Here is a 144,179-nt window from a genome sequence, read left to right on the forward strand (position 1 = left end):
CTTTTTTTCGCATGTGTCGACACATTTCTATTTGAAGCGTCGTGCCAGCCATTGTGGCCGAGCGGTCCTAGGCGCTTCAGTCGGGAACCACGCGGCTGCTACGGACGCAGGTTCGAATTCTGCCTCGGGCATGGATGTGTGTGATTTCCTTAGGTTAGTTAGGTTCAAGTAGTTCTAAGTCTAGGGGACTGATGACCTCAGATTTTAAGTCTCATAGTGCTTAGAGCCATTTGAACGATTTTTTGAAGCGTCTTCGAGCCAAAGGATGACGCCAAAGGGCAACACGCTTTTGCACCATTGCAGATGAAGGTTGTATGCACCTTTGAGCCAAATTTCAAATTTAAGATCACAGTGGACAGGAATTACAGGGTTTCGAAAAAGTGATCCTTTAATTCTGTAGCATAGTATATTTATTGGTATGTTCAAATGGTTCAGCCCGCATCTCGTGGTCGTGCGGTAGCGTTCTCGCTTCCCACGCCCGGGTTCCCGGGTTCGATTCCCGGCGGGGCCAGGGATTTTCTCTGCCTCGTGATGGCTGGGTGTTGTGTGCTGTCCTTAGGTTAGTTAGGTATAAGTAGTTCTAAGTTCTAGGGGACTGATGACCGTAGCAGTTAAGTCCCATAGTGCTCAGAGCCATTTGAACCATTTTTCAAATGGTTCAAATGGCTCTGAGCACTATGGGACGTAACATATTAGGTCATCAGTCCCCTAGAACCTAGAACTATTTAAACCTAAGGACATCACACACGTCCATGCCCGAGGCAGGATTCGAACCTGCGACCGTAGCGGCCGCGCTGTTCCGGACTGAAGCGCCTAGAACCGCTCGGCCACACCGGCCGGCTATTGCTATGTTCCTGATTTAAAGAGTCGCATATTGCCATAGAGGAAGCGAACGAGTAAACAGACAGACTTCTTACTCCAGGTCCAACAGAGCAGCGGACAGAAACCCGAGTGCTGACCACCAGGCAGAATTTGTGGCAAGGCGCATGCACCTGAGTCTTTAGAATTGCGAAATGCGTCCTTTCCAGCGCGCTGTGTAACTTTCTAAACAACTCGGTTTTGGAGCAATGCAGCGCGTCGGGCCGCTGCAAAATAAACTGCTTTACGAGCCACCATCTCTGTTAAAAGAACACGCAGATGGGGTGTTTTTAGCCGAATGGCCTTCCAAGAAAAAACTGGAGGGAGTCCTGCTGGGCCAGAGAGAGCGAGCTGGCGGTTTTCACGTGGGAAAGCTATGTGGCAGTTGCTGTTAATGTTGTTCTTCTTTTGTGGGGGAGAAACCTGGACGCAAAACAACGTGGACAATAAAATTCTTTCTCCCCGGGCATGGAAAACCACCTCATTGGATAGCTTAAAAAGGTGTCTACTAGGAGGGATGGTGAAGTTCCGTTTCTTAAAATTTCATTGGGTAATGATTCGAGGGGCTTTCCCTTTGCTGAAGGAAAGTATACGCAGACTTTTGCAGGAAACTTGGCAGCAGGGAACGATCACTGGGCCGGAGCTAGAGGAGGGACGCTGATGGAGGCACTTGGATCAGAGACACGGACCTGCACTCGACATTCAGCTCGTCACTTATGATTCATGCGCTTCAGCGGCCAGAAAGGCTCAGTGGAAGCAATTCTTACTGCCCTGGGTCTTCTTCATCTGGTGAGAGTAGCTTGCAGAGTGGGCTATCACGGGAGAAGAGTGATTAGGATTTAATTTTGTTTATTTTAAATATCGACAGATAACACAGCTTGAAATTAAGTCTTACAGTAGGAGTCTCATCCATGACTGACTGCACGTGATATTTGCACGTGAAATCAGTGTGCCTTATTTCCTGATAAGGTCAGAGCAATTACCACACACTCAACAGCGATTATGCGTTTGAGGAGAGGACTTGTTGAGATGATCATCGCTCTTATCTTATCCATTCCCTGCAGGCCTGTTTAATAGATTTAAGATGCAGTTCAATTATCCCGATGTTCACTTCTTGTATTTCCGTCTCTTGTTTTATACACAGTGGCTCACATGAAACCGACCCGAACCGGAATGCGAATGCGCGTGAGTAGCATTACTGGCCTGTCAGTTTCCTTGCCACCTTCCAACAGCAGTAGCGTGTGAGTAGTTCATACGGAAAGTAGTCACTCCATTGAAGAACGTGTGTACATTGTTGAAGAATATATGCTGTCTGAATCCATTAAAGTTTTTCGTGACACTTTTCATGAAAAGTTTCCTGAAAGTAATATTCCTGCAAAATCAACGACTCAGCATCTAGTGAGAAAGTGGCGTTCGACAGGCAGTGTTGTTAATTCAAAGAGAAATAAGGCACCGACTGTACGTACACCTGAAGTTGTGGCAAACGTGACAGCACACACTGAAAGAAGTCCCTACAAGTCAACACGACGATTATCACAGCAATGTGGAATATCTCGTAGGTCATGTCAACCCATCCTTCATGGCTTAAAAATGAAACCTTACCGTGTGAGTGTTGTTCAGCAAATAAAAGAAGAGGACAAGTGTTAGCGTACACATTACTGCAATTGGTTGCAGGAAAATGTCGCTGAGGGACATCTTGATCCGTTTCTCTTTTATTCGACGGATGAAGCTTGGTTTCATCTGTCGGGTTACGTTAATTCACAAAACACAAGACACTGGGCTATAGAGAATCCCCATGGCATATTGCAAAAGCCGTTTCACAATTTAAAAATTGGTGTATGGTGTGCTGTATCTGGTAACAGAATTATCGGGCCATTGTTCTTCAACGAAACTGTCAACACACATGTTTACTTGCAACTCTAGAATGAATTTTAGGCTCAGTTAACTCCAAACTAAAAATGTTGTGCATATTTCCAGCAAGATGGCACAACTTCTCATATGTTGGATTTGTCCTTAGCTCATACACATACTGTTTTTACAGAACAGAAGACCATTAGTAAGGGCTTGTGGCTACCCCGCTCTCCCGACTTGTCGCCATGTGACTTTTACCTCTGGGGATTTCTAAAGGCTAGAATCTACCGCAACACCCCAGAATACTTGACACATTTAAAAACGACATATGTGAAGAAATTTCGAACATTCCTCAAAGCGTACTGAAAAGTGTTTTCCCTAACATGCTTCGACGTGCACAACTTTGCTTGGATGTTGGCGGAGAGCATTTTGAACAGACTTTTAATTCCTTTCTATAAAAAAAATGCTTATCAAACTAATAAAGGTAAATCTGTTACTTAAACTGTTAATTACATAGTTAATAATGAAATTGTACAATAAAAATGTAAGAAAGCGATGATGTACGTAGATTTTCTTCATTCATATTCCTTTCAGTGCAGGGGCCGGGCTTATGTGCGCCACTGGCCGACCGAAGTGGCGGTTCTAGGCGCTTCTGTTAGGAACCGCGCGACCGCTACGGCGCAGGTCCGAATCCTGCCTCGTGCATGGATGTGTGTGATGTCCTTAGGTTAGTTAAGTTTAAGTAGTTCTAAGTTCTAGGGGACTGATGACCTAAGATGTTAAGTCCCATAGTGCTCAGAGCCGTTTTTATGTGCGCCACTCTGTGTTTGTAAATCATATTAATGTGTGCTTCCTGTTGGTGTGTGTGCTCACAAAAATCAAATCCAGCTGGTGTTGATGTAAACCATTTTATCAATACAGTAGACAGATACCTTTGCCCAGTCATTAATCCTCGTTACTTTTGTAAGAACTGACAAGCAGAATTTATTTACGACGGCCTTTTCCTTTCTTAGTATGCGATTTGTTTGTTATGTATCTGAATTTGTAGAGAGCAATCTGACTCAAGGTCGGTCTAGCCGGAACAGATTACAGAAACGATCGAAAGAGCTGAAGTTAGAGTCAGCACCTTGCAAGTTGACCGTCCGCAGCTCGTGGTCGTGCGGTGGCGTCTCGCTTCCCGCGCCCGGTTTCTCGGGTTCGATTCCCGGCGGGGTCAGGGATTTTCTCTGCCTCGTGATGACTGGGTGTTGTGTGATGTCCTTAGGTTAGTTAGGTTTAAGTAGTTCTAAGTTCTAGGGGACTGATGACCGTAGATGTTAAGTCCCATAGTGCTCAGAGCCATTTGAACCATTTGCAAGTTGACCAATTGTGTAACACGCTTATACGAGTAAGTAAGGTCTCCTATTTATTTATAAGTACAGAACTCTGTTTGTGTGACAGTTGGTCACACTGTTATGAAGAGTGCTTCACGCGCTGTGTGTCAATATGCGCACGCCGCGCTGAGGCGCTCAGTCTTGCCTTGGCAGCCGTTGAGAATGGAGCTCTCTTTGGATGTTACCGCCAGGTGCGAAGTGTGCGCAGTTATTTCGTTTTTGAACGCAAAGGCCACTGCGTCGATTGAAATCCATCGCCAATTGACGGAAGTGTATGGTGAGTCGTACATGGATGTCAAAAATGTTCGTGAGTGGTGTAGAGTTTGCAGCTGGTCGGACCGAAATTCACGACCAACAGAGGAACGGGAGACCGTTAGTTTCTGACGAGACAGTGTTGAAGGTTGAGCAAAGAATGCATGCAGGTCAGCGGATCACCCTGGATGATCTCTGCACGTTGGTTCCTGAGGTTTCCCGAAGCACCTCTCACAGAATTTTAACGGAAACATTAAACTACCGGATGGTGTGCGCAAGATGGGTGCCACGCATGCTGACTGAGGACTACATGCTGCAACGAGTTGATGCTTCCCGCGCATTTCTTCACCGCCTTGCAGTCGAGCAGGATAACTTCCTGATTCAACTGTCACGGGTGGCGAAACCTGGGCATACCACTTCGCACCTGAGACCAAGCAACAGTCACGCCAGAGGCGGCATCCTTCTTCGCCAAAGCCGCGGAAATTCAATCACAGTGTGTCGGTAAAGTCGTGACAACCGTTTTTTGGGATCGGAAGGGGGTATTGTTGGTCGACTTTATGTCCACTGGGACCACGATTAACGCTGACAGGTACTGTGAGACTGAAAAAACTCAACCGCGCAATTCAGAATCGGAGAAGAGGAATGTTGAGCAACGGCGTACACATTCTCCGTGACAACGCTCGCCCACACATCGCTCAGCAAACCGTTGCACTCCTGCAACAGTTTCAGTGGAACATAATCACACACCCAACCTATAGTCCTGATTTGGCGCCCAGTGACTATCACCTGTTCCCTAGGTTAAAAGAAGATTTGGCCAGAAAGTGATTCAGCTCCGGCGACGAGGTGAAAGAAGAGGTTCATAACGCTCTGAACAGCATGGCGGCGAGCTGGTATGACATGGGCATACAAAAACTGCCACAGCGTCTACAAAAATTCATGAACAGAAATGGTGATTATGTCGAAAAATAGCTAAATGTTCAAGCTATAAACTGATGTAAACCATTGTAGAAATATACAGGTCTATGTACTTATAAAAAAATAGGAGACCTTACTTTTGGGATTACCCTCGTAGATAACCAGCGAAACTGTCAGAAGTCCTACATCGTGTTTTTGTCAGACTGATAACGCCCTCAAGGAAAAGATATACTCTATTCGTGTTGACACCTTGCAAACTGATCAACTGTCTAACAAGCTGATAGATAACCAGCCATCCTGTTAGAAGTCCTACATCTTGTTTTTTAAGACTGGTAATACCTTCAAGGAAAACATGTACTGTAATGAAACACGATATCTGAAGCTGTCACACAGCTGTTCTCGCAGCCTTACCGAATACAGGTGAGAAGACGACTAATTAAATTTAATGCATGTAAAGACAGTTGATTTAAATGTATACACATTATTTGCATGTTATTACAACTGCTTAATGAATGAATGTCCTTTTTCTTTATTTCATGCAGCAGTACGTCGACAGTACAGTCTTCGCTGCTACGGCCAGACACGCTGAATCATCCACCGCTACACCTGAAGCAACGGCCAGAGATAGCCGGAAGATCCTACTGGTGCCTGTTGCGAAATTCTGGTTCCATTGGGCATCAATCGACGCTGCTCTCATTAAAAGAAAAAAACTGGTCATATGGGAGTAGGATTCGCCCACGGAGAGTTCTGTACAAACTTAATTATGTGTGTAGACAACTCATCCATTCCGGGAATCGAGGATCTCTACGATTTTTGTCTGCTATCGACGCTGATACCAGCAAGATATCGATCCCAGAGGTTTCAACACTTTCGAGAATGTTTTAATTTGAAGCACAAAGTTGCATAACAAATGATGAAACAAATTTTTTCTGTGAACTGACTTTTTTTTCCTTTGCTTGTACTGTGAAATCTTTCTTTTCGCCAAATTTTATCCTGCGTCAAGGGGAAGTAGCCTATAGGTTTTGATGAGTGAGTTTGCGAGTATATAAAAAAAATGTTACATAAATGGCCGTATATTTTGATTGAATTGGCTTTGAAGCTAACGTCTATTATATCACCCACAGACCATAGACCTTAGTGTGTGACATAAATTTCAACTTGAAGCGTCCACTCGTGGCTTGGAAAAAGGGGTCTTAACAGATGGGCGGCAGAGAACATTCTGATAACAAATGACAACATTTTCTTTTCGTGTGATATAATTACAAATTAACAGTTTTCGAATTCTTTCCGTTTTTTGCAGTGTTAAACTTGCATCTTGCCAAATTTCATAGTTCTAGGTAAACGGGGAGTATTCTGTAGGTTTTGATTAGTTAGTTTGCGTGTATAAAAATATGTGACATAAATGGCCCTGTCTTTACATTGCACCGATTTAGAAGAAAACGTTTATTATATCGCCAAGGAACAGTAGACATTAGTATGTGACACAAATTTCAACTTCATACGTCCACCCGTTACCGATAAAACGGAATGTTAACAGACGGAGGCACAGACAGACCGACTGATAACAAACTACAATTGTTTTAATGTTATGAAATTACAAATTAATAATTTTCGGATTTGTTCCTTTAGTTGTAGTGTGAAACCTTGCTTCTTGCCAAATTTCATGATCCAAGGCCAACGGGAAGTACCTGTAGATTTTGATAAGTGGGTTTGCGAGAGTCAAAATATGTGATGTACATGGCCATATCTTTTGATTGCATTTACTTAGAAGCTTCGCTGTTTTACATCGCCAAGGGACCGTAGACCTTAACATGTGGCATAAACTCGAACTCTTCTCGTAAAAATGGTTTTGAACAGTAGGACAGACACAAGGACTACAAAGTGATTCGACAAGGATTTCGCTTTTACTGACTCAGTTAATAGCAATTGCCTGCTATTAACGAGATTTGTGTTGACATATATCGGTGATATAAGAAGGCAATAAACTTGTACAAAGTCGAAAGTTGATTTTACGCCTACTTACTTATGAAACGAAGTAGTAGTACACAGAAAGATTAAATTACAGTTTATATGCTGTGCCGTGTATACATTCCAGTAATATAAGAATTTTTTCTGTCGCACAAACATTTTGAGATTAAGATCACAGTCTGAGGTAATTACATTTTGGTATCAATTTCTCATGGAGGTATGATAATGGGGTATGGCGCTACAGACTTACTTTACGTTGCGTTTGAAGTCGGCGCCGCCATGTTAACTGCCTCAAAACGCTAGCACATCACAGTTCATGATTGCCTCTTGTTTTAAGCTTCTGTACACGCAACAGTTGATCTAAATAGAAAATGTTACAGTGCTTTCGTGAATAACACAGCATCAGAAGGAATTTTCTTACTTATTCTGGTCTTAAATGCATATTTGATCTAGTAACACGACGCATTTCGCTCCGTTAATGTTACTTCCTTTTTTATGCGTTTGAATAACCAGGAAGAGAAAGTATGCAATGCGAAAAACTGCTTCCGTAACGCAGCGTTTCCTTTAATACGGACTAACGAAACTACTGTTTGGTTATATTCTCTTCCCGAAAATGCTGAGAACAAACAGAGTGAAGCCAACCGGAGTGGCCGAGCGGTTCTAGGCGCTACAGTCTGGAACCGCTACGGTCGCACGTTTGAATCCTGCCTCGGGCATGGATGTGTGTGATGTCCTTAGGTTAGTTAGGTTTAAGTAGTTCTAACTTCTAGGAGACTGATGACCTCAGAAGTTACGTCCCATAGTGCTCAGAGCCATTTGAACCATTTTGATACAGGGTGAAAACTATTTAACTATGTGAAAAAAAGTAAATTAGTTACAAACTATGGCGTGCACACGCTTTTTTCAACATCTAAACATCACTTCAGATATTCGGATTTAGTTTATGGCATGCTCGACATGCTTGCCATCATTGGCGATGGTATGGCGCAGACAAGTAGTGAAATTCTGCGTTACCCGCTGAAGAGTCGGAACATCGAAGCCGTCGACGACCTCCTGAATGGCTATTTTCAGCTCAGCAATGATTTTGTGGTTATTGCTGTACACCTGGTTTTTAATAGAGCCGCACAAAAAGGAGTCGCATATGTTCAGAACCGTAGCACACGGCGGCCAATCGAGGCACATGGCAGTGAGTGGCCTCTAGATACTCCAGAGCCAGAATGCGGTGAATGCGGTCCCCAGTGTGCTCCTCCAGGACATCAGACACTCTCCTGCTTCGATGTAGTCGAGCTTCGTCTTACATGAACTACATATTGTCGAAATCCGGGTCACTTTGGATAATGGGCGTGAAATCATCTTCCAAAATCTTCACGTTCCGTTCGGTAGTCACCGTGCCACCAAGGAATATCGCACCGATTATTCTGTGACTGGACATCGTACACCAGACACTCGCTCGTTGAGGGAGAAGATACTTCTCGATCGCGAAATGTGGATTCTCAGTCTCTCAAATAGGTCAATTTTGCTTATTGACGAGCTCATCCAAATGAAAGTGGGTTTCGTAGCTTGTAAGTAGGCTGTTTAGGTTTTCTTATTGGTAACGCCACGTAGCGCTCTGTATGAAAATCACTGGCTGAGCTGTGTGCAGTCTGTGGCTAGTTTGCATTGTTGTCTGCCATTGTAGTGTTGGGCAGCTGGATGTGAACAGCGCGTAGCGTTACGCAGTTGGAGGTGAGCCGCCAGCAGTGGTGGATGTGGGGAGAGAAATGGGGGAGTTTTGAAATTTGTAAGACTGGATGTCATGAACTGCTATATATATTATGACTTTTGAACACTAGTTACGTAAATACATTGTTTGTTCTCTATCAAAATCTTTCATTTGCTAACTATGCCTATCAGTAGTTAGTGCCTTAAGTAGTTTGAATCTGGCAGCAGTGGCGCTCGCTGTATTGCATTAGTTCGAGTAACCAAGATTTTTGTGAGGTAAGCGATTTGTGAAACGTATAGGTTAATGTCAGTCAGGGCCATTTTTTTGTAGGGATTTTTGAAAGTCAGATTGCGTTGCGCTAAAAATATTGTGTGTCAGTTTAAGCACAGTCTTGTATAAATTGTTCAAAGGGGACGTTTCATATGTCGACCCTTAGCCGAGGATACCTCACTGGAATCTTAGTGTAGATTAGTGTAATTAGTGTAGATTTTGATTATTGCTAGCGCGTAATTGTAGAGAGAATCTCCTTTGTAGTTGCAGTCTTTCATTGTTGTACAGTAAAACAGGTGTGGCACGCATGTAAATTTGCACCAAGTATTTCGCAGCTGCGCTTGCAATTAACTAGATAATATTTTCAGTGCTATGTTAATGTGTTCTCTTATTTTTGCTCTTCAGATTGTGTTTTTCTGTGTTGTCGTGTGAAATATTGTGACAATAATGGCGTGTGAAAAACGTAATACTAGGCTCCAAAGTAAACTGAGAAATGACAGTGAAGACGAAAGCAGTGTGTTAGCACCACCATGTAATGAATTAACTAATATTCAAAGTAGTAATTTGGTAACTGTGCATAGGGAAATGGAGCGGGCGTCAAATAATGGTGTAGACAGTGAAACAGGTAGTGAACAGAGAAGCATCATCGATCGATCGGTCGGCAACAGCTCGCCTCAGGAATCGGGAATGACAGAACACAATATTGCAAATACTGTAGACTCAGGTTTTGGGTCCTCACCGTTTTCTCAAATGAGTCAAGACACATTTTCCGCTTGTCAAAATGTGAATGTTGCCGGTGCAAATTCACTGCCGAAAAGCACTGAGGAACATGTTTCAGACACCAGTGCATTGTTATTACAATTAATGCAACAAATGGGACAAAAGCTTCAAAAGTTAGACACAATGGAACAAAATCAGAGACAAACACAGCAAAAGCTTCAAAAGTTAGACACAATGGAACAAAATCTTCAAAAGTTAGACACAATGGAACAATACCAGAGACAAACACAGCAACAGTTAGACACAATGGAACAAAATCTTCGGAAGTTAGACACCACACTTGAACAAACACGTGAAGATTTAACTACTAAGTTACATAACAGTGAATCGAAATGTCAAAAAGTCTGTAATGATGTAAAAACACAAATTTGTGAGCATTTCCTACCTATTTTTTCGCATCATGAAAATGCATTACAGAATCACGAAGCAGCCATAAAAGAACTGCAAATTATGGTTCATGAAAATCATGAGACCTTGTAAGCTAAAATTGACTCAGTTGCATCTACCGATTCGGTTACGCAACTTGTAAAAACTCAGGAAAACTTAAAGGACACCGTAGAAAGACACATGGAGGAAATTAGTTCATTATCAGAGAAAGTAGTTGAACTTTCGGATCAGCTAAATAATTTATCTACGAAGGTAGATGATAATCTGAATGACACAAAACCGGTAGTCTTTAATGACACAGAAGAGTGCGAACAAATTAGGAAATTCAAACAAAATCAGAATCAAATTAATACGCAACACCAAAGAGAAATTCGGGAAGTACAAGATCAGCTGACACAAGTAATACAAAAATTACATATTTCAGAGGACACTTGCGCTCCAACACGGGAAGAGGGACTTAGAAATACGGAACAACCACAAAATAATAACACAGGACACTTCGGAAATTATGAAAGAAATTGGCAAGGCACACAGAATTTTGAGATGGAACCGCCGAAACGACGTAACAATGGCCGACATGTGACTCGCCGACATGATGATTTTGACTATAAGCTGTTCATTACTACACGTAAATTCAAAACATTTAAGAATTCTGGCAACGACATTCATCCACAAGCATGGCTCCATCAATTCTCTCACTGTTTTCCTCCCAACTGGTCATTAGAGAACAGATTAGAATTTATGTGTTGCTACTTAGAGAATGAACCAGCTGTAAGAATGCGATCAGTCATTCACGATTGTCACAGTGAAGGAGAATTTTACCATGCCTTCCTCTCAGCATATTGGTCTCAAGCTACACAAGACCGAGTAAAACATAGCATCATAATGATGAAACATTTCGAACAATCTGAATTTTCCAGTCTTGTGAAATATTTTGAAGACCTGTTGCACAAGAATCAGTACCTGTCAAACCCATACAGCCCCTCTGAACTCATCTGCATTTGCTTAATCAAATTACCTGAACATTTACGACATATTATTTTGGCAGGACGTTGCAAAGACGACATTGAAGCTTTTCAGGGACTCTTACAACAATTAGAAATTGACACAGACAATCACGGAATGCGAAAACAGGAACACAGCAATTACCGGTCACATCCGTCGCAATTCCGCGATGAAAGAAATAATAACTGGACACGACAAGGCTATTCTTACAACGCAAATCATGAACAAAACAGACACCACCGGTATGACAACCGTTGGCACAGTAGTAAGAATTACAGAGAAAGATCGCACTTCCGTAGTAATGAATATGACAGAGATCACCATAGAAACAGACAATTTGGGAACCAAAATAATTATTATCAAGGGAGACAGAATGACTTCAGACGCAACAGTTCAGCGCGCAGTTACGATTCCGGGAGAAATTCTCCACCACATGACCGACTAGAAAGAAACTATGGAATCTACCGACATGACGACAGACAATATAATCATAACGACAGACCTGAATTTCAACAGAACTGGCGAGGTTCACACAGGGCAGGGCTCTCTCGACAAGGTGAATTTGTAGATGTTAGGTGTCCTAATCCAAATAACGACGCGCGCCAACAAAGAGACAGACAATGACTCGCACCGCAGGCAGCCACGTGCCGGCTGGCTCAGAGAAAAATAACATAGACGCTAACCTTGAGAAAAATTTTAGCATTCCTCACCGACGTATACCGCATGATAATTCCGTTCAAGTTGAACCTCTGTGTACTAGGAAGAGTAAAGGATTGCACCACATTTCGCATGTAAAACAGTTTATTGAAAGTTAATTACTTTATAACTTAGTCTTTGCCATAAAATTTTTCACTTTACATTACTAGTATGCTTTGTCAGACTTAGAATCTGTTAACATGCAACAATGTTTGAAGTTAAATATCCAGTCAAGAACCAAGAGAACTTATTTAAACAGAAATTACGAATGGATTGTTATTGTGAACAGACGACACAGTGTTATTGTGTGCGTACATTCTTGCTTGTTGGTTGCATGATTATGTAATGACTATAAGGCTTACATACTTAGAACATACACTGGTACTGCTAATGAACATTTAATGCAACATTTTGGTTTACTTGAAAATACATTCTGGATTTAAAGTACTTTCTGTGAGATACCAGACGACACAGTGGTTAGTTTATGTGACAACTACACGGTCTTATCACGACGCTACTAATGAGTGACAATTTACAATGTTGCTTTTGCGGTGTTTCTGTTTTATTTTTTGTACAGTTTTTCTGAATTATTCTGGAAAGTAAAACATGTTTCAGTGATAACTTTTGTGGTATAGCTACAATGAGACAGCCTTTTCTGTAGCACAACAATACGTTACAGCACAGTACTTTCTTCATCACGGCAATAAGAGTAATAACTAAGATATCTATACGCAAAGCATTTCACTTTTGTTTATCATGAGGTAAGTACATTGACTTCTGCAGAACATAGCTCTTGGAGGACGATAACTACGACACTTCCACAGAGATTATCTTACAACATGACGCACAGTTTAGCGCTACAGAATACGTATTTTAGTGATTAATTTTATACTTAAAACATTTATTTTTAAACATTTTTGAATTACAAAGAAAGTTTTCCGTGATACATTTCATTCCATTGCTGTAATCTGTAACACCTGAGGGTATAATTACATTAATCCTCAGGGGGGTACACGCTTACTTTGTGTATCATGTGTTTGGAAAGCACAAGGAGCCCTAGCTAATATGGTATTTGCTTACACAACTTTACACATCGGTACCATATTTCTCTAACACATAATTACACAGCTATCTGATCATTTAACTGAGAGAGACAAACTTTTTTACTACGGCAGTGACAGATGTGTATGTAATTACACCGTTGGATAACTTCACACTTACGAAATTGTATTTTGTCTGTACTTTGTGAACTGTTCATATTTTTTCGGACCCATTGTGATATTATGAGAGCTTTGAATGATATATTTGGTATGGGATCACGATTTTTAAAGTACGTTTGAGGTAGATGCCGCTATTGGAATGAGCAAAGAATTTTTTTAGGTTTTGATATTATTGCAGAAAGCTACAACGTTTTTGAGATTTGACTAAGGTGTTATGATGTTATATTTATGACGATGATGTGTATTATGCTGTTGAGGTATGTTTATGATGAATAAGATGATGCCACTGTATATGAGGAATTTGATTGTGCTACGTATTTATTATGATGAAATATTGAAGAAGTGTTGACAAATACATATATGAATAATGCGTAGTGGTTAGGGACTCTGATTTGTGGAAAAGGATGTTGGAAACCAAGAATCGTACTTTAAGAGTTATGAAATATGTGTAAATGCGTGAATGTACCACAATGCCGACGAAATTTTTTTGGACACTGTTATATTTACAGGATTTTGTTTCTGCAGATTTGTAACGCAAATTCTAGACCTGTGAAATTTTTTATATGAGACTGTCACTGTATTGCAAACTGGTGTCGTAAATATTTCGGTAAGAAAGCCAAGTGACCTTGACGTAATGCATCTTGAGGGGCCAGTTGTGTCAGACGCCTGGAGAAAACGCCATTAGTGCGTGCCTTTTCAGAGGCACAGGTTAAAAAAAAAAAGGGGGCCATTATCCTTGCTATTGACATTCCTTTGTAGAAAGCATCCTAAATACGACACGCTCAAACTTGAAAACATATGATAACACTGTGGAGCTCTTAATTTATGATATTTACTGAAATACCTAATGAAATGACGAGAAATATTTTTATGTCTATACACCTGATTATGACTACTGTCTTTCTAGTTGAGAGATTTTTTTTACTACCTTATGAAATGCCATATGGCTAATGAATGATGTTTCATGCCTTCCTTTGTACATATTTGCTCATTTTCTTTAATATCTAGTTTCTAGCTGCACTGCAGCATTGGTTATTATAAAATTTAATGGATGTATTAATATCACTATTTTCTGTCTACAGACCCAGTAAAGAATACGTTTCTCATATACTTTCTTAGAAAAGAGGGCACAAATAGACATTTCCCTTCACAGGAATTGCATAAATAATTTTTTTAAAGACTTGGTAACTTTCTTGCAGAGTAAGTTTTTGTGATGCATCACTCTAGTGTTAAGATGTGACATAGGTATTAGACATGGCCATTTTTAGTGTAATATTTTTTCTGCTTGAGCTTTGTCATGTTTAGGTTTAAGTTATTTCATTTGCTGCTGCTGTTTGCCAGGCATAGTGATACTGAATTTGACTTAGTATTACTCTGTTAAGCCAGTTTTACTACGAATTTATTTTTCTTGTTTGCTGCGCATTGCCTTATATTAGTTGTAATATTGCATTTGCTTTGCTAATTTATGCTGCTTGCTTTGCCATTTGTATTTTTTATCATTGCTGTTTGTGTTAAGTGTTTTGTGCTGCTGCATTGCCTCGTTTCTTAGTTTAACATCTGAGCTCAGTAGATTTAAGTTAGTTTAAGAGGGGGAAGACTATATAAGAAACTAACTATAATGAATTGGAAGAAATGCATTGAGAAGCTGTAAGAAAATGGTTTGGGAAAAAAAAAGTACTGTACAGTGGAGAAAAACTATTTTTGAAAGAGGATGTGAACAAAATACAGAAAGCATGTTTGGATAGGACTTTTTGGAAATAATGAAGAATAAAGGGGGATCTCCAAGAAGTAAAGAAAGTTTTGTCTGCAAAATACTGCAGTAAAACAAACCCTGTCCTTTCCTTGTGTATACCCACTATGTGTTTGTGTACTCTTGTGTATTTGTCTTTTTCCTGTCTTTATGTGTTTAGCTGATGTAGTTATGCTGTAGAATTTTTCTAATACTATGTTATTTACTTTGTAAAGATGTTTAGATATTATTTGTTCTGTTTTGTTTTAATGCTCATGTGTGAAGTTGATGTTTCGAAAGTTACACTGATCTTTTATGTATGTACTTATGTCATAATTCCTGTAACACTGATGTATATGTTATTTCGATTCTTTTGTAAAGCCTGTACTACAAATGTTATCTGTATTGTTATGTTCTTTAATGATGTATTTTGTACCTTTGTAATTGTATTCTTATGTTCTAAAATTGTAATTGACACCAGTTCATCATATTATTAACTTGTAAGTTCCATTTCACTGCACACGTTTCTGATGGTCATAGTATATGGACAATATGTGAGAAGTAGGGACTGTTAGTGTTTGCAAGTGTGTTAATAATTCAGCAAGGGACTGGATAACAGCATTGCTGGTTCTAAGGACGATTCCAAAAACTTTGTGAGTGCACAAGTGGTGGTTATGGACTTGCTATATTATCCACAAGACTCTTCAATGGTGATTGTGCACCTGCACAGTCACAACAGATGGCTGCTGGCCATCTCCACAAGGACTGCAGTGGGTCTGCATCTTTGATGACCCAACAATACCATTATTTCTACAAGGACTACAGTGGGTCTACACCTTTGTTGACTCACCACTACCATTATTTCTACAAGAACTGCAGTGGGTCTGCACCTCTGGTGGCCCACCAATACCACAATCTCTACCAGGACTACAGTGGGTCGGTCTACTCTGTGATGACCTACCTCCCAATATTCTTCAAAATTTCGACTAACTCTGCTGTGGGTTTGCTCTGTTGTGGACCAATACCTGTCTGCATGTCAAGAGTCAGCACTGTCTTTCCATTGGAAGGACAACACTACTTCTTCAAGATTGCATGGAAATCCACTACTTCCGTGTGCATTTTCTTTTACTGCTCAGACTTTGAGAAAAAAAACCACTGCAATTTTACTGTGATGGATGATCAGGACTGTCTTTATGGACAGTGAGAAAATTTTAGCTTTTGACCAACACTGTATCAATAAGTGTGCATTTGATTTCTCTATTATTGTAATTATGAAAAAATTTTTCAAATCAGTATTGGCCACTGCCCAAAACAATTTGTAAAATTTTTTGTGGGGAGCATGGGGGCTATGTAAGTAGGCTGTTTAGGTTTTCTTATTGGTAACGCCACGTAGCGCTCTGTATGAAAATCACTGGCTGTGCTGCGTGCAGTCTGTGGCTAGTTTGCATTGTTGTCTGCCATTGTAGTGTTGGGCAGCTGGATGTGAACAGCGCGTAGCGTTACGCAGTTGGAGGTGAGCCGCCAGCAGTGGTGGATGTGGGGAGAGAAATGGGGGAGTTTTGAAATTTGTAAGACTGGATGTCATGAACTGCTATATATATTATGACTTTTGAACACTAGTAAGGTAAATACATTGTTTGTTCTCTATCAAAATCTTTCATTTGCTAACTATGCCCATCAGTAGTTAGTGCCTTCAGTAGTTTGAATCTTTTATTTAGCTGGCAGTATTGGCGCTTGCTGTATTGCAGTAGTTCGAGTAACCAAGATTTTTGTGAGGTAAGCGATTTGTGAAACGTATAGGTTAATGTTAGTCAGGGCCATTTTTTTGTAGGGATTTTTGAAAGTCAGATTGCGTTGCGCTAAAAATATTGTGTGTCAGTTTAAGCACAGTCTTGTATAAATTGTTCAAAGGGGACGTTTCAAGCTAAACCAAACAAAAATGCTTAATGTAACTCCCATCCTACCCGCGGCCAACCGCGGAGTTTGAGCGTCCTAACGCAAACCGTTCAGAATCTACCACGATTTTATTTCATATAGTTCAATAATTGTCACCCTGTATTTTCCTACGTTTAGTCGGTTTGCAATCTTTCTTTCTCACAGCGCACACCCAGAAAGCTTTTCGAATTGGAGTGACAGGAAATCTGAAGTCAAATAACAGAAATAAAACCACTACAGTAAACAGTTCAACAAAAATTCGTGTATATAAAAGAAAATATCGCCCAAATGAAATGTGATCCCTTTATACTTTAGATTATAATCAGAATGATTAGTACACCTGTAAATGACGCAAGCTGACCTTTTTTTTATCAAAACTCTTCCACCAGATCCATAAGCAGCTGACATGAGGGATGTCGGTTTCAAGCATACGAAGTCATGACGACTCCTATTATTATTCCTCCATGAATATCACCAATATACAGCATCTTTGACTTTTTATTGTCTGAACTCCAATTTCTAGAGAACAAGTAAATCGATTTTTTTTTCAATCAAGTCTCATTCTAATGTAAGAGACCTGGAAGTTTAACAAAGAAATCGGTCGTTATCATACTTCAAAATTTTGATGTGGCTTGCGCTCTGGTGGCATAAACTCCGAGCATAGTCAAGTTGATTAACTAATAGTTAATCAATCTATAAACGCATTTCTCCTCACCAGGAGCGGAACGCCGCAGTATTTTAAGATCAGTTAAGTTACATTTCGCCAGACACGGTGAGAAATGCGTAAGATTTAGCACCGAGGAGTGATAGATACTGTTAAAAGTGGACCACCACTCACGCAACCGTTGCGCCATGCCTGTGAGTGTTCCAGCCCACGAGGAATCCCCTGGCCGCTGAATTAGCAACAGCTGGCAACAGCCGCCCTGTAATCAGCTCGCTGCGTCACCTGTGGCGTTTAAAGGAGCACTGTTCCAACTCGAATACCAACTGCTGTTCTCTGTGACAGCACATAAATGCCCACATAAACGACCAAGCTCGTAGCCACGGATTTGTCAAACAAGCCCGTACACGTACCAATAAAGTTTGTCAATTTAACCTCACTTTTGAAACAGACACTCTAGTCCGGTTAAAATTACTTGACAGCTGACGTCTGTCACTTGGCGCTACAGCGTTGCCACATCCCCTGCCGGCTACCGCTTAGTTATGGACGACACACAAACGCTTCGAGTCACATCACAAATGTTGTTAATGTGTAAAGCGGAGCAATGTTGGAAGCGGCCGTCGCGACGTACGACTGAAACGTGAGATGCTCTGTTCACAGCTGATTTTATCTGACCAAATGACTGAACTGCGGCATACCGCGTGTTTTGTAGCCCTGAATGTAATGTTGTGCAATGTATCGGAGAAAACGGCGATCATCAATCTGCGGCAGAACTAAAATCACGATCGCCTTGTTGACGGCGGTTAAGGCTAACTCTACGAGCAAACGGAAGACAAAAAAAATTCAGTTTCGCCGTTAAAGCAAACTATAATTTCTCGCTGTCACTGGTTACCTGAAACTATCCTCACACGGGCTACGCGAGTTGCCGCATTACCAATCGATGGGCAGTCCTGTTTGCCACTTGATAGCATATTATAGACGCCATAACCAGATTCCAAACTGAAAACGACTGGCAGGAAAAAAAAACTAATAGCAAATAAGAAAGTCTGTAGAATGATGAAAATGACGTGGTAATTGTAAGAAATAAAAAAAATTACATGTAAGCTAATTGAGTTGCAAAAATAATATCCAAAGTCTCTTGATTAGATTTAGAAATATAAGAAATTTCGTTACATTCAACGAAATTCGAACCTACGACGTTCCACAGGTCAGGTTTATCTACTAACGATTCCACTACGCCATTACATCACAGAAGATATAGGTAGTTGTATCTATGACTCTGGTGACCAAGTCGCAACGATTAATTGCAGCCTTCAGACATCAGGGTTCCGCAATGTCATGGGAAGCGTGTCTAATGTTGTAATAATTGTATATGTGACGCTGAGTCGCGTATAGTGTGGATGGATGCAGCAGTGTTTCGTTAGTGTGGAAACGAGTGTATTTCGTTCGTTAGCATCGTAGTGTGTGCGTGTGTTGTTTTTGGTGAGGTTATCATGTGTGATGAAATACGAAATAAAAGGACCAGATCCATGATTCAGGATCCTAACACGTCAAGAAAAGAAAGTGGGACAAGGAATTGGAAGTGAACTGGCCAATTATTGTGCCAGTTTGACAACGGCGAACGGTTCGAGCGTGACGCTGAGTGCTCTGATTGGAGGAAACCAGCTTCAACGCGTGAAGGATCAAATATCAGGTAATTTTAATCGGACTACAGTGGGATTAGCTACAAATGCAGACAAAGCATTTCTAACACTGACTCTGGCAATGTTTTTAAGGAAGAAGAAAAAGCAAATAGGCAGTGTGTTTAAAGAAGAAGAAAACAAGACGCTGGTCCAGGAAATGGTTTAAAATGAGAGAGAAATATTCTCAAGAAACCCTGTTACAGAAAATTTTACATTCTGAACATGATGATTGCATCAACTTGTTCCGAATGGACAGTGAGACTTTTAGCAACTTCTTTATATCGTCCATGGGAAAACCAAAGAATTTCGAGCCTTTTCATTTATTGCATTCCCGCTTCTACGTTGTGCGTAGAATAGGCCCATTGATTTTCTTCTTATCCTCTTCCAGCTTAAGATATGGCTGGGAATGAAGCGACACCTCTACCATTTTGTTAAAAGCCAATGCTGTCTGGTTTTTATACTTGATCGTAGTTCTCATGTTTGTGGAAACTCACGATACATAAATTGCAATAAAACCGTTTTTCTCTGAAAAATATGCAGCGAAACATCAACACAAAGAACGTCCGCCACCTTGTAAAATTTTCTCTCAACCAAAATTTCTCACCGGGGAGTTAAACAGCACCGTACACGATGAAATAATGGCAAACATTGTAAGGTTCGACCAATTGATAGATCATTTACGGGGCCCTTAAGATCATGCGTAACGGCGAGGTGCCACAGTGAAGGACATAGCAGCGACCCTACACATAGTGCTACCGTTCCTAACTGTGCATGAAAGATCGGTGTTCATAAATACTACAGCCTGAGAAGAATAACGTCTCCTTCTTTGAGTGTAAATAGTTGAAAGTGACTGTATAAAACAGCAATATGTGGAAGATAAAAGCGTCCCCGTCATCTGAGCAACACTCCGTGATCTGATTGTTTCCCGGTCACCCAATCTTCCGACCACATGACGGGCGTGGTTATCTGTCGTAGTTGTTTCTCGTTGCTTCAAAGCTCCGTGAGTATCTTTTCCTTGTTCTCTGAGTCATTCAACTAGAGTGTGCTGAATTCTGTGAATGAAGGGGTGTGTACAGTTAAAGCTTACATTCATACTGATTCATGGCGGTCCACTGGTGATGTCTCCGATTCTGAGACTGACCCTAAGCCTTCAGTTCGAACTTCGGAAGTGCTTGCAAACGTTTTGCAGAAAATTTCACGAGCCCAAAGATATCTGTGAACTGATTTTTGCAACACACAGGCGTTGAACAAACGTATCACGGAAGCGTGAGATGTTCTGTTGACAGCTGATTTTTTCTGACCAAATGTCTGAACTGCGGCAGACGACGCGTTTTGTAGCCCTGAATGTAAACTCATGTCCTAACCTAACCACAACCTCATGATGGCAATGCATCTGAGAAAACGGCGATCAACAATATGCGGCAGAACTAAAATCAGGGTCGCCTTATTCACGCCGGTTAAGGTTCCTTCCCGCTGGGGAAATCAATACTGTCCGTTCATGTTCCTTTAACCGAGATTACAACTTACTGAAAATTTGAAGTTAAACTGAAATAACGCACCAAACTTCATTTTTTATCGTGAAGAGCTATCTGATGCACCGTCTCAGGATATTCGGTGAACAAGTAACTATTAGTTTCGCTGTTCACCTACTCAGGACGGTGAAACAAAGCTGAATCACTCATAAATTACATAGTCAAAGTCGCCTACCACGATCTTTCAAGTAACCACTATCAATACTTGGCCTCGTTTTCTTTCTCAGCTGGAAGTAATGCCTGAAGGCGTCGAACGCAGTAAGGTTTCAGAAGGAACGCAAGTGTTTACTAAATGTTTTGAATGTAATTTTTCCTCTATTCATCGCATTATGTTACAACAGCCCTAATTTCATTTCACATTACTTGTAACTGCATTCAAATGAAAATGACTATGTCTATAATGTGCATTCACGAATCCATGTTACTCCTACGTCAAAGTTTATACCATAGCAGCTGACTGTACGAGTCGCGCACACCCATGAATTGTCGGCACTGTCAGACAAACATTAAACCATTCCCCCTCCCACAACCTCTAGCCCCGCACCCCTTTGTCCTTGAGACAAGCGGCCGACTTTACTAGTTCATGGTCGAATACATCGACGTCAGTTAAAATTAAGCACGTCTTAGAATACTGCTGTCTCTGCAAGTATTTTATTTGTTAGTGAATAGGAAAACTATACTCCTAATGTTAGTTTTTTTATTCAGCCGTTAGTTACTAGATGCATACAGTTGTAAAACACGGCTGAGAAACACAGGCAGCAGTTTGACGACCATTGTTCTACAGTCCACACTCACTCTAGTACAATGCTGGTTATTCCCTGATGCCTTAATACATGTCCCGTCATCCTGTCTCTCCTTTTGTCAGTGTCTTCCATTGGTCCTTTTTTCGCCGATTATGTGGAGGGTATCCTTATTCCTTATCTTATCAGTCCAAGAGATTTTCAACATTCAATATTCTTCTGCAGCGCCACATCTCAGACGCTCCGATCCTCTTCTGTTCCGGTTTTCCCACTCTCCATGGTTCATTACCAGACAATACCGTGCTCCAAACTAACATTCTCAGAAATTTCTTCCTCAAATTAAGGCCAATGTTTAATATCAGCAGACTTCTCTTGGCCAGGAATGCCGTCTTTGCATGAGCTAATCTGCTTTTTATGTCCTTCTCGCTTTGTCCCTCATGGGTAATTTTGCTTCAAAGGTACGAGAATTTCTCAACTTTGTCTACTTCTTGACACCAAGTTTTGGAGTTAAGTTTATCGCTATTCTCATTTCTGCTACTTCTCATAATATTTTTGTCTTTTTCCGGTTTAATCCTAATCCGTACTCTGTACTCATTAGACTGTTCGCTTCGGCAGATCCTGTAGACTAACTCTTTTTCAGTTTCACTGAGGATAGCAATGTCTTCGGCAAATTTTATCGTTGATATCCTTTCACCTTGAATTTTAGTCCCAATCTTCAACCTTCCTTTTATTTACGTCACTGCTTCATCGATAAATAAATGTCGTGTGACTAGGGCCTCCCGTCGGGTAGACCGTTCGCCGGGTGCAAGTCTTTCGATTTGACGCCACTTCGGGAATTTGTGCGTCCATGAGGATGAAATGATGATTAGGACAACAGAACACCCAGTCCCTGAGCGGAGAAAATCTCCGACCCGCCCCCGAATCGAAGCCGGGCCCATAGGATTGACATTCTATCGCGGTGACCACTCTGCTACCGGGGCGGACTGCTTCTTCGATGTAGAGATTGAACAGTAGGTGAGCGTTTTACACCCTTTTTAACCCGAGAATTTCGTTCTTCACCTTCCAGTCTTATGGTTCCCACATGATTCTTGTACTTATTGCACATCACCCCTCTTTACCAGCAGCTAACTCTTTTTTTCTCTCTCTCTCTCAAGGAATACTCCCCATCCCACCCCCATCAGATTTTCTGGTAAAATGACACAATGGATAGCCCATCAAAAACTCAACATAGATGAAGTGAAAACATGAAGAAGATGTACTGAATTTTGAAAACAGAAACAAAATAGAAACAATGAACGCGTCAAGGTTAAGATTTGCAACATCGAGCAAACTGCAAGAATCGTGCCGTCGTGGATGTGTGGTCACAGTGTTGGACAGCCAAGCGGTAGATCCATCTCTCCCACACCTATTTTCTTTCGCAAAACTATGAACTTTCCCTCCGATCACTGCCGTGTCTGCTCTCCTTCTGGAGTCTTGGCAATTGTCATACTATACACTGGTTACAAAATATGAGTCATTTGCTAATAATACACTAACATCACAAGTAAATGTGATGAATAGTGAAAGCAGGCGAGATCCCGCATATACATCTCATAGAAGTCAAATCAACAGATAAACTGGTGTGAACTATGATACAAAAAAGAAACTTTAGAGTCAAAACTTCGAAACAGGAACGCAAGAATCATAGCATGTGGTACTTGTGTAGAAAAAAAAAGGAGGTACGTACGTCGGAGATTCCTTTCGTACACCTCGCGGTTGCAAACGGACGTATCACCACGACACAGACACAAATTTCAATACCGCGAACAGGCACGTCCCGACAGTTCATAATTTTGTGAAAACAAAAATTCGCGGCACCCGCGAGACTTGAACATGAATCTCCCTCTTCGGTGTCCAACACCTTGACCACACAGCCAGGATGCCGCGGCTATTCAGTTCCTCTACATGTTACACATCTTGAGTTTGAACACTTCACTGTTTCTATTTTGCTTCTTTTTGCACAGTTCAGTACACCTTCTTCATGTTTTCTGCTTGATTTGTGTTCAATTTTTGATGGGATATCGACTGGGCAATCTTACCTCTAAATCTGAGACAGATGCGATGGGGAGTTTCCCTTCTCAGACCGAGCGAAGTGGCGCAGTGGTTAGCACACTGGACTCGTATTCGGGAGGACGACGGTTCTAACGCACTTCGGGCCATTCTGTTTCAGTTTTTCCGTGATTTTCCTAAATCGGTTCAGGCAAATGCCGGGATGGTTCCTTTGAAAGGATACAGCCCACTTCCCCAACCCGATGGGACCGATGATCTCGCTGTTTGGTCCCCTCCCCCAAATCAACAAACCCTTGTCAGAATCTGGAACATTTTACACTATTTCATAGTGTCGAACGCTTTTTCTAGATCGAAAAATTCTACGAGTGTACCTTCAGTCTCGACTCTGTTATCAAGCACTAGCTCAGAACTGCCTCTCTGGTGGAGCATAAAACTCTTAGTCATATTTCGATTTCCTTACGAGTACAATCATAACGATCCTCCAGAGCAAAGATTTAATTTTAAATGAACTAGCTTGTGTACTGTGAACTTTATATAACTGGCCGCCGTTACGAAAAACTCCATAATCAAATTTATTACCTCTTCGCAGAGAACGAGACGGCAATGTTCGACGAACCGACAAGCTGCACTTGCAACGGATGAATCTGCTGAGTTCTTTGGTTATTTTGCAATACTTCTCATCACCTTCAAGTTTCTGCCATGGATAACATTCCTATGAGTGGTTTTCACACCTGCATGTATGCTCTACAGGGTAGTTAGTACCATCATTGGCGATTTTTTGTTCTTGTCCATTCACCTATTGACACTGAATGAAAGAAAAAGAGCTGTCTATACATGTTGTAACTAAATTCCCTTTACAGATTTTGCACTCTTGTATATGGAGACCAAGACGATTAAGCTTAGCACAGAAGCTCATGTCTGGAAACGTACAGTCTTCCCGTTACACGAAGATATCACAACACACGCTGCTCTCTGATTCCCGCTGCTTGTCGTCGTGGTCCACTTACAAGTATGGCTCGATGTGACGACCACCGATGTCAACACAGACACAGTATATCTGTACAACGTTGAGGTACACTTGATCACCAATCCCTGGTCCTCAAGCAACAGCCACAGCCATCACCCGCGCCAGCAGGTCTTCGTCGGATGCCGCAGGTGTCTCGTAAATAGAGATTTCGTGTTACCTCACAGGTAGTTGTCTTACTGGTTCAAGCCAGAAGAACGTGCAGCTTGTATTCTGTATTGTAGTGAATGACTACAGCTGGACACTAGGACAGTACAAGCAAAGATCACAAGCACGACAGCAGTACAAACTCAAATCAAAAATTCAAGGGAATGGAATGTAAATAAACCTGTTGTTTGTGTGAGGCATCAGGTGATCAGTGAATGACGTAAGTTTTACCCTAGTCAGTGGCACCAAAAATGCTGGTGATTTTAACATGTGTTATGGTATTTCCGGGCATGAGTTCCTATGCTGAACTTAGGCGTCTTGGTTCCCGCTATAAGTCCTCAACGTCTGTAAAGGGAATTTAGATGCATCCAGTAAGCCTCTGTACGAACCCTAATCTCTCTTATCTTGTTTTGATAATTTCTTCTAGAGACATGCAATGCCGTCAGCTGAATGGTCACACAAACTTTCTCGAATACTATATACTTAAATGAGTATGATATTGATGATCTGCAGCCGTCTAGAACGAAATTAGAATTATATTAATACCTTTAGCTGCTGACGGGCGATGATATATATCAACTGGGACAGGTGAAAATGTGTTCCCCGACCGAGACTCTCCTGCTTACATGGAAGGTGCTCTATCCATCTTTTTTTTCTCGATATGGTTCATTGCGTTTTGGTCTGGGTGGCCGTTACAACACATCCATTCAAGTTGATCTTCGATTCTTTGACTCAGTTTTTTTATTACAGAGAGCGCGCAGCCCTCTGACCGAACACGTTGAGCTACCGTGCCGGCGATCCATCTGAGCCACCGAGGGCACAGAGGATAGCGCGACTGCAGGGACTATCTCGCGCACGCCTCCCGCGAGACCCACATTCTCACCTTGTATGTCCACACACTACATTCGTAGTGTCCCACCCCAGCACATTCATTACTCGTGGAATACATTCTTACCAAGTCCCGTAACAGATCGGGAAATATGTGTGCATCAGCACAGAAGAAGAAGGTCATAGCCGGTATTGCCAGAACTACACAGGGTGGTCTATTGATCGTGACCGGGCCAAATATCTCACGAAATAGCGTCAAACGAAAAAATTACAAAGAACGAAACTTGTAGCTTGAAGGGGGAAACCAGATGGCGCTATGGTTGGCCCGCTAGATGGCGCTGCCAGAGGTCAAACGGATATCAACTGCGTTTTTTTAAATAGGAACCCCTATTTTTTTATTACATATTCGTGTAGTACGTGAAGAAATATGAATGTTTTAGTTGGATCACTTTTTTCGCTTTGTGATAGATGGCGATGTGATAGTCACAAACATATGGACCACAATTTTAGATAAATAGTTGGTAACAGGTAGGTTTTTTAAATTAAAATACAGAACGTAGGTACGTTTGAAAATTTTATTTCGGTTGTTCCAATGTGATACATGTACCATTGTGAACTTATCATTTCTGAGAACGCATGCTGTTACAGCGTGTTTACCTGTAAATACCACATTAATGCAATAAATGCTCGAAATCATGTCCGTCAACCTCAATGCATTTGGCAATACGTGAAACGACATTCCTCTCAACAGCGAGTGGTTCGCCTTCCGTAATGTTCGCACATGCATTGACAATGCGCTGACGCATGTTGTCCGGTGTTGTCGGTGGATCACGATAGCAAATATCCTTCAACTTTCCTCACAGAAAGAAATCCGGGGACGTCAGATCCGGTGAACGTGCGGGCCATAGTATGCTTCGACGACCAATCCACCTGTCATGAAATATGCTATTCAATACCGCTTCAACCGCACGCTAGCTATGTGCCGGACATCCATCATGTTGGAAGTACATCGCTATTCTGTCATGCAATGAAACATCTTGTAGTAACATTGGTAGAACATTACGTGGGAAATCAGCATACATTACACCATATAGATTGCCATCGATAAAATGGGGGTCAATTATCCTTCCTTCCATAATGCCGCACCATACATTAACCCGCCAAGGTAGCTGATGTTCCACTTGTCGCAGCCATCGCGGGTTTTCCGTTTCCTAATAGTGCATATTATGCCGGTTTACGTTACCGCTGTTGGTGAATGACGCTTAGTCGCTAAATAGAACGCGTGCAAAAAATCCGTCTTCGTCCTGTAATTTCTCTTGTGTCTAGTGGGTGGTGGTTAGTGTTTAACGTCCCGTCGACAACGAGGTCATTAGAGACGGAGCGCAAGCTCGGGTTACGGAAGGATGGGGAAGGAAATCGGCTGTGCCCTTTCAAAGGAACCATCCCGGCATTTGCCTGAAACGATTTAGGGAAATCACGGAAAACCTAAATCAGGATGGTCGGAGACGGGATTGAACCGTCGTCCTCCCGAAGGCGAGTCCAGTGTGCTAACCACTGCGCCACCTCGCTCGGTCTTGTGTCTAGTGGCAGAACTGTACTCGACGTTGAAAGTCGTCGCCATGCAATTCCTGGTGCATAGAAATATGGTACGGGTGCAATCGATGTTGATGTAGCATTCTCAACACCGTCGTTTCTGAGATTCCCGATTCTCGAGCAATTTGTCTGCTAGTGATATGCGGATTAGCCGCGACAGCAGCTGAAACACCTACTTGGGCATCATCACTTGTTGCAGGTCGTGGTTGACGTTTCACATGTGATTGAACATCTCCTGTTTCCTTAAATAACGTAACTATCCGGCGAACGGTCCTGACACCCGTCCAGGATACCGAGCAGCATACATAGCACACGCCCATTGGTCATTTTGATCACAATAGCCATAAATCAACACGATATCGACCTTTTTCGCAGTTGGTGAACGGTCCATTTTATCACGAAGCAAATACCGTCCGCACTGGCGGAATGTTGCGTGATACCACGTACTTACAGCGCCATCTATCACAAAGCGAGAAAAGTGGTCCAAGTAAAACATTCATATTTCTTTACGTACTAAACGAATATGTAATAAAAATGGGGGTTCCTATTTAAAAAACGCAGTTGATATCCGTTTGACCTATGGCAGCGCCATCTAGCGGGTCAACCATAGCGCCATTTGGTTTTCCCCTTCAAGCTAGACGAGTTTCGTTCTTTGTAGTGTTTTTGTTCGATACTTATTTCGTGAGGTATTTGGCCCGGTCACTATCAATGGACTACCCTGTATGCTTATATGGATATATCGTCTGTCCTGTCGGATGGATTCATGTGGTTGTCTTCATACCCGTACACATCCATTCGCTCGGTACAATTTGAAACGACAGTCGTCCGACTAGACGACATATATCCAGTCATCAACAGTCCAGTGACGGTGTTGACAGGCGAGGCGTGAAGCTTTGTGTCGTGCAGTCATTAAGGTATACGAGTGGGCCTTTGGCTCCGAAAGCTCATATCGATGATGTTCCGTTGAATGATTCGCACGCTGACTTTTGTTGATGGCCCATCGCTGAAATCTGCAGCAGTTTGGGGAAGGGTTGCACTTCTGTCACTTTGAACGATTCTCTTCAGTCGCCGTTGGTCCCTTTCTTGCAGAATCTTTTTCTGGCCACAGCGATGTCGGACATTTGATGTTTTATCGGATTCCTTACATTCACGGTACATTCGTGAAATGGTCGTACGTGAAAATCCCTATATCATCGCTACCTCGGTGATGCTGTGTCCCATCACTCGTGCGCCGATTACAACACCACGTTCAAACTCACTTAACTCTTGATAAGTTGCCATTGTAGTAGCAGTAACCGATCTAACAACTGCGTCAGACACTGATTGTCTTATATAGGCGTTCCCGACCGTAGCGTCGTATTCTGCCTATTTACATATCTCTGTATTTGAATACGCATGCCTACGCCAGTTTCTTTGACGCTTCAGTGTATTTATCCAAATGGAGTTCACGAAGTCATCGTAGACTTTCTTCCAGAGATTCCCATTTAAGTTGTCCGAGCAATACTCATTTTTGCAAGTGTTATAGCGGCTTGTTACAATCTTAGCAGCTCGTATCTGAATTCGGTGCCCAAATGTGCAGGAATAATACTCGTGCCCCGGAATTGTTCGCACTAACGTCTTCACTTTTGCTGATGAGCTACACATTTCCAGATTTTCTCCAGCAAATCAAAGTTTTTCCACCAAGCACTTCTTGGTATTACCTTTAATACTTACTCAATATGACATGGTACACATGTTCGCCATTAATCTTGAAGACGGATACTAATGGGCTTCATTCTGTTTGTAACTGGTATTGTCCTACATTTACCAAATTTTAAAGAGAGCTACCTTCTGTTACTCGAAGTGGAAACTTTTTCCAACACGTTCTACATTTTCTTACGATAATTTGAAGTAGACAACAGCAACTTCAAAGTTTTGATAACACGCTGACCTTCTCTTATAAAGTTCTATATGGTTTGGCAATAGTGAGAGTAAAAATACAGCACGCCAAGCACAAGTTTGAGTGTAGCGCCCGAAACATACTCAAAGATGATGACTGTTTATAACACATTGGTTGACGGAGATAATCAGCTAAAGTTATGGACCAGGCCGAGGCCTTTCCAGATGTCTATAATTGTGAGACACGTGGCCTGTGAAGTTAATTTCTTCAGTATCATTCCTGTTAGACAATTTACGTAGGCATTTTGGGCAACCTTTAATAACAAATCAAGACTCCTTTCAGTATTTCACACGAATGACATTTTTTTTGTAGAAGAATAGAGCAAAAACAATATAAGTACTGAATTTGTAATACTTCAACAGGTAGATTTACAAATTAAAAGCAGGTGTTAGATCTTATTTGAATTAATGTATAGTTTGTTTGCTTTACTTTACAGGTGTGAATAATGAAAAGACAGTCCAAGGACATGAAAGTCTCAGTCGGACAACCCTTACACATAGCTGCACAACCTTGAGAAGAGAGGCTGTCAGTAACCACAGGGCAAATATGGAGGAGGGCGTCAACGAATTTCGGAACCGAAAGTGCACAGCCTCTCCAGCAGAGATTGGCAACTATGTATCCATTTGAATTCGGTGTAGCTGGGTGAACGAATACGCGCAACAATTTGATGCACTTTTTTTTTCACATAGCCTGCCAGGGAAGCAACCTTGCATATCAGTTTCATACACGACGCCCAATGTGTTAACTGAGTTGTTGGCTACATAACTGCGTGATTCGTCCAAAATAAATTTTCACTCTGCAGCCGAGAGTGCACTGATTTTAAGCTTCCCGAGAAATAAGAACCTTGTACCAGACGGGCACTCGAACCCGGGACCTTTGTCTTTTGCCAATGATTGCTCTCTCGACTGAGCCAGCCAAGCACGACTCGCGGCCGGCACTCACAGCTTTACTTCCCGGCGCCATATCATTATTGGAACAATCTTCCTAACTACTTGCTTACTTCTACATTCAATAAATCAATTCTCACCTAGACATCACTTTGGTTCTGAAGCATCAGTACATCTACGTCTATACTCTGCAAGTCAGCTTGTGGTGTGTGGCGGAGGGTACTTTGTGTACCACTGTTGCTTATCCCCTTTCCTGTTCCAGTTGCGAATAGTTCGCGGGAGGAATGAATGACGGTAAGCCTGTGTGTGGCCTCGTGTCTCTCTAATCTTATCTTCATGGTCTTTTCGTGAGATACACGTAGGAGGAAGCAACATACTTGTTAACTCTTCTAGGAACATACGCTCTTGGATCTTTAACAGTAGACCACAACATGATGCAGAATGCCTCTCTTGCAGCGTCTGCCAGTGGAGGTGACTGACCATCTCCGTGACGCTTCCGCGCTTACTAAATGATACTATAACGGAAGGCGCTGTTCTTCTCTGGATCTCCTCTATCGGTCCCATCAGGTACTGATCCCCTAATGACCAGCAATATTCAAGTAGTGGTCGAACGAAGGTTTTGTAAGCTACCACCTTCGTTGACGGACTACATTTCCCAACGATTCTTCCAGCGAATCTCAGTCTGGCATCTGTCTTTCCTGCGATTAGTTTTATGTGGTCGTTCCACTTTTCGCAATGAGCATACACGAAGGACGACTGTCTGTAAACCTCCGTATTAACTCGAATTTCTCTTGTTTTCCTGCCTAGGTTGGAACTTGGAAATTTGTGGCAAGGTTCTATGGGACCAAACTGCTGAGGCCATCGGTCCCTAGGCTTACACACTAACGAAACTAACTTACACTAAGGAGAACACACACACCCATGCCCGAGGGAGGACTCGAACCTCCGACGGGGGGAGCCGCGCGAACCGTGACAAGGTGCCTTAGAATGCGCGGCTACGCCGCACGGCCTGCCGTGGCTATTTCGCGAGATGCATGTGAGAAAAAGTAACATGTTGTCTGATTTTTCTGGGATCGCACTTTCCCTGAATTTAAGCAGTAAACCTCCGTGACCGAGCGATTCTAGGCGCATCAGTCCGGAACCGAGCGACTGCTACGGTCGTAGGTTCGAATCCTGCCTCGGGCATGGATGTGTGTGCTGTCCTTAGGTTAGTTAGGTTTAAATAGTTCTAAATTCTAAGGGACTGATGACCTCAGATGTTAAGTCCCATACTGCTCGGAGCCATTTGAGCCAATGTCACCGCTTCCTCCCCACCCCTTTTCCTCCATCTCATTAGCAAGTCACTCTCCATTGCATTTCTTTGCAGTTTCACTGCTTCCTCTTCACACCTTTTCCTCGATCTCATCACCCAATCACTTTAAATCCCATTATTTTGCAACCACTGTTCACTCTTCTGCGTCCCTCCCCCCATTCCCAACAATACTCACCATTTACACTGCCAACTTCATCACTACTCCTTCATTTCGATTACACATTAAACAAATACGTAATAGCGTAAGTATACGACACAATTCACACATGAAGATTCGCAGAAGAAGGAATTAGATAAAAGGCAAACGAAAACTAACGGTTAAGTTGGCAACACTGCAGATACTCACACAAAATACACAGTGATATGTTCAGCCGGGATGAAGAAAGCAAACAATACAGTAGTGCTGCTACGCTATGTTGCGTTTCACGTCAAGGAATGTATAGTTCCATACAGCAATCAGAAAAACAGCAGTGCCGAACAAGAGAGTACCTAAAAAACGTCCAGGCAGCCGGCGTTTCCTGTCGTGAGCGAAAATCGGACATAAAATATGGAAAGTAAAATCAAGCAACTGTTTTTCAATCTAGAAAGAAAGCAAAATTGTAAATGTCATTCATTACAGACCTCTGGTGATGGTTTATTGCGTTAAAACGACTCGCGTTTGAAGACAACAATACGCATCTTCTTGTAGTTGCATAGAATGGTTTAAATTAGCTTCTACATCTGCGTCTGCATCTACATGGATACTCTGCAAATCACATTTAAGTGCCTGGCAGAGGTTCATCGAACCACCTTAACAATTCTCTATTTTTCCAATCTCGTATAGCGCGCGGAAAGAATGAACACCTAAATATTTCCGTACGAGCTCTGATTTCCCTTATTTTATCTTGGTGATCGTTCCTCCCTATGTAGGCTGTTGTTAACAAAATATTTTCGCATTCGGAGGAGAAAGTTGGTGATTGGAATTTCGTGAGAAGATTCCCTCGTAACGAAAAACGCCTTTTTTTTTTTAATGATTTCCAACCCAAATCCTGTATCATTTCTGTGAGACTCTCTCCCACATTTCGCGATAGTACAAAACGTTTTGCCTTTCTTTGAACTTTTTCGATGTACTCCGTCAGTCCTATCTGGTAAGGATCCCACACGGCGCAGCAGTATTCTAAAAGAGGACGGACAAGCGTAGTGTAGGCAGTCTCCTTAGTAGGTCTGTTACATTTTCTAAGTGTCCTGCCAATAAAACAGTCTTTGGTTAGCCTTTCCCACAACATTTTCTGTGTGTTCCTTCCAATTTAAGTTGTTCGTAATTGTAATACCTAGGTATTTAGTTGAATTTACGGCTTTTAGATTGGACTGATTTATCGTGTAACCGAAGTTTAACGAGTTCCTTTTAGCACTCATTTGGATGACCTCACACTTTTCGTTATTTAGGGTCAACTGCCACTTTTCGCGCCATTCCGATATTTCTTCTAAATCGTTTTGCAGTTTGTTTTGATCTTCTGATGACTTTATTAGTCGATAAAAGACACCGTCATCTGCAAATAACCGAAGACGGCTGCTCAGATTGTCTCCCAAATCGTTTCTATAGATGAGGAACAGCAAAGGGGGTATAACACTACCTTGGGGAAAGTCAGAAATAACTTCTGTTTACTCGATGACTTTCCGTCAAATACTAGGAACTGTTCAATAACTATAAAGCAACTACGGACAACTCGGCTACACAAAAGAAAAATTTGATCGACTATGAGTTCGCGCACAGTTAATAGTTCGCTCATACATATATGGGTTTGTCAGAAACGGTTTTCTGTAGTAAAAGTAAGATACTCGGAGTGTGTAAAAAATAGTAGAGTGGATCCAAATAATTCTGAGAGAGAGCTGAGTGTTTTTACTGGAGTTGGAGTAAGTCTGTCGTACGACATACGCCCTCCAGCGTCCCAGAAACGTGTAGCAGCGCGCTACAGGAAGAGTATCACCAAAGTAAATGGCTTTTTAATGTACTCCGCAGGTCGCCAAGTCACACTCTGGCATGACGTAAAAGCGTGCGAGGATTACAGCACGTCAGCTCCAAGGTCATGTTCACGCAGATAGCAGGAGCCACCAAGCCGTAGTCCCGCACCGCTTGTCGAATTTTGCGCAGAACTTTCACTCTTACGCGCTTTTTCGACGCTATGTCAGAAACTCGGCACACTCTACGTTGATGTTCGAATGCACGGTCCGTGAGCCAACGGCTTTGTTTGCCAAACGCCCATTATTAGATACAGGCCACGACAGAGTACAGCGAAAAAAAACGAAAGAAAGAAAGAACAGGATGCTGAAATCACAGCGACCTAGCGCACTTCGTATATGTTTGTATACACTGAAGCGACAAAAGTCATGGGATAGAAATAGCCGGCCGGGGTGGCCGAGCGGTTCTAGGCGCTACAGTCTGGAGCCGCGTGACCGCTACAGTCGCAGGTTCGAATCCTGCCACGGGCATGGATGTGTGTGATGTCCTTAGGTTAGTTAGGTTTAAGTAGTTCTAAGTTCTAGGGGACTGATAACTTCAGCAGTTAAGTCCCCGTTTGAACCATTTGGATAGCGATATGCACATGTACAGATGGTGGTAGCGCCATGTACACAAGGTATAAAAGGGCAATGCACTGGCGAAGCTGCCGTTTGTACTCAGTTGATTCATGTGATAACGTTCCCGACGTGATTGTGGCCATACGACGGGAATTAACAGACTTTGAGCGCGGAATGAAAGTACACTACTGGCCATTAAAATCGCTATACCAAGAAGAAATGCAGGTGATAAACGGGTATTCATTGGACTAATATATTATACTACAACTGACATGTGATTAGATTTTCACGCAATTTGGGTGCATAGATCCTGAGAAATCAGTACCCAGAACAACCGCCTCTGGCCGTAATAACGGCCTTGATACGCCTGGGCACTGAGTCAAACAGAGCTTGGATGCCGTGTACAGGTACAGCTGCTCATGCAGCTTCAACACGATACCACAGTTCACCAAGAGTAGTGACTGGCGTATTGTGATGAGCCAGTTGCTCGGCCAACATTGACAAGACGTTTTCAGCTGGTGAGAGATCTGAAGAATGTGCTCGCCAGGGCAGCAGTCGAACATTTTCTGTATCCAGAAAGGCCCGTACAGGACCTGCAACATGCGGTCGTGCATTATCCTCCTGAAATGTAGGGTTTCCCAGGGATCGAATGGAGGGTAGAGCCACGAGTCGTAACACATCTGAAATGCAACGGACACTGTTCAAAGTGCCGCCAGTGAGAACAAGAGGTGACCGAGACCCAGGTTCGTCGTTGAGTACACCATCGCAGGCGCTCCTGACTGCGATGCAGCGTCAAGGGTAACCGCAGCCATGGTCTCCGAGCTGATAGTCCGTGCCGCTGCAAACGTCGTTGAACTGTTCGTACAGATGGTTGTTGTCTTGCAAAAGTCCACATCTGTTGACTCAGGGATCGAGACGTGGCTGCAGGATCCGTTACAGCCATGCGGATAAGATGCCTGTCATCTCGACTGCTAGTGATACAAGGCCATTGGGATCCAGCACGGCGTTCGGTGTTACCCTCCTGAACCCACCGATTCCATATTCTGCTAACAGTCATTGGACCTCGACGAAGGCGAGCAGCAATGTCGCGATACGATAAACCGCAATCGCGATAGGCTACAATCCGACCTTTATCAAAGTCTGAAACGTGATGGTACGCATTTCTCCTCTTTACACGAGGCATCACCACAACGTTTTACCAGGCAACGCCGGTCAACTGCTGTTTGTGTATGAGAAATCGGTTGGAAACTTTCCTTATGTCAGCACGTTGTAGGTGTCGCCACCGGCTCCAACTTTGTGTGAATGCTCTGAAAAGCTAATCATTTGCATATCGCAGCATCTTCGTCCTGTCGGTTAAATTTCGCGTCTGCAGCACGTCATCTTCGTGCTGTAGCAATTTTAATGGCCAGTAGTGTAGGTACTAGACGCACGGAGCATTCCATTTCAGAAATCGTAAGGGAATTCGATATTCCGATATCCACAGCGTCAAGAGCGTGCTGAGAATACCAAATTTCTGGCATTACCTCTCATCACGGACAACACAGTTCTCCTTTAATGACCGCGGCATCTGCGTAGAGTTGTCAGTACTAACAGACACGCAACACTCCGTGAAATAACCGCAGAGATCAACGTATAACGTAACCGTTAGGACAGAGCAGCTAAATAAGGCGTTAATGGCTTACGGCAGTAGTCAACCGATGCGAGTAACTTTGCTAACAGGACGACATAGCCCGCAGCTCCTGGGCTCGTTGGACCCTAGATGACTGGAAAACCGTGGCCTCGTCAGATACCTCCTGATTTCGGTTGGTAAGAGCTGACTATAGGGTTCGAGTGCCGCGCAGACCCCATGATGCCATGGACCTATGTTGTCAACAAGATACAGTGCCAGCTGGTGGTGGCTCCATATCGGTGTTTGCTGTGTTTACATGGAATTGACTGGACCCTCTGGTCCACCTGACTGGAAATGGTTATGTTCGACTACTTGGAGACCATTTGCAGCCATTCGTGGACTTCATGTTCCCAGGCAACGATGGAATTTTTATGGATGACAAGGCGCCATTTCATCAGGCCACAATTGTTCGAAACCGGTTTGAGGAATATTCTGGACAGTTCGAGCGAATGATGTGACCACGCAGATCGCCGAACATGAATCCCAATGAACACTTATGAGGCACAATCTAGAGATCAGTTCATGCACAACCAGAGGCAACACTTTCCCAATTATGGACGGCTGTACACGCAACATGGCTCAATATTTCCGTATGGAACTTCCAACGACTAGGTGATTCATGCTGCTCAACCCCGGGCCAAACGCGGTCCTAAACGTTATTAGGAGGTATCCGACTACTTTTGTCACCTTGGTGTACTCTAACACGCTAATAGCACACAGTCTCACTTACTCGCAGTTCTACAGTTTTACTGACAAAATTAAGAACTGTACTTTACAACAGCCCAGCCAGAACACAGTCAGTAGCGACAGTGGGACACTGCACATGTAGAGCAACTCATCGATTTTACTCTGCACACACATAAATAAATACACTCACCTATACACTAGGCTTTCAGTTTTTGTCTGTGACATGTTGTTCCAGATAACGGAAAGGTAAAGTCTGCAACACAAGCCCGTGACAGAGCTACAGGCCTATAAAATAGCTGCAGGTAGACCACTGCCTTTCATCGCCACGGCACTAGGAGCGGGAGGATGGCGGGCCAGTCGCCCTGGCTGCCTTTTTTTTACTCCAGGAACATCCCCAGCACTCATTAGCTAGCAGGCTGAACGAGACTGGGGGCTGAAGGGACTAGAACGGTAATAAACCACCGTACCTGTTCGGCATTGATTCTGGGACTTCCACGATTGGAGTCTGGTGCTCTGCCTGCTAGAGCCCCAGAGCCATTGACACTGTTCCAGAATTAAAAATAAGTCCTATGTCCCAGTCGTTTTTGGAGGTTTTCCTTGGTTTTAAGGCAAATGCCAGAACACGAAATCCCCTCCCAAATATTCCCAACAGGAACAGCCACTACCTCAGTAACACCTCGCTTGGTATTTGGCTGAAAAGTCCCAGACTCTGCAGTGGGTCAACATTTGAATAGCCCGCTCTACCAACAGAATTTTTTAAAAAATCACACACACACACAGCCCAGTCACTGTCAACTTATCATGCATACACGCTTTTTTTATTTTTGTCTGGGACAATGGAAAATATTCATCCAGAAACAAATTAAAAATAGCTCTTCTCTCCCGGGTCCATCCATGGTTTTCGAGATGTTTCCCTTGGCTGTAGGCCGGCCCCTGTGGCCGAGCAGTTCTAGGCGCTTCAGTCCGCGCTGCTACTACGGTCGCAGGCTCGAATCCTGCCTCGGGCATGGCTGTGTGTGATGTCCTTAGGTTAGTTAGGTTTAAGTAGTTCTAAGTCTAGGGGCCTGATGACCTCAGATGTTAAGACCCATAGTGCTTAGGGCCACTTGAACCATTTTGAACCTTGGTTGTAGGCCAGATTAGGAAGTGGTGATCCCGTGTCTACCATTCCCAACTAGGAACCCAACTACCACTTTCGGTATTTGAAAAAAATGGCTCTGAGCACTATGCGACTTAACTTCTGAGGTCATCAGTCGCCTAGAACTCAGAACTAATGAAACCTAACTAACCTAAGGACATCACACACATCCATGTCCGAGGCAGGATTCGAACCTGCGACTGTCGCTCGGCTCCAGACTGTAGCGCCTAGAACCGCACGGCCACTCCGGCCAGCTTCGGTATTTCGATGCAAAGACACTGACGTAATAATGGATCAGAATTTCCCTTAGTTGGTAGCTAATTAAAAGTGTGTAGCTGCCCAATCGTTGTGCGCTATCTATGGCATCACCTGTGATTGACAGCACGCACTGCACATGTTGTACAAGTCACATAAACAAATACACTTACACGTGAACTAATCCTGCATACATTTTGTCTGGAACAAATTGTCCCAGAATTAAGTTGAAGACCTCGGGTGGATAAGGGAGAAAAACAATTATTGCATGTAAAATATGGTAAGCTGTGTGCTTCATTCATATTAATTGACAGTTCCACAATCAACCGAGATATGGCAGCTCTGTCTCCAATATCACATTCTCGCCAACTACAGCTTTGTCAGGGTGTGTGCATGTAAGCAGATAAATGCCAAAAAATGGCTGTCAGTAGTAGTAATGCACGTGGTGTTCGTGCAGGAAAAATGCTTATCAGGGACTATTTGTACGAATCTGGGGATGCTACGGATTACTGCAACTTAGATAAGGATTCTAAATACGATACTGAATCCAAATGCTCTTCAAATTTGTTACTCATCAGACAAATGTAAACATTTATATGTAATCATGTACACAATGTCATTTTTCCTTTCCATAGTTTAAGTGATTTTGCATGGTAGGGTGATGGTAGAAATGTTAATGAGCAACCTTAACATTCTACATATGGTGTAGTAAAGTGCTTACTGAAATTAATTTTATGTTGTGCTAAATTATAGATTAATTTTTGGGGTTTCTGTGCTTTATTGTTGAAAAAAATTGTAAATGCAAATGTTATTATCAAAAACTAAAATAATTCGATGTTTTTAATTCTTATTTTTGAGGGGTTTCGAAGTAGTGACTCATTAACTTGCCCAGCAAGTAAACAGCGATAAGTCAAGGCTAACCCATGTCAAGCGCACTCAGTTGCAAGTAAACACTGTTAAGTACCCACTAATTAATTTTTAAGAACAATATTTTGGGTAGCATAAATCCTTTTAAAACATGTACACGCAGTGTGAAAATTATTTAAGTTTTTCTCTAATGTCCTATTTTCTTAAGAGGATTTTGTAAACTGGCAGAAGGAGTTTTTTTGTGGATGATGATTCATTAATCCAACAAGCTCTAGGAGGTTACATAGGCCACTGAAAACACCTTTTCTAATGTGTTTCCCTATTAGGCCTCATTTTACGAGGACGTCAAATCTTACTTACAGTAGACGAAAAGCAACACAAACAATTTTTAGCAGAACACAATTACTTCAAAAATCCTCGATTGATTTGTAAACAAAGATTGCGACGGTGGGTCATGTTTCGTCTAGCACGGTGAAAGACTGCAGGAGTAACCTTGATTTCTCCTGCTGCTGCTGCTGCTGTTACTATCCGGGCACCAGATCCTCTTGTGATTCAACAGGAGTTTTGTAAACAAGATAGCGCATTCCTCCCAACACAAAGAAGCCCAGAGTGGTCAAATCAGAGACTCGAGTGGGCCGCGGTACAGGTCCACATCTGCCAATCTACTTTTCTGGAAACTGCTGGCGGCAATAATCGACGCACAGTAAGAATTGTTTTGCACTTGCGCCGCGTCGTGTTGGAATCGCATTCTCTGTCTTGTAGTGAGTGGCACAACATCCAGCGATTCTGGCAATGCTCTAGCGAGGAAAGTGTAAAATGCCTGCCATTAGATTACCTAGAGATATGGCCCAGTTAAACGGTCACCAACAACATCTGTCCACACATTCACGTAGAACTGCACGTGATGAGCGTGAGTAAACTCACTCCAAACACGTGAACTGTGGATGTTGAAGATCCCATCGCCATGTAGTAAGCACAAACCGTATCAGTTTCTCACTCCAGATGTATCGCTCCATTAGTAAACAACTAGTGTGCTTGGTCATGACGTAATAGTAAATATTAATGTGTAAAAGCTATTATGGCTGAAGAGTGACGAACGCTCTCCATCAGTACAACAAGAACCACTACAACAAACCATTCATTATACCTCAAGAGTGAGCGGTTCCTGTACTGGATTAAATAATGCTCTTTGGGAACTATGCAGTCAGAGAAAAGTATTTGTCCTGGTATCCCGTGCAACCTCCCAGAGACTGTCGGTTTAAATACGTTTAATCCTGTATATGTGGAAACAATGAACTGTCCTAATAATTACATTGCATGTTCTCGAAATATCTCATTTATTGTATTTTATTGAAATTTTAGTGCGCAAGTACTCAAAACAACCAACTTTTGACTTACCTTTGTTGACAGTCGAGATCTATTGCAATTAGGTGCCACTTCATCCCCCCCCCCCCCCCCCACTATCACCACACGGTGTGAGAAGGGTTCAAATAGCGAAACTGGAAACTCCCTGTCAAAATTTCCCAACTGGGATCCTGCATACGACTTGGTTGAAAACAGCTGGTTTTACAGTTGGTCGTTTTTTGTTTTTTTTTGTTTTTTGAACAGCCTATTCTACACTTTGGGGTAGAGAACGAAAAGAGGTTTTCAAAAAATCGCTCAGGAATAGGGAATGAAAGATAACAAATGAAGTCTAACATACCGGGTGATCAAAAAGTCAGTATAAATTTGAAAACTGAATAAATCACGGAATAATGTAGATAGAGAGGTACAAACTGATACACATGCTTGGAATGACATGAGGTTTTATTAGAACCAAAAAAAAATACAAACGTTCAAAAAATGTCCGACAGATGGCGCTTCATCTGATCAGAACAGCAATAATTAGCATAACAAAGTAAGACAAAGCAAAGATGATGTTCTTTACAGAAAATGCTCAATATGTCCACCATCATTCCTCAACAATAGCTGTAGTCGAGGAATAATGTTGGAACAGCACTGTAAAGCATGTCCGGAGTTATTGTGAGGCATTGGCGTCGGATGTTGTCTTTCAGCATCCCTAGAGATGTCGGCCGATCACGATACACTTGCGACTTCAGGTAACCCAAAAGCCAATAATCGCACGGACTGAGGTCTGGGGACCTGGGAGGCCAAGCATGACGAAAGTGGCGGCTGAGCACACGATCATCACCAAACGACGCGCGCAAGAGATCTTTCACGCGTCTAGCAACACTTTTTTTGTTGTTCTAATAAAACCCCATGTCATTCCAAGCATGTGTGTCAATTTTTACCTCTCTATCTACATTGTTCCGTGGTTTATTAAGTTTTCAAATTTTTACTGACTTTTTGATCGCCCGGTATATTATGTCCTTGTTTAGAGGTAATGTATTGGAAGACAAATGTTACTGGTTACATGACTACATAAAAGTAAACAAAGATGCGAACTATAAAGGTCAGGAGTCCGCAGCTCGTGGTCGTGCGGTAGCGTTCTCGCTTCCCACGCCCGGGTTCCCGGGTTCGATTCCCGGCGGGGTCAGGGATTTTCTCTGCCTCGTGATGGCTGGGTGTTGTGTGATGTCCTTAGGTTAGTTGGGTTTAAGTAGTTCTAGGGGACTGATGACCATAGATGTTAAGTCCCATAGTGCTCAGAGACATTTTTGATAAAGGTCAGGAAAAATTTGAAAGAAATATGATAAGCATTTGTATAAAAAAAATTGGTGATTCTTAACTCGAAATGACTTGAAACAGAAAAGAAATTTTGAACAATGTTTGCGTTCTTTCCTTGGGGCATTCTCCAGACTAAGCGTTGTGCTGTCGCTATTTCTTTCCCTTGAACAGCGAGAAAAATTTTCTTAGTTGCCTCCGCTATGGATTTTTTCCCGCAGCTCTTGTCTGGGTCTCGTTGTTAACGCTAGTTAGTAAATCGCTTCATGAGGCACAGTAATTCCTCAAAGCAGGGTGAGGGTGTGTACTCTTAAAACCAGCTTCGTATTGCGGCATAGCAAATGTTTAACTTCTTAACTCTAACGGTAGATATTATCTCTCTGCTTTTGTGACTCATCTCTCTCCCTAGTTCGTACCACAGTTGAGCTACACGGTATGAATTGCGTGTTTACGTCCGTGCATAAACGAAAACTGTTTCATGCTTCATGATTACCTCATGGAGGATTTCTTGTCTTTACAAATTATACACGCTCCAAATCAAATTTTAATATTCGTACGGTAAACATTTAGGCAGTCTTCGATTGCGCATCGGCCAGCGTGTGCTTGATGGAGCGACGTAGAGGCATTAATGCTCGAGGGTCTTGGGCCTGACTTTATTTTCTGCCGGCTGTATCTGGGCACGGGGAGACGGGCGCCAGTGACTTTGCAGCGGAACTGTTGGCAGCCCTGCGCGCGTAGCCAGCTGAAGAACTTGGTGTAAGGAGCCGGCCGGGCCAGTTAGTGTCCAACGCTCGTACGAGAAGGAACGGAGAGGATTCGCGGGAGTCCACAGCGTCTCGCCACAGCCCAGCACCACGAGAGAAAGGTGAGTGTGTGTGTGAGCTGCGAATCGAGAGACGAGCTGTTCAATTACTGCCAGTGTGATGAGTGAGTGTTGACGGCTGTGTCAGCGAGAACTGCAAAGTGTTGCTTGTAAACAAACCGGTGGGTGCCGGTAGCCGTGCCTGCTGATGTGTCACTTAAGAGCAGTTGCGTCCAATTCACCGGTGTCTGCTAAGTGGTGTTTTCAAACTTCAAAAAGGTGTGTTGGCATCTTTTGTAATCGGCTACAGCTGGTTTTAGGTAGGTGCACGACTTGAGAGTGGAGAACCGGGAAAGCAGTACCTTATGTCCCCTCAAGATTCTACTTAACATTAGTTGAGTTCGAAGTAAGCTCGTCGTAGGTGACTCTTTTTGCAGTATATATAGTCGAGCCTTCAGAGCTTAAAGTACAGACTCTCAGTGCCAGGTAACTGTGTGCCATGAATTTTCGTTTGCGATCACAGTTTGTGCTCCTTTTAGTGATTTCCATAAATCTTCCCAGGCAAAGGCCGCAAACGTTCCTGTGAAAAGGGCACGGCCAATTTCCTTCCACATCCCTGTGCTCAGTCTTCGACAGCTCTACCGACAGGACATTAATCTCAAATCTTTCTTGCTCATTGTTACGAGACGAAATAGTGTTGAATTAGGGTTAAATTTTCAAAGTATGTTTCTGCTCCCAGAACTACTTCACATTTCATTAAACTCCCTATTTTTAGTCCAGTGTTTATGAACATACGCTATGAATTGGTTTACTGAAGACAAATACTTGTAGTTCCAACAGATAACGTAATGACTGCTGCAGGGCAGCGAAGAGACAATAACAGACAATGACATAACTTTAACGCTAGACAGACAGAAATAAATTGTATTCGACTCTTGCAAACTCGTCTTATAGGTAGGAGACAAAAAAGACGTATACCGAAAACATTATACGACACAGTACTTTCATGTGTAGATAAAGTCTGAGTATTTTCTTAGAAGCGCATTTACGGAACTGACGCGGTCATTCTTCAGAAGTTGAGCTATGAATCAAAATTTAACAGTGAACCATTTACTGTAACCGTAAATAGCCTAATTCGTGCTTTTAAGATAAACTAACAATTTTACTTAAAATTAGCATAAGATTTAGTAACGAGTTCCTCACACGGTTTAGGGATTGACTAAATCGTGGACATTCCCGCGGTAAGATCATTTCAGTCCATTAGATCGATTTTAACTTATATATTTATTCACATGTTCTATGGGTCCTAATTGTGACATGTTTTAAGGTTATTATATGGAACGTACAGCAATATAATAGCCATTTTCTTGAGTGTCTTAATCTAAGAGTTTTTGGTAGTACTGAAAGATAGGACCCAACTTTCATACCGTCCGGCCCTATTCTCAGGTTTAGATATAATTGTTTTGTGGAGATTTATAAACTTTGCGTTGTTTGATAGAAACGTTATCGTAAGTTAGAAAGGTTGTCCCGTCCCAAATTTTAGTGGTGCGTTTTACGCAGAGTGAGTGGTTTGCGCGACACGGAAGTCAGTCGAGCGTGACCTCTACGAAACTGCAAGGTGATGTGAGGACGGCTACGTGCACTCCAGGGCCAGCTTCGAGGTCTCGAATGAATGAACGCCGGCTGTGTATAGTTGAGAGTAACTGTGAAGATTGTAAGCAACTGACCGGCATTAGCTTAAAACTATTTAACAAGTCCCCACTTGTCGTACAATCTAGAGCACTTTGAAACGACATAAGAAAGAAACTAAATGTAACTAAACATGCAACTCTGTTGTCTTATTTTGCCGATCTTTAACATTTTTGCATCTATCCAATAAAGAAAAATAGTTTCCGGTGATCGCTTATAAATTATAGTCACGCTATCAGCACGCTGTAGTTTCTTCAGTCATGAAGCTCGCCTTTTAATGTCAATTTAAAAACGCGCGTGTTTATATTTACAGCTAATGGCGAACGCGCTATTCATGTAGTGAAATTTATTTTGTAGTAGAGCGCAGCTGGGTGTTCCGCATCAACGGGATATCTGTTATTGAGGTTAGTGCGAAGATTGCTTATGTTTCTACCAATGTTGATCATGACCTGCAATATGTTTTGTCAACGGAAAATATATATGTTGCTCTTTCAGATCAAATTCGCATTTAGAGCATGTTTAGTTCCCAGAGAGTAAATTTTAATAAGTTTTGTCGATTTACCGGCAGGAAAATAAAGTTCAGTACTAACGTTAATGTACAGTAAGTAGGTTTAAGTCACGCCATGAAATGTCGAAGTGGACTGTTGTAAGGATCACTTCACTAATTATATGCAAATAATATGTTTATTAAAATGGTTATCAATACTGAGTCAGAAATACTTTGAAGTGCGGGACTGACAGAAAAGTAAATAATAGTTTGAAATAATTCTTGGGCGTGGTTTCATTCTAAAACTCCCACGGACTCCCCCTTACTATTTGCCCTTATTTACGAACTATTGTCTTCCGAAATAATTTATGTAGACTCAAAAGTTGAAATCATGTTGATAGACATGGCACTCTAAATTATTACTCGTCCTATACATCCTTAGAGAGCGTGGTGCATGAAAATCAATCTGAGGTTCGGCATTTTTATTACATTGGTTTGGCTCGGTATCTTAGTGCGTAAGCGAGCCTGTAAATCCTAAGCTCCATGGTTCGACCCCCGTCAAGACACCACTTTCACCTCTTGCAATGACTACTGTGTGTGAATACTGTAGAGTGCCATCGTGGTTCTTGGCCCACCTTAAACTACAGAAGGCATCCCCGTCCGCTTCCTCGCCCCCCCTTGACTGGGTAACTTTGGTCGGAGGAACGCAATGAACATGCCGAGCGAAGCACCGTGGTACTCAAACCTTCTGGTTTATAATTTATCTATACATGTGATTCATTAATTTCTTCGATTACATCGATTCAGAATGAAATGTTACAATCCCCAAAGTAATAAAAATCAATAATAGTATTGTAGCTCATGGCACACTCAATTATTAATCTGTTACATATTTTGACTGCAGCGCCCTGCGTTTTAATGAAATACTCACAAGCTTTGGCGAGGCCGAACATGAGCTGTTCACGTGCTCTGTGGCAATTGTGATAGGTCAGTTTCATCACCTAGCCTAGACGTGCTCGTGGGAAGTAAACAGAGATTTCGACACGGGCGCCTGCCTCGTTGCTGCTACTTTGGCGCACGGACAGGCAAGCAGACAGCTGCTGGCGCGCTACATTGGTCACAAAAGTGCGCAAGATGGTTGGCAGCTCCAAAAAAGATTCCGGAGATGTATTTTGGGACAACGCTCTAAAACTCTGCAACTGTTGACGGGATTGGCTTATGCAACAGAATTTACGATCGTGAGTAAATTTTTAAGAAAGTGTTTTGCAGACCCTTGAAGATAAACGTCAACCATTCCGCAAACAAAATGTTACTTACAAAGTTGTAAAGCCGTCTTAAGACATTGAAGAATCCAAGAATATACTACAGCCATCTATGAGCAGCTCTCGTAGGGACCGTTAGGAACACCATGGTTTGCCAAGTATACATGAAAAAGGAACATTCAGTAATTAGTGAGATGAACTGATGTAGAAGAGAAACAGTATGCTGGATGAGTTTACCGCTTTTATGGCTGTTGGCATTACTGGAATGAGCCCAGAAAAGGTGACGGGTAAGCTGTTCTGATTAAAACTTCAATATTGCGTTTAACGATGGCGTGTCCGCTTTAAGTTTCCACGTTAACTGAACGCGCTCATTGAGCCTTCATTTTCTTTTTGAATATAACAATCAGGCTAAAACCTTTCAGATGGCTCTCAGCACCATGGGACTTAACATCTGAGTCATCAGTCCCCTAGAACTTAGAACTATTTAAACCTAACTAACCTAAGGACATCACACACATCCATGCCCGAGGCAGGATTCGAACCTGCGACTGTAGCGGTCGGGCGGTACTAGACTGAAGCGCCTAGAACCGCTCGGCCACACCGCCCGGCTAAAACCTTCCCTGGGATGATGTTACAGTAGGGTGAAAATTTTATGAACCGCAGAAATTTTGGAAGTGGTTAGAACAATTCAAAAACAGTCGAACCTCAGCGACTGATGCCTTTTGTAATGACCGAAGTGTCGTCTTGTGCGATTACCTGGAAGATAATCGTGCAATAAACAGTGCCTATTACTACTCAGACATGCTGGTGAATGAAGTAAAGCCAGCAATGAGAGAAAAACGTCGCGAAGCTCGAAGAAAATGCTTGATATTGCTACTAGCTCACACCGTCCAGCTGGCCAAAGAAATCTTTCAAACAATAGGTTGGGAGGTACTGCTTAATCTTCCTTACAGTTCAGATTTGGCTGCCTCGGATTTTTACTTGTTTGGTCCACTCATTGAATCAAGTGAAAAAAAAGAAAGGCAACGCCGAGGTCAAAGAATCTGTGGGAAAGTGACTCTAAAGACAGTCATCCTTGCATCAGGTATAAAAAGACTAGTTCACCGTCGGGGCGAATTTATTAATACTGAGAAGTAATAAGTAATTCTGTAAATGGTTGTTCTTTTACATAAAGTTCCGTATAATTGTTGAATGTCCCTCGTAGTTAACAGAGCACTTAGTTACTGCGCTGCGGAGCGTGCAACGCGAAAGAAAATTGTAACGTTATATTCACTGACTTGACTGTACACCCTCGGTGAAACATTGCAATTACTGTACAAGAATTATTCGATATTTCACAACTTATGGTTTTTATTTAATACGCCGTAGACTTCGGGTTTACAAGCCCACTTTCTACAGTGATGCATAAACTTTTCCTAAGACGTCTGATTTATAAAGTTCCTCAGCGGGACATAAAGAAGGTAAAAATGCTGCTTAAGATTTTAGCCCTTTTTCGCTTATTAACGTTTTCGTAAATTGTTTTTTTTTACATTGTAGAATACACCTATATACCACTTCTCCAGGATCCATCGTGCTCTGCATTAAAAGCGCAAGAGTTGCATTCGAAAGGAGTTACCGTGCATCATTGTCTTGTAAACTCAGTTTTCTTTCCAGAGGTTCCTTAACTTGCAGGTTACAGATGTGGAAATGGTATGCGCGGTTAGTGTCATTAATCACTGTTAACCGAAAAAAGTTAGTGACCGGTTCTGTGATTAGTTCGATATGGACGGGATGATAAACTCTGAGTTTAAATCTTTCTTTTCTGTAAAAGCATCGTTGAACTATTAATATTCTCGTGGTACAGACCAAACGTCTTATCAGCCGAGGTGCTGCCGACCTTGGAGCAGCTTTTTCGGCCGCAGCTAAGAAAAAAGAGGAGCGAATGGGAGAGGTCTCCCTTGGGGGAGGATAAAGGCGTCGTTGCGACTCAGGAGATGTCAAAAGGAGGTATGCTTTTGTTGGCTGTAGGGGAGGGGCGAAATATATTTAGGATCGGTGGCGGCCAAGGTGTGGTGGGCGGAGGTCCGTGCTCGGCTGAGCACCGGTTTCTGAGCAGCGGCACGCATGGAGTGGTGGAGTGTGTGTGTGTGTGTGTGTGTGTGTGTGTGTGTGTGTGTAGGGGGGCTGTTCCACAGTGGCAACCAAAGGGGAGGACGACTCACCCCAGCAAGCTGCCTGCCAGGCTTTGGGACCCATACACAGCCTGCTTTAAAGCACTGAAAACTCCACCGTTAATGATAGTGTTAATTTCTCGTTGAATAGAAATTGCACGTCATTACACTATGTACATCTGCGTAGCATTGCAGGAGGCCAATCATCTCAAGGGACAGGAAGAACGTACAGGACGAACTGGGAATTGGATGCCAAAACCTTTATGCTTAATGATTACCACCGTGTCACATAACTCGTGAGCCACTCAAGAAATGTTTGCTTTATCCATTATTTCAGAAACGAACTAAGATTTTCAGCTCGCACTGTACTGCAAAGGTAGATGCGTCATATTTTTGAACTGTCTACATCGAAGTGCCTATAAACTGAACTTGGGTTCAGTTGGGTGAGTGTAGAAATCGTCTGTCCCCGTTGAAAGAACCAACCTAGCATTCGCTTCAGTTGGTGTAGAGAAACGTGAAACTAGAAAGCGAAACGGAAAGAAAGATTGAGGTCCAACGACGAAGTTGGTAACAAATTGAAATGTTTCTCAACCACATAAAATTTATAGTACGGTAATCACGCAATGCGTTAGTGTGGACTCATATTTGAAAGCTTAATACAAAATAACCTTTCTAAAAGTTAATTATCAACGTAGAAAACAATGAACCTACCGACTAATGCGCAGTGGTCGAAAGACGAACATCATTTGGTTGAGGGAAGTGCTAATATTCCACACCAGTTAAATTTTAAACCTGATTAGTGACAGAAATCTTGAATGGGACAAAACGTGGTAAGAAAATGAGTTGTGCTATTGCCATAATAGGTGTAGGAAACCACAGAAGACTAAAAACTGGATAGTTCATGGGGATTTGATTGCCGCACATCCCGAATAACATTAACGCACTAAACCACTACCCAGCGAGTCCTCGGGGAAGTCTCCACGGGTTAGTTCATACGCTCACAGCGTAGCTTGCACTCTGACGTGCAAGGCAGCAGTAGATTGGAATCGAGGAGCAAATGTGAGATGAGTCAGTTTCGCCACACATGCTGCCACAGATACTCTCCTGATCTAGACTTCTCTGTGCCAGATCTGTTATGCCTCTCTGAGAAAGAGTGTAGTCTATTGTGAAATAGCTTGCAGCAACTGGTATTCTTATTTCTAAGAAACAAATCTCAGTGAAACTACTCGGAAATTAAAACTTTGAACCAGAATGTGATTCGAACTCGGCCTTGATTTTCGCGAGCAGATTACTTAGCAACTGAGCTACCCAGGCTCGGCTCGCCCTCTCATTCGTTTTGGATTAATAGCTTGTTAATGAATTTTGTTCGTTGCCATAATGTGCTAAATCTGGACACCATCAGGATATTATTTAAACTGAGAAGGCAGGTGTTTCTTTGGAAATAAGGTCATCCTGAACTTCATGCAAACGGCAAATCACCAAGCGTCGGAAAGGTTTACCTGGTAGCCAATTTCGTATCCTTGCCAAAGATATGTTGGACAAACCACACTCAACTGAAGGGCAGTGTCCTGATCCCCAGGCACGATCCATCAAGGAGACCATGGAATCAGTTAAAAGCGGTTATCTGCCTGTCTCGCGCGCTCAGAGCATGTCTGCCTGGAGCCGCGGCGATATCAGCTACCTCGCACGCAGGTTATTTACGAGACAGATTTAGGGGAGCACCGTTGCTTTCCGTAGAAAGCTGGGATTATCGCATTCCCTGGGAAGGTCGGTTCGCCAAGGGCGTTTTCCGCGGACAGCTGGTCTGCCCACGCGTTCGGGAGACCAGTCGTAGTGTAGCTAACCGGCGACTAGCGGTGGCTTCTGCAAGATGACGTAACGATTCGCAGAGTTACGCTACCGGTGCTTCGAGGGTCTTACGTAAGCACAGCGGCGGATTACTTTTGCCGCCTCCCCGCTTCCGCCAAAATTTCCTCCTAATTTCTACTGTGGCATAACTCTACCAGCAACTACAGATTATAAAACTGTGCGTACTGGATATCTTACAACATTAAGTGTAGTAGTCTTGGCAGATTCTAAAAAAGGCGAACAGGGCGTTAAAATATTTTGGCCGCCTAAAAGAAACACAAAAAAAACAATATAAGCGTGCTAGATAAATCGGACTGGCCAGTAACGCCTAAAATTAAGATGGGAAATACTTCACTAACGCAAGTAAACCAATTTTGCTAATTGGGACGTGTAAGGGGTAACACAAGTCTTTTTAATAGTTAAAGAATTACTATGACTAAAGAAGCCTTAAAAATATAAGCAATTTATTGACGTCTTACCACCTTAATACAGAAAGAAGAAAGAAGCTTACCAATAAATTTATTTGGAGCATTTTAAGCTAGGGTTGTGAAGTGTCGACTCAGGAAAAACGAGAGAAGGAAACAAAATAAAGAAAGAGATCTGTGGATGTGGAGAATAGCCACAAAACATCCTAGACTAGAAGAAAATATAATGAACAAATACTAAGAGATAAGAACTTCATAAGACATCTTCTAAGGAAAAAATCCTGGGAAAAATTAGAGGCAGTTCCAGTTACCAACTGAACGAACTGCAGCTGCTACAACCAGTTGATATAGTTGGTAAGCACTGACTACATGAAGAAGGCGTTTGCTTTAGTGTCAAATTACGATAGATTGTTTCTGTTGTGGATTGGGGTGTTCATAGAACGACAACCAATAAGAATCATCGTCTTCTATTCGGCCGATTTTAACATTAATGCTTCTAGCGCGAGATTGGGATTGTAAGATACTTGCACATTCACCACAGAAACTGATTTCAAGAAAGCCATTAAATTTCGGACATTCAACCTTGAAAATTCCAGCTCGTACACTTGCATTACTGCATGCCTAAAATTTATTAAATTATTCATTACACCGTGAAAATCCGAAAATGCACACATTTATGAAATCTTATAAGTGGTTGTTCATGTTACTCCCACTGCCATATAGAGCTATATGGCGTATTGGGCTTTCTAGAGTATGACACTTCAAATCTCCATCCAGCGGTTCACATTTGTCTTTGGCGATACCCTAATTCACTTAAGGTGAATACTGGGATGGTTCCTTTGGAAAGGAACAACTACCGCCCCGTGCTGCCGTAATCTGTTTCTGTGAATAATCGTAGAAAGCAAAGTGGGAACAGTAAGTGGTCCTCCACTACTGGCTTCTGGACCTTTCTAATTAACTGTGCGATGGTTCACATCACGTGGAGGTTCAACAGGAGCCTGTACGAATTCGCTAGCCATCGACAATTTGGCTCGTTGCAGTATAACATTAGGTACACTCTTCTGTTAGGATTAGGTGCCGTGAGCCACTACACGTCTTCAAAAAAGATGCATTCACAGCCAAGGGCTTTGTGTGAGTGAGTGAGTGAGTGAGTGAGTGAGTGAGTGAGAAACCAGCGTTGCAGAATGCCCAAACACAATCGTTAATATGTTGATATACTGTATTGCGAATTAAAGTTACTGTTATCGTGTTATCATTTGAACTATGCTCTCGTGGCAGTCTTCCAGCCAAGGCCTCTGCCCTCTGTAATGTGCGGACGAGAGTGTGATCTGGCGATACCAGGAAATCCAGGACACTATGGACAGCTTCCTTGAAAATCAATTGTTATCAAGCTACGTGCTATAGGAATGCACACCTAGCGGTCGCATCAAATCTGGTTGGTAACTCTAACTGACGAGCTATTTTCGTAAAGTTATTTGGCAAGTGATGATATCAGCATCTCTGTAACTACTGAAGCAATTTCTACCAAACTTGGCACCTGTGTCACTATCTGGAAAGAATTAAACAGTAAGACATCCATAAAACACCTGCTGCGTAGTATGGGAGTGACAAACAAGCATAACTTAGGAACACCTAGACAGGTTTCAGCGAAGTTAGCTACGTACATAGCTCAAGATTTGTATAAAAATTCTGTGAGAATAATACTCCTTAGGGTGGGGCCGAGAACGTTTGACGTAAGAAGTTCGAAAAGGACCTGTAAGTATTTCTTTCCTGTATTTGTTTGAATTGTATTATTTGAAAAGTCTGAAGCGCCATCTGTATCTTGTTAGTGTTGCTCAATGCGTCAACCAGGTCGCAAGAATAACCACTGCGAGCAAATATTTTGTCCTTGTTTCGGGGTCAAAAATCGTGCCACAGAGCTGAATACCACTGATACGTTTAGCAAGGTGTAAATCAGCGAAGAATCGGTTGCCAGTAACAGATCCTTTATTCAGGAGGAGTCACTTACTGTTGCCATAATGCCTCAAAAGAATCTGAAGTCTAATATATGTGACATACATATATGTCGCTGGAGCTGCAGGCGAGAAGCTTGTTGTGAACGGACACAACTTTTTATCTGGCCGTAACTGTTGTTTGATTGCTCGGTGGGATGGCACGGTCACACTCCTTTGCCATAGAAGTATTGGATAATTTAAAACTGTCATTGACTAGCAGATCATCACTTGAAGCAATTGTTCTCTGCAGGTACAATGTTAAACATTCAGAAAAATAAAAGTACATCAGAAACTTTAACAGATTACTGTAGTGTTGATCCCTTCAGATGTCACGAACTGGGGCTAAGCTCTTGCATGTTAGACACTATATTGACCTCCAGTGCGAGGGCGCTGCTGTGCTGAGAGGGGGCACCTGGCTTTCAGGGGCGTCTCAGATACATCGTTGCGGATTGCAACGAGACCTTGCAGACATCTGTGGTGTCGATATTTGTTGCTGACTTTGGTGTGGCACAGCGATATCTAGACGATACCACAAAGCTAGTTGGTTCAAATGGCTCTGAGCACTATGGGACTCAACATCTCAGGTCATCAGTCCCTTAGAACTTAGAACTACTTAAACCTAACTAACCTAACGACACCACATACATCCATGCCCGAGGCAGGATTCGAACCGGCGACCGTAGCGGTCACGCGGTTCCAGACTGAGGCGCCTAGAACCGCTCAGCCACACTGGCCGGCCACAAAGCTAGTTCAGAAAAGCTTCTCATCACCTACAGAATTCTCCTTTTTCGTCGCGTTGTGTGGTGGCGATCCTTCAGAGGGGATATCGAACGTTTTATCTTCTTAGAAATCAGTAAGTGCGGCCGGGTAACAAAGTCGAGTTGGATGGCGCCAAACTTTCTTTTCTGATTTACGACCTGCGGCGAACGTGCGGCAAAGTGGAGCAGACAGCTCTCGAGCAGTTTTACGACATGGTCGTGGTCTCGCCGGTGGCTGCCGCGTCGGGAGAAATAGGGGGCGGGGGCGGACATTCAATTAGGAACCAGGGAGTGGCCCTGGAACAATGGGGCGCGCCTGGCTGCGGTACCGTTTATAACCTCTCTCTCTCTCTCTCTCTCTCTCTCTCTCTCTCTCTCTCTCTCTCTCTCTCTTTTGTGTGTGTGTCGTCGACAGGAAAGGAACGCAGTTTTCAGCCACGGTGCTCAGTCCCCTCCCGCGAAACAAATGTAAGATGCAAAAACTGCGTTTAACATCTGCTAACAGTCTAATAGGGGTGATCGTTTACACTGACGTGACACGTCGTGAGATCATGAGATAGCTGCTAATATCGTGTCGGACCTCCTTTTACCTGGCGCAGGCAGCAAATCGACGTGACAGCGACTCAAGTCCTTGGAAGTCCCCTTCAGAAATATTAAGCCATTCTGCCTCTCCAGCCGTCGATGATTGCGAAAGTATTCTATGTACGAACTAACCTGTCGATTATGTCCCATTAATGCTCGAAGGAATGCACGTTCGTCGATCTGAGTGACTAAATCATTCGCTCGAAAAAAATGGTTCAAATGGCTCTGAGCACTCTGGGACTTAACATCTGAGATCATCTGTCCACTAGACTTAGAACTACTTAAACCTAACTAACCTAAGGACATCAAAGACATCGATGCCCGAGGCAGGATTCTAACCTGCGACCGTAGCAGCACCGCAGTTCCAGACTGAAACGCCTAGAACCGCTCGGTCACAGGGGCCGGATCCACTCCAAATGACCAGAATGTTCAAACTAGTTGCGAACAGTTGGGGCATTGTCGTCCATAAAAATTCCATCGTTGTTTGAGAGCATGAAGTCCATGAATGGCTGCAAATGGCGTCAAAGTAGCCGAACACGACCATTTCCAGTCAGTGATCGGTTCCGGTGGACCAGAAGAACCAGTGCATTCCATGTACACGCAGCTCACACCATTATGGAGCCGCCACCACCAGATTGCGCAATGCCTTGTCATCCTTGGTCTGTAGGTTCATGAGGTCTCTGGCACACTTGAACGCTACGATCAGCTGTTACCAACTAACTCCTGACCAGGCCGCGATTTTCCAGTTGTCTAGCGGTCAGTCTATCTGACCAGGCGATGTGTTGTTAGCATAGGCACTAGCGTCGGTTATCTGCTGCCATAGCCCATTAGCGCCAAATTTCGCCACGCTGTCCTAACGGATACGTTCGTCGTGCGTCCCACATCTCTTTTGTTAATTCACGCACTGTTGCTTGTCTGTTAACACTAACAACCCTACGTCACGCCGCTATTCTCGGACGTCAAGGCCGGTTGCCATTGTTTTGTCCGTGGTGCGGTAATGGTAGAAATTTGGTTTTCTTGACACTCTTCACAATGTGAATCTCGGAATACTGATTTACCTAACGATTTCCGAAATAGAATGTCCCATGCGTCTAGGACCTACTGCTATTCCGCTTTCAAAGTCTGTTAATTCCCATTGTGCGGCGAGAATCACGTCGGACAACTTCTAACAAGCTGTGAGGACGCCCTCGTGCTTCGGTAGCTCAGATGGTAGAGCACTTGTCCGCGAAAGGCAAAGGTCCCGAGTTCGAGTCTCGGTGCGCCACACAGTTTTAATCTGCCAGAAAGTTTCAACTTCTAACATGAAGCACCTGATTACAAATGGCAGTCCCGCCAGTTCACTGCCCTTTTATACCTTGTGTAAGAGATACTACCCCCATCCGTATATATGTATGTTGCTGTCCAATTGCTGTGGTCACCTAAAGTGTAAAAGTATCAACGTTAGATAATTTGTACACGTCTGTACATGAAATGCTTAAGTGTAATTGATAAATTGTCTTAGGTCAACTATGCCACAAGCACGAATCTCTAGTTTTGGAATTTCGTCAATCGAAAATAATCGAGCTAAAGTTACCGATTTCCATGACACACTTTAAAAATTTGCAGCAGCAAAGGAAATCCTAAGCTATTAGTAATCTAACACTAAAAAGATATTTACTATTTGTAGTGCTTTATTAATAAGGATTTGAAGTTTTATTTATAAAAATTGGCTTGTTTCCATTCACGAATAAATATTAAAATATTTAACATTATACTTACCAACTTTTATCATCCCCCAAAGTATGTTCTTTGTGGGATTGGGAGGCTGAGCTAGGGGTGTGGCAAATTAAAGCTCCGCAGCGTGTGTCAATCTACCCAGCGACACCTCTGCCACATACGCAGTTCCTGGACGTGCGCAGAGTCCCTGATGCCTCTCTCTCTCTCTCTCTCTCTCTCTCTCTCTCTCTCTCTCTCTGACCGAGCGCCGGCCGTCTATTCCCGTTCCCGTCCCGGCACGCATCACGCCACCTGGGCGGGTTCGCTGGCACCGGTGTCTGCTCTCTCTCCGGCCGCACACGGCGTGTGCACGCACTGACTGCGTGGTCGGCTCGATCCGCCAATTCCCGCAATAGGTCCGCCAGGGCTGAAGCGGTCAGCGCCCAAGGACGCTCGCCGACGACACACACTCGAGCCGCCTCCCAACAGCTCACATCGCATCGACACGCCGCGCCCAGTAGTCGGAAAGTGCAGCAAGGGTACAAGACTCGGCAACAAAAGTGCAGCAACATCCCTTGTACTGCAGTAGATGTAATGTCGTCTGAAGAGTCTGTTACTTTCTTGAATGAAAGACTGTGGACGTATCTAACTCGTCTGTACTCCGCAAGCCACTGCTGGAAAGTTTGTAGGCAGACGAATGGGGAGGACGATTTCAAATTGGTATAAAATTTCCAGAATGAGATTTTCACTCTGCAGCGGAGTGTGTGCTGATATGAAACTTCCTGGCAGATTAAAACTGTGTGTCGACCGAGACTCGAACTCGGGACCTTCGCCTTTCGCGGGCAAGCTGTGAATACCGGGCGTGAGTCGTACTTCGGTAGCTCAGATGGTAGAGCACCTGCCCGCGAAAGGCAAAGGTCCTGAGTTCGAGTCTCGGTGGGGCACACAGTTTTAATCTTCCAGGAAGTTTCATGGTGTATAATTTATTCATAAATTGCAATTGGTAACTTACATTAGGTGACAAGTCGTCGTCGTCGTATAACTATATGCACAATTTACAGTTGGCGGTAGTATCGAGTACACAATGTATAAAAGGGCAGTTCACTGGCGGAGCTGCCATTTATTCTCAGGTGATTCGTGTCAAAAGGTCTATGACGTTATTATAACCACACAACGGGAATTAAGACTTTCAGTGCGGAATGGTAGTTAGAGCTAGAAGCATGGGACATTTAACTTCGGATGTTGTCAGGTTGGCCGAGCGGTTCTAGGCGCTTTACTCCGGAACCGCGCGACTGCTACGGTCGTAGGTTCGAATCCTGCCTAGGTCATGGATGTGTGTGATGTCCTTTGGTTAGTTAGTTTTAAGTAGTTCTAAGTTGTATGGGCGTGTATGGGCGTGGTCGGCTCGATCCGCCAATTCCCGACTATTCTTCAAACCAATCGAGAACAGATGCGTCCAGTAACATAGTGCATTGTCATCCATAAAAATACCGTCGCTGTTTGGGGACGAAGTTCAGGAATGGTTGCGAAGTGTCTCCAAGTAACCGAACGTAACCAATTCCAGACACCCATCGGTTCACTTGTGCCAGAGGACGCAATGCATTCCATGTAAACACGGCCCACTTCATTATGGAGCCACCACCAGCTTGCACAGTTCCTCGTTGTCAAATTGGGTCCATGGCTTCGTTGGATCTGCGCCACACTCTAAACCTATCACCAGCTTTCACCAACTGAAATCTGGACGCATCTGACCAGGCGACAGTTTTTCAAGCGTCTAGGATCCAACAGATATGGTCTCGAGCCCAGGAGAGGCGCTACAGGAGATGTGCTTTTAGCAAAGGCACTCGGGTCGTCAAATTGCTGCTGTAGCCCACTAACACCAAATTTCGCTGCACTGACCTAATGGGCACGTTCGTTGTACATCCCACATTGATTTCTGCCGTTATTTCACGCAGCGTTGCTTGTCTGTCAGCACTAACAATTCTATGCGAACGCCACTGCTCTCGGTCGTTAAGTGAAGGCCGTAGACCACAGCATTGTCCATGGTGAGAGGTAAGGGCTGAAATATGGTATTCTCGGAACACTTGACACTGTGGCTCTCTTAATATTGGATTCCCTAAAGAAGAAAAGAAAAAAAATATGGCTCTGAGCGCTACGAGACTTAACATCAGTTGGTGAAAGCTGGTGATAGGTTTAGAGTGTGGCGCAGACCCAACGAAGCCATGGACCCAATTTGACAACGAGGAACTGTGCAAGCTGGTGGTGGCTCCATAATGAAGTGGTCTGTGTTTACATGGAATGCATTGCGTCCTCTGGCACAAGTGAACCGATGGGTGTCTGGAATTGGTTACGATCGGCTACTTGGAGACACTTCGCAACCATTCCTGGACTTCGTCCCCAAACAGCGACGGTATTATTATGGATGACAATGCACTATGTTACTGGACGCATCTGTTCTCGATTGGTTTGAAGAATAGTCGGGAGGATTTCAGCGACCGATTTGGCTGCCAACATCGCCAGACTTGAACCTCATCGAACATTTGAGATACAGTCGGCAGGTCAGTTTGTGCACAAAATCATGCAGCGACAACACTTTCGCAAGTACGAACGGTTATAGAGGCAGCCTGGCCCAGTCCATGCTACGTCGAGTTGCTGCACTGCGCCGGGCAAAAAAATGTCCCTCACGATATTAGGAGATATTTCATGACTCTTTTTTGTCATCTCACTGTACGCTGGTGGCGGTAGAATCCTTAGGAATTCTGTCGCAAATGCCAGTTTTCTTATTAATGTCAGCAGAATTTCAAGAAAGTCTTTCAGGATATCTCATTTGAGTTCACTAAGCATTTCGGTTGTAATCGCGTGTTGATCGAACAACACTTCTCTGAATTGCTTCAACGTTCTGTTCATTGGCTCGCTTATAAATGAATTACACTTCTAGAATTTTCACAGTAAACAAAGACGAGCATTCGCCTTCCCTGCCACCGACCTTCAGTGCTCGTTCTTCCTATGTCTCTTTGCACTTGGGGAGACCACTACCAACAACAACAACAACAACAATAATAATAATAATAATAATAATAATAGTTCAGGCTATTTCACCCCCTCCCACCCCACCCCCCGCCTCCCGTGGTACCTGGGCCACGAGGAATGGAACGTATCTGGTGAGGTTCTTGTAACCATAGTAAACCATTCGTTGGTGTTGACATTGTTCTAAGCAAACAGATCGAAACAAAGTCTAGCTAAAATATTGCCGGACGGCAGATGACGACATCCAGATTTACATTTTTGGTGGTTTTCCTTAAATTCTTTCTGTGCAAATACAGGTTTTCTTCCACCTCTTTCTTCAATCCCAGCTTCCGACTTTCTTACTTCCACGTAACTGGCGTCGTTGCTGCTTCGGCAAGGAAGAAAGGAGAATAAGAAACGCTAGCCGTCAAATGGCACGAAACGATTTTCCACGCGAGCAGGAGGAATAGTTCCACACTTCTTTCACGTGGAATGGTGATGCACTAGTAAGTGCTATTATTGTGCTGAGGACGAGTTGGGAGGGGTGTAATTTTCATGGCGAATCTAAACTGTGAGGCTACGAAAGAGGTTCTGTTCACATGCATTCAACGGAGCTGTGCATCGCGCTGGCTAATCAGAGAGAAACGAATCTAATGTTACTCAGAGAAGACACCATCCCAGCAATCAGTTGACAGTTACACGCACTACGGACAGTGGCGATTTGAATATCACTTCTGACAGTGGTTCAGTGCCTAAATAACAGCGCCAGCTATGTAATTTTGAAGAACTCGTGAGCTAGTGTAAGATTCAGACATCCCTTTCCGCTTCGTGGGTGAATAGTTCATTGGCGTACGTTGTTAACAATATTCCGGCGTGACGCGATCGTCGATCGTCGGCCTCGGAGCACCAATCTTGGTGCACACGGAGAGAGCCAGTCGTGCCTGCTGTTCTTGCTTTCACCGACGTCTGCCGGCACGGGTCGGCCGCAGACACGAGAAAGCACCTGGCGTCGCACGATAACATATCGTCGAGTCTTGCTTTTTGCGCCCTGAAATACTGCCAGTGATAAGTGTGAAGCCGTCGCACGTGAGGCTCGTCTCTTGCCAGGAAATTGTTTCTTATTTGCCGCTTTACCAAGTGGATAAAATCATTCTGCTGCGTTGGTTGATTTTTCACAAACCATCGTAATTATAAATGTCAGTGTTGACGTGCTATGTGGTTCTACACGGTGCTGTCGTGTCTAGTCTTTTGAAGCGTGAGTCAAGATTGTCATTGGAAAAATATTTTCAAAAATTGATTGGTTTGAGGGTACAATTTCCACAGTCGCTCTACCAGCCTCTGCCCTACCCTTACTGGAAAGGATGTGCGGCGTCGTAACCTGACGTTGTGGAACGCGATGTCTCAAATAATTAGTCGACTGAAACTTCCAGATAGATTAAAACTGTGTACCGGACTGAGACTCGAACTCGGGACATCTGCCTCTCGCAGCAAGGAGACGAGGTACTGGCAGAACTGAAGCTGTGAGTACGGGCTGTGAGTCGTGCTTGGGTAGCCCATTTGGTAGAGCACTTGCCCGCGAAAGACAAAGGTCCCGTGCTCGAGACTCGGTCCACCACACAGTTTTAATCTGTCAGGCAGTTTCATATCAGCTCACACTCCGATGCAAAGTGAAAATCTCATTCTGGAAATTAGTCGACTGTTGGCGCACGCACTTAAGTTACGCTCTATATGAGAGAATCTTACAGTACAAAATTCGCTATAGCGGAGGTATAAGCGGCAGTAAATTGAGAATGAGACATGTGGAAAATGAAGTAATCTGTTTTATTATTTAAAGTAATCTCCGTAACTGTTAATACTTACTCCTCTGTGAGACAAGACGGTCCAGTATCTTCCTGGAAAACTGTTTGCGGTTTCTTATGTAACATACGCGAGAAATAATTACAAAAATGTTTTCTGTATTTGGCACTCAATCCCATAAATTTGACCCTATTCCACTGTTAAAGTAGGCCTACTTTTCAACAGCGTAAAGAGCATCCTTAACAACGTTGGATGGGGTTGCGGAAATATTGCCACTTAAGCGCTAACTTCGTTAGAGAGCACAGATTTCAAAAAAATTCCGCATTAGAACAATTACAAAGCTTTTAGCAACAGGTACGATAAATTTGTGTGTACATGAGCCGTGTGGAATGAAAATTGAATTCGAAGCTTTCTAGCAACCCGTCAGACTTAACCATTTAAACATGTTCATTATATATATTTCTAGATCAATCGCGAAGTATGCGGTGGTAAATATTCATAGGAATGAGTCGGGAACCAAAAAAAATTGTACTGTACATGGTAATTTCAGTGGTACATATAATTGCCAGCTTTACGTACACGGTTAATCTGACGAGGACGATGGATTCGGAAATCCTTACTCGACGCGATGCATCTGCTGAGAATTATAAACATTTGTCCCTATTCGGCGCTGTTATAACGCAGGTAAGATGGAGCAGTGACAGTCATCTTTAGTGGATCCAAATGAGGGGTAGTGACATAGGAACCCAGTCTTGCCAACGTATGTTTTACAGTTTCGCGGAGTCATTTCTTCAGAGAGGTTGAATGATAACAAAGATATAAATATAACACCCTCACCCGTCGCTCATCCTTGCCTGCTTGCATTTTTATCGGTAGCGAATATAGCGTTGACAGGACAAGATACTCTAGTGGTCTTCTTGTAGCGCCATAATTTGTCATTTTAATTTTTTCATAGTGTTCAAATGGCAAAGTGCCGCACAAAGCATAACACAGGAATTTTTAAAGTAAATCGGCGAAAAGTGCTGTTGCGCATTTGCCATGGAAAAAAATCAAAGACACTGTGTGTAAACGTCGTGTCATTGCGCCATGCTGGTAGTTAGTTATGCAACTGCAGTTCCTTCTGGTATCACTCTGTGCCGACAATAGGGGTGTTTATTACTAGTGAATGGGCCAGAGCAGCTGAACGAATGTTGTCATAGACATCAATTCATCCCACGCCTTCGTCTAGAGCTATCATCCAATTTCGTCTGCGTAGGCGTCGCAGCTGCTGGTACCATTTGGTCGGAGATCTCATCACTTGTAATGCTACGCAGATGTATGGTGGCGTGACAGGATACGTGCTGCAGTAAAAGACCACACAGTAGATAACACACGAGAAACAACAAAGGTGCAGCAGCGTATGTCTATGGCCCCAACCAGCGACGTCATTTTATTAATTCTCGTCTCTCTACTAGTCAGTAGCACGCCTATGCGTCTGATAAAAAACAGGTCTGATAAAATATGACTAGTTGTGGTGGCTACAGCTATTTTTCATACCAATATGGCACGTGTGTCAAAGTAGGGAGGTGATATCAACATTTCAGTTCTGGATTTCCTGTTAAAAAACCGTATCTAGGGTGGCATAAATGCGCTGTACTCGTGTTACGTTGATTTAAATTCTTGGAAATAAATACTGAAATTGCTTTCGTTTTGGTGGCCGCATGTGTTCAGCTGTTAGTCTCGTTACGGTCCAGTATGACCCCGTAGTTCAGGAAGTTACAAACCCGTACATTTTGATGGCCATGGTCTAATTACGTTCAGAAAACTGAAACAATTGTTGATCTGCCGTTTCTCTGCCGACGCGCTGAGAAATTTTCCAAATTACCACGATATTTTTGTTGCGATGAAGCTTCAGATATTCTGAAGCTTTAAATTGAGAGATGACATCGGACGTTCAATTAAGTCTTCTTCCGCAATGCTGCGGAGTCTGCATTCTTCGTTGTCTAATCAACATTTGAGTTTGGTGAGTGTGGGAATCAGTATTCTTGGAGATTTTACTTCGATCATCCAATGGGTCGTATAGCATACACTTTAACGAAAAGCTGCGTTTTGTCGTTGTTTTTTCCTTTCGAAGTACACGTCCGCACAACCATAAACCGTTCCCGTCAGAGATAGATGTCTTTCCGTACCTGCTGCAAATTTCATCATTGGTCCCATGATTATGTTCAACTACGTGGTATTAAGACGTTAAGTATTCGTCACTCTTGTCAATGCATTTAATAACGGCGTCAATTTACGAGAAACTGGCGAGTTAAAACTAGCAAAAAAATGCCGCGCTTGAAGTGCCAGCTAGTGTTAGTTCCCATCCCTCACATCTGCATTGAATTACTTCATGATTATCAGTAAAGGCGGATTTTTGTCAGTCCATTTAGAAGTTTATGGTAAGTAGCTTACGCCAGTCTTTTGTAATTTGCATTGTCATCCCAACCGCCTGCTGAGGCACTATTGCTTCCGGTTCACAAGAACATTAGAATACAAAAGCGGTAACTCTGAAAGCACGTAAAGTGGAACACATTTCCAATACGTATATATCGGATTGTTTTCGGCTCCCTTGTACGAGGATGTACACTGCAAGTATGAAGCGGCGCCTGGCTCAGTACTTTGTAAAAGAAACCACTTAGCGAATAATGCTTTTCGTAGACGCTGCTAACATGAAGCACTACAATATGAGAAAGGTCAAAAAGGTACATTACAGAATGAAACTTGCGGAGTTGCATGTACTCTTTCGAGCAATATGCTGGCGTCCTCCTCGTGATGCAGAGCGCCTGTCTTAGCATTTGCGAACCACATGGCTCGTTTCCCAGAACTCTTGAAGATAGACGTTGACTTTGCATATTTTATCACAGACACAGTCCCTTTGACTGTTCAGAGATTCACTAAATCCGTCCAAAGACGTGAACAACCACGCATGAGCAGCGCCTATTAGACGGAGGGGGTGCGACAGCCGATCAGTTCGTCATTCTACCAGGAAGGAGGTACACGGCTCGTGTTGTCTGTAGTTCAACCATGCCTAGACGGTCAATACCCCGGTTCGATCGCGTCCGCATTGTTACTTCGTGCCAGGAAGGGCTCTGAACAAGGGAAGTGTCCAGGCGTCTTGGAGTGAACCAAAGCGATGTTGTTCGGACATAGAGGATATACAGACGGGAACTGTCGATGACATGCCTCGCTCAGGCCGTTCAAGGGCTACTACTGCAGTGGATGACCGCTACCTACGGATTATGGCTCTGAGAAACCCTGACAGCAACGTCACCATCTTGAACAATTTTCGTGCAGCCACAGGACGTAGTGTTAAGACTCGCTGTGCGCAATGGGCTGCATCATGCGCAACTTCACTCCCGATGTCGATGGCGGGGATCATCTTTGCAACCACGACACCATGCAGCGTGGTACAGATGGGCCCAGCAACATGCCGAATGGACTACTCAGTACTGGCATCACGTTCTCTTCACCGATGAGTATCGTATATGCCTTCAACCAGACAACCGTCGGAGACGTGTTTGGAGGCGACCCGGTCAGGCCGAACGCCTTACACACTATCCAGCGAGTGCAACAAGGTGGAGGTTCCCTGATGTTTCGGGATGGCATTATGTGGGGCTGACGTACGCCGCTGGTGGTAATGGAAGGTGCCGTAACGGTTGTACGATACGTGAATGCCATCCTCAGACAGATAGTTCCACCATATTGGCGAGGCATTCGTCTTCATGAACTATTCGTGCCTCCATCGTGTACAGCAATCTGGACCACCACCTCTGAAGGTCTCGATGTATGGTGGAACAACACGCACTGTGTGGTTTCCATGAGCAATAAAAAGGGCGGAAATGATGATTATGTTGATCTTCCCATTTTCCGTACAGATTTCGGAACCGAGGTGATGCAAAACTTATTTGAGATATATATATATATCAAATAAGTTTTGCATCACCTCGGTTCCGAAATTTGTGTGTGTGTGTGTGTGTGTGTGTGTGTGTGTGTGTGTTACGCTAGTGTAGGCAGAACTGGGCCGCAGCAGACCGTGGCAGTAATCGAAGGCATTAGAACAGCTGTGGATTAAGTGATCATCATTGGAAAGCACCTGTATCCCTCCGTACTTGCCATCCTGCGCAACGGCATTGTCGTCTTCCAACAGGATAACTGCCGATGTCAAGACCTGATTCGTGCTACGCTGGCTTGAATAGCATGATGATGGTCACGTTCTTACCAAACGAAACCTAGTGGAATTCGTTTGGACGCTATCGGGCGGATCACAGGCGCACCCAGACTAGGTGCAAGACGCACTTATGTAAATAAGGTCGAAAATGCAGTAGCGGAAATGATTTCTAGTCAGTGGCGACTGATTTTATAAAAACGAATGAGTTTTAGTTCGTCCAACGACAGTCTGTACAGGAAAAAGTTATCATTCAGACAAATTTGGTGAATTTCTCAGGAGCTGAGAATAAGCACGAGAGCTGGGGTGAAGCTGAGAGCCGCTAGGGCAGACGCGGCCGGCTGCCGCTCCCCTTTGTATGTGGGTCGCGTGGCGCCGGGCCGGGGACAGGTCTGGTCACGGACGGCGCTCCGATTCTGCGGAATCGCGCCCGGAACGTCTGGAAGACTCCGCCTCGAGGCCTCACCCCGACGCTGCTGCCGCCTGCCCGTGTGTTCACTGTTTCCAAGCTTCCTACCACTGAGTCGGCAGAAGCCTGCAGGTTACAGGCAAACAATTTACTTCAGCTTCTGATCCCGATCGACATCGAAATCACTTGTAGCTAAATAGCTAAAAATCCGCCGTTCCTCGGCAGATATGGTTTCGCGAGCTCCCGTAATAGCCTTTTATGTGGTTGCCCTTTATGAACTGTTTCGGCACGCCTCTCCGCTGCTTAGATTCTGCGAAATGTGTAGTTTTCATTAGGTCTACCTGTTGGTTCTCTTTGCTCACTAGGTTAGGTTAGTGTTGTTTTAACGTCCCGTCGACAACGAGGTCATTAGAGACGGAGCGCAAGCTCGGGTTAGTGAAGGATGGGGAAGGAAATCGGCCGTGCCCTTTCAAAGGAACCATCCCGGCATTTGCCTGAAACGATTTAGGGAAATCACGGAAAACCTAAATCAGGATGGCTGGAGAAGGGATTGAACCGCCGTCCTCCCGAATGCGAGTCCAGTGTGCTAACCACTGCGCCACCTCGCTCGGTGCTCACTAGGTATGGACAATCTATGTTCCAGTTTATTTGGAACTGTTAAAACAGCGACGTTCATTTTACCCCTGCGGTACCGGTCTCGGCTGTCTTAAACGAAAACGTCTACATACATACTCCGCAAGCCACCGTACGGTGCGTGACGGAGGGTACCCTGTACCACTCCTAGTCATTTCCTTTTCTATTCCATTCCGAAATAGAGCGAGGAAAAAACTATTGCCTATTTGTCTCCGGATGAGCCTTAATTTGTCGTATCTTCAAGGCGCTCAAGCGAAATGGGTGTTAGCAGCAGTAGAATCGTTCTGCAGTCAGCTTCAAACTCCGGTTCTCTAAATTTTCTTAAGTGTTCATTAAAAAGTACGTCGCCTTCCTTCCAGGCATTCCCATTTAAGTTCCCGAGACATCTCCGTAACACTTACATAGAGTTCGAAACTACTGGTAACAAATCTAGCAGCCTGCCTCTGAATAGCTTAGATGACCGGCACGGTAGCTCAGCGTGTTCGGTCGGAGGATTAGCTGACATCCGTAATAAAAAAAAAACTGAGTTGATCGATCAACAACGAACTTAAACGGATGTCTTACGACGTCCGCCCCGAGCAGATGCAACGAACGAAAGCGAACAAAATGAGTTGTAAAAAAAAAAATTGCCGGCACGGTACGTCAGAGTGTTCGGTCAGGGAGCAGGTTGGCCTCTGTTATAAAAACTGAGTGGAAGGATCAACAAACGAACTTGAACGGATGTCATGTGACGTCCGCAACGACCAAACACAATCAATAACGAACAAAATGAAAAAAAAATCGTCGTTTAATTCGGCCTGATATGGATCCCAAACACTCGAGCAATACTCTAGAATAGGTCGTACGGTTTCCTCTACAGATGGTTTCCAAATTCTCGCGAGAAACCGAAGTCGATCATTCGTCTTCCGTGCCACAATCCTCACATGATCTTTCCGTTTCATATCCCTCTACAACGTTACGCCCAGATATTTAAATGTCGTTACGGTGTCAAGAAGCACACTAACAATGCTGTATCGTAACATTTTGTTTTTTGTACTCATCTGCATTAACTGACATTTTTCTACATTTAGAGCTAAGTCTTTTTGTAGCCTCTTACAGTAACTAAAACTTTCACATCTTCCCGTACAGCACATCAGCAGCAGCACACAACCGCAGATTGTTGCCCACTCTGTCAGCCAGATCATTTATTTATATAGGAAAAAATAGGTCGTATCTCACGTCTCGGGGACGTCGATTTTTAAGTGACCAGGGAAGATTTCGTATCAGAACTAGACGAGCTACGCTGTGAAACTGCGTCCAGGCTCTCCCACACGGAACTTCCGCGTATCACGTAATACCGTGTCCCCTACTCCCCAACATCTCTCTCTCTCTCTCTCTCTCTCTCTCTCTCTCTCTCTCTCTCTCTCTCTCTCTCTCTCTCGTGCACATACATTGCGTGTCCAAGCGCTTTAGAAATAGTGATGCGATGGCTCACACCATCGTTCACAGTAAGAAACCTTGACGCTAAGCAGTTGCATAATTACTGTATCGCAGCCTGGGCGCTTGCTCTTGTCGCCGTACCAGTGGAAGCGTGGTTTCGTGACGGGGGGAAAACTAAGGAAGAGCGACCCCCCAGGGGATCCACAACTCTTTTGTGGATACGTGCGTAGCGAGCACGGGGCCCCGAGCTAATGTGGCCTTCCTTCCTTTCCGGGCTGCATACCTTCCCTTTCCGCATCCTTCCCCATCCCCTGTCTTCACCCCCCCCCCCTCACCTCTTGCTCTTTCCTTCACTTTCTCCCCCTCTGGGAGTATGGTTTGCGCCTACGTCCGGAGACGGACGCTTGTAAATGTACCGCATTCTTCTTCTTCCTTGCTTGTATGTCTTCTTCCTTCCTTTGTCCATCTCCTTTCCTTACCTCTTCTCTTTACCCTTTTCTCCGCTGCGGCGTTTGAGACCCCCTCTTCTCTCCTTTCCCTTTCTCTTTCTTCCTCCCTGTGCGTGTCTGAAGGCCAACCCACGCACTTCCATGCGTAGCCGGTGACGGGGTAACGCGTAATTCCCCGCCCCGGGTAGACAGGTAGGACACGTACGTACCCCCTGGTAAAGGCCAGGCCCAGGGAGGGGTGATTACCCGAGCTGATACCTTCCGAAAGTGCCGATTGGTCCCTCCGTCCGTATGTCGGGAGGTGTGACCTGAGGTGTGAACAATCACCTAAGGCGGGTGTGCCCTCGGTGAGGGCCCCCACAAGGGAGGAGCGCGCCATCGGAGACGCCGGTAATCATGGGGGATTCTTCCGCAATGGTTTCCTCACCTTCCACTATGTCTGCTCACAAACGTAAGTTCACTGAGTCTCAGCCACAGACGGTTCTTCCATCGTTGCCACAGTTCCTTGTTGTTTCTCGGTCTGACGAAGGTCACGACTTTTCCACGGTCAACCCTTTCATTATTCAGAAAGGTGTCGACGCAATTGCGGGTCCTGTAAAGTCTTGTTCCAGATTACGGAATGGTACCCTGTTGTTAGAAACACACAGTGCCCTCCAGGCTCAAAAATTGCTGCGTACTTCTCTGCTCCACACCTTCCCTGTCCGGGTGGAACCGCACCGTACCTTAAATTCCTCGCGTGGAGTCGTTTATACACGCTCCCTCGATGGATTGTCTGACGAAGAAATTCAGCACTACCTGTCTGACCAGGGCGTCACCGCTGTTCATCGGGTTATGAAAAGGGTTGACTCGAACATCATTCCAACCCGCACTGTCTTCTTGACTTTTGACAAAGTTCAACTCCCATCAAAAATCAAAGCAGGCTATGAGATAATTTCCGTTCGCCCTTATGTCCCAAACCCTACGCGTTGCTATCGATGTCAGCGGTTTAATCACACCAGCCAGTCCTGTTCCAATCCGGCCAAATGTGTTACGTGTGGCAGGGATGCCCATGAGGGTGCTTGTCCACCTCCATCCCCTCGCTGCATCAACTGTATGGGTGACCACGCTGCTTCCTCTCGAGATTGCCCTGTTTTTAAGGACGAAAAGCTGATCCAGGAAATAAGAGTGAAGGAAAAGGTGTCGACCTTTGCTGCTCGAAAGTTACTCGCCAGTCGACAGCCCACCGTGCCTCAGAAAGGAAAATACAGCGCTGTCCTTGCTTCTTCTCGGCCAACAAAGGAGGCGGCCACGCAGACTTGCGACCTCACATTTAGTACCACGGTCGTCAGATCGGCCAGCGCAAAGATCGCCCGTTCAACCTCACCTCTTTCGCCTGCCCACTCTATGGCTCACCCTTCGTCGGGTTCTGCTAAATCTCGAGCCCAAAAGTCAGACGCCAAGTCTACAAAAAAAGAGCATTCTCGTGAAGAGTTTTTACGTACTGCAACTTCACAACCATCGGTTCCTCCTTCATCTAAACATACCTCCAAGAAGGCTACGAAGAAACACAGTTCCTCTCCTTCTCCGCCAAGGCGTGTCCCATCTACAGCACCACCTGGCGGAAATCGCCCTCGGCCATCTTCTGTGTCGCCGAGGCGCACTGTTGGTGGCCGGTCAACTGGCCGATCGTTGGTGGCAGGAGCTGCTCCTGACCAACCTATGGATCAGGATCTTTTGCCTTCGACTGAATGCCATTCCATGCTGTCGGTCGCAAGCTCTGAGCAGTCGTTGAGTTGACAGCACCCTTGGTGCCGTTCCTCCATTTTCTGTTCACCCTATGTCCATTATCCACTGGAATATCCGCGGCATTCGCGCCAATCGGGAGGAATTGTCGATCCTCTTACGATCCTACTCGCCGGTCATCTTCTGTCTTCAGGAAACAAAGCTGCGTCCCCATGACCGCTTTGCTCTCCCTCATTTTCAGTCCGTCCGATATGACCTCCCCTCAGTTGAAGGCACTCCAGCCCATGGAGGACTCATGATTCTGCTCCATGATACTCTCCATTATCACCCAATCCCCTTAAACACTTCCTTCCAAGCTGTCGCCGTCCGTCTTTCCCTTTCTGGATACACGTTCTCTCTTTGTACGGTATACATTCCATCGTCTACACCAATGGCACGAGCTGATCTCCTTCATCTTCTTGATCAGCTTCCACCCCCCTATTTGCTGGTTGGGGACTTCAATGCCCACCACCCGCTTTGGGGATCTCCACATCCTTGTCCACGTGGCTCACTATTGCTAGACGTCTTCCACCAAGCGGATCTAGTCTGCCTCAACACTGGGGTCCCTACATTTTTGTCTGCCTCCACGGCAAATTTATCCCATTTGGACCTTGCGGTCGGTACTGTTTCGCTAGCTCGGCGCTTCGAATGGTTCGCCCTTGATGATACACACTCGAGTGACCACTTTCCATGTGTTCTTCGACTGCAGCCTCAACTGCCATATATGCGCTCGCGACGCTGGAAGTTTGCCCAAGCCGATTGGACACTTTTTTCGTCTCTAGCGACATTCGATGACCGTCGCTTTCCCAGCGTCGACGATGAGGTCACACATTTTACCGACGTTATTCTCACAGCTGCGGAACGTTCAATACCACGCACCTCCGAATTGCCCCGGCGCCCTCCAGTTCCTTGGTGGAACGAGGCCTGCCGTGACGCAATACGTGAGCGGCGACGTGCTCTTCGCATTTTCCGTCACCATCCAACTTTGGCCAACTGTATCCGATATAAGCAGCTCCGTGCGCGATGCCGTCGCGTCATCCGCGATAGCAAGAAGGCAAGCTGGAAATTCTTTACTAGCTCATTTAACAACTTCACTCCCTCCTCGGAAGTTTGGAGTCGGCTTCGACGGTTCTCAGGCGCGCCTAGTTTCTCCCCGGTCTCTGGGCTCACTGTCGCGCATGATACCTTAGTGGACCCCGTCGCAATTTCTAACTCATTGGGTCAGCACTTTGCTGAGATTTCGAGCTCTTCAAATTACCCGCCAGCGTTTCTCCCGAAGAAACGTGCAGCAGAAGTGCGGCATCTTGCTTTCTCCTCTCAAAATCGCGAAAGCTACAATACTGTTTTCTCCATGCGCGAACTCCAACATGCACTCTCTACTTCTCGCTCCTCCGCCCCAGGACCGGATGGTATCCATGTCCAAATGTTGCTGCATTTATCAACCCATAGCCTGCGTCACCTCCTTCGCCTTTATAATCGAATTTGGACCGACAGTACCTTTCCCAGGCGATGGCGGGAAGCTATTGTCGTTCCCGTTCCGAAACCTGGAAAGGACAAACATCTCCCCTCTAGCTATCGCCCCATTTCTCTCACGAGTAGTGTCTGTAAGGTTTTGGAGCGTATGGTGAATTACCGTTTAGCTTGGTGGCTGGAGTCCCGCAGTCTTTTAACACCAGCCCAATGCGGATTCCGAAAGCACCGTTCTGCTGTTGACCATCTTGTTGCTCTCTCCACTTATATCATGAACAATTTTCTCCGGAAACGCCAAACGGTAGCAATATTTTTTGATCTGGAGAGAGCGTACGATACCTGTTGGAGGACAGGCATCCTCCGCACACTGTTCTCTTGGGGCTTTCGAGGCCGGCTGCCCCTTTTTCTTCGCGAATTTATGGCAGAGCGCACATTTAGGGTGCGGGTGAACACTACTCTCTCCCGTACTTTCTCCCAAGAAAACGGGGTACCCCAGGGCTCCGTGCTGAGTGTTATACTGTTTGCCATCGCCATTAATCCAATTATGGATTGTCTCCTTCCTGATGTCTCGGGCTCCCTCTTTGTGGACGATTTTGCGATCTACTACAGTTCTCAAAGGACCAGCCTTCTTGAAAGACGTCTTCAAGGATGTCTCGATCGCCTCTACTCGTGGAGCATCGAAACCGGCTTCCGTTTCTCACCCAGTAAGACCGTTTGTGTTAATTTTTGGCGACGTAAGGAGTTTCTTCCGCCCTCCTTACATCTAGGTCCTGTCAACCTTCCGTTTTCCGACGTCGCTAAATTCTTGGGTCTTATGTTTGACAGAAAACTGTGCTGGTCCTCCCACGTTTCCTATCTTTCGGCTCGCTGTCTGCGTTCCCTTAACACCCTCCGTGTCCTGAATGGTACCTCTTGGGGAGCGGACCGGGTGGTCCTTCTCCGCCTCTATCGCGCCTTAGTGCGCTCGAAATTGGATTATGGAAGCATAGTCTACTCCTCTGCTCGGCCGTCTATTCTTCGGCGTCTCGACTCTATCCACCACCGTGGATTACGTTTAGTGTCTGGAGCTTTTTACACCAGCCCTGTGGAAAGCCTTTATGCTGAGACTGCTGAACCTCCGCTGTCCAATCGGCGGGCAGTCCTTCTGAGTCGTTATGCTAGCCATCTGTCTTCCATGCCTGCTAATCCAGCCCATAACCTTTTTTTCGACGCCTCCTTTGATGTCGGGTATGCAGGCCGCTCCTCCTCCCTACTACCCCCGGGAGTCCGCTTCCGTCAACTGCTCCATTCTCTTTCCTTCCGCTTTCCTAAAACCTTCTTGACAACTTGGGGTACAGCACCGCCTTGGCACCGTCCCCGGATCGACTTGCTCAGAGACCTATGTCAATTTCCCAAAGATGGTACCCCTACACTTGTTTACCGTCGGGCATTTGCTGCTCTATGTGCACAAATGACGGAAGCCACATTTATTTACACCGATGGCTCGAAAACATCGTTAGGTGTAGGGAGTGCCTATATTGTTGGCGACACCCCAAATCACTTTCGGCTTCCCGACCAGTGTTCGGTTTATACTGCAGAGCTTTACGCTGTTCTCCAGGCTGTCCACTACATCCGCCGCCATCAGCGGATACAGTACGTAATCTGCTCAGATTCTCTCAGCTCTCTCCTAAGTCTCCAAGCTCTTTACCCTGTGCACCCACTGGTCCACCGGATTCAGGACTGTCTGCGCTTGCTCCACCTGGGGGGCGTCTCAGTGGCGTTCCTCTGGCTCCCGGGACACGCTGGTATCTGTGGAAATGAGGCGGCCGATATAGCGGCCAAGGCTGCAGTCTCTCTTCCTCGGCCAGCTCTTCAGTCTCTTCCGTTTACCGATCTACGGAGCGGTTTATGTCGCCAAGTTACTCATTTATGGCATGCGCATTGGTCAACACTTCCCCACAATAAATTGCGGGAAGTGAAAGCCGTTCCTTGCGCTTGGACCTCTTCCTCCCGAACGCGTCGTCGGGAGGAGGTAATTTTAGCTCGACTCCGGATAGGGCACTGTCTTTTTAGTCATCGACATCTTTTAAGCGGTGATCCTCCCCCACTCTGTCCCCACTGCTCTCAGCTGTGGACGGTCAGACACCTTTTAATTGAATGCCCCTATTTTAATCCGTTACGCTCCCGTCTACAGCTATCGCCTGATCTATCGTCGATTTTAGCAGATGACACGCGCTCAGCTGACCGCGTTCTACAGTTTATTAGTGACAGTGAAATGACGTCAGTCATTTGAAGTTTTTTTTTTGTGGACAACCAACCCCTTTCTATAGTGGACTTTTAAGCATTCCTTCTGCCTTTAGTTTCTCCAATTTTCTGACTATGTTTCCATTGCTGCTGATTTTAAATTTCGTTTTTTTTCCTGTTTTCTACGTCACGGGCTGGGCGCTAATGACCATAGAAGTTTTGCGCCCTAAAACCACAAACAAAAAAAAAAAAAACTAAGGAAGAGCGAAAAGAGGGGTAGGAAAATGAAAAGGGAGGGGGCTAAGGATTCGATTACGCTAAAAAGAGCGGGAGTGGAGTTGGATGAAACTAAATTACTGCGAGATGCTTATTACTGTGATGAGCAACAGTTTCATAAGAGATACTACGAGGGCGTGCTGAAAACTAATTCCTCCTAATTTTTATGCTAAGTCCTAGATTTTAAAAATAATAAGTTTTTAACATTCTGTATCATTTTTCTTCATTCTTTACATATTCGCAGCCGTCTGCCGCTAGAGGACTCAGAGCTGTTTCGCGTAACATGGCGGAGTGTAACGAAACTACCTAGCTGCGTGAGGAAACTGAAAGCACGAATTCGAAGATTTCGTACACACATAGCGCGACCTCACCTTTACGACAGTGCGAGACGTAACCCGAGCGCTGCGCTACAATCAGACGCCTTGGGATCACTCTCATCGATCATACATCATATAGTCGCAGTCCCCATCCGATTTTCGTTTCCAAAACTTGAACACGTTATAGGACTGTACATCGATAGTGATGAAGCACTTTAAGCAAAGATGATTTCCCATTGAGAGAAATGTTTGTCATGAGTATGTTGAGGAATCAATATGTAGACATGATGAATAAAGATCTAGAATGAAACGTCCTGGCAGATTAAAACGGTGTGCCCGACCGAGACTCGAACTCGGGATCTAGAATGTTAAAAACGAATTTTTTTAAATAGTTTCCGAGTTTCGTCAATAAAAAATCGGAGGATTTACTTTTCGGTATGCGTTCGTGGAACGGAGCACTCCGGCTATGCCAAATAAGCTAACAACGAAACTGTAAAGAGTATAAAAAGTGTGTCGTTTCGATCGTTAGTTTTGCAATGAAACAATGACAAAAGAATCGTGTTATTGTTAAAAGCAACGAGACTGGTCGGTGTGTACTATGTGTGTGAATTGTACCATACAAATAAGAATGGTATTCAGAGTCCTTCACTGTAAAATCTTTCTCAAAACAACAAATAAAAAGCTGAAGCTGATGAGGATTAATCTCGTCGGGGAGTAGGTGTAAGTGCGATTTTGCACTAGGCGCGAGTTACGGTAGACCATTGACGTTGAATGTTCTGTAACGGTACAACAACTTTGAAAGATTAACATTAACATCGGTACCGGGTGCTTTTCTCCGAAGAAAAGGTTAGTAATGAAGCACGCTGCTCCCGCATCGTATGTAGACGTCAGCAGCGGCTGTCACGCCGAGCGCCTACTGGTCTATCCCCGCCGACGGAAATGAAGAGGCAGCGATAGCGGAGCGTGCTTCCCCGAGTGGGCGTGTCTGGGTTTCCGGACCGCTGGTGGTGCACCGACCCGGAAACCTGGTGTGGTGTGTGCTGGCACAGACAAAGATGTTACTCTGTGGTGCTGGGCCGAGCACACAGTGTCACCCCTGGGATCAGCCGAGCGCCACACAGACTATTTCAGCCGCCGATGGCGTGTATTTCTGCAGCTGAGTCTGTACTCTGGCGAGGGTACTTCCTGCACAGTTAACACAAACCCCTGCGACTTATGCGTGGGGAGAAGTGGGTGGTGGTGGTGGTTTCTTTACTACAGTAAAACTTGATATCTCTCTCTCTCTGCAATTTTTATTTCCCACACTTCCATCCAGTATCAAATTGACTAAATTCCTAGATTTCTCAGAACGTGTCCTATCAGCTTCTGCCTTGTTTTAGTCAAGTTTCCTTTTATCCGAAATTCAGTATATCCTTCCTGGCAGATTGAAACAGTGCGCCGGACCGAGAAAAGAACTCGGAATCGTTACCTTTCGCGAGCAAGTGCTCTGCCGACTGATCCACCCATACAAGACTCACGATTCGTCCTCACAGCTACACTTCAGCCTGTGCCTCGTCTGTGTGGAGTTTATAAGGTCGGAGATCAGGCACTGGAGCAAGAAAAGCTGCAACTACGGGTCGTGAATAGTGCTTGGGTAGCTCAGTCGGTAGAGACCTTGCCTGCGAAAGACAAAGATTCAGAGGTCGACTCTCGGTCCGGCACATAGTTTTAATCTGCCAGGAAGTTTGATATGAGTCCACACACCGCTGCAGAGTGAAAAATTTCATTCTGCACCCATCTAGACTTCAGAATTCTCCTGCAGTACCACATTTTAAAAGCTTCAATTTTCTTCTTGTCTGAACTGTTTGTTATCCGTCTTTTACTTTCTGTAAAAGGCTACACTCCAGCAAACAGCTACTGAAAAGACTTCCTAACACTTCGGTTTACTTGACATGTTAACAAGCTTGTCCTTTTTTGAAAAGTTTTTCCTTCTGTTACCAGCTGCATTTTAAATCCTCTCAACTGCGGCTCTCGCCAGGTATCTTACCGCCTAAATAACAAAGCTCGTCTTATACCTACTTTTGTCTCCTTGCCCGTCCGCAGCTCGTGGTCGTGCGGTAGCGTTCTCGCTTCCCACGCCCGGGTTCGATTCCCGGTGGGGTCAGGGATTTTCTCTGCCTCGTGATGACTGGATGTTGTGTGATGTCCTTAGGTTAGTTAGGTTTAAGTAGTTCTAAGTTCTAGGGGACTGATGACCATAGACCTTAAGTTCCATAGTGCTCAGAGCCATTTGAACCATTTCTCCTTGCCCAGTCGAACTTCCTCAGCATCAATTGATTTGATTACACTACATTCCATTACTCCTGTTTTTTTATTCTTCTGAACAAATCATCCATTTCCTTCAAACTTGTATATGCTTTCGAATTTCCGTTATCTGTAGAATCATTCCGAGATACATATGACATTTACTATAAACTATGCTCTCGGAATTTTTAGTATGTCTCCTCGGGATGCTCGAAGATCTCTACTAGTAGTTAGCCCCCCTGCGCTCCCTCCCCCCCCCCCCCCCCCAGGAGAGAGAGAGAGAGAGAGAGAGAGAGAGAGAGAGAGAGAGAGAGAGAGAGTGTGTTTCGTAGATAGGTTCTGTGCTTTATATCCTCCGTTGTTGTTTTAGATTTCCATAGGGTTCACATGACTCGGTTTGTAAAATTACTTCTATTTGGACTTTCCACTTCCTTTCTGCGTGCATATTCCGAGATATTAAACGCTGTTTCCAGTGATTCATCGACTATCATTCGATGAAACCGTGGCTTGGTTTTATAAGGTATTTATTTAGCATTTTTGTTTCACGTTGTAACAGAAAACAAACCCATTTGAAAAATAATTATATGCATTACTGTACTTTCACATTTCTCGTTTTGTATGGTAATCTGCACGAAATTTTTCATTTAGTTAGTTCTTAGATGACACTTTTGTAGAATTCACATTATCTTACAAATTTTTTCTCCTCCGTGAGGCCTCATGTCAAAATACTATCATAAGCTTCACATATTGAAATCTTGAGAAAATTCGCGTATGTATGTAAGTATGTATTGAGGCAGTCAAGAGTCTCAAAAATATGAAATTTCGAGCAAAATACCAATGATCGCGTACGGAAACATAGGCAGCTGTCACTTACTGATTAGAAATAAAACCCGGTGCCAGGGGCGTCTGAAATGCGTCGCAATGAATGGAGTAAACGCTTGAAAGATGAAGACAAATGTTCTAAGAGTCAAATAAAACAGTTCAGCATGTCGCATTCAGCTGCTGTTAGTCATTTACCACGTATATACTGAATACTTCACTTGAGCGAACATCGGAAAATTCTTGGCCGTGGCTCCCCGCAATAAGAAGTGTCACACATTAATGCAACCGATATTGCGGACAAAATCTCAGTCCAAAATTGTTAAATTTTGTACCGTTTTCCTGAGAGGAAATCTCACCTGGTCCCATTTCCTTTTCCTATCGACTATGCGTTCAAGTACTTCATAATGCGTGACTAGCAGAATTAGGCATACTAGAATAGAATTTCTTCTACATACTTTCGCTACTTTGATCCCTTCAAGCACAGTGATCTAGTCGAACATAATCGTGGTAGCAGATTTTATTATTCCCCCCACTCACGATGGAGAGCCTCTGATTGCGGAAATGTAAGTCGGAACGAGAGAGCTTTCTGCCTCGCGTTAAGCTGCAGATGGAACATTACGTATTGCCTGCGGCAGTGGTGCGTGGAGGATTAGATTGTCATGGCTGAGATTTCCTGCACAGCTCGCTGTTGGCGGCGACTGGTGACTTGAATATCTGCTGCAGCTTGGGTACAACTCTCTCTCTCTCTCTCTCTCTCTCTCTCTCTCTCTCTCTCTCTCTCTGTGGCATACATTTTTCGTTTCCCAGTTATCGTTCCATAGCCTATATCTGTGTCGGCGATTCTGATCAAATCTGTCGTTCATGTGAATTCTCTTATTTTGCAGTTCGTATGGTGTGTTTCAGTGGGAAGTCTGTTCAAAGAAATCTGCCGGAAGGGTCTTCGGGAAACCGTCTAGAAAAGCACGCTCACGCTGAAGCTGACCGTTTGAAATTTTCAGATTTTTGGGCTCTCGTGACTTTGTTACACTTCTCAAGCGATGTCTCGATTCTGTGACAGTCTCTCATGAACTAGCCGGGAGACGTCACTATTTTGTCCTCAGTTCTTTGCCCGTTACTTTTCCTCTAACTGAACTAACTTCGGCATGAAAGTCAGATTCTGAACTTGGCTACGTGAGGCAGGGGAATCTCCCGTCGTCTTGGAAAGTCCTTGTCCGCCCAACATGACTTCAGTTTTGTAAGTTCCTGTTTTAGATTACAAAAACTGAATGTACGAGACAGAGTAGATGAACTGGTTTGTACGAGGTATGGAATAAATTTATAAATAAGCTATCAGAATATTTCCTCATCCTGCAACTGTCTCTAATTAGATTATGCTATACACACAAGCAAAAAATCTTTCTGAGAAAATAACTGGAGTCGAACGTTCGTCATTGCCCTGAAGAAAAAGTAGTTTCACATTCGGATCACTTAAGAAGAAAATATTGTATAGTGTCGACCATCACTATCCAGTCGCTGAGTGACCGCGTGTGACTCTGAACAAGACACTGGAGAGAGAAATCATCCCTTCTGTCGATTACTGTATCCAGTTACAATTCTGTCTTGTGAATATTTTCTGCACTACAGTACAATCTGTTGATCAGTCTATTTAACCCTCGGAATACCAGAGAGTACTTCACGCCCACTTTTGAAAATGTTGAAACCTAGTTAGTTAAATTATATTTTAAAATTCAGAAAAAAATAGTTCTTAATTTCTTTAACCAGATTCCACATATGTTTCAAGTCTTTCAGTTGAACTTAAACCAAAAATTTGACTTTGTTGTAGATGTCACTTTTCCCAATTAATGTTACATTCAACATTTTCAGATTCAGGTATCTCTCTAGTCCCCCCCCACTACCGCCCTACACCCCACCTCCCTTGGTAATACACATTATTGAAAGCGTATTAATATTGCTAAGAGTGTGATAAGATACTTTCTGCTCTGAACCCTAATAACACGTCACTAATTATTCTTTCAAAAGTATGTTGTTGAATATGTCAGATTACCGAATTTTGAAACTTCATGGAAGATTAAAGTTGTGTGCCGGACAGAGACTCTAACTCGGGACCTTTGCCCTTCGCGGGCAAGTGCTCTAACAAGCATTGAGGACGGATCGTGGGTCGTGCTTGGGTAGCTCAGATGGTTAGAGCGCTTGCCCGCGGAAGGCAAAGTTCCCGAGTACGAGTCTCGGTCCGGCACAAAGTTTTAATCTGCCAGGAAGTTTCGTTTCAGCGCACTCAGTTGCGGAGTGAAAATCTCATTCTGATTACCGAATTTTGCTTAAGTTGGACATAAAGTAACACCCCCTCCCCCCCCCCCCCCCCCCACCGGTAATGCGCGTTATGGAAAATGTGTTGGTATTGTAAGTACTGCTAGGGTTAAATTTCATATTACTCAGTGCCTCAGAGGCCTTTTCAGAAGTGGATTCTAGACTCCATAGCAGTCACCACTGAATTATCACGCTTCTGTCCCACAGTCCGAGAACTTAACGTACAGGAGTCATCTATCAGTTTCCTGAGCTCTGAACAGCAGATGTGGTGCTGTACAACACACCCAGAGCAATACATGGACAATTAACGCCCATGTTGCCGAACCCTTCTGGGGCAGTGCGGCCTTTGGTAGATTTCCAGTAATTGTTTTAATTGTCCTCGGCCTCGGGTAATGCACTTGGTGTACGTCCTGTGGAGAAGCATCAACAAGAAGTTGGCAAGAGCAATCCACGGCGGGCCATCGGGTTAACAAGTGGCCGTCCTCCTTCGGAACCAGAGGTCAGTTGTTTCTGCTGGGAAGCAATCCCATTAGTTAACGCTTTCCTGGAAGCTGTAATCAGCTCCACATCGTGATGTCACTATCTGTTTCACTCTTGGTAACTTGTCAGTGCGGTAATTTCAAAACGGTTTCCTATGAGTCCATGTGAATAATTCCGGCTCCTTGGCAAAAGAAAATAACACAACGCATGCATCAGAGATACTTGTTCTTAAACAAAAACGTGTGCAGTATGTTCCAATCACATTGTGTAACTGTTCCACAATTTAAAAAAAAAGCAATATTAGGTAGACATCTTTGGATACTGTAGCTATCATTTGCTTGCTTGCAAGGAAATTAGTGTTTTCCGCGGTATGGTCGACACACAATCTTTTTTTCTTGTACCCGTAAGTAAATCAGCACTTTCTGTGTTGTCGATGTTTTTGGCGTTCCATACCGCAGTCAAAAGAAACATAACCCTTTAGGGGTCACTGAGTTATCCCTCTATCTGTGAAGACTCCTTTCTCTCAAAAACGGGTAAAGCTATAAAGTGACAATTTGTCCAGAATGCAGTTGGATACAGCTTATCGCAGTTCTTGGTGCTGCTGTCTTGTTTGCCGGTGAATCACGCGTAGACATTTGTTTACTAGCTCTGTTTTATCTGTAACACAAGATTTTCTTTTAATTTCACCTCCAAAAACCGATTTCTGCCTTCAGCTCATGGGGTGGATGTGACACATGAGCTGCCGGCAAAAATTCAGTAAATTCGTGGGGGAAGAAAATAAGTGTATTGTAGTTAAAACAGTAAATGTTTTATGTTTAGAACAGTAAAAATAGTTATTACTAACCAAAGCAAAATAGTTTCGTATTTCTTCTATGACTATCGAAATCCTTGTTTATTGCAGTCAACAGTTCAGTAGTTTGCTTCGCACTCTGTAAATTAGTGTGAAGCCAGATGTTTACGTCACTGTGAGATAGATGGCAGACGATGCAACGCGATATTTGATATGGCAAATATGTTTACGCTGAATGTCGTGGTGAGCTATTCACGTAGTAAGTCGTTAAGAGTTTTTGGCGTCATGCCTTACTTTCTAATCGAAATGGCGAAAAACGAATTTTGGTATTTTCAGATATGAAGCCAAAGTAATTTTCGTAGTGAGATTATAGAGAAATTGTTTCTGTCTTCATAAAAATGAAGCTGGGGAGATGGAAAAGGACGTGAATTTCGGTCGGTTCGGAAATACTGCTTATTAACGGTAAACGTATAACATTTGCGGGCAAGATTTTTCACGGTAGATTTTAGGTACAGTGGGGACATGGTGATATCCAATCTCTCCTGAATGTGTTGAAAGTTATGAAAACGCTGAAAGAACTTGGTCTGACTCACACCAAACTGGCGGTGACATTTCGTAAGGAGCGATAACAGCCTTGTTTTCCAGAGGAGATGAGAGTTGGAAGCAACAGCCTGAACGACACTTAAGCAACGTAATAATACGGTTAAAATTGCGTTGTTACGTCTAAGTTCTCGTAATGTGAGCTCAAAACATTCAGAGAGCAGCTAGGAATAGAGATTAGTTTGTTTAGTAGCCTGGAAATAGCTACTGCCCAAGCGTGACACAGAGGCGTTATCTCAAATTGTGGCGGGATGACAGTACATAAAACTTCACAGGCAGCGGCATAACAGCAGACGCGGTTCTAGCAGCCAGATTAAGTAACTGCGGCAAGTGGTTACGATGAGGCCTCTGCTAGCACTGCCCCGGCGTTGTCGCCTAGTAGCCGGCTGCTAATCGCTAGTGTAATATTTGTTCGCATCTCAAATTTATCTAGTGAGAGAGCAACTGGTGGTACTTATCACTGAAACAGGCATAGATAACGCAGATTTTACGGAGTTCATGGACTTAGTGTCACTTTCTCAGCTCATGTTGGCGATTTTGCCAATCTGAAAATGCTAAACAATTTTTTGGTTACAACAGGTAAACTCATTTAACCGACAATTCTAAACAGAACTTCGTTTTGATACGATCATGAAACCTTCGTAAGATGGTTGTACATCGTTTAAAGTTATCCTCAGTGCGAAGGTTGGTTTTAACAGCACTGTGCTTCACTAGGCGTGGTCACATTTGAGGTGATACACCGTAGTCTTCCATCGAACTGACTTACCCAGCCAGTTGTGGGGACCTATATTTTAACGTAGATCCCGAACTCTAATGTACCTTGGCAGATTTCACATTAGTGGTGAAAGAAGTGGAAAAGACACATTAAAACCGTAGAACTAACAGGGTGTCGGACTCTTTTTTTGCTCCCTAAATGAGGTGTTCAGAGCAATAGATAGTTCAGTATCTTCTTACCTTTGGAAATATCTTCGTCTTTTTACAAATTCTGCAAGCCGCAATGCGGTGTATGGTGGGGGGTGTTTTTTACTATTGCTTGTCACTTGCTTTCCAGCGTTGCACTCCCAAACGAAGGTAAGGAAAAAAACTGTTTGTGTAGCCTTCTGTACGAGGCCTGATTTGTCTTGTCTTCGCGGTCCTTAGACAACGTCCGTTAATTACGTGAGAAGTTTCTTTAATATTTGAACCTGCTTTCCCCCCTTGGTGATACGTGGCAAGACCCCCTCCTCCTCGCCTGAGGTTTAACCCATAGCTGGGTAAAAATATGTAAAAGAATTTATTTTAAACATGGATTAAAACACTTTAAAAACTCTTTTATTTAGAAAGGGCATTAATGTGATTTTAACAGGTTGTTAAAACACTATTTGAAACATGCCAACCCTGACAAGGTAGAGAGACCGACAAAAACTCTCCACGAAAGTAGTATTACCGTTTCAACGTATCCTAAAAAACTGACCTCTTAATAGTTTATTACATACGTTAAACGTCATTGAGCATTTGCCTACTTCGCAGATGGAAGATATTGTTTCTATGTTCCTTTGAACCGTATGATTAAACAGCTTTTGAATCTCTCTAAATTTACCTAATCACTAAGGGACTTTTTGTCGGTGAATTTAATCTTAGCTTCCTTCGACAAACGATTAACTTCTTGCTCGCTCGTGTTTAGACTTGTCTGCTTGCCGTTTAACATACGCATTGTAAAAGTTTTGTTACAAATTGATCTTGAACACAATTACGTCTGCTTTATATGCGTTGCAGTATATCAAGATTCACTCACTGATACGCAATTATTTCGACCGGCACAACGGAGAACTCAGCGAATGAAATGACACTTGTTTCAGATCTGGGAAACCCGGGTATCCCATGTATAAAACATTTAGTTAAGACACATGATAGACTAATTGTCCGTTATCGTTATAATTTCAATTTTCTGAATTGAAAAGTTGAAGGGAGTTTTCGTTGCCCCATCTAAATGTGATTTGGTGAGATTTTGCGAGACCCTTGCCCCCATTTTCAGCTCATGTAATTAATGGGCGTCCCCTTGGTCGTCGTGTTGGCGGCAGGATCGTTCTGCACTGTCACGAATGCGGATCCCCATTTGGGTTCATGGAGCATTTCCGTAATCGCATGTTGGTCGAACCCACTGGTAACAGATTTACCAGCACGTCTCTGAATTGTTTTGATGACTTTCTTTAATACAACCTGGTGTGGATCCCAAACACTCGAAAAGTACTCATGAATGGGTCGCACAGGTGTTACATACAGTCTTCATACATGAGTTAAATTTCTCTAGAGTTCTCCCAATGAACTGACGTCGATCATTCTGTCCCTTTCGTGAATCTTACCGAATGGCTATTGGTAAAAGTCCCTGTAAATATCTTCAGAGAATGAAACTGCTGAGGTTCGAGCACTAATGCAAGAATAATTTTAAAAAATGCGTTGTAAAGTGCCTGGTCGCCGTTCCAATAAAAGCATACGCTACTGTGACCGCAGTCACAGATTCGATCTTCATTACGGATAAGATAAAAATAGCTGAAGTCTGGTTGACAGTGAGAGAATCAGATTCACAGCAGAGACCGTAGCTGTCGTATCGCGGCGCCGTGTGAAACCGCAGCCTGGCAATTGTTTCTGGAATGTAGCCTCAACGGGTTACGCCCCCGTGCGGTCGTGCAGGCATTTCCTCCTGCTCAGTGGCAGCCGCCGCTGGTTGTCCCGTTGCGCCAGGCAGCCGCCCGCAGGAGAGAGCAGATCGTGGTCGGCTATTATTAAACCGGCCCACCAGACCAGTCGGCGATAGCAGAGCCCCACCAGACGGTCACGTGACGACCTCGCCTCACCTTCCGCGCCGAGCCGGCGTTGCCGCTGTCTGGTGCAGCTGGGCTGAACCCTGCGGGGTGCAACCACCTGTACAACGTGTACACCGATCTTCTCGCACAGGTGCACGCAACGTATCAAAAGTAAAATCAGTGGCAAGCGCAGAGAGGGAAGTTACTCTATCGTTTGAGCTCGCGATACTTATTGGTGGAATGAAATCAGAAGTGCAACAAGGCATCCGGGATGCAAACAATTATTCTTCGGTTTATACAGGGTGTTACAAAAAGGTACGGCCAAACTTTCAGGAAACATTCCTCACACACAAAGAAAGAAAATATGTTATGTCTGGAAACGCTTACTTTCCATGTTAGAGCTCATTTTATTACTTCTCTTCAAATCACATTAATCATGGAATGGAAACACAAACAGCAACAGAACGTACCAGCGTGACTTCAAACACTTTGTTACAGGAAATGTTCAAAATGTCCTCCGTTAGCGAGGACACATGCATCCACCCTCCGTCGCATGGAATCCCTGATGCGCTGATGCAGCCCTGTAGAATGGCTTATTGTATCACAGCCGTTCACAATACGAGCACGAAGAGTCTCTACATTTGGTACCGGGGCTGCGTAGACAAGAGTTTTCAAAAGCTCCCATGAATGAAAGTCCAGAGGGTTGAGGTCAGGAGAGCGTGGAGGCCACGGAATTGGTCCGCCTCTACCAATCCATTGGTCACCGAATCTGTTGTTGAGAAGCGTACGAACACTTCGACTGCACTGAACTGTGCATGAACCACATGTTGTCGTACTTGTAAAGGCACATGTTCTAGCAGCACAGGTAGAGTATCCCATATGAAATCATAACGTGCTCCATTGAGCGTAGGTGGAAGAACATGGGGCCCAATCAAGACATCACCAACAATGCCTGCCCAAACGCTCACAGAAAATCTGTGTTGATGACGTGATTGCACCGAAGGCAACATTACCTTCCTTCAATTGGGCCAACTGGCGGTGAATCGAGGAAGTAAAGTACATACTGACGAAACTAAAATGAGCTCCAACATGGAAAGTAAGCGTTTCCGGACACATGTCCACATAACATCTTTTCTTTGTGTGTGAGGAATGTTTCCTGAAAGTTTGGCCGTACTTTTTTGTAACACCCTGTATATTAGGTTGAAACGACCACATAAACGAATTGTGAGACGGATTGCAACGACTTCGTGACAAAAGTGGAACTCTCTTGAAATAGACCATTCAGCTGTATAAACGGCATATCGTTATATGAATAGAGTGTTCAGTTAGCAGAGATTTTGTTTGACGCGTGATCGTAGGCATTGGGCGCGGAAAGTGTGTTGGCCCACTCGTCGGAATAAGAGCGGAATGTAAACTTGAGCGGTAAGAAGCAAACATTTGATGGTGTCTAGACGTGTGTCGCGTATTAGTGCCAACAATACCTTCATTGCACAATCGAAGCCAATTTATTCGTGTTAACTCGTACTCGTTCGTGTAAATCTGCCGCACTGCGTTGACTGCACCGCACGCTTACCCACGGGTGACAGTCTGCGAAGTACAGCTGTCCTCCCCTATGGCTTATCATTCAGCCAGCAGGAGCTCCACTGAATATGCGAAGAAGGGATCCTCAATGGTGCACGGCCTGTATATCCAGTTGCACCCGTGTGGAGATGATAAAAGGACACTGCCTCCGTGGGCAAAATGTTTCGCTTTTCTTCCCTTGCAATAGCCAAAAATAGGTTCGAAATTGTTACTTGTTCATAGTGCTTTCGTCGCAGCGTATGTCGTACAGTATTTATTCAATCTCCGTTATGAAGTCCGTCCACTTTCTGTTATAAGATGTACTTCCGATAGTTCAACTAAATAGTGGCACAGGAAGAGCACAATTTGTTTAAAATCTTCTTTTTCTCTCACATTCGTCGCATCGAAATCTGTTTAGTCGTTTTTTGTTCTTCTTTCAACAATTCGTGAGTGATTATTTACCATGAGACTACGGAGGGCAACCGTTCACATATCAAATATTACGACAAATGTTCAGGGGCAGGAGACACAATATTGATCTGTGACAGTTCGCTGCCGAAGGCTGAAACCACTCTTACGAAGCGAGATGCAGCGTTCGAGAAGAAAGGCATTCGAATAAGCGTAAGGCCTCCCCAATTTTTACGTAGTATGATCCACTTTCCTCCTCATCCCTGCTCTTATCAAGCTTTGTAAGGGAATACCCGGGGCCTCCAACTGCTTTCTGGGCGTCGTAACTCGCCCATCTTACTTTCACCTACCTCTCTCTCTCTCTCTCTCTCTCTCTCTCTCTCTCTCTCTCTCTCTCTCTCTCTCTCCTCTTTGCTTCTCTCCCGGTTTTACTGATTCTCGGTTGCAATGGGTTCATCATTTGTCTGGTACATCCTTCTTTTCTGAAGACCATTCTCGAGTATGAAGGGACCGATGACCTCATAGTTCGGTCCGTTTAAGCCAATCTAATCAGTCTGCGCTCCATCTCTAATGACTTCATCGTCGATGAAACGTCCAACCTTACTGTCCTTTCATTGCAGTAATCTGATTTTTATTTTTTTACTTTTTTTGCGCCGTCGTCATTGGCCAAAATTTCGCCCAGCGTTACCCAACCCGTCTGTTACTACAGGTACACAAGTGACCTGACAGCTAGATGCGCTCGGCCTCTCTGCGATAGCGTGGACAAAACTTTAGTCTGTGCGAGATAGTTCAGTTTGTCTATAACGTCCAAAGCCCAATAGTATGCTACACAGGTTTACAGCTAATAAAGCACATCTTATTTTACCATTGGTGTATACACACACACGCACACACACACACACACACACACACACACGCACGCGCGCGCGCAGTCGCTTTGTAGTCGCAAAAAATGCAGTTTTTTAGAATACCTCAGTCACTGAACAAGCATGCTACTACACTTGAGAACCTTTGGTGTGCTTAGATCTGATAACCAGCTCACACAGTCGGTTGTGGAACCCAAGGCTAGATTTCACATTTACCGACCGGGTTTTGGAGAGATTTCGTTCTAAATCTTACACTTCTGCCTTGTAATTGCCTATGTCGTGGAGACAAAAGGCAAAGGTTTCGATACAGACGCCAACAATTGCACCTAACAGAGTACCATGGTTTCTTTTAATGAACCTGAGAGCTCATTTCCAGAAAGGTAAAGCGGAATATTTCCTGTCACATCTAATAGCCCTGCCAACTAACGATGCCGATAATGAATGCGCATTTAAGTCCAGCTGCGGGAAAGCACTGCATTGGAATAAGCGTCCTAATTCCCACGACGGTAAACTTCTTTCCTGAGAAGAGTGAGTGTCGCGTGTTACCTGAAATTTTGAAAATGGCTTGCTGACTACGCCTGAACATAGCCTTCAGGGTGAAGTGAAACACTATCTTCTTGAAGATAGCGTATTCTAAGACGTCCAAGATCCTTTCGTTCCCCACGCCAGTGGCATATTTAGTTTTCGGTGTACTTGCATAGCTAACCGCTCCCTGTCATTAGTTCAAAGTAAGAAATGTCATATCGCTTAGTCTACGTCTGGCTTGTTATACGAACAGACATGTAATACACCGTCTTCCGTAGTGTAGTGGCCTTCAATGTAACTATAGTCGTCAGCACAGCGCACTAAAGGTAAGTCATCCGTCCGCAGCTGTGAATGTGTGATTCTAAAATATCTCACATGGTGAAAGACAAACTTAAAGACTCTCTGGGAAGTACGGCAAAAAACTTCTTGTACATGACTATCAACTGCAAAATGAGGTGTTAAGATGTAAACCGATTAGGTACATAGAGCCCACCTAATGACAGGACGAAATATTCGCGAAATAACATGAAACCTGACCTCGATTTTCGCTTTCGGTATTGAGCATTATACCGCTCTGCCACCAGAGATGGATAGTGTTATGCAAATTTGTAGTCTGTCATGCATCTAGGTTAATCCCTCTATGCGGTCAGGGACATTCCCTCTCGCACGTAATTAATTGGGCTTTCAGACCGGCAGCAAGCATGCAACATAGTGAAAGAGAGCGATTCGTCCGCGTGGATATCTTACAAGAACAAGTTTTTTCTGTTAAAATGTTTGCGAAATCGTAATATATAGTTTCTCGCGAAGCATTTTTTATTTTCTTGTTTGTCACTCGCTACCAGAAAAATTTAACTGTTCATCCTGGCATCAGAATGTTGCGTAAGCGAAAAGTGATAGCAGTATTTAACTTAGATGAGGACAAAATTTATCAATTTATTAATTCATTTGACTTAAGCGAGCAGCAGTTTGTTTTAAATCACATGCGTTTATTTCTAAACTACAATGCATCGTCAATGGTTGTTATATAAATACAGTAAACATGATACGTTTCTCTCGTCCGCTGTTTACTCAATTTTTCGTTGTAAATTTGGCGTACGATTTACTTAAAGTGCTCCTTCCATTTTTTACATGTTTTTAAATTGACAGTTTTTCCCTCGTTGTTGAGGGGCACTGAAGTCTTAAAAAAATACCGAATTTTCGAATCCCACATTTTTTGCTGCACACAATCCTTAGTGAAAAAAGGTATAGTAGTTTGTTGATAATTTGGTATCTACGTCTGATAAGCTGAGGCGCCGTGAAATGCACAGTTTTAAGATACGCTTTTGTTATCTTTAATATTCGAGCGCGATATTCTAGTTTCATCTGGTATTAGGCAATGAAGACTTATCTAGATAAGAGATAAGCTGTATTATCTGCATACTTTCTTTCTCATGTTGTAATTACACTGCCCTTGGTTTCACATTCGCTGCACGTCGCTTGTTAGCACGGATGACTGGCTGGACATTTTTGAAGCAATCATTTGGGATTTTATTTCTTCCTTCTCCTCACTATTTAATTTACGCACCGTAACTTCGGTTGAAGAACGAAGTGTGACGAACGTCAGAGTGCCAAATTTGTGATTAGTGTTTTTAGTAACGGAGTCGAACACAGTTAAATCGTCAGTCGTTACCATGGTCTGCTTGGTTGTGCACATGGAATTTAGAGATAACGGCTACTGTCACTAAGGTAGCGTGTGTACAAGAGACTGAGAAATGTTTCAGTTCGTTGTTACGTACGGACGACTCTTTTTGTTGGGTTATGCAAGCCTTCACCGCAAAGGATTCAGTAAGAGCATAACAAAGTGCATGGCTATGCAGCAACGAGACCCAAATTTTTGGAGTTTGTCTATTAAATGTTGACTACAGTATTAAATATTAGAGAAGTTTAGTGACAGGGGTAGTTGCGACAACACTGGCTCGTTGGGGAGAATCGGAAATCAAATATTCGAGCAGTAATGGGCATTTAGATTTCCCTCGTTTTCTCTGAATACTTGCAGGCATATCCTGTGATAACTCCTTCAATAAGTTTACCGTAGCTTTCTTCCAAAAACCGTATGCTATAACGCTATTGCGCTGTCATTATTGACATCTCTTAACTCGTAAAGGTATAGTAAATGACAAAATTCAGTTACTGCTCGATCTTATTTCATTATCCTATGTACGTTTCTAATCGAGATTTCTTCTTCGGGATTACAGCTAACTAGAAGAGGACCTTCACTGCGGTATCAAACGTAGGTGTGATGTTATGGTGAATTTTAAGCAAATATGAACGCGGACATAGGGATTGTTTTAGAAAGTTTCATGTATTGTGAAAGCTGTTTCCTAGTATAGGTCACAGTATAATTTCATGCTGTTACTAACATTAGACTTCTACGTTCGTATAACATCACACTGTATGGACTTTGTCTGCTGATCAAAGATTTCAGCACAGTTAACATACTACCTAATATAACAGGAGCATTAAACATGTAATTACATTTTTTCCTGAAAGCAGGTGGGCATTATTCAGGATTCTAATACACCCTATTATACCTTACTCTTTTGGCTACAAAATCCTATTTTTTCAACACTCTCTCAGTTCAATCAACGGCCTTAAGACATCTTACTGGGGAGGTCCTATATGCCCGCATGGTACGACTCTAATGATCGTCAGACCCAACGTCTCGCTGTATTAATAACCTCATCATCTACGTACTGCATCCCGCGGAGTGCATCCTTCATTTGGTCAAACAGATGGAAGTCGGAAGGTGCGAGGTTCTGGTTGTATGGAGATAGGAAAAGTTTGTGCGACCTTGGTTGCGATGATGACAGGCCTCGCCTAACAACTCGGCGTGCTTTTGTTTACTGCCATGTCTGTAGACATTCTGCAAGAGCCTGTGAACATCTGAAATGGTCTGGTTTTTCGCGAAAAGAAACTGAGTGACACCTGCTTGGAACGCACCTCAGACGCCCGGCATTTCTAACGCTACGTACAGAGCCACCACCTACCGGGACTTCATGAAACTGCGGAGGCTAAAGCGCGAATATTCCACGATGTCCCTCACCAAATCTCAAGTTTTTTCAACCGAAACTGACCGAGGAAAAAATGTTGCTCTACATGCTGAACTCCCCCTCGTATTTATAAATGCATACACGAACTATTTGTGTGATTACAGTGATATCTGAAATTACTTATTACAGGAGAAATTAGTACATTAATATTAATTTCTGCACAACATAAGTTATTGAACAGTGTACTCTTATATAGTTCTGAGGGTGCTAAGATAGTGTATAAAAATAGACCTACATCATAATAATCTACTTACTAACTGAACAAGTTTGCCGAGTGATTAAATCTAAATCTGTAGACAGTTTCAATATCGCACGTCTACTACCAGCGTGAATTTATACTTTAACTAAGCTGCATTAAGAATTATGGTTTCATCTATTTTTCTCTCTCCACCCTCCCCCCTTCCTGAGCGCACACGGGCACACCAATAAATGCCTTTGGCAGGAACATAGACTCTATTCCTCCTTCCTCGAGCATCAGTGAATGTGGCGCGCAAGTGTTGTGCAACTCACAGTACTGCAAACTGGATCAGTGCAACATAAGCAGCTGTAGCTACGGCCAGATTGTTGTGGCATTGCGATTACTTGTGCGCGCCGCTGCGGGCTCTTGACAGCGGCTACGAGGTGATGGATAGGCAACGGTTGTCGGGAAGGAAGTCCCCAATCCCGCCGGTGCTGGCATCTGGCGGCGTACGTGCCCGGCGTGGGCGTCGCTGGGCGACAGCCAGCTATTTGTGCGTCAGCTGACTGCTGCGGGAAGGAAGGACGGCCGCAAATAGAACCATCACTCACTCACTCACTACCATCATCGCGCCAGCGGATCTGCCAGAGCCCGAAAAACATAGACGGTGCGACCTCGCTAATCACTCAAGGGGACTGAACCAAAGCAGCAGCTCAGAAATTCTGTTGGGTATTTTAGTGTTTGCAGTAGGCGTTCTGACGATTGCAGATCGTAAAACCTTTAAATTATGGTAGTAGTGTGGATTCGTGAAGGTAGAAATAAAATAGGCGTGTAAATGAAGTGTCTAAATCTAAATGGGGATTGGCTGCGGAAGATAGTGTAGTTTATGTATTTTCTGAGTCGCCTGCTTTGACAGTACTAACGCCCAAAGGTGTCAGTTGGGTATGTAATTTAGCTTGGTGTTGTAAACTGCGACAAAGAGAGAATATCTGTGGCGCTCAAAGCAAATGTAAAATTTGTGCAAAAATATTTCGAAGTGCCGTTTGAAAACGGTTTCTACTGCCTTTCCAACTAGACATTTATGACTTGCTTGGTATCAAGTGTTCCACTTCCAAAAGCTTGTTTCTTTTCAGTGTTCTAGTGCTTGAAGCGTTTCAAATAACTGGTATAAATTAAAAAATAATCTTAAAGGATCGGTTCAATTATACAAGAGATTTTATCTGCGAAGATACCATGTCAAGTAGTAGTTTGTTCGTCGTGTTGGGCATAATTAGTTTCCGTTGAGGAAGAAAATGTACAGAAATTCTAGTAACTTATGGAAATTAAATTGTTTTACTCTACTGGTTCAACTAGATCGATGCGAACTGGCAATTTAGGTAATTTGTTCCTTAATAAATTATTGCTCTTCAATGAAACAACAATCAATAATCAGAAGCGATAGGCGTTAACCAGTGATTGTAAGCATTGCAACGGAGAAAATACATTAGACGTGTTGTCTGGTAAAGATAAAAAAATTGCATTTTTCTTCTTTGCCCTCAAATCGTGCAACCATTTTGTTTAATCATTACATGGCGTACTTTCCTCTCTACCCTCTTCAGATGAAACAGGAAGAGCATGTATTATATCCTACTAAACCTACGTCTCTCTAAGATGTGCTAAGAAAGTTTGAACAAGATCTATCAGAACATACTTCGTTTTTTAGTTCGCGTGGTCCGTGAGGACATTAGAAGCTTACAGTAGTGTGCACAGGCCATGGAAATAGCTGCATAGCGCCTTAGAAAGACGACGAACTCTGCTTGCACATATTGAGCGTTATACTGTGAAGGCTACATCGTGGGAGCTTGTTCGACCCGCTCGGTTGCTCGTATGGGCCACACACCTCACGTTCGCGCCTGACGTGACTACAATCGGCCGTACGCTTAGGAACTCTACTGTGGAAGGTGCTGGAACCTCCACGCAAGTAGGTCTCGGACGAACGCGGTCGGCGCTCCTATTTATAGCCCATTTATCACCAGCTCTGCCCTCTAGCGGGCCAACGCGCAGAAATTGGCGAGCCCAGGGTCGCTTGCAGTGAACAGGTGCCAGGTTGTGACTTGACGGGCTCACCTTCTGCCACTTCGTCGACCTTCTTGACGCCAGAAGCTTCTACGTGGCAGGCAGCATACAGCTTGCGGTTTTAGTGTGCGAAAGTAGTGAAATGAGACATGGGCTAGAAAAGTAATGGTTCTTCGACAGCTTACAATGAATATATGACCGATCTTAATTATATGTTCGGAAAGAGCTAGCGCAGCGGTTAAGACCTTCTACTGTTGTAGACGAGCGCGTTTCCAGTCCCCGTCAGACAGTTTTGATTTAGCTTGAACGTGGTCTCTCCACAGTCGGGCAGATGCCACAGCAGTTTCCTTCCACCACCATTGTTCAGCTGGAATGATAGTGTCCAATGACCTCGATGAGAATTCTGAATAGTTGGCTCTCTATAAGCTTTTGTCTCCTCACCTACTTGCAATCAGACGTTCTTAATGCCGACGTGTTTCTGACGATATTGTTTGTTGCTGTTGCTATCCTGTACCGACGGCTCATAACATTTTCAATTTGAAACAGCTTTGGTTCATGAAGTGTGGACCTTTACACAGCTTCCCACGGGATATGAATGAAAGTGAGTGGCTACCCAATGAGTTGACCTCAACCTTGCTTACCTATGGGAGTTCAGCTACAGCACACGCTGATGAATGGAGAGGACTGCACCAAAACCCCTAAGAACTGTTAGCATTGTTGAAGGACTGGGAGTAAACCCTTGCGAATTCCGTCACACGTAAATTATGGAGCTGAGTCGTTGCTTGGGTTAGCGCCAGATGCGCTGTCTGCTAAAGATAGTCTAGTTATTGATTGTAATTATCATCAGTCTGAGAATTGCTGTTAGGACCGAAAGCCCAATTTCCCGTATCAATACTAAAGTTACAGACGTCTTTACAAAACGAGTCCACTTATTAGTAGCACAATCATGATACTAAATTTTTTCCCATAGGCATTGTTGGTAAACAGGAAAACACACAGCATCTTCCGCTTGGATTTTACAAACCTTACATATCTCATAACTAAATTTTCCCCCGAGACAGTCTCTTCTTTATATGCGATAATGATTGAGGCAGAAGAAATGGATTAAAATTTGTGCTGCGGCCGGGACTCGAAACCGGGTCATCGAAATGCTAACCATTACACCACCACAGCACTATGGTTAACATTGCTGCACGATGGTACAGGACCTTCCCATTACGTCCAATGCTAGGGTGGTATTCAAATGCCGGAGAGCTCTGGCAGTAGTGACAATGTAAGGGAAAATAAGCAGAAGAGGAAATTAAGCGGAAGATATGAAGTTTGTGTTGGGAAGACACTCAATTTGGGTAGTTCGTGCAGCAATGCAAACTATAGTGCTGTGGTGGTGTAACGGTTAGCATTTCTGCCTAGCAAGCAAGAAGTTAGAGTCCCGGTGGTGGTACAAATTTTAATCCATTTCTTCTGCTTCAATCATTATCACAGACAAGCCTTAGTGCTGACTTGTTTATGACTCACCAACCAGTAGCATATAATCCGCTGAGATACACAGATAGAAATGGAGATGGCTTACGAAATCGGTGTAATAAGCAGCCGAATACTGAACACTTTCGTGCACAAACTGGAAACGGTTGCAGAGCGAGTTAGCGTATTTAAGACACGAATTTGGACTCTCCGCTGTTGAACTAAATTATATGAGCGAACCATACAACAGTTTCACGAAGAAAATATACAATATCCCCATCATCATCATCATCAGAAATTGGGCTTGTCGTCTCCATTGAACTACATGTCGATGAAATAGTCAAATGTGTAATACAGCTATCTAGAAACAATTACGCGTATCCGAGAGCTTATAGTAAGCATGTATTGTCCACAAACCAGAGCTTTACGTTTGATTGCACACACGTAAGTAGAATATTAGATTATATACCACTGAATTTATCGAAATCAAAATTACGTTGTTTCGTTTCTGTAATTTCGAAGTTAAGCAAGTGAACAGAGGCAAATTACGACAGTAATGTGAAGCTTTGTAGATGCATTCTTTGTTAATGGGAAATTCGAACAGAGTAAGCTTCGGCTAATTCACGCTGAAGCTCTGCGTGCATGTTCGGCTTTGACCCAGAAGCGCTCACCGTTACACACACACACACACACACACACACACACACACACACACAAAGCACGCTGCCTCCGGCCACGAGTTCGACTCCCGGGCTCTTTCTGGCTGGTTTGGCCTCATGGCGCCGACACGCTCTGCTTCGCAGAGCTCTTTGATCGGCCGTCCCCAGCGGTCTATCGCTCGCTGTATCTAATACGTGTCCTGCGCGCGGCGTGTGTTTCACATTCCGCGCCACTTATAGCTTCTCTGGTCGCGTCTTGTTTTCGTTCTCGTTCCACTACATTAGTTTCTTTTTTGTGAGAATAAACGATGCCGTGGATAAAGATAACAATCGTGAGCGGTTAAGTTCACACAGGCGCAAAGCGCGGGCCGAAAGCACTGCTGTTTAATTGCACACGCCAGACATCACGATCACTCTAATATCTGGCTGTTTTATTGCCCGTGGAGAAGTATTGCCGCAGAAACTTGTACCTAGACCGTGTCTGGTCGTGAGAAGCTCGTACGAGCGGCAGTACACAAAAGTAAATCAATGGCATTATAATTAAAAGAAGTAGTTTGCAGGAAGCTGTTACGCGTTAACACCATGTCCTTAGGATTCTTCGTAGAAGGAAATAAGCGCATTCTTCTGAGGCGATAATGACATATTCCCGCGACATATAGGACTTTAACCTGATAAAAGGAGAAAAAAATTCTACATGAATACTCCTACTATTCAGACTTAGGTGTGTGGCAGAGGATAGAACAATTTTTCAGACGCTTTCTCGAAATTCCCACTCTCTAATACCACTTCGCAAAAAATGAACACTTAAATCTTCACTTACAAGATGTTTTTATTACCTCGACACACTTCGCAAGCGACCTAACGGTGTGTGGCAGAGGATACTTCTGGTACCCCTCCCTCCCGTGAATGGCGCGTAAGAAGAATGAATGCCTCTGTATTAGCTCCAATTTCTCAAATGTTCTCGTCGTGGTCATTTCGAGAGATGCGGAAGGAAGTAACAAGTTCTCTTCACGAGAAATCCTTACTTGGAATTTCAATAGTAAACCTCTTAGTGATGCGTAAAGCCGCTCTTGTAGCGTCTGCCAGTTAAGTTTCTTCAGGATGTTAACACTCGCGGGCGGACTAAATGACCCAGTACTCTAGAACCAGTCCAAAGAGCGCCGAGTAAGCCACTTCTTTCGTGGATGAATTACATTTCGTTATGATTCTTCCTAAGAATCTGTCGGGCACATCTTTCTTGCAATTTTAGATGCTCATTCCACCGAAGGTCGCTGCTAGGTATTTTACGCTAGGCTCTGTTTCCAGCAATTTCTCATAAACAGTGTAGTTCTATAATACTAGATATCTTTTCCGATGTATGTGAAATACAGTAAATATGTTCAGGGTCAACTGTCAGAGCCTGCGCCTTTCAGAAGTCCTCTGCAGATCCTTTTTCAAGTCTATATTGTCTTCTGGCGCTGCTACTTTCCTATAGACAGCCATACCACTTGCGAACAGTGATAAAGAGCTACCAGCGCTTTCTAATACATCTTTCTTTTGTCTTCTCACTTGTATGATGCTGCTGCCACGAATTTATCTCCTGTACCAACCTCTTCATCTGAGAGTAGGACTTGCACCCTACGTTCTAGATGTATTCCAGCCTGTCTTCCCGTACAATTTTTGCCCTCTACAGTTCCCTTTAGTATCCCAATTCCTTGGCGTACTTTGGAAATTAACTTTCCATCTGACGATTTTATTCCCTTGTAAGCGACGTGTTTTGTCTGCAAGGAAGTCTTAGCGCCACTTAACAAATCTGGTCCGATGCTCTATAAGTTCGTATTTTTTTTCACTAAACGGCAGAACGGGACTGTGTCGAAGGAACGAGGTTATCGTGTTTTATCACAGTTGAAACTTTCTGTTTGCAGGGGTCAACAAAATATTTTGACACGCGGGAAAGAAAGTTGGTGATGGAAATTTCGTAAAAAGATCTCGCCGAAACAAAAACGCCTGCATTCTATCGACTGCCGCCGCAATTCGCATATTACTCCCGTGACACTCACTTTCTTATTTTGCGATAACAGTAAACTGAACTTACGATGTTTTCCGTGAGTCATGTCTCGCCGGACACGAGTGGTTTATTAGAGCGCACATCATTTCCTAGGGCGTTTTAGTAGTAAATTTGAAGCAATGGAGTCACATACAGAATGACTGCGAAGTTTCGAACACTGAGTTGTTTTCGCCAACCACTTTTGCTTCGTAACTATCTGTATAGCAGTGACTGAGGCAGAATTGGGCAGGCGCAGCTGTTCGTAACTCCAGTAGCAACTGCAGTCAGCTTGCCGTGGATACAGCCGGTTTCGATTGGAACTTGCTGATTGAAGGATCGAAAAAATCCCCTGAAGTATGGGGCACACCTAGCAGGGAGCAACATGATCATGGTCTCAAGTGTGCAAAACGTTCTGCGAGCAGTTCTACGGAGGAGGATAAATAGCGAAATTATGGAAGCATGTATCATTGTTTGTATCCTCGTGGTTGCGCTTTGCTAGAATAGGCACACTGAAAACTTCAAATAGCTCTGAACAGAAAATGCTTTGCTTCTTGGCGAGAGCCCTTTCAGCTTGATATTAAAATCTGTGAATAACATTTTAGAAAACATTCTGCTATTAGAGCGGTGAAGTGTAGTCACTGCTTCATTGTATAGCAGTCACATTGCCTGCTTTCTTCTGCTTACGTCCACAACGATTGCCTGCCAATCTATTACTGCTGCACGATTACCGCTGAGATACCGTCACGTATGTAGTTAATGTGTTTGACGATGTGAGTACACACGGTGCGTCGAGCTAATCTGGTTGGGATACCATACGTCGCAACAATAATCCAAAGAAGAGCGGACGAGAGTAATGTACATAGCCAAATTAGTAGAACTGTGGCACCTTCAGAGTATTCTACCAATACAACGTAGTGTTCGGTTCGTCCTTACCGTATTTTTTATGGGATCGTTGCAGTTTGTGTTCTTAATTTCGATTCCTAGGTGTTGAATCGACAGCCTTTAAACTTAAATGGTTTATCGTGTAACCGAAATTTGATGGAATGTATTGAGTAGTGGTGTGGAGGAGCTCAGCGCTTGGTGCTAAGTGTGAACATGTTGCAGCCCGGGAAGCAGTAACAGCTCCACCGCCGCCATGTGCTCGCTGGCCGCCATGCCCGAGGTGCTGGTGTCGCACAGCCCGCCGGACTACTTCTACCGCAGCCGCTACACGCCGCCCCCGCCGCCCAAGTCCGCCCCCACCAGGCCCTGCCTCGCCTCTCCGCCGCCCAGAGCCGCCAAGAAGAAGGTCGTCTTCGCCGATGACAAGGGCTACTCGCTCACACAGGTACGTCACGATAATTTACCCGTACACCTACTGCATTCCCTCTATCGCTATACTACTACTACTACTACTACTACTACTACTGTCAAAGTCTTCGGTCCAAAGACTTGTTTGCTGCCGCTGTCCACACTAGCCTATCACATGCGAGCTTATTCATCTCGTGTAGCTACAATAATCTCTATCCATTTGAACCTACTTACTATAATCATGCCTTTGTGTAACTGCAATTCCCTGTCCCTAAAAAACAAAAAAACAAAAAACACACACACAGAGATATATGTTGGAAACATAGTAATTGTATACTGACATTTTTAGCCAGTAAAGTTTCTTTTCTCTGCAGCTTTGCTTGCATATGCATTTGACACATATATTGAATCCTTTCACCCCTACCCCAATTTGTCTCACTTCTTTCCTCTCTTTCCACCTAATCCTTCCACCTCCATCCCATCATCTATCCATCTGTCTCACCAGCCATGATCGGCATATGTAGTCTCTCCAATACACGTCAATAAAGCAGACAAATACTACTCCCACAACACACACACACACACACCCTACAGAGCTTCCTACATGTTTGGACTCGGAAAAAAGTTTCTTGCCCCCCTGACATGTAGGCTGCCCTTCAATACAGGTTGATTTGGCAGGCAGACAGTTCCCACACATCCCTGTCATACTGCTCATCATATACCTCAGGGACTGAAAAAAAGTTTTTTGCCCATATTTTTCCTCCTGTTGGAGCAAAGAAGTTATGAACCACAAAGTGATGATACTCTTCAGATCTGCTGTTTCTGTGCCAAATGTGCTTGAAATTCGGTCTCGATTTTGGGAGGAGATCAGAGACGCACGCACGTCTCAAAAATGGTTGAAATGGCTCAGCACTAAGGGACTTAACATCTGAGGTCATCAGTCCCCTAGACTTAGAACTATTTAAACCTAACTAACCTAAGGACATCACACATATCCATGCCCGAGGCAGGATTCGAACCTGCGACCGTAGCGGTCTGGCGATTCCAGACTGAAGCGCCTAGAACCGCTCGGCCACCCCGGCCGGCGCGCACATCTCCATGCCACAATCGCATAGAGGTGGAGCCATCAGTTGCAGCCGATAGAGATGAAGTCAGAACCATCTGCAGTTAAAGAGAAGGTGGAATCTGGTGACCAGAAACTCTGGTACACACCAATGAAGAACCACAGTCGGCAGTGATGCTCAGTACTACGGTTGCGTAATGACATCCTATTAGGTGAAATGATGAGTGACACTTACATCCTATAAGGATCCAATTTGCCGGCCTTCAGAAGGTCCGTGTAAGGAACATGTTGATACTTCCTCGTTCCATGGCGGAGATCTCTCTTAGCAAGAATGTAGACGATTTCATTGCCAGTGATATCATAGCTCCTCTTTACCCACTGAATGGTGATTGTTGTTAAGGCGCTGCAGTTCAGAAATACGACCTACAGTTTTGCACACAAAGTACTTAATGTTTTTGACCGCAGGGTTCCTAGGAGCAGCAATACTGATCGCGAGTCTGCTAGAATGAGTGTACTAGTGTGTGTCCCTTGGTACAATCCAGTCCCTCTAATATAGCAGTAAACTCTGTCGTAAGTACCAAGGCTTCTGAAAGGAGCTGGAACTGGCTACAACGGCGTTGGAACGTCAGGCCAATTGCAATAGGAAGGGGATCCCGTGTGTCATGGCCTGTGCATTCACCTAACAACATCCATCTTGACTTTTATTTTGGAGTTCATGTCAAGTCCCTTGTAAACTAAACAGCAGCAGTACCTGATACCACTGACCGCATGTTTACAGCGTTTGGTACCATCAGGGGGAATATTACACAGAATCTGACAAAATATTGTTCGCTGTTGTTCATTATATAACGACGTTGAGTCGTCACAGTGAATATACATTCCACACAGGGAAGATACAGATTCGGTGTACGGTATTTGATTGTACTCTCAGTAAATGTTTTCCAAACTACAGTATTATGGTGTTCCATTTGCTGCTGATCCTTAGGTTGTGAAGATTTTTAATGTTATAGAGTGTGCTGTAGCTGGCACGCAATATGAATTAATGCCTACGGCAGTGCTCAGTAATCTGCCCCACGCCCATGGTGACATTTCTTGGGATGAAACGTCCTCAGTGAGGAAGCGCTGAAGGAGAGATCCCGAGCGCCCACTAGTGCTAATTTCTTTCGGCTGTATGAGGACTAGGACTCGGGGCGCAGCGATTAGCCGATTAGCGTGCGCTTCGTAGAGCCCCGTCGACCCTGCAGCCAGTGCCGGCCGACCTCGCCTCCACGTCTAGTTTAGCACTCCGCTCGCCTGCGACCTTGCTGGGACCGCCACGGCGCTTGCACAGCCACGGCGAGGAGTTGGCACAACTTGTTAACACACAGCAGCTCCGTCCGCTGAAGGGACTACTACTACTACTACTGCTGTCAACATTCCGGCGTCTCCAGCTCGATTATATTCGGCCCACCGCTTGCTGCGAGGTGTCCCTTTCTCCCAACGCCCTGTGCATGGAAAGTCATTGTCGCGACTTAGCATTATGCAGCCTTGCTAGATACTGCTGTGTTTAGGGCTCACCGGCCAGAGCATCTGCCATGTAAGCAGGAGATCCCGGGTTCGAGTCCCGGTAGGGGCACACATTTTCATCTGTCTCCGTTGACGTATGTCAACGCCTGTAAGCACCTAAAGGTTGTCATTTCATAGTATTAGTGAAACTATACGTTCTGGAACTGTGTTGCAAACTACCTGGAAAGTTGAGGGTCTTTGATACAAGTCAAGCACGGACCATTTTACAAAGTCCGCTTGAAATACAAGGCACCATGTTTCTACACCTGTGTGGAATCTAGAATGTTTCTGCTCCGTGATGGGGCTCTATTCACTGATACAAATGTTTCATTGCAATATTACGGTAACATGTAAGAACTAATTTGAAGCGTCATGAAGGATAAGGCACACAATCACGTGCATCAAAATTCTGATGGAATCCAAAGAGTCACCTGAGATGTGTGGGAAAGGGGGGGGGGGGTGTGCAAGTTTTCCAAACGCACCATGGAAAACAGTAAATGACAATCACAGATAATTGTTTTAATACACATAATAAGGAATTCATTGCGCAATTTATCCCTTGAGAGAATTGCAAAAGCCGATATCAGAACTGCTGTAGTAGAGGAACGCATTTTCACCAGTCTTCCCCTTAGACCATAGATGACACAGAGCACACAACACATAATTATGTTCAGATTAACATCTCGGTGAGCTGACTAGCCACGAAATCAGTCCACAGGCGACTTCTGAAGAACTGTTAAATTTATCTCAATTTCCAGTACAGGTTGACTACAATGGTGAAATTTTGTACAGTGTTTGCTTGTGCCGAAACCTGTATGAAAGGGAGCAAAATTTTATTTCATAATTATAGTTTTGTAAACACGGAAAAATTTTAGAACTTTTCTTTCGAGCGCAAGTCCGTGAATCCATAAAGCGAAGCTAAGGAGCAACATCGCTTTAAAGCAGAAAGTTTTTATATCTGAGAGTATTTGAGTCTATCGACACATTGGCTTGATATCAGTGAATCAGTAAGGGGCACATACGGAGTGTCCGTAAAGCTCTGTGGCACTGTATCAAATTGTGCGTCGCATTTTCTCTCTCATAAAATACAATGGACCGCAAATCTTCATGCAGTTGTAGATCAGCGATGTCAGAACGTCAATATTACTCATACTGAGTTTTCTCAGAAATTAGTTTCCTAATATATAATGCTTATCTTGATATTGTTTTGAAAGGTGCCCTTTGAACAATTATACAAGACTGTGCTTAAACTGACACACACAATTTTTTTTTAGCGCAACGCAGTCTGACTTTCAAAAATCTCTACAAAAGAATGGCCCTGACTAACACATACCTTTCACAAATCACTTACCTCACCAAAAATCTTCGTTACTCGAACTACTACAATACAGCGAGCGCCACTACTGCCAGCTAAATAAAAGATTCAAACTACTGAAGGCACTAACTACTGATAGGCATAGTTAGCAAATGAAAGATTTTGATAGAGAACAATGTATTTACCTTAATAGTGTTGAAAAATCATAATATACATAGCAGTTCATGGCACCCAGTCTTACAAATTTCAAAACTCCATTTCTCTCCCCACATCCACCACTGCTGGCGGCTCACCTCCAACTGCGCAACGCTACGCGCTGTTAACATCCAGCTGCCCAACGCTACAGTGGCGAGTATTACAACAATGCAAAGCAGCCACAGACTGCACACAGCACAGCCAGTGATTTTCATACAGATCGCTACGTGGCGTTACCAATATCAAAACCTAAACAGCCTACTTACAGTTTCAGTATCTGTACTCGTATAACCAAAGCATAAAACACTAATTTTGTCCAAAATACTCCTGTGGAAGCGGTGGTTGACTCGCAATGCAATAAATAAAGGTATTGCCTGAACTTTAGTTCTGTAACTTGTATTAATATGGGGCACATCGGAGAAATGAACCGTATTACTGCATGTATAATACTGAGAAAAGTAGTTAAATTGTCCACACCAGTTTTTAATTTAAGTTATAAATGAGAACAAGAAACTATCAGCTACACTAGTCACAGGGTGTAAAGTACAAAATGCGGCTTTATTCTGTCGCGAGACTTTGAAGTTGAATTCAAACATCAGTACCATAGAGGGGGTACTGCGCAGTGTATACTATCTGGATGGACGGGCGGATCAAAAGGCATCACGAACGTGCTATTGACCGTTTTGACCGATCCCTAAAAAATTGGCGTATTATAGGTAGGACATGTTCTGAGGCATCGAGGGATCACCAATTTAGTATTGGAGGGCAGCGTGGAGGGTAAAAATCGTAGAGGGAGACCAAGAGAGGAATACACTAAGCAGATTCAGAAGGATGTAGGTGCATGGAGAGCTGCATCAAACCAGTCTCACGACTGAAGACCACAACAACATATATATACAATGCACTGAATATTGTTCAACTTTCACTTACTTCGCAGACGAGAAAACATTGTTCGTACGTTCCTTCGAGTCTTACGATTATGTCGCGTTACTTTCCAATCCCTTGATTTATATAACCACTAAGAAAACTCTTGTGGGTGAACCTCAGCTTACCTTCCTTCCACAAACGATTAACTTCTTGCTCGCACATGTGTTTAGCGGGCATGTCGCGTAACATACATTTCGTGAAAGTTTTGATTGATACCAATTCATGTTGAACAGAATAACATCCGCTTTATGTTCCATGCAGAATATCGCGACTGGCACGCAGCGATTTAGACTGGTTTGGCGGGGAACTTCCTGGATGAAATCTGATAGTTACGCGGCACTTGTTTAGAGTTGGGAATGCCTGGCATGCACACCTGTAAAGCGGTCAGTTCAGTTCGGACTTACAGATAGGTGGGCACTGTAATATTTCCAGAATGAAATTTTCACTCTGCAGCGGAGTGTGCTCTGGTATGAAACTTTACTAGAGCACTTGCCCGCGAAAGGCAAAGGTCCCGAGTTAGAGTCTCGGTCCGGCACACAGTTTTAATTTGCCAGTAAAGTTTCACTGTAATATTACCTGTGCTCGGGGACTATATTTATAAAACAAAATGTTACCCATTATAATAACGTATATTCTGTGAATTGAAAAAAATAAACGTGATATCTTCATGCCCCAGGTTCCTTAAATGAGATTTTGTAAGATTTTGATGGACCCCTCACCCACGCCCTCCCCTCCTCCTTCGCCGCCTCTTCCTCCCTCCCTCCCCCAGCGCCCGTTTTGAGCTCAAGTAATTTAAGGACGAATTGTAAGGCCTGCACCTTCCTCTTTTCATGCTCCTGTCCAGCTGAATGAAAAGTTCGGCGGAACCCAGAGCGGCGTTGACTAAAGCTGCGTTGCCTCTGGCTGTGCAGGTGCGAGTGATGCGCGAACCGTCAAATGCGCCGCCCACGTGGAGCATGCAGTTCCTCGCGCAGGTGATGCGCGACCTGGAGCCCGCCGCCGTAGCAGCCGCCGCCAACGAGGCGGCCTCCGTCACAAGCGCCGCTTCTTCGCCCGCCGCCGTCACCGCCTCCGAACCCGAGCGTTGGGTGCCGGAGTTCGCGCAGCCCGCCTCAGACTACCTGCAGTTCCGCGAGCGGCTCGACTCGGGCAACGTCTCCTTGGAGAATGTGATCGTGCGCGACGCCGAGGGCGTCTTCACGGGCACAGTCAAGGTGCGCAACCTCGACTTCCACAAGGAGGTGAAGCTGCGCTGGACGGCGGACGGCTGGAAGACGTACACGGACGAGCCGTGCTCCTACGTGGAGAACCAGGTGGCGTGCTCCTCAGCCTACGTGCTCTACGACACCTTCTCCTTCCGCGTCTCTCTCCCACCTGCGAATCCGCGAGACGAATCCTCCGCTACATCTTCCTCCTCCTCCTCCTCCTCCTCCTCCTCCTCCTCCTCCTCCTCTTCCTCTTCGTCGTCCACCTCGTCTCCCGCCTCTGCGACGCCAGCTTCATCGTCCGATTCTTCCTCCGCATCATCTTCCTCTCCTGGCTCCACCACTTGTTCCTCCGCATCCTCTTCTTCCACTGCCTCTAACGCTTCTTCCTCTGCACCCTCTTCTTCCCCTGCGCCCATGACATCCTGTTCTTCCAGCGCTAGTGACAGTAAAGCAACAACCACCATCACCGCCGAGCCAGCTCGACCACAAGAGCCTTCGCGGCGAGTGGAGTTCTGCGTGTGTTTCCGCTGCGGCGGCCACGAGTACTGGGACAGCAACGGCGGAGCCAACTACGCGTTGGTGCGGCGGGCGCCCGGCGTCGCGACGCCCGCCCCCGCAGCCGCCCCCGCGGCGGTGGCGGCAACGTCGGTCCCCGCCGGCGCCGGGCCTGGGCCTGCCCAGGGCGCCGGTAAGTTCAGAGACGCCCTTCACGCTAAGCTCGACTCGTGGTCAGAGTTTGCCAGCTGGAACCACCTGGTTACCGAAGGGCCTTACTGGTGAAGCGACAGCCGCGCTCGATCGTCAGAAGACCGGAGACCAGCTCACGTTGTGCGCTCTCGTTGGGACTCGGGCTAAAACTGCTGTCGGTTCACCCGTCGCAAAACTGATTGATGTACTGGGAAGCGTTGCTTGGACAACTGGATGGTGTCGTCTGCGAGACGACTGAAAGGTAGGAAGCTGTTATGTGGTGGATTGGTGTTCTGGGTTCACTCTCTTTACATTCTGTCTAGAGAAGTCCTTTAGTTGCCTTTCGAATAAGGTTGGCTCAAACTGGCCTGCAATTTATTTCTGTGACGAGTGATTCAACGAAAAAACAGACATTGTAGAAGACGCATTTTAGTTTCTCATAAATTTTCAATTAGCGATAGATCTACTCTACTGATACTGGACGTTGGCGAAGTTCGTGACGTATACGAGGGCGAAAGTAGATAGAAAACGGACAATATTGATTTGCTTTTGTATTTCTTCAACTGCGGGTTGCGTTTATAGACCGTGTAGCGTAGCTTGAGGATGAGTTTCGGTTGAAAGGTTTAGTTTTGTAGTGATTGGCGATTTCAATGAATGTGACGTCATGAGTAATTAAAATTGTTGATATGGCGCATATTTGAGGCATATTGGATTTCGATGCGTGTGTTCTGTCCAGTAACTTGAAGATACCGAGTCAAATGATACTAGAGATACCGGTAGGGTCAGTATATCCCACTGCAGTGTGTGTACTGTAAGCTCGTCTCGCGAAACAAGAAAACTCAAACAATAAATACGGTAGGGGAGTGTCTATATTTAGCAGAAATGCATGCTCTGAAAAATACACACACTGTCCTTTCTCATTCCAAGACAAGGCAATGTGACGAGTAAAACGAAGTCCCTCCCTGTGTGGGAGTTATGATTCATATGCGAGTACTATAAGACGTAGACACAAGATGACTAGAACATTTGGAAGTTTGGGTCCGTCCTAAGGCAGCAGTTAAGGCAACAGCGCCCGCTCGCGTAAAATGGTAAATCTGGATTAATTTCGGTCCGGCACATATTTTCTTATGTTACCAGTAAATCGTATAGTAGTTTTCCAATTGTATTTGCAGTTCGCAAATGCATTTCATAATTAATAACAAGCAATCAGTCTCGTAAGAAACCTAAACTTAAGAAATTTGGATAAAGGTATTAAACAGACTGCTCGAAGAGATAGGTTGTGGAGCCTCCGTTGTGCTGCTTAATAAACCCAGTCGCTATGATGAATGGTTCTCTGCACTGAGATTGTCGGTTTCTTGCCTAAATTTCCTTTTAGAAACATGACACAGTGAAATCAGTTGTCGACATGAAGTCCTAGCTGCACAAACAAAGCTGGGAGAACACCTTGTTGCTGGATCCTGAGATAGGGGAGGTGTGCCACGCAGAGAACTTAAATCATATAAGCACTGTTCCATGTAATCGACAACAAATCTATCAGTGTTATAAGCACTGTAACCACGTTACCAGTCCACAAGAAACAGGTCATTGGTAAGGGACAGCGAAGACCAAGCAGATGGCATTCTCACCTGTCTGGTGCCTAATAGCTCCTTGTTGGGTACAGAATGGGGAACGGGGGGTAGACAGTGATACTGTAGCATGTGGCTACCATTATTGATTTTGTCTGAACTCGTTGAGTAACTGAATCACTCTCCACCGAAACAAATTACGGTCCTAGTATGAACTAGCATTTCCACTCTACTAAATGCTTGCACCTTTATTTTAGCGCCAGTTGATAGCATAGAAAAACAGTAATTACCAATAAATCTGTATGATGCAGTACAGAACAAGGAAGTTACTTTCTCATCACGCATGTAGTGCTTCTTACAGAATAGAAAATTCCTTCAGCAATACGAAAACTGTGCCGTTTCTTTCATCGTGTATCAGCACAGCAGAACATTTTGCGTTCGAACACTTTTCATAATGCAAACTATAATATTAAGTTATTTTTTAAATTGATGTTATTCATCCTTCTCTGAATGGAAAATAGTCTGATAAACAAGGGTGTTGAGAAACAGTAACTTCTTTACTAAACTGCATTGTACCTTTTTCTTTATAAAACAGTCATTTGGGACGTAAGAGTACGTGGGTAGGAACCATTTCGTTGTGGGTGGCCATCCTGTTGTCCTCAGTTGTGTTCCAGATTCTGATACTGGACGTCTTTCCTTTGTAGCACGTTTCCCAGTAACTAAAACGATAACTATTCCTCGGTAACCAAGTCTTAGTATTAACTTCTATGGCAGAAAGTAATCGTGTTACTACCTAAAGAGCAGACTATCTCAATGTGTTACAGCTGTCAGTTAAAACAATTCTTGTTTGTTTGACAGTCATGTCTCCAGCCAATTTAATAACACCGGATTTAAAACAATAATTCGTGATTAAAAAGTAATTCATTTAAAAATATTCTGTGTATCAAGAATTAAGTTGTTCACCATGTTTCCCTTGTCTAAAAGTTCAGGCTAAGCTGAACTGTTCACTGGCAGGTCTTGCAGCTGTGGGAGCCTGTGATCATACACCATTTCCTCCTTTCATACAGTATATATTAAGTCCTTAATGTCATCCCGCATATGATCGTCTGCTCTTTAATATCTGCTGGTAGCGTTTTTAGTTACTGTCAATAATAACCATTATTTTATTTTGCATAGAATTTTTGTTCTGCACAGTTTCACATTTTACACCATATATTTAGTAAAACTGACGCATTTCCTCCCCTTCCGTAAAGGCGTCAGCACTTCTGCTTCAGTTACGAAAACCTCAGTTTCAGCATGGCTATAAAAGTGAATAAGTCCTGGTAAATAAAACTGATGACTTTTTCAGTCCAAGAAAAGTGTAGTTTTTTGATCGAATTCTCTTCTGGAGAAACAAACACGAAATAAATGGACCTTTAAACTGAATGCGGCCGCTTTCCTTCCTCGTTCTTATACAACATGAGCTTATGTTCTCTCCGAAACCGTCGTCGACGGGAGGTAAATCGTGTCCGCCTGACCAGTTCACAGTAATGAAGGCGGCAGTAAACTCGCTCCTCTTGCTTCGTGGATCAGAAATGTCCTACTCTGAAAGAGAAATAGTCCCTTCTGTCCGAAGTTCCGCAGATGTTCTCAAGTTGCTTCTCGCGCTTTTGATTTGGTCGTTTAAGATATTTGTTTTGTGCCCCACTTAGCGCTCGAGGAAGTAGGTCAGGTCAAACGAAAGCGACGCTTCTCTCCATCGTACCTATCATCTCAAATTTCCTTACGCCACGTCGTCCAGGAATAGTAGCCCTGTGAACGTAATATGACAAGTCTTGCGAAACTTACAGTTGGGTACGTGTACCGGGGTTTCGATGTGCACACAGAACTACAAAATCGTTTTGGTAGCAAGCTTAAAGGATTTTGAATACTGAAGCTTCCTTGCAGATTTAAATTGTGTGCTAGATAGAAACTCGAACTCGGGATCTTTACCTCTTGCGGGCAAGGGTTATCTCGACTGGGTTACCTAAGCGCGACTCAACGACTCGGCCGCACTGCGTTACTTCCCCCCGCTATCTCTCCTCCTACCTTGCAATCTTCACCGAAGTTCTACGATAGGCCCGCACTGACCCATCATTTGAGGATCGGCTTAACATACAATAGCCTTCAGTTCGGGAAAAATCTAAAAGAATGCCAATAATGAAATCTCGTAGGTTTAGCAACTGCACCATAATTTGTAAATTTAAAACTTGTCTTGAGATACGAGATGGATTATAAACAAATACTAGCAGTATTTTTGAGCAGTTCATGACACATGCTCGGGTCGAAGCAACACTGAGATTACGATTTACACTTCGGCCTTAAATGTACCGTTGTCCTTGAAGATGGTTAGTACGCTCAACAAACAAGATTTGCCGCTTCGTTAAAGAGCACACTGGTCGCTGTACCCCTGACTACCATGGCAGTGAAATGGTGTATGTGTGTACGTATTAGTCGGCTACACGGAATCAGCACAGTGTGCTGAACCGCCATGGAGACATGACAATCGCAGAAAGCACCGGTAATCTTTGGGCGTGCACATGACACTGTAAATGAAGTCTCCCGATTTGTTGATACAAACAGTGCTTGTAAAGAGGTAGCAACCAGCAGGGGCTGAAGACAATTATCACATCTTGTCATGGATAAAAAATCCTTACTGTAGGTGAATTCAAGTCCATCTCGTCCAGTTCCTGAGCGCATACTGTAAAAGGGGCTGCATAAAATTGAGATCTGTAGACGGTTACCACGTAAAACCCTATTGCTTAAGACATACAAACCAAACCAACCAAAACCAAAACACGGATATAAGGCAGTGGGTGACAGGATGTGTGTGGTTCTTTCCGACTAGTCACGAATTTGCCACAGTGCACCTATAGCCAATCGGACGTTTAACCTGCAGTGCGTGGAGGGTGCAGCTAATGTCGGAGGAGTGGTTAAAAAAAATGGAAATGACATACTTGAAATTTCGCCATTCTGCGGTAGACGTAAGTGGCAACGTGTGCTGGATTTGAAGTATACCTTCAGGATCAAAATGTATGAGGTGTTTCCCGACTTTTGCGATCACACCTACGTCGCTTAAGTGGTTTTGGGAAGTTAATAAGAATCAGCCGTTGTAGTCCAAAGCGATGCCCTTTTGCACCTGCTTACGGTATTTTATGCCGTTAGACGGCAATAAGATATGAAAAAAGTGTCAACCCGTGCGAGAACTGCGGGAATATAGTGCGCGATCTAGGGAATGTAGACACACCAGGAAAAATTGAGATCTGGGCCGTCCTGGAATCTTGCACGGATAGTCGAAGTGGCTACACTGACCGCTCGCAACAAGGGAGAAATCCGGGTTAGTCCCGGCTCGGCAGATACGTTAATTTGCTCTGCAATATTCTGCAGCAGACGCTAAATCATAACCGCAATTTGCGAATTCATTCTTGCTCCACATACTGACACACAAACCTCTGACCAATGTGAATTCAAGCCAGAACCTACATTATTAATACGAAGGGCGTTCAATAAATAAACAAATTTTTCTTTCTGAAAGCAACTAAGTTTTATTCAGGATTAAAATACACTGTATTATTCCCCAATGTTCTGGCTACAAAACCATCTTTTTCAACTTAATCTCCGTTCAGTACGCCGTCTTGTAAGGAGGGCCGGTATGCCCATATGGAACCACTCTACTGGTCGTCGTCGGTGCCAACGTCTTTCTGCATCAATAACCTGCCCATCAACCACGTACTGCTTGCCGTGGAGTGCATCCTTCATTCTGATGGCCCTTCGTTGGTCTTTACGCTCTCCTGGTAGGCGCCGAGGAACCATGCGGCCACAAGTCTTTTAGTGTCACAATTGGCAGACGTGTGTGGGAGCACTGCCAGCAGAGATGTCAGTTTCAGCAACGAGGTGTTTGTGATCCGTCGATCTTCTCTGAGTGTCAGCACGTTCCAACACTGCAGGATTCACAGCAAGATTGCACGACCTTGTTGCGATGATGAGACACCTTGCTCAACGACTCACCTTGCTTTTGTTCACTGTCAGGTCCCCGTGGACGTTCTGCAAGCGCCTATGAATATCTCCGATGCTTTGGTTTACCGCCAAAAAACACACGTCTGCTTGGAACGGACCTCCATTGCAGACGCTATTTTGAAGGCAACGTATAGCGCACCCCCCCCCCCCCCCCTTTCAAACTTCATGAAACTATAAGGGTTGAAACTGGAATATTCCACTATGTCCCAGAACAAATTCGAAAATTTTTCAACCAAACTGGTAGAGGAAAAAAATGTTGCTTTACTTATTGAACGCCCCTCGCGTTATTCAGTCACCTGAGCAACCAAGCTGCACTTGCGTGATCGTACTATTCAGCGGTGAAAGGAAATAACCTAACCGTTCTTGCTACTGCCAACAGTGGTTCGGTTGCGTGTGTGAAAAATAATCGGAGAGGCAGTTCAGCTTTTCCTAGAGCATTGACTTGTCTGCGGCGGTCGAAGAGGGTCATCAAGTTGGAGCGATGCTCCGGAGTTCGCCATGTTGGGGACCTGAGCGGCGCATGGCGGAATTGGCGCCGAGATAACCCCCGACCCCTCAGCAGCAGAACACGCCGAAGCGGGCGCAGCCGACGAGTGCCAATTACGCAACATTATCAGTCAACCCGCAGATATCGCACTTGGCGCCGGAGTCGCGTTCCTCGTCCCGGAATTCTGGCACCAGCTGGCCGTCATCTTACATGAGGAAGTCAGTGTCCCAAGCGATCTGATCACCGGCAAACAGTCCTGATTCTCTGTTCACCTACGTTTTTGTTCTTAGAGCATTATTTATCGACAGCTGATGGCGGCCTCTTCCAAATTCTTCCACGTCACATCTGTGCTATCACGTCAGCAACGTTCCAACATTTCTCACTGAGAAACCTCTTCTGGTGTCTTCCAGTGCCTCTTTCGTGTATCAAACGAACCACCTCATTGCTCGACCTGTTGGAATCGTACAGCACTACAGTCCACGCCATTTGCCATTCAGCACCGTAACTATTTTCGGGGTCTCTTTTATCGGCATTCCGCTCTCGTTAACCCCGTCCCTGAGTTTGATACCCAGGATCCGCCCCGCCATTTCTTTTTGCACACAATGTAAATGATGAGCACTCATTTTCAGTAGCTGTAGTTCTACTTACCGATCATGTAGGCGCTCTGAAACTAAAGTTTATGTATTCGCTGAAGTCACCTACAAGGTCACACCTTCATTCGAAGGATTTTACGACACTTCAGGAAGTTTAATAGCTATTGCCGAATTTTAGCCACCTCGACTCCAAATCGATACGTTCTGCTCCATCACTTCCATTGCCTATCGACTGAGTGGTACAAAGAACTACTTAGTGAACTCATACAGTACAGCGGGATGCTGGCTTAAGATCTAGCTATCCTGATTCATGTTGTACTTAGTGTATTACTACTTTAAGGTCTTTAAAGAAGACCACTACTGATTCCTTCCTGCTTTCCTTTGCCCAAATGAGGCATAGGGCTCCTGTCATAGTAGTCGGTTTGTTTACTTTTGGTTTTATTTGCTTCACTTGATTCCGCATTACTAGTCGTTATATGAAGATACTGATCATGAAACTATAGAGAAAGTAAATGACTTGAAAGTTCTTAGAAGATAATTGTAACAAGTTGCTCAATCCTCTTCAGCGGTCAGTAACTAACACAAAAAAGTATCCTCCGTGTGATACAGGCAATACTGCAGATGGTGTTATTATAACATTAGTATTACTGATACAGGATCCCGGTAAACACTATTGGGAAATTTGAGTATAATCTTAACTACTTGGTGTCGCTGGTGCCCATTACACATTTGCATTGGTCAGTTACACTTACGTTTCTTCTGTTTTCGTTGGCGGTGCAGTCATATTTATTCATCTGAACTTTCCATTTAAAGCTAATTTATTTGAGGCTCCATACGTGGCATTCTTTAGACTAGGTACTTCCCCTGTGTGTTTTCATAACATCTCCTTCCATTTTCTGTTTTTGGTAGTAAACTTCTCCCAAAAAATTTCTCTTTTCCAGGGTTCTACTCTTTCCCTTATCTTGTACTTCGTTTTCCTCCACTGATGCTGTAGATTGCTGCCTCGTTCTGTTTTCCTCCTGTCAATCCAACTTTCCTTTGTGTGCCTGTGTCTGTTTCCCTTATTGCCTAAAAAATCTTCCCTCTTGTTTTATACATTAACGTTCGACTCTTGTATGTCATTTTTCTTTGCCTTCAGCATAGAAACTGCATTCACACACTATACCTCTACTGTGCTTTTTTTTCCTTTGCTGTCATCTCTGCTGTTCTACTTGGTTTCCTTGTGGGCTAACATTTACCACTCCATGTTCCTTTTGATTCCAGAGGACCGCCTGAGCAGCATTCTGGCAACACTACGAGCAAGCCGCCGTTGCAGACGTCCAATGGCCAGTCTGCTGCAGAGTCCCACACCGCAAGACTGCCAACCATAGTCCACCAGCTGCCAAGCCAGCCGACCAGAGTAGCCGCAGACCACACTGCAGTTGGGAACTTCGTCAAATGCGCCACCTGCTAACGGAAATTCGCAGTGGCAGCATTGTTGAACAACCACGAGAAAGTTGCAGTGTTGGCGCGAGTGAGCTGTGAGAAGTGACAAAGATTATACGAAACCGCGTTGTTGCTGTCCTCTGTTTACAGTGTCATATTTATTCGCTTTCGTTGTACCGTTGTCAGCGTGATTCGTTCTGTGACCGGATCGCTTTATTTTTTATTATTTTTAAGCAGTCGATTACTGTATCGTCCTGAGAGCAGTGGTATGCGAGAGAACGTTTGGCTAAAGTGGTTGCAGTGTGTGATTGAGGCTGTAAATAAGACAATTGAGAACAGAAAGACTGATCGATTTTTTTTCGCCCGCGAAATGAGTTTGTTTCGAAACTCTCGGCTGCTTCCGAGCTGTTGTAAATATTTCCACGTCGAGAGAGAAGACAATGTGAAATGCTATTTGCATTAATTGTACATAGTGCTCAACAACTACGTGGATGTTGTACGAATTCATGAAGAGCTGTATACTATTGTATTGCTTTCATTTTTTACTGACCTGATATGTATAGCAATCCCTTGATATCAAGTCATACATAATGAATAACATTATTTTCGTAATTCACAGAAGCATATTTGCGTGTTCATGGATTGTTGTCTAACGTTTTATGTACATCTTTCAATGAAAGAAAATAGTTTTAGAAGCTATTATGGAATTTTTCATATTGAATATATAGCCTTCACAAACCATCTTTGAGGGTAATTTCTGTATTTTGTAGAATGATTTACTGCTCTGCCAGAAAATATTGTCTGAGAGAAAACATGTTCAATATTTAATTTCTGATATTTTTCCCTTCAGCTAGCAGCTTAGTTGCTTCCACATGGTAACGGGTAACAATGGCTAACATGTCCAATAACAGTGAAAATTATTCACATTTCTGTAGCAGCATCTTAGTTGTGTTGCTTGTACTGTCTGTCATCTATTCTGGCCTTTATACAGCAATGTTACCTTGTCAAAAGATTTACAATAAGCAAAACCATTTTAAAGGAATCTATACATAGTCATAGCTTTGAACCTGGAAGCTACATTGTTAAACATGACTGAAATTGTCAGTGTAAAAAGATGTGGTCAATGTATAAGTCATCAGGAGTAAATGTTTGGTTTTTATGATTGTATTTAATGTGAATCTGTGTTGTATGTGTCTCTGAGAGGAGCAGGTGGTACATGATCACATCAAGTTTTAGTAAGTCATTAACATTTGAGACTGATTACAGAGCATAATAATTATTGTTCCTGAATTAAGAATCTACTTTTAATGCATGGCTATTGCCATTGCAGCTACATTTTTCTTTATTTTGCTTTTTCTATACAAAACCACACACATTATGCCCATTGTAAATACATAAACACATGTTAATGGAAGTTGGACAGATTATTATACAGCTGTATAGACTTTTTTGCAGAAAAATACATGTTCCTCTTTTGGTATGAAGTTTTCTGCTTCTGTATATACTTGGATTGCAGCTAAATAAATCAGGTGTTACAAATGGTTGTTTCAGTTACTTTCTCACACCACCCCTCTATATTTCAGACAGTGCTGAATCATTGTCACAATTGCTGAATGAGCAGATATTACAAGAGCTGCTGTTTACAGAAGTAGTGAGTATCTCCTGGGAATAACAGAACAAGAAGTCAGACTCGTTTAGAGAAACTGTGATCCCATGAAACCTAGGGCGGTGAAACATTAGTAAGATGATTACATTGTGACTGCTCCAGTTTTAACTGACAGATCTGCAGGCTCAGCAGTGTAGCCTCCATACTTTTGACATACCATAAGTACTTGCATATTTTGTGTAACTGATGTACTCTATTAGCTATATTGGTGACTGCTGTTTCTTTTTAGAGAGGAGAAAATGCCTCTATAATTTTATTTTTCGTAAGAGTTGGGGGAACAAAAGTGTCATCAATTAGTGAATTTTATGTCCAAACATTTTTGTTAGGCTTTACCATGACTTATATAGAATGAAAGAAGTTTACAGTTAAAAGTAACATTTATTTCTGCAACATATTTCGGAGGGTTAAACCTCCATCATGTGGATTAATAAGGCGTGTTTGTGGTGTCAAGACATCGGGGTAAACTTTGGCACTGTCTATTGGACAGGAGGACAGAGAGAGATGGAGGGGGGAGGGGAGGGGAAGAGTGAGAGAAATAAATAAAATATAATACCCCACAGAAAAGACCAAAATTTGTTAAGTGACCAAGGAAACTAATTTATATGAAATGTTATTCATCGTGACAATGGATTTATTGAATAAATCATAGACGTAATTTGACATTTAAATACAAAAATAAATAGAACACACATTATTTGAAACACACACACACACACACACACACACACACACACACACACACACACACACACACACACACACACAATGAAAACCGTGAAAGTACTAATGACCAATTCAGCATGAGGGTTGGAACTCTCTGCATCACACCTTCCCCTTTCTGTATCAATATTAATGCTACCAGAATGTTTCTATGTTAGGTGAAAAGAGTGTGAACCACAAAACTGTAATGGTACGTTACATGTGTTAGGTGAACAGGTGCTGCTGGAGGTTGAAACAACATGCTGCAGAGTGTGATAGAGCACCTGAAAAACTAACATGCTGAGCTGCAAAGATGCTCCCCATAAACAAATGTCTTGTGAGTAGCCCCTGCTTGCTACCACTAATCTGCAAGTGTGTGACTAGTGCAGTCCTGGATGGGCTCAAATCATTGACTCCATTGCAATGGCCAGAACGTGGATGTATGCGCCTATTTCTATCCTCTTTCCATGTCATCCTTGCACTGACTCCCCTAGTTGGGGGTCCTGTAACAAACTTCTTCCAAAATTCTCTCAAAACTACCTACTTTCCCAGGATACACACTACCAGTGGACACACAGCAGGCTCTCTGGGCCAACAGCATGAACATATACAGACATGCAGTCTCCCTCCATAATATAGGCAAAATCACTCCCTGTAACAGAGGGGCATGCTGCCAAAAATTACAAACACTCGTGGTACGTCTTCTGAAGGGACTGATTTCCAATGACAATGTTTTTTTTTGTGTGGGTAGTTGCTGGGTACTGAACTAAAGAGCTAAAAAAATACATTTGGTGTGCTGGTGACAGTGTCAAGCACCAAGCAGTGTGGTGCCATTTCAGAGTCTGAGGAGAAATGTTTTAAGAGACACACACTTCATAAAGACTTCAACGTCTATCTTCCAGAGAACCAGGGTGATGCAAAATTTTTTTGATGTGTGCCTGCACCTTTCTACTCTCTGGAAACCATATAAATAGCATCCCCATGTCGCATCAGTTCTGGTCTGGGTGTGCACATGCCTCATATATGCCAAATCAGCGAATGTCCAAAACTTTACAAAAGATACACGTGTGGCAACACACCAAATCAACATAAACAGTAACATATTTGATAATACACTTACATAAGTTAAGCCATTATACACAGTTTGTGTCTTATATTAAATATGTATCAACTATGACATGTAAATCTGGGGCTGCAAGTACGCAGAGAGCACTGCATGAGCATGGTGGTAATGGTGTTGTTTGAGTGTAAGTTAGTACCTTAGTCCATTCATATGATCGTACGTACCAACTGTCGGTATAGCAGCGTTTATACATGCTTGCAATGTACTTAATTGTAACATCGCCTCTAAAGAGAATATAGCATAGCTATAGCCCATCATTATTTAAATTAAACATGATGTATCCAGAATGAGATTTTTTGGCAGATTAAAATTGTGTGCCGGACCGAGACTCGAACTCGCGACCTTTGCCTTTCGCAGGCAAGTGCTCTACCAACTGAGCTACCCAAGCCTGACGTGTGACCCGTCCTCAGAGCTTCACTTCTGCCAGCACCTAGTCACCTTACCTTCCAAACTTCACAGAAGCTCTTCTACGAAACTTGCAGAACTAATACTCCTGGAAGAAAGGATATTGCGGAGAATGGCTTTGCCACAGCCTGGGTGATGTTTCCAGAATGAGATTTTCACTCTGCAGCGGAGTGTGCGCTGATATGAAACTTGCCCTCGAAAGGTAAAGGTCCCGAGTTAGAGACTCGGTCCGGCACAGTTTTAATCTGCCAGGAAGTTTTAAACATGATGTAACCTAACATGCTGAACAGAAGCTCAAACAAAATACAATCCAATGTACTAAGCAATACCTACCTGATTACCAGCATACTTTAAGTCAACGACATACATGACGATTCACACACGCTAAATCATTTACTGAATAACCTGAAAACATCTCTTTAACCACACAAACGACGACAAAAACAAAAAACAAGGTTTCACCTTAGACCTTCATGAGGAGAGTACATAGGATTTCATACACGCCGTTGTATTCACATGGACTCAAAAACGAGAGGTTACATATCTTCCACAGATGAATACTCACAACATTCGTCTGGTTTTTTACCATCTCTTAGCACCTTATGCAGTTGAAATATTTCCCGGCACAAAATTATGGTGACAAAGCGAACAGATTACCTGTAATTTTCTATCCTCACATGGTCTGATACCAGTAACAGAAGTATGTGCATCAATTATACTGTACAAATTGGCAATGGATACACAATTAGACTTCGCATGCACAACATTGTCCATGATTACTGTATATTAGTAGATCGATAAGATAATTGTAGTTATTGGGTATGCTCTCCATGGTTCCTATTCTTGGTGGGAGATTTCCTATGATAAAACAGGCAGGGTTGTTACTCACCATCGCTCACACTCTCCATGCAACATAACGTAATTCTCTGCGACTAAAAAGCCGATGGCCCCGCACATATACTGCGGCATGGGACTCTCGATTAATAACAACGTCTCATATAATGTCAGGCGCGCATCCACAGCATGGGTACAAAACGAACTCTTGCGCAAAAACAACTCTGGCACAATACATCTTAGGTATACCCAAACACAATGGCACAACAACAAAAGCACCAATGATGCTATTGACGAGCGAAAGGACAACGAAATCTTGGAAACATGAAGTAAACTAGACACCTGTAACTTGGGACAGCATTATAACTTCTCCCATGTAAGTGTCTGCCAAAAAAAAAGAAAGCAGTGAACGCACATTTGTGTGATCAAGTCGGAAACAATTAGTTTCCAATATCATACTAACCAGTCTGCAGTACATCCATTAATCCTTTCTGCTGTAACATTGGGATTAACAGGAAGATTCAAAGAGTGTATGCCTTGATTAGGTTCTTGCGACCTGCATAACATCGCATACAACTAAAAATAACAACATTCTGATGATGCTCGTTATTAACTAGATTGTAGCCCTGTATTAAGACCATCTAGGTATTCAGCTTCTTATTAAACCATAACATATAAACTGTAGTGTAATACTCCTAGCATAACTGAACCTATGTCCCTTTATTTTACTCAGTGTATGGTTTAATGTGACATGTGTGATGTACTCCAATAGATTCAAGGGGAGCACAATCCTCTAGACATGCGTAGGTCCAGTATAAATCGAGAATAATTTGTAACACAGTTGGTTTTGCCTAATTGAGAGCTGAAAACACGTTATCAGAACTTTCTGACCAATATGGCCATTATGGAACATGCTTGCTCACACCTTCTCGTCCAACCGTTCCTTCCATTTCCTGGCTGCGATCTGGATCTTGTGGAGTGCTTCCCCACTCCCTTTTTGTGCTGCTCTCTTGGCCTTGGTGGGCAGTTGACAACTCCTGATATAAGATTTCTTGGCTAGCTGTTCCTTAATACTGTCACAGGATCCAGAATTTTGATACCATGGACCATTTCATTCATAATATCCTGGAAATCTCTCAGGAAAATATCCCGTCTAGTGTGCTACTTCGTGCAATATATTCCACACAAACTGCCTGGTTGTTTCATTATTTGTTCTGCTGGGTTTGAGGCTGGATGACATGAGGATATGTGTTATAGGTTCTATCCTGTGCCTCTTCAATGCAGCCTTCCATCTCTCGAATATAAACTAAGGACTGTTATCTGAAAGTAGTCCTGTTTGTGGCAAGAAGTGCTTGGATAAAGCACTTGATACTGTCAAAGCTGGGGTCTTCTTCCATGATGTGAGACTGAGGAATTTAGATGTTAGCTCCACAACTACCATTACGTAGCTGAAACCTCTGTGTGTACATGCCAGATATCCCATTAAGTCAGTCGTGGCTAATTGTTTTAGTTTCTTGTGCATGATAGGGTGCAACAGTGTCTGCATTGGTATTGTCGAGTGCTTTCCTGCCTGGTGGGTTTTACAAACAGACAAGACTCTCCAAGTTATTAAATTAACAAGGCATCCTCTATTTTAAAAGCGTTTTCTGGGTCCAGAATGACCATAGCTGAGAAATGTATGCCAGATGACTTTGTTGATCAGATCTTCCGGCTAATACAGTTGGCAAGACGAATCTCCCACATTGCTGCAGTGGAATAAAACTCCTTTGTGCAATAGATCTGTCGAATGACTACTTGGCTTCGGTCTTTCAACTTAAGTTTTAATGCAAAAGCGCTGGACCCCTGCTTAGCTCTCTGCCATTGTTTTTTATGGATGTAAAATCCCATATCGCTAATCTCTTATGCATCAATTTTTCTGTCAATAGGAATTTCAGTGCTTTATGGTCTATGAAAATCCTCTTCTTTCTACCAAACAAACAAAACTAAACTTATGAAACCCCCAGACCACATCCAGAGCCTCCAACTTGGTGACTGAATGTGTCATCTCACACATCGTTAAAATTCGGCTACCAAAAGCTATCGTTGCAAGCTCCCATTTTCTTCCTACTCTTGAGATACCACGTATCCAATCCAGTATATTCACTGTCAGTGACCATATAGATGTCCTGCGATATATCAGGATATGACGAAATCGGCACTCTTATTAATGCTGACTTCATGTTCTGCCACGGCATCACAAGCCCATTTTAGCTGTTGGTTGTCAGAGTCGAGGTGTTACCAGTGTGTCTACATTTGTAAATCTTTTATAAAAATTAATTGTTCTGAGGAGCTGTCATCACAAATTCTGAGATGGTATCCATCTTATTTGAGTTCGGAGATATCGCATCCTCTGTGATAATGTTCTGCAGAAATTTTACTCTAGAGGTCTGAAAGCAGGATTTTTCGATGTTAGCTGTGACACCGTGTTCTTTGAAAGTTCTTAATTCTTCACTCACAAGTTGATTGTGATCCTCCCAACAGTTGATCCACATACAATTTAAGAGCATCACTCAATATACTCTACATCTAAATGCAGATGACGATATATATAGCCACATAAATTAGTAACACCTGCCAAATACTACGAATGTTCTGGATGCAGTTCTGTTTGCCAGAAACTGGATTATAAATCGATAAATGAGAAGGCATTGACTCCATGAAAATTTTGTAAAAGTTCTTCAAGTTTCTTGTGCCTATCTGCTTCCGAATCTATTATTGTGTTTATTTGCCATGAGTCTAAGACAGGGTGAATGGAACCGTCCTTCTCAGCCACCCTGAATGGTCTTTTATATGTCGACCTAATAGGTTGAATTAAACCATCGCCTAACACCCTAAGAATTTTGAGACCATCCTCTAACATCCTATGAAGCTCGAGGAACATCTTATACCTATAGGCTAATGGAATAGTTTATGGTGGCACGAATAACTTCTTTTGCTCTCGCACTCTGAATTCGTATAGGAAGCTCTTTTTGGTGCGGGATATTGGCAATATTACTTCCGCATTTTTCAACAAAAGTTTGATAATTCCTCTATCTTTGTAGGTCTAATACTATGCAGAATCCGTACCTTTTCTTCAATCCTGTCATTTTATCTGAGTTTGTTCTCTTTTTCTTGGTCGTACCGTCTGGACCTGGCTTCGCCCTCATTTTCACTTTAACATAACTCAGCTTTAAACAGTGGGCTGAAATCTGAGCTTGGATAGCACGTTCTAAAGAGCGTATAAAAATGGCAGAATTCTTCTGCAGTGTGATCACCTCTTCCAGGGTCTAGTAGTGCTTGGGTTTGGTTCAGAAAATTCATGCCAATGATCAGACTAATTGCCTAATTCGCCACACGAATTATAAATGGTCCTGGAGATTTACCTCTGAATTTTTGCGTACTGATATCCCTCTGATTCTTGGCTTCTTGAGCAGCAGCGTTGGCCAACGTCTATTTTCTGTACAGCTTTGATACGTCGTCTCCGATATGGTGGCAGTATGGCTGCCGCTATCTAAAATACCCTTCAAATGAACTTCTCCTTTAGGACTTGCCATCTTTCGGCCTCACACCCTCTTAGCCTCTGAGATGAGCCGAGTCCAGGCTGTGGAATAACTGGTCAGTGTCTTGTAAGCAGTTAACTGCAGTCCGATCTAACTCACTTCTTCATCAAAAGTAGCACTGCAAGCAATCAGGCTGATGGGAGTGCCTAATGCAGCTCTTCTGCTGAAGGCTTTTGACAATGCCTCAAGAGAAAACGTCCATTCATTCCACATCTGGTGATTATGGCCACCAAGTTAACGCCCTGACAGACCTATGTTCAACCACTACTGGCAACATGCTCTCGAAAATTAACACAAACTGCAGCATATTAAAAACAATATCTGCGAAGTCGTAGTCCTTCCAGCAACTGAGATGCATATGGTGTGGCTTGGTACCAAAACTGTCAACAAGTCTGGTCACATACATCGTCCTTTATTTCCTACAGACATTCTTAGTCGTTGGTGTAACACTGTGACGAAATTAGCCGTGAGAAAGGAAAGTCTTAAATACATTGACAGACTACCGAATTTGTGATTACTGGCCCATCTTTTTGCTTGCCTTGTTCAGGTTTAGAACTGTACGCGTAAGAAATTGGCATTAATTACCAGAACATTGTGGAGCTACATTCAAACAGAAAAATGCATATGCCTTGATATTGGGACATTTTGTAGCCTTTACAATGAAGACAGTAGCAGTAACTTCATTAAATTAATCAACAGAACTGGGCAGTTTCTAAAAAGCGTGTGCATAACTATAGGAAGTTGTCTGGCACTACAGCCTGAGCACGAGTTTCGAAATAGAATATGAAGTAGATTAATTCTACGCCCTTACTGCATTTATTGCTAGAAGCGGTTTACATAGAGTGGCTCAATTAGCAAAAATACGAACGAGAAACAAGACTGCAAAGTGTGTTTGTCTTCCCAGCTCTATGAATGAGGACCTTTACATTACTGGCCATTAAAACTCCTGCACCAAGAAGAAATGCAGATGATAAACGGGTATTCATTGGACAAAGATATTATACTAGAGCTGACATGTGATTACATAATCACGCAATTTGGGTGCATAGATCCTGAGAAATTAGTACCCAGAACAACCACCTCTGGCCGTAATAACGGCCTTGATACGCCTGGGCATTGAGTCAAACAGAGCTTGGATCGCGTGTACAGGTACAGCTGCCCATGCATCTTCAACACGATACCACAGTTCATCAAGTGTACTGACTGGCGTATTGTGACGAGCCAGTTGTTCGCCCACCAATAACCGGACGTTTTCAATTGGCGAGAGATCTGGAGAATGTGCTGGTCGAACATTTTCTGTATCCAGAAAGGCCCGTACAAGACCTACAACATGCGGTCGTGCATTATCCTGCTGAAATGTAGGGTTTCGCAGGGATCGAATGAAGGGTAGAGCCATGGGTCGAAACACATCTGAAATGTAACGTCCACTGTTCAAAGTGCCGTCAATGCGAACAAGAGGTGACCGAGACGTGTAACCAATGGCACACCGGGTGAGACGCCAGTATGGCGATCACGAATACATGCTTTCAATGTGCGTTCACCGCGATATCGCCAAACACGGATAGACCATCATGATGCTGTAAACTAACCTGGATTGATCCGAAAAAATGACGTTTTGCCATTCGTGCACCCAGGTTCGTCGTTGAGTACACCATCGCAGGCGCTCCTGTCTGTGATGCAGCGTCAAGGGTAACCGCAGCCATAGTCTCCGAGCTGATAGTCCATACTGCTGCAAACGTCGTCGAACTGTTCGTGCAGATGGTTGTTGTTTTGCAAACGTCCCCATCTGTTGACTCAGGGATCGAGACGTGGCTGCACGATCCGTTACAGCCATGGGGATAAGATACCTGTCATCTCGACTGCTAGTGATACGAGACCGTTGGGATCCAGCACGGCGTTCCGTATTTCCTCCTGAACCCACCGATTCCATATTCTGCTAACAGTCATTGGATCTCGACCAACGCGAGCAGCAATGTAGCGATACGATAAACCGTAATCGCGATTGGCTACAATCCGACCTTAATCAAAGTCGGAAACGTGATGGTACGCAATTCTCCTCCTTACACGAGGCATCACAACAACGTTTCACCAGGCAACGCCGGTCAACTGCTGTTTGTGTATGAGAAATCGGTTGGCAACTTTCCTCATGTCAGCACGTTGTAGGTGTCGCCACCGGCGCCAACGTTGTGTGAATGCTCTGAAAAGCTAATCATTTGCATATCCACAGCATCTTCTTCCCGTCGGTGAAATTTCGCGTCTGTAGCACGTCATCTTCGTGGTGTAGCAATTTTAATAGCCAGTAGTGTACATCTAAATCGTTAATTTAGAGCCGATATTATATTTCACGAAAATATAGTACGTTCAAATGGTTCAAATGGCTCTGAGCACTATGGGACTTAACTTCTGAGGTCATCAGTCCCCTAGAACTTAGAAATACTTAAACCTAACTGACGTAAGGACATCACATACATCCATGCCCGATACAGGATTCGAACCTGCGACCGTAGCGGTCACGTAGTTCCAGACTGTAGCGCCTAGAACAGCTCGGCCACACCGGCCGGTAGTGAATAAGTGGTGTTACATGTTCGTGAAGGAATAATAAACAGCCAACCAGTTACAAAATGGAAGGTTTTTTTAAACCCCTTAACATTGTTTCCAGTGTTCCAATGTTTACGAAAAAAAGTCTTATTCAGAAAGAAAATAGTGACAACGTAAATAGGTTAACAGTAAATGTGTATATATAATACAGCAACAATAATAACTGGTTACGAATATGAAAATTTCACAAGTGCTCCAGGAAGTGTAGAACAAATTTCTTTTATTTCTGCCAATGATCACAAAATTTTGGCCCTTCGACTACCAATTTCAGTCAGCAACGACCATCTTCAGATCTGCAGTAAATCGTTGGAAATACGATAGAACCAGTGGCGGCTGCTGTGTAAGAGCACAAGAGCACATGAACAGCACAAATTTTGACACACTTTGCGTATTTATTGGTTATTTTTCTTTGAATGCTGTTAAACGTAATGTAACTGCAGTAATCTGAAATACACAGCAATAAATCTACTGCGCTATGCTACATATTGCTCCACTAGACTCGGTGAAACTTGGCATCAGCATCGCAAGCACACCTACACTTCTGCAGGTTTTAAGCAACTTCTGCGCATGCGTGACTGGCGTGACGTAATTGGCTTACAGGTCAAAGACATACGGATTTGATAAATAATGTGCACGGTTCACAGTTTACGCCAATGCCACCAGGTGGGGGAACATTGCAGCAGACTTTTATCTACATTTGCTTGGCATAAATCCCGCTAGTCGATAGCACACTCCACAGATATGCAAATTCACTCTCTATATAGTAAAATTAGATCGGACATCAGTATATGTTATAGTTATAATGAAAGAAAAACCTATTTTGTGGAATTCTGAATGAGACATTGTACATTAAGTTTTGGATTTTATCATAGAGTAATCCATTTGAGGCACTGAGAACCATAAAGCACATCATCGTCAATTGTGAGACTGTAGCATATATTCATGCTTCTCACATCCGTTGATGTTATGGTCGGTCAGTAGTCCCACATTGCATATTGTACGTATAACTGAACCTTCACGAAAAGCTGTCTCACTGATTTCTCTGACACTTAAATATGGGGGTGGGGTGGGGGGAGTCATATTCACTTAAATATTGGGGGAGGGAATCTAAGACCTTGTTCTTTTGGCTGTAATGGATCTTAGCGCTTCATCCCAAGTGACCTTGTTGGTAGATAGTTCTACCTGAATTTAATCATTTCCACAAACGGCACTTTGTGAATGGAGTTGGTTGTCTACTGTGCAGGAATAGGTTTTCCTGTGGGTGTCAACACGAACTCTGTTGAATCTGTATCAAGCGCTAACAGAAAAAGAAACTTACCAGGAAGAATAGCCGCAAAGAGACTAGGGCACTCCGACCAGATCCGTTGTCTGACGAAGTGACGAAATCAAATAAACATGATTACAGGCGAACATTTAACAAAAAAAGTGTATAATAAGCTTAAGTTATTATGTGGGTGCAACGTAAGAATGTGTGATTTTCAGCCCAGAAGTTAATTCGTTAATTAATACATAAATTAAGGATCTTCTACATTTGTTCGAAAAAATAAAAAAGCACGAAAACTACCACTTACACAAAACTGCGAAACGGAGTGTAGGAAAAGCTTAAACATTGATTTGTTCTTTCCATAAACTGTACTTAATTACATACAAACCAACAAAGTTCCCTAAGAACAATTCTTCCTTTTTTCAGACAAGCTATGCACATTATTATTATTATTGTTATTATCATTATTACTATTTCTGACAGCGGCTAAAGTTGTATAAATATGTTGACAAGCGTAACTGTTATACAGCAGCTGCTATTAATTTCGCACTCTCACATTTATCTGAATTCAAAAATTTGCAATCACCCAGAATGTACAACTGCGAGCCGCCTCTGAGTACACCAAGTGAACAGATTATGTCTCGGAATAATAAAATATGCCACAACGAAAAATTATTACTTTCATGGATATGAAAACTTGCACCTGAAACGTAACGAGGCGTACCTGTTTTATAACTTGTCCTAAAATAATAGAGCCATTGAGGCACCGTCACAAAAATGCACAAAATCAGCGTAGCATCGTCGCACGTACTTAAAATGTGGTGTAATCTAGGCCACAGTTCTGGCAGAATCATACTGTCTCTATCGAGACTGGTCATAACAAACTGCAATACAGTAACCACAACGCATGTTCGTGCCGTAAGCTCGTTATGTACCGCTGCTGTTAAGTCTACACATATTTGTTAATTATAAAAACTGTACAGTAGGCAATAAGTGAAGAGTACAATAGGTAAAATCTATCGTGGACTAGCCATATGTATATTACAATGTTAAAGTATAATAAATGCATCATCATATTTCAAGCGCATGTTTTGATATCCATGAAAGTAATAATTTTTCGTTATGGCATATTTTATCGTTCTAAGACGTAATCTCTTCAATGGTTGTGTTCCACTTCCCATGATGTGTTGCAGATCTCAAGATGGTTATTGCTGACTGAAGCCGGTGAACTAAGGACCAAAAGTTTTGTGATCGTTGGCGAAAATAAAAGAAATTGATAATACAAAAAATATTCAAAATTACTGGTTTACATGCTGTAGGTACGTTGAAATATAGCCGAATGATGTCAGTTAAATGTAAAATTTCACTCTGTAATATTGAAAATATGCACAACAGGGCAACCGTCACTGAGTAGTACTTCGACAACGTACAGCTAATGCACTAGCGTTGGGTACGTAACTCTTGGGCTAAGGAAAGTTTCCGGCGAAAAGGGCACTAATAGTATGGACTGAGGTGGGTGCGCAATGCTGAATGAACATTATTATGCCAAACTAGCTTAAAATTAAAATTATGACATTAAAAACGCAGATCGTACTTGGCTATGTACTTATGCAAAATTATAAAATGTCATACAATCAATAAGTCGCCGTCCAGAAAAAGTTAATGTGATAAATCAAATTAAAATTTACACATGTTTTCAGGACGATCTAATGTTGTTGTTCGTATTATTAGAAGTTAAGATAGATTGATGTGAAATAGTTTATTTCATGGCCAGTTTCGACAGTAACTAAATTCAACGTAGAAAGTTACGATGTTTCTCAAGAGAGCTTTTAGAAGCTGGATCTATACAATGACCCCTAAACTGAGTTCGTCTTCTGTTTTGGGAAAAGTTAGCGTTCTTATTTTTGATACACGCTGGTACTTTACAAACACAACAGGCAATAGCGAAGTACAGGGTGGTTATTATTAAACTTTCGACACTTGGGAGGGCCCCATGAAAAAAGTCATCGTAGGACAATGTAGCTTCATGGAAACATTTGTAAGGACATGCGGAAGAGAAATAGCGTGAACCATTGAAAGAAAAACGTTCTAACTTCCACAGTATAGTGTAACATCTGTTAAATGCGTGCCATGTTTACTTTCCAGTTTGTAAACGTTGCTCACTGTGACATCGGTGCCCACGATAGCCTTGAAGTTTGTACGAATATGAGGTCACAATTTGCGCAGTACTTTTCGAACGGAGGACCGTGCAGTGTTGAGCTGTCGTGACATATATCATGCACTGCTTACACATTGCGTCCGCAATTCTGAGCCGTGACAACAGTAAATTTTTAACAACTTGTGACAGTTAATCGATCTTCCGAATCATGTTCTCAATTCTGGTGCTGAAAGAAGAGTTCTGAATATATTCGCGAAGAGCAGCAGCATTACTGCATGACAGTAACATAACTAACAACGCTAAACATGCAGCGCACAGTCTGAATATCATTCCCTTGAAGCTGGTTAAGCATTCCGTCTACACTGGCTCAAGCAACGAATGTTTAGTTATAACCACCCTGTGCATACACTGTGTGATCAAAAGTATTTGGACACACCCAAATACATACGTTTTTCATATTAGGTTCATTGTGCTGCCACCTATTGCCCGGTACTCCATATCAGCGACCTCAGTAGTCATTAGACATCATGAGAGAGCAGAATGGGGCGCTCCGCGGAACTCCGACCATCGAACATGGTCAGGTATTTGGGTCTCACTTGTGTCATACTTCTGTAAGCGAGATTTCCACACTCCTAAACATCGCTAGGTCCACTGTTTCCGATGTGATAGTGAAGTGGAAACGTGAAGGAACACGTGAAGCACAAAAGCCTACAGGCCGACCTCGTCTGTTGACTGACAGAGACTGCCAGCAGTTGAAGACAGTCGTAATGTGTGATAGGCAGACATCTATCCAGACCATCACACAGGAATTCCAAACTGTGTCAGGATCCACTGCAAGTACTATGACAGTTAGGCGGGAGGTGAGAAAATGTGGATTTCATGGTCGAGCGGCTGCACACATCACGCTGGTAAATGCCAAACGACGCCTCGCTTGGTGTAGGAGCGTAAACATTGGACGACTGAACAGATTAAAAACGTTGTGTGTAGTGACGAATCACGGGACACAATGTCGCGACCCAATGGCAGGGTGTACGTATGGCGAATGGCCGGTGAACTTCCTCCCAGAGTCTGTAGTGCCAACAGTAAAATTCGGAGGCGGTGGTCTTATAGTGTGGTCGTGTCTTTCATGGAGGGGGCTTGCACCCCTTATTGTTTCGCGTGGAACTATCACAGCACAGGCCAAGATTGATGTTTTAAGCACCTTCTTGCTTCCCACTACCGAAGCGCAACTCGGCGATGGCGATAGCTTCTTTCAACACTATCGAGCACCTGTTCATAATGCACGGCCTGTGGCGGAGTGGTTACACGACAGTAACAGCCCTGTAATGGACTGGCCTGCACAGAGTCCTGACCTGAATCCTATATAACACCTTTGGGATGTTTTGGAACGCCGACTTCGTGCCAGGCCTCACCGACCGACATCGATACCTCTCCTCAGTGCAGCACTCCGTGAAGAATGGGCTGCCATTACCCAAGAAACCTTCCAGCACCTGATTGAGCGTATGCCTGCGCGAGTGGAAGCTGTTATCAAGGCTAAGGGTGGGCCACCACCATATTGAATTCCAGCATTACCGATGGAGGGCGCCACGGACTTGTAAGTCATTTTCAGCCAGGTGTCCGGATACTTTTGATCACATAGTGTAGGTCAGTAGCGGTTCAATAGTAAGATCCCAGGACGATGGAAGACTTATGGAGCTTGCGGAGACCCCTTGGTAATCTTTTTGATTAAATTGTTCTGCCCCTCAAGCCACTGGACGGTTGGTTGGTTGGTTGTTTTGGGGGAGGAGACCAGTGAGGTCATCGGTCTCATCGGATTAGGGAAGAACGGGGAAGGAAGTCGGCCGTGCCCTTTCAAAGGAACCATCCCGGCATTTGCCTGGAGCGATTTAGGGAAATCACGGAAAACCTAAATCAGGATGGCCGGACGCGGGATTGAACCGTCGTCCTCAAGCCACTGGACACTATGTCCATTGCAATATTTTACAAAGCTCTTCTACAGACATTTGGGGATCCTGAGATCTCGGAGGCGTGCGAACATCGCAGGCCACAAAGATTATCGAATGCGCTTACGATGTCCGTCATGAACGCGACTGCGTCGTTGTCGAATTTTCTACAATCCGAAGAACTCTATTAACCGCATCATCTGTTGACTTCTCTTTTTTGAATCCATACTGGTTTATACCCGAGGTCTACCTGTGCGCTTGCAACCGGTCACAGAGCAGATGTTCTTCAACTTTGGCCAAGACATTTAATAAGCAAATAGATTTATACACTTTCGGTGTTGCCGGGTCTTTATTCTTCACCTCTTTTATCACTACTGCTCTAGCTGTTTTCCACACTGTTGGGATCCCATCTATTCGCAGTGCCTCTTATAGTAATGCTTTCAAATATGGCAATATCAGTGAAGCTACCATCCTCACGACCTCAGGGTAGACGCCATTCGGGCCAGGTGCCTTTCCAGGTTTGAGCTTCGAAATTGCCATAGCAACTTCTTTCTGAGGGAAAGGTATCAATGATTGACGTATTCGTTATCTAGTTTACTTCTAAGTATCTGTGTTAGTGTTATCATCAGGAAATAGGGCGTTTAGCAGGTACTCTGCTGAATCCCTCTATCCAGTCGTCATTGAGCCATACTTTTTTAAGAATTGTGGACGTGACAGGAGGTCCCTGAACCTTTCCAGTCAGTAACTTACACGGTCTTTCCCCTATGTCAAATTGCAGTTGCCCTGATAGAAACTTCTAACTGTGTATTCTTTTAGTTTCCTGAAGCAATGTTTTGTAACTCATATTAATTGCCTCGCATTCGTGGAGCGTCGCTCTGATTGCCCTAAAGCACGTTGGCAAGCTCTTCTTCTTGGTCTTACCTTTCACCTCAGTGTGTCGCAATAATTACAATTGTGACCACTATGATTTTCTTGGTGTGGTGCTCAACGGAGGTGTTGATTTCATTTTTACGCGATATTTCGACGACCGACCCAGTCACCTTATTCAGGAAGCTACGTTGTTATGCGTACTCGCCGTCTGGACTGCAGTAGCCTGGTTGGACTCCAGGCAGCGAGTGGGCATAACAGCACAGCTAGCAGCAAGAGAATAAAGTGCTTAAAAATAAAATGAACACCCCGGTTAAACACTCATAAGAACGCTATTAATAATAAAATACGCTGCCTGATAAAAGAAGTGAAGCACCCAGAAGATATGATCGCATGTCAATGCACAGTTACACACCATCGTCGGGTATGTTCATGGTTAGAGTTACAGCTCTCTGTGACAGGTACAATCACTTGCTTAGAGCCATCACAGATCCCAACGATCGAATGTTGCTTATTCCTTAACGCTAGTTTACAATGTAGGTTTGGATTCAGACTCTTACTTCTGCTAGAGTGAAAGATGAAATTATACGATCTTGTAAAATATTAGAGACTGGCTTGTTTAACATAAAGCGCCTACAGTATGATATGGGACTTTCCTATTTTAGCGATAGGAACCTCGCTTCCAGAAAGGTAGCAACGTTGCTTGTTGGTTCGAAGAAAATCTAGTGAACCTGCTGGACAGGTCTTTCAAGGTCCTATGTGAACTTCATCGATTACCTTCCTGTTGGAATGCAGCTAGGAATTGCTCACTGTGTTTCGGGGGGAATGAGAACGAAATACGAAACGGAGCCCCGTGCACTGATATTTACGCGGCCGGTGTCTGCGAAAGGAACATCAATGGCAGCACAGATACACACTGATCAGTTGACAAAGTGATTACTTCGCCAAACTCCCATTCGGAAGGCCTTTTGTGCATCCAAATTTGGGTTTTTCCTGGTTCCCTAAGTTGCTTCCTCTGATGGGGAAACAGCCGACTTCTTCCACATTTTTGCACAAATCTCAGCGTCTTCCTGTATAGATAATTCTAGCCACATACTGGGCATTTGAACACCACGTTACACATGATCTCCTTATTGGCTGCACAGTAGATTCTGCCTAAGGTAATTTGGCAACTGAACTGAAAGTTCTATTTTATTATCGGGACGGAGGAAGAGTTAAAGTAATATTAGTTGGTAAAATATTAAGCTTTACTTGTAAAAAAAGAAGCTAGCGTGATAATATGCTGGTGATAGTATTTCTCCACTCATTCGTTGTGGCATTACTGTATTGTGATGCGTTTCGCTAAAGAAAGATATATGTAAACCAGTGGTACCAATCATACACTACCGCTATTCCTTTACCATTAGCGCATCATAAATTAGATTTTTATTGATTATTTTTTCACCTATTATATTGGTTAATTCGTGCTTATCGAGTTAGTCTTCTTTAGCTGAAGCAATAGTACGTGTTCAGTATCCGAAAGTGACACAAATAGTAACTGTTGTGTCAGACTGAAATTATCTGTATAACCTCACAACAGATTTTACTCGTCAGTGAAAGTAAACTGCAACTATGTCAGAAATGTAAAGCCACGAAAATCCTGTGTTTGGTGGCATCCATATAAGCAAATGACCCCAAGACATACGGGGCATTAATTCTTCTGTAATTTTCAGACGTTGGATTTGTAAACTATTTCTTGCCAAGAAATTACTGCTAAATTCTTGAAATGTAAGCAAAACATCCTTCGCGTTCACACTTGGGCTTGCGTATTTTTTTCAGTTACCACGTCCTAAGAACGAAGAACCTCGGCCCTTATCTCAGACATCTACGAAGTACTATCTGAGATAAGACGACAGAATGGGGACACAGGGCCGTTGTTACGAGGAAAGATTCTCTTTCCGGATAGTCTCAAACGAGAGAAATCTGTCGTAATTTTAAGGAAAACGTCAATGTGTTGAGGAGACCCAGTGCGAAGCGTTTTCCGCGGAGACTATATGACGGAATCCATTTTAACCACGTATGGCCTAAGAGAAATAGCTGCTGTAGATAATGGTAGATATTGAAACCTATAGTCTACTGATGACATTCTCCTCTTCTTGGAATTCCGCAGAGCTTCAACGATGTTGGATAACTTGTTTGGAGACGGTAAGCAATAATGAAAGGTTAAAATCATGGTTAAGATCACGGTCGCGCTTCGCGTAAAAGACAAAAGAATGTGATAAATTCACTGGCTTTATCAGACAGTTTATGCACAATATAGGTGAAACTGTTAGAACAGGAAAACTGGATATTTCAACAATTTGTTAGCGATGTCGCTGGAGAAAGAGGAGCAGCTTAGTGTGACAGAAACATGATAACGGACCAGCTGTGACCTGGTTCCAGGGCCACTGTCGTAGTAAGCGAAAGTGGTTTAATGAAACACAGAAATTCTATATCAGGGTGACCAGAGGACACCATATCCGCTCACAAGTCAGCTATCTAATAGAATGTTAGTCCATCTTTGACACGCTACGCAATCGCATTAAGATGCCACAAGTTCTTGAAATTACACCTCGGCTGATAGGGAACTTCTGTTAAGTCAGGTAATTGGCGATTATTAAAAGCTCTAATGAGTAGAAGACGAGTTGAATTGGTATGTCTACAAGAGGCACTAAGGTTGTGAGTGTCCAGACTGCTCTGCAACTATGATGCTCCACTCTGCTGTACGGGAAAGTGTACAGTTTCTCAAAGGCTGGAAACAAAGGAGCTATAATAATTAGCGGTGTAAAAACTCCAGTCCAGCTATGCTCTAGAACGATCGACGTTTAAACGACCGCCACAAAACTAGGTTGAGAATGACTATAACAACTTAACTTTGTACAAGAGCTGGTGAGCGTTCACAATGTTGTAACATCGCTCACTTCGTTATGGACCGTCCAAGGAATCAGTAGTCATATGTGGTTGGTAAGATGTGGGACAGTATTGCTGCATCGTATAATTAATGTCTAGCTCAACGTTTCTAGGTAGGGCACCGATAATGAACGCACAAATTCACCGTAGATTTGGATAATTAAGCTTGGTTTATAGTCAGGAGTAAAGTATGGTTGGACTGATGCAAATTGACCTCTCAGACCGACAGAATAAACACTCAGTTAGAAGCGTGCATTTACCCTCTGCTTATCTGATTTAGACTAATGAAGGTTTGTTGTAGGGTGTGTTGCAAGCTTTGAGCCATGAAATTCGAACGGAATAAAGCCACAGTTAAAACATACGTCTACTTCTTCGATAAGCCCTATCTCCTAGTTAACACCATTTAACATGACGTTGAGACGGAAAATAGCAGCGACATTTTGGAGCTTCCGAGTGCTAATGTGTTAGCTTTTCATGAAATTGCTTGTGGGTCAGTCCGCTCAGTTATCTACGAGTAAGTACGTCAGGCGGAATATCAACACACAAACTCTAAGCTTCGTAATGGCGCACGCTCCGACTATGGAGACGAAATTGCGGATCTACCTGAGGTGGCAGGTATGCTCCTGCACACTATAGTGGAACAAGACGGACGTGGCGTAGAAACCAGAAATCAATATTGCAGCATAACGACTGAACGTTAGGGCTGCTGGTTCAGCCAGTGAAATGCCGCCCTCTCTCCAATTGTGCCGAGTTACAGGCTGCCCTGATCCTTCATGGACAACATTATACAGGTGGTACAGGATGGCAGGTTCGAATCCTGCCTGGGGCATGGATGTGTGTGATATCCTTAAGTTAGTTAGGTTTAAGTAGTTCTAAGTCTAGGGTACTGATGACCTCAGATGTTAAGTCCCATAGTGTTTAGAGTCATTTGAGCCATTTTGAGCGGGCGGCAGAAACGAATTCGCCGCCAATATCCGACACTTTCGTAGAAATAGCAACAAAGACGCAAGGACAGAAATGAGAACCAAACCTGATTACACCAAGTTCTGTGTCACATCGTAATGACGACGAACTGAAACCGAAAGCCAAGGAGGAAAACAACCAATAATTCGGCAGTCAAAATATTGGAGAAATGGAAAAATTTCAAATGGCTCTGAGCACTATGGGACTTAACATCTGAGGTCATCAGTCCCCTAGAACTTAGAACTATTTAAACCTAACTAACCTAAGGACATCACACACATCCATGCCCGAGGCAGGATTCGAACCTGCGACCGGAGCGGTTGCACGGTTCCAGACTGAAGCGCCTAGAACCGCTCGGCCACACCGGCCGGCGGAGAAATGGAACAATACGTTAACTGCGCACATGAAGAGGCGCCTGAACTACTAGGAATCGCAATGGAGACAGTCACACGCCCAGGCGAAGAGTCTGACACTCAAAAGACAATCAGACAAACCGCCAGAAAGAAGACATACAATAAATAACTGTACCGACGAAGAATATTATTAAACTTCCATAAACAAAGCCACATAAACTGACAGAAGACGTATAAAATGAATCAACACCAAGCAAATAAAACAGGAGCGTTGAATGTTAACAGAATTCGGAGTCCTTCGAAGCTAGGAAATTTAAAGGATTCTCTCGGCGTCAGGTGTCGATATTTCAATGCTACAAGAAGTCACCATCGTAAGACTCGACCAATGAGCAGGGACATTAACAGTCCTGCAAGTGGAACACTTTTGGGAACAGTAATATGCGCCAGAGAGAACAGATCATCATCAAATCATATAAAGCCTGAGAGGCAGCAGACGCATCGCGCGCACCACAGATACCAACAGACTTATTAATACATAATTGATAATAACTAATAATAATATTAATAATGTGACCACCGCCTATGTTCGACGTCAACGTGCAATAACCACTCACAGACAGCAGATGGCAACACTAGCAGTAGGGGGTATTTAAAGCGTATCGGGGAAGAGCGGAAAACAGTGCAGCCGTTGTCGTAATGCAAAAACGGAGCGATTTATCTGACGTCCAAAAGGGCATGATCATTGGCTTTGGGGCCAAGAGTGGAAGCCATTTCCAAAACAGCGAAGTTTGTAAACTGTTTGCATACCGCAGTGGTTAGAGTATTCCGTGGAAGGCAAAATGGCGATACCCAAAACCGACGCCAAGGCAGCTGTGATGCAAAAAAAAAAAAAAAAAAAAAAAAAAAAAAAAAAAAAAAAAACTAATGGTTCAAATGGCTGTGAGCGCTATGGGACTTAACATCTGAGGTCATCAGTCCCATAGACTTAGAACTACTTAAACCTAACTAACCTAAGGACATCACACACATCCATGCCCGAGGCAGGATTCGATCCCGCGACCGGAGCGGTTGCACGGTTCCAGACTGAAGCGCCTAGAACCGCTCGGCCATCACGGCCGGCAGCTGTGATGCACCACGGGCCATAGATGAGCGAGTATATGAGCAACTCTTGAGCAACTGACCGCCAAGATGAACCAAGGGGCTACCAACACTGTCTTCCTAACGACCGGTCAGCGACCGTTGCTGCTTATGGTCCTCCGCAGCAAGCGCCTGCTCCATGCACCCATGCTCATTACTGTTCATCGGCGACAAAGGCTGGAATTTGCACGCCTATGGCCGCAACTGGACGTCCGCTGAATGGCAACAGATGGCCTTCTCAGAATCACGTTTTATGCTCCATGGGACAAATGGCCGCTGGCGTGTAGGGTGCGAAACGTCTGAAAGCAAACAAGGAGAGAGCGTTATGATTTCGAGAAAGTTTTCGTGACATACCCTGGGTCCCCTCTGCGTCGAGAACCAGCTGGAGTTGATCAAGGCTGCCTAGAAAACCCCAAACCCTCCCCTCCACCTCTCTCCCCTTATACCGAGCGAGGTGGCGCAGTGGCTAGCACACTGGACTCGCAATCGGGAGGACGACGGTTCAAACCCGCGTCCGGCCATCCTGATTCAGGTTTTCCGTGATTTCCCTAAATCTCTCTAGGCAAATGTCGGGATGGTTCCTTTGAAAGGGCACGGCCGACTTCCTTCCCTGTCCTTCCCTAATCCGATGAGACCGATGACCTCGCTGTCTGGTCTCCTCCCCCAAAACAACCCCAACCTCTCCCCTTACGGTCCTCTCTGCCCTGGACTAATGAGATTGAAGCACCCCATCCTCAGCTTCACATTTTATAACTGGGTACTTGAGTGGACGGGGTTCACTCTGGAACTATACATCACTGGGAGAGGATGAGGCTTTGTCTATTTGTTAATAACAAATTGCGGTGTACAGGCCTCCGCATCAGACACCTGGTTGACGCACATATACTGACTGCTATTCATTGGTGACAACGGCTCTAATTTGCATGCCAATACCGCAACTCTACATCCACTGAGTGGCGACAGGTGGACTTTTCAGATGAATTACGTTTTATGCTCCATCATATAGGTGGCTGTTGGCATGTACAGTGTGAAACGTCTGAGAGCAAACATTTTGCAACTATTGTCGGTAGTGTCCAGGCCAGAGGACATTCCCAGGATGATCTCGACATTCTGGAAGGCACAATGGAACAGTACAAGTATGCAACTATCCTTGCGGGTCATGTCCACCCATTCATGCAGTTTGTTTTGCCTCGGAAAGAACACCTCTACCAGCAGGATAATGCAACATGTCACACAGTTCACAGTGTATGTGTGTAGTTCGAAGACCACCAGGATGAGTTTACTGTACTCTTCTGCCCACCAGACTCCCTGGATTTAAGCCCAATCGAGATTGTGTGGGACCATCTCGACCAGGCTGTTCGCTTTGTGGATCCTCAACCTAGAAACATAGCGTAGCTGGCCGTGGAACTGGAGCTGGCACGGCCTCACATCCCTGTCGATACCATCCAGAACTTCACCACCCTTCTATAGTGGTTTTTTAAGCTTTCTTTCTGTTTTTAGTTTCCCCAATTTTTTTCGTTTCGTTCCCATTGGTGCTGATTTCCAGTTTCATTTCTTTTTACCTTCTCCTAAGTCACAGACCGGGTGCTAATGACCGTAGCAGTTTTGCGCCCTAAAAACCAAAACAAAAAAAAAAAACCTTCAAGAACGTCACTGACTCTCTTCCTGGACGTATCGAAGAGGTCCTCGTTGCAAAAGGCAGCTAGTCAGGCTATTGACAGGAGGTCACATTAATTTGACTGACAGTGAAACGTGACACACCATCACATCTAACCACAAGAGGAGAACTGAACCTTGCCGATGTAATCTATAAAGCAAGAGCATTATATACACTCCTGGAAATGGAAAAAAGAACACATTGACACCGGTGTGTCAGACCCACCATACTTGCTCCGGACACTGCGAGAGGGCTGTACAAGCAATGATCACACGCACGGCACAGCGGACACACCAGGAACCGCGGTGTTGGCCGTCGAATGGCGCTAGCTGCGCAGCATTTGTGCACCGCCGCCGTCAGTGTCAGCCAGTTTGCCGTGGCATACGGAGCTCCATCGCAGTCTTTAACACTGGTAGCATGCCGCGACAGCGTGGACGTGAACCGTATGTGCAGTTGACGGACTTTGAGCGAGGGCGTATAGTGGGCATGCGGGAGGCCGGGTGGACGTACCGCCGAATTGCTCAACACGTGGGGCGTGAGGTCTCCACAGTACATCGATGTTGTCGCCAGTGGTCGGCGGAAGGTGCACGTGCCCGTCGACCTGGGACCGGACCGCAGCGACGCACGGATGCACGCCAAGACCGTAGGATCCTACGCAGTGCCGTAGGGGACCGCACCGCCACTTCCCAGCAAATTAGGGACACTGTTGCTCCTGGGATATCGGCGAGGACCATTCGCAACCGTCTCCATGAAGCTGGGCTACGGTCCCGCACACCGTTAGGCCGTCTTCCGCTCACGCCCCAACATCGTGCAGCCCGCCTCCAGTGGTGTCGCGACAGGCGTGAATGGAGGGACGAATGGAGACGTGTCGTCTTCAGCGATGAGAGTCGCTTCTGCCTTGGTGCCAATGATGGTCGTATGCGTGTTTGGCGCCGTGCAGTTAAGCGCCACAATCAGGACTGCATACGACCGAGGCACACAGGGCCAACACCCGGCATCATGGTGTGGGGAGCGATCTCCTACACTGGCCGTACACCACTGGTGATCGTCGAGGGGACACTGAATAGTGCACGGTACATCCAAACCATCATCGAACCCATCGTTCTACCATTCCTAGACCGGCAAGGGAACTTGCTGTTCCAACAGGACAATGCACGTCCGCATGTATCCCGTGCCACCCAACGTGCTCTAGAAGGTGTAAGTCAACTACCCTGGCCAGCAAGATCTCCGGATCTGTCCCCCATTGAGCATGTTTGGGACTGGATGAAGCGTCGTCTCACGCGGTCTGCACGTCCAGCACGAACGCTGGTCCAACTGAGGCGCCAGGTGGAAATGGCATGGTAAGCCGTTCCACAGGACTACATCCAGCGTCTCTACGATCGTCTTCATGGGAGAATAGCAGCCTGCATTGCTGCGAAAGGTGGATATACAGTGTACTAGTGCCGACATTGTGCATGCTCTGTTGCCTGTGTCTATGTGCCTGTGGTTCTGTCAGTGTGATCATGTGATGTATCTGACCCCAGGAATGTGTCAATAAAGTTTCCCCTTCCTGGGACAATGAATTCACGGTGTTCTTATTTCAATTTCCAGGAGTGTATAAGCAACACGTGTAAGATATGGAAACGACATTCCAGAAGTCTTATAGTTCATCTAAAAAATAAAATAGCTCCCTCGAACCCACACCCCCCAAAAAACATGCGCCTCATCCCAGCTGGTTTTGGACACCCAAACATCCTTTTATTGAATAAAGTTGCATACAAGAACAAATCGTAGAAAAGAAAACGCTGAAGGAGAGAGACATACATGGAAAGTTAATGGAAGGTAAACGAGGAAACAGTATCGAACCTGAAAATAAAAACTGTGAGTGACAGTCAGTATGGGAGAAAAAAACATAATTGAGACATCACTATCCAACTCAGAGGTTTGTGATATCGCGCAGTAAACAGAAAAATCTGAACTAATTTAAAGGTGAATCTAAACACCTTGTATATACTCCCGGATGAAATATCTGCCTTCTGACATACAGTGAAGAACACAGATTCGTCTGCAACAACGTCAAAAGAATATGGGAAAAGTCTGGAAAATATTAGCTACAATAACCAGAACTAGGCTCAATAACATCACGCTAACAGACTACTTCGTTCCGGGCGCTAAACTGTCCGTGCCTAAATTAGACGTTTTGTCCCCAAGAATCGTACTCTTCCGCCTACTTCAACTTTGGAGTGAACTGAATAGAAGGTCTCACAACTATTACATCCTAAGAGAAGGAAGCAAAAGTAAAGAAGATTTCTGGTACTATGTAACATCGCAACACCATAAGGAGAGAGAGGAAAAGAAAGAGAGCGAGAGACAGTCAGCGAGAGCGCAAGAGAGAGAGAGAGAGAGAGAGAGAGAGAGAGAGAGAGAGCTGTTGTTGAGTAAATCCGACAATTTCTAAAAATTCGTGCTCCGATAACAAAACAGCTGTACCACTCACAATTTATTACAGTTAACCCTCAATATTTTAAAAGGGCATTTTTGGCGATGCGGATATATATTTCATACATTGTTTCAATTAATAACTGAACAAAGTTGAAATTTGTGTGGGAGTGTTTGGACCGGTCAGCGTATACAGTAACTACGAGGGGACTTCAAAAATTGGGTTAAACATTATTATGTTAGGTCAAGTAACGTTTATTGAATGCAGCACTACATTTCAATGGGACGCAGGTATAACACATTATTTTTTCAATAGAGTCACCAAGTCTTTGAACACAACGGTCAGAACTTTCGACCTATCGCTCAGCTGCTCGAAGATAGGAATCTGCTCCTTGGATACGAAGCCATTCGAGAACTGCAGTGTGAACACCTTCACCGTTGGAAAATCTCTTGTCCGCCATATGTTGTTTCAGCCTGCCTAAAAGATGAACATCGCATGGTACACGATGTGGTCGATGTGGATGGTCTTGTTTCCCTATCAGCATCACCCAAGTCTGTGCTGTCTTGCTTGGTCAAAGTGTTGGCATCATTTCATTAAGGCAGGACGTGGTATTGGGTTTGGTTCACATATCGCCGAAGCACATTTCCAGTTGCCGCAACATTTCAGTCGTACACGATGATGCACTTTTTATCCGTGCTAGAGCAGAACTGTGACACAAGATGCTGGGAACATGTACCCTCTTCTGACAATGTACTACTATTATTGCTCAGTGGTTTATTGCTGGACGACACGTGTAACATACTTTCTGAAGTTTCTACCTGTTACAACAGCATCTTTAGCTCTTCTTCTTTTTGCGCAAGAAATGAATCCGGAGAAAAACCTGATAGAATTATGTAAATGTTACGTGATCTGCAGAGCAACTATTATAGTCTTCAATATTCTGCAAAGGCACAAGAAAATTAATTATTTCTCATATAACCGTAAGATGGCCCATAACTGATCAAATTCAGTTGTTTAATAAAGAAAAAATACAGCTGTGTAAAGGTACAGTGAAGTTTCTTGAGTATCTTAAAGCTTTCAGTCACAAATTACAAGGTGACACGGGTTTTAGAGTAGATATTTTTATTGGCGACTTGATTTGTAGACTAATAATCATTGTCATTAGGAATAATATCTTTTAGGCTGGTTAGTACCTCCAAGTACATGTGGCAAGAGCAAGCCATTAAGGCTTATTTTCCGCTGGCTAGCAGGTCAGGTGTTGAAATGTGGATACATGGACGCAAAATGGTTAATCTATACTGAGAGGAGTAGCCCACTTAGTGGTGCATTTACGACCATGCAGAAAACATCCGGTCGTAAAATCTGTGACATGTTTGTGGGGAAACTGTTCGACACAGAGAAATAAGAACTAACGCACTGGCATGTACCACAAGGAAAAACCGCTATTGGCCATTAAAACTGTTACACCAAGAAAAAATGCAGATGATAAACGGGTATTCATTGGACAAATATATTATACTAGAACTGACATGTGATTACATTTTCACGCAATTTGGGTGCATAGATCCTGAGAAATCAGTACCCAGAACAACCACCTCTGGCCGTAATAACGGCCTTGATACGCCTGGGCATTGAGTCAAACAGAGCTTGGATCTCGTGTACAGGTACAGCTGCCCATGCATCTTCAACACGATACCACAGTTCATCAAGTGTACTGACTAGCGTATTGTGACGAGCCAGTTGCTCGCCCGCCAATAACCGGACGTTTTCAATTGGCGAGAGATCTGGAGAATGTGCTGGCCAGGGCAGCAGTCGAACATTTTCTGTATCCAGAAAGGTCCGTACAGGACCTGCAACATGCGGTCGTGCATTATCCTGCTGAAATGTAGGGTTACGCAGGGATCGAATGAAGGGTAGAGCCATGGGTCGTAACACATCTGAAATGTAACGTCCACTGTTCAGAGTGCCGTCAATGCGAACAAGAGGTGACCGAGACGTGTAACCAATGGCACACCATACCATCACGCCGGGTGATACGCCAGTATGGCGATGACGAATACACGCTTCCAATGTGCGTTCACCGCGATGTCGCCGAACACGGATGCGACCATCATGATGCTGTAAACACAACCTGGATTCATCCGAAAAATGACGCTTTATCATTCGTGCACCCAGGTTCGTCGTTGAGTACACCATCGCAGGCGCTCCTGTCTGTGATGCAGCGTCAAGGGTAACCGCAGCCATGGTCTCCGAGCTGATAGTCCATGCTTCTTGGAACGTCGTCGAACTGTTCGTACAGATGGTTGTTGTCTTGCAAACGTCCCCATCTGTTGACTAAGGGATCGAGACGTGGCTGCACGATCCGTTACAGCCAAGCGGATAAGATGCCTGTCATCTCGACTGCTAGTAATGCGAGATCGTTGGGATCCAGTACGGCGTTCCATATTACCCTCTTGAACCCACCGATTCCATATTCTGTTAACAGTCATTGGATCTCGACCAACGCGAGCAGCAATGTCGCGATACGATAAACCGCAATCGCGATAGGCTACAATCAGACGTTTATCAAAGTCGGAAACGTGATGGTACGCATTTCTCCTCCTTACACGAGACATCACTACAACGTTTCACCAAGCAACGCCGGTCAACTGCTGTTTGTGTATGAGAAATCAGTTTGAAACTTTGCTCATGTCAGCACGTTGTAGGTGTCGCCACCGGCGCCAACTTTGTGTGAATGCTCTGAAAAGCTAATCATTTGCATATCCACAGCATCTTCTTTCTGTCGGTTAAATTTCGCGTCTGTAGCACGTCATCGTCATCGTGTAGCAATTTTAATGGCCGGTAGTGTATCTGCATTTATCCCTGTTATACTCCGTACGTGATATCTTGTTTATATTACACCGTTTTATATCTTATCTAAGATTAATGTTTTAGTTTCCTGCAGTTGCCTATCCATTGTAGTCACAGGTATCCAGTAAATGCAGCATACCGTCTACGACACAGGGGTGCTAAGACAAAATCCATACCGAAAATTAGATCGCACCTGTGGTAAAACAATTTTGGGTAGAAATAACTATAAATTGTGTTCTTACAAGAACGTGGGACATTTTAATAATAATTTTCTGCAGCCACAGAAACGTAGCCTAAAAACCAAGCAGACCTCGCTTTTAGAATTCCGAAGTCATCCGACATGGAAACTATCTCATAGAAAATTGTGGAACTGGAGGACATCTTGAAACTTCGTAGCAGATTAAAAGTGTGTGCCAGACTGGAAATCGAATGCAAGGACTTCGCCTTTAACTGCATGTGCTCTACTGACTGAGCTCAGCAAGTACAATTCACAACCTGACCTGACAGTTTTACTTCCCCTAGTACTCCATCTCCTACCTTCCAAACTTCGCAGAAGTTCTCCTGCATGTGTTGCTTGACTAGCACTTCTGGAAGAAAGGCTATTACGGGGACCTGGCTTAGTTACAACCAGGGACTGTTTCCAGAATGAATTCTCACTCTGCATCGTAGTGTGCCCTGAGTTGAAACTACGTGGCAGATCACGTCATGATTTTGCAGTGCCGTCAATTGCCGGATGCTCTTCGTAGTCACTTCTCAACGTGCTGACCCAGCTGAACACAGACAAACATTTAGGCGATTTGCTTTTCTGTCCGTCGTCTTGGTGTTGCGACGAACTTGTCTTTCTGAATATTCATTCTCCTATGAATTTCAGTATCTATTAGCTCAATGTAGACATATTTTTTGGACGATCTGGTTTCAAAATACTTGTCTGTATTTTCTAACTAATGGTATCCCATTTTCGCTTAACTTTTGATGCGGATGTCGCGACGATCGCCCTCCATCCTCATCCTTGTCGACATGAGGGAGTGAACGGGCCACACAAATTTAAGCTTACTTTCCATTCCTTAATTTCTCAAAAGTAGAATAACAGAACGCATACATATTTAATATGGCGCAGCTCTCTTTACAGTGTTACATTAAACATGCTTACGAAGTTTTTCGGAGATTCGAGTCCTCCTTTGGGCATGTGTGTGTGTGTGTGTGTGTGTGTGTGTGTGTGTGTGTGTGTGTGTGTTGTTCTTAGCATAAGTTAGTTTAAGTAGTGTGTAAGTCTAGGGACCGATGACCTCAGCAGTGTGGTCCCTTAGCCATTCACACACATTGAACACACACACAAAGTTGGGAGAGCATTTTTGGAAAGAACGATCTAGGTTCCTCTGCTTTTGTGCCCTTTCGTTCTGGGAAGATTTTGAACACCTGTTAAAAGGAATTAAACACACATACGAAATAATTCTTCCTGGGAAAGTGTTGGAGAAACAATACGAGATATAGTATCCCATTCTCTTTGCATGTAGGCAGTGTACAAACCAAAAAACTGGTTTCATACAACAGTAGATCAGATATCATCAACCATCACCAACTAATATCCCAATTTTTCTGCATCAAAGTGTTATATCAAATTTTAAATAATCTGAATAATTCCTAAGCAATGAGAGATTGTTGAATACCGTGGAGTCCATAATTAAATGAAAAAGGTAAGAAAAAAGGCAACATACACACTTCAACGAAAGTGTTGCATAACCCCAGTAGTTACTCATTGCGGGCACATAGAGAGATAATGATAAGAACTTACGGTGTCAGGTTACACGTTCTGACAACTACTCTTCAAGGTCAACTCCCACTCTCCTCTCCACCCTCCCCCCCCCACCCCCATCCAAGGGGAAGCACTGGAAATTGGTAAGGCAACCCAATGGAAGCCCAAACCACTCGCTCTAAGTCTTCTTCTTAATAAGAGGTGTGTTACAGCGTTTTCCCAAGCAACAAAAGATTCACTGCTACCAGGCGTGGCTAGTAACCTTACAAAACAACATTAAAGGATTTGCTTGTCAGTCTGAAACCCATAGTAGGTTGGGTTAATAGATGTGGGATATAATTACTGCGCATGCTATTATAAATGTATGGTGTCGACACGAATTGGTTCATATGGTTGAATTGGCTCTGATAACTATGGGACTTAACATCTGAGGTCATCAGTCCCCTACAACTTAGAACTACTTAAACCTAACTAACCTAAGGACATCACACACATCCATGCCCGAGGCAGGATTCGAACCTGCGAGCGTAGCGGTCTCGCGGTTCCAGACTGAAGCGCCTAGAACTGCTCGGCCACAGCGTCCGGCGACACGAATTACCCAGCAGAGTGCTACAAGAGGAAAACATCACTTGCAAGGGTTATAGGCATTTTTCCCAAACGAGTTGTATTTACTGGCTTGAAAAAGAACGAAAAAAACTAATATACTGTCTACAGCTTTTCCTCTCGGCAGCATCAGGATCTAAACTTTAATATTAGTTGATTTGTGCTTCGTCATCAATTACAATGACAGGGCGTTTTCCGAGCTCTAACGTTGTATGAGAACCAGGAGAGAGGTTGATTCCTGGTAAACTCTTAACGTCCCACACTTTGCGTGTGATGATTTTCCTGTATCGAGTACATGTAGGAGTGTTTTTGCTAGTAAATAATGCATTTTTTGATTTAACACAG

General features: G+C 43.8%; 1 protein-coding gene across 2 annotated transcripts; it reads left to right on the top strand.

The window, feature by feature from the left end:
- Positions 1 to 41,908: 41,908 nt before the first annotated feature.
- Positions 41,909 to 113,333, top strand: LOC124621868 (serine-rich adhesin for platelets-like). 2 transcript variants are annotated; one of them, XM_047147332.1, is made up of 4 exons: positions 41,909 to 42,036; positions 96,806 to 97,028; positions 102,948 to 104,193; positions 111,875 to 113,333. In XM_047147332.1, the coding sequence occupies exons 2-3, from the start codon at positions 96,837 to 96,839 to the stop codon at positions 104,022 to 104,024; spliced, it is 1,269 nt and encodes a 422-aa protein (XP_047003288.1). In that variant the 5' UTR covers positions 41,909 to 42,036; positions 96,806 to 96,836; the 3' UTR covers positions 104,025 to 104,193; positions 111,875 to 113,333. The 2 variants fall into 2 exon arrangements, with proteins under 2 accessions (XP_047003288.1, XP_047003287.1); XM_047147331.1 differs by having other exon boundaries at positions 102,948 to 103,932.
- The last annotated feature ends 30,846 nt before the right edge of the window (positions 113,334 to 144,179 follow it).

Source organism: Schistocerca americana, chromosome 7 (genome assembly GCF_021461395.2).
Source record: "Schistocerca americana isolate TAMUIC-IGC-003095 chromosome 7, iqSchAmer2.1, whole genome shotgun sequence".
NCBI lineage: Eukaryota > Metazoa > Arthropoda > Insecta > Orthoptera > Acrididae > Schistocerca > Schistocerca americana.

Bases quoted from the DNA above. Each gene is read 5' to 3' on its own strand.
- LOC124621868 (XM_047147331.1), top strand. From the start codon at position 96,837: ATGTGCTCGCTGGCCGCCATGCCCGAGGTGCTGGTGTCGCACAGCCCG. The intron at 97,029-102,947 runs GTACGTCACGAT...CTGGCTGTGCAG, and splicing joins AGGGCTACTCGCTCACACAG to GTGCGAGTGATGCGCGAACC. The intron at 103,933-111,874 runs GTAAGTTCAGAG...TTTTGATTCCAG, and splicing joins TGGGCCTGCCCAGGGCGCCG to AGGACCGCCTGAGCAGCATT.